The sequence below is a fragment of the Phodopus roborovskii genome, unplaced genomic scaffold (assembly GCF_943737965.1).
Source record: "Phodopus roborovskii unplaced genomic scaffold, PHOROB, whole genome shotgun sequence".
Classification (NCBI taxonomy): Eukaryota; Metazoa; Chordata; class Mammalia; order Rodentia; family Cricetidae; genus Phodopus; species Phodopus roborovskii.
Genome location: NW_026126549.1, coordinates 4,775,739 through 4,897,634, shown reverse-complemented (window position 1 = coordinate 4,897,634; position 121,896 = coordinate 4,775,739). Strand labels below are relative to the sequence as shown.

Below are 121,896 nucleotides of genomic sequence, written 5' to 3'. Positions count from 1 at the left end.
AAAAAAATAAGTGAAAAACATGCTCACTTCAAGAAGGAAGAACCAGGCACAGTCAAATTCAAAGCAACTTGCCCAGTGTACATAACTCATTGCCCACTCTCTGGGATTTACTCACAGCTTCTGGGCTCCTCTGAAGGGCTTAGGTCACTTCCCTGGTTCCACCCTCTGCAGCTCACACAGCTTCTCTTTCCATCTGTGGCAGGCTCCAAGCCACCACCGCTGCCATTCTTGATAGTCATCCCATGGTACTGGTATCTCCAAAATGCTGGGGCCTCTGCGGCAACAGGCCTGCATGCTCGCCAATAGCCTGTCCTGGGCTCTCTTCAACGCACCAATCCTGAGCTTCTCTCTATGACCCCTTTAGTCTGGGATTTCAACTTCTACTGAGAATGCACCTTCTCCATTGACCTGCCCTGGCCTTGCACAATGCCGAGCTTCAGCTGCTTTTCATGACCCCTTAATGCCATCAAAACCAGTACCACCTGGGTGATTTTTAAATACCAGTTAAGCTGCCACCAGTACCACCTGGGTGACTTACACTGCCAGTGCAAGTTACAACCTTGGCCACTAACTCTGAGGAAACACTTCCAGATTACATCTCAGTGAAGCTGGATATATATATATATATGTATATATATATATGTGTGTGTGTGTGTGTGTGTGTGTGTGTGTGTGTGCTCTTTTGTTAATCTCAGTGAATTGTTCAGCCCTAGCTAAGCAGAACCACAGGTTCTCAACTCAAAACGATAGAGTCCACAACTAACTCCCCAACTTCCCTCTGGAACCTCACAAGCCAAGCCTTCACTGTCTGCACTGCCCCCAAAATTCTTATCTTCCAAGTTCACCAAGCTTTAAACAATCAAAAGCTTTTCTAACCCCAAGTTCCAAGTCCTTCCACAATCCTCCCAAAAACAACGTGGTCAGGTCTCTCATAGTAATATCCCACTATTCTGGAACCAATGGCTGTCCTAGTTAGTGTGATGAAACACCATGGCCAAAAGCATCTTTGGAAGGAAAAGTTTAATTTAGCATACACTCATAAGTCATACTTCAACACTGAGGGAAGTCAGAGCAGGAACTCAAGGCAGGAACCTAGAGTCAGGAGCTAAAAGCAGAAGCCATGAAGAAACATGCTTACTGACTTGCTTTCCATGGCATGTTCTGATGGGAGATGTCATTCTGTATATATTTCTCATACTGGGTTAATGAATAAAGCACTGTTGGCCAATAGGAAAGGAAGATAGGAGGGACTAGGAGACAAGGAGGAAATAGGAAGGAGGAAGGAGGAGCCAAAATGGAGAGTCGGGAGAAAGCAGTATGCTAGCCGGCTCCCGGGTAAGAGAAATACATAGATCAGCAGAAATGGGTTAATAATTAAGGCAGAGCTAGCCGATAAGAAACAAGTAACCGGGCCAACAGCATTGTATCAAATACAGAGTCTCTGTATTATTTGGGGCTGGCGCGACGGCAGGACAAGACTCGGCGGCGGGCGGAAAAAACCCTACTCACTGTTCAACCTGCTTTCTTATGCTACCTAGGCCTACCCACACAGGGATGGCACTACCTGACCACCCATACCAATCATCAATTAAGAAAACGCACCACTGGCTTGCCTACAGACCAGTCTAGTGGGGGCATTTTCTCCATTGAGGTTCCCTCTAACAAAATGATGCTAGCCTGTGCCACGTTGTCATAAAATTTCCTCTCACACTCATTTTCAGAGAAACCCACAAGCAGAACTGTTGCCTGTTGCCAGTGAAGCCATCCAACTTCCCTGCTTCCCTCTAATCTAGTTTTACCTTACCAATTATTATATCCATCTTCGGTGGCCTTCAGGGAGCAACATGTGACCCTATATAGTTTCCTTAGCAACCCTTTGAAGATAACCTCAAGATCTCCAAAATGGTCTCTATAGCTAAAAGCAGTGAGGCTGCCCGGGCGGAGAAGCCCACAGCATGTTCTCAGGTGTCTTATTCTCTCCCCAGGTGTCTTTGTTCCCTTAAGTCCTGTGCTTCCAAGCTTTTTCAGAATGTCTTCTAATGCCCTTCAGCTCTACTTCAAACTGGCTTGCCCTGAATTTCTCTTCTGCATGGAAGCTAAGGCTCTAGTTTTAACTGAGCCAAGGGGCCTGATTCGGGGACCTCCTCAGGCTTTCGGGAAAGCCTGCTACTACTGACAGTACAGACTGGAATCCCTTCAAAATTGTGTGTGTGGTGGAATGAATTTGGAAATATGCAGATGGAGAGCTCTAGAGGTGTCATGCCTCCCCTCACCTTTGCCTCAGAGCTTCCGGACAGCCCCAGGCACTCTCTTGTCTCTAGGCACTTAAAACTGGTTTTCCTTTGTATTTTATCTTTGAAAACAATTTTTGAGACAGGTTTTATCTAACTCAGGCTAGCCTTAAACTTCTCTTGGCCTCCTAAATCCTGGGATTCTAGGCTTGCGCCTCCAGCCCCAGCTGCTTTTCGAGACTCTAGGACTCTTAGAGCAGGTTTGAGTTTCAGAGAGGGACCTCAGGGCCACAACATAGATGAGTGGCATTTCAAAAACAAGGGCCATGACTCCACATTAACACCTGTTTCACGTGGCGGGGGCACGCCTTTAATCCCAGCTCTCAGGAGGCAGGTGAGTTCCAGGTCAGCCTGGTCTACAGAGAAAGTCCCAGGACAGCTGGGGCTGTTATACAGAGAAACCCTGACTCAAAAAAAAAAAAAAAAAAAAAAAAAAAAAAAAGGGTAGGGAGACAAAAATTAGAGATATTTCCATTTCTCAAGTACAAGGGCATAAAATAATGCACAAAGTAGAAGAATGTTGGGAGGACTGTTAGACTTTTCTGCCTGTTTCCACACATACCTGTACTGAAAAGGAGAGGTATTTCAAAACTTGCTTTGTTTCAGTTTACTTGGCAGAAAGGGTGTTTAACAAACATTTTGTACCCAGGTGAAAACATTTAGCAGGACTTTCTACAGCTTTCCTTCTCCAGCTTTCCTTCTCCATCAGAATACTTACTTTGATTTTTTTTTTCTGATATACTTCGTTATTGGCAATGTTGAAAAATAATGTTACCTATGCAAATGAATGCCAATCAGTAAAAATAGTTCTGAAAAAAAAATGTATTCAGGAAGTGGCCACAGGTAGAGATAGGAGAAGTGTCACATCTTCCTCCTTGAGGGTGGGATTTAGGGCTGTTTTGAGGCATGGAGTAACCTCATCAATTAATATGCGTGACCAGCACAGCAGATGGTATGTATAGGTCACAAAATGGGATGCACTGTCATCTCAAAGAGGGTAATATAGCTTCCCTTCTCCTGCCACCAACAAATTAAGGTAGGCAAACACTCAACACTTGGAGCTAGCTCTGTCTAGGGATGCTGCAAATGTGTGTCAAGATGCCAGGGGCATGGTTTAGTAACCATGGAAACAGCTCCATTTTGCTGAAGAGATCATCACACAGGCTGGCCACTCTGGTTAGGAAGTATAGGAAAGTAATAGCATTATTAAACCTGGAATTATGCAATTTGATAACTGAATTCTGTAATATACAAACTGTAACCCACTGAGACTATTTGGGAAATGTGGCAACGATTATTATCAATGGACTTTTGTCATTTTTTTCTTCATTTTTTTGTTTGTTTGTTTTTTTGAGACAAGATCTGGTGATCAGGGAGTGGCTCAGTACTTAAAGAACCTGCAGCCCCAGCCTCTGCATCCTCAATCTGATCCCCAGAATGTACATAAAGATGGACATGGAGAACCAATTCCAGAAGGTTGTCCTCTGACCTCCATACATGCTCCACCATATGCTCACCATGCCAAGAGTAATAAAGGAAACACATTTTGAAACTTCACTTAAAACAATGAATAAAATGATTTTTTAAAAAGGGGCAATGAGTTGTCTCAATGGGTAAAGTGCTCGCTGCATAAGCCTGGCAACCTGAGTTCAATCAGTAGAACTGACATTAATCTAAGGAGAAACAAAAACCCAGGCATTATTCACATTAGTTAAATTAGCACATTCTGAATATACCATCAGAGGTAAATTGGTATTTAATTGCTCAGAAAACCCCACAATACAATTTTGGAATATTCTCATAACTGAAAAAGGCCCATTGTGTCTATTTACAGCCCACAGGATCTTTTCCATCATTGGTCCTTTACCATCCGTCCCACCTCTAGATACGCAGGAAAGGAAGCAGAAACCAAAGCTCATACCACACCAGCTTTCTTAGCTGATGTACTGTTGAGCACCAAGCTAGTTTTGTTTTGTTTAAGCTTTATTGGTTTTTATTTTACATGTGTGTTTGCCCGCATGTATGTCTGTGACTTCCAGGGCTTTTGGCGTGCCCTCCTTTCCCTCCTCTATGAAAAACTGCAAGAGTTGCTACTAGGACCCAGAGGCCACTCACAGCCTGGTCATTCTGACTGCCACTAATGAGTACTAGAAGCATATGAGCAGTCATACTCAAGTGGGACAGGTCTCCCTATTCACACCTGGCACTGTCCTTTAGGTCTTTTCTAGGCCACACTTTCTCCATAAGCCTTCATGGTAGGTAAATCAGAGTCAGGATAAATTGTACTGTCTGCTGGCTACTCCTGTCTGAGTGATGCCAGCTCTTCTAATCCCCTCCAGTGTCCACTGCCTGGGAAATTCCAGTTCATTTGAGCTGGTACTTTCCCCAACCTTTTTGTTACTGTGTACTTTGTGCAGGATATGTATGTACAGGCATGTATATCACAGTGCCTGTGGAGGACAGAGGACAACTCTAAGGGGCCCATCTCACATTACTAGAGTTTGCACAGCAACTGCTTTCACCAGCTGCAGCACCTTGCTGGCTCTTCAACTTTCTTTCAAATCTCTTAAAAGTCCTCAACATACAAATTCTGAAGGGCTTAAATTTATCACGTGGCTTCACTTATCACCATCACTTGAAGTCTTATTAATATGAGAACCAACAGTACCTCCAGAAAATTCACAGTAAACTTGGGTCACCCACAGTTGCATTTAAAAATACTTTTCCAACTTTTTTGCTATCCAGATGTGCTTGCCATCAGCTGGAACCGCTATGGTAGTGAGGATTGGGAGAGGAATGCTCCTGTCTGCAAAGCAAAGGGAAGAGGGAGACAGCATTGCTTAAAGGATGGTTTCCCAGCAGAGGCAGCAGCAGCAGCAGCAACAGCAGCAGCAGCAACAGCAACAGCAGCAGCTACACATGGGAACTTGGTAGGAAAGAAGACTCTTGGGCCTGTCTAGACCAACAAACATCAAGCTATCAGATCCTGATGCATGTGAAAATTCCAAAGGACTTGGATAAACTGTAGTGTCTACTGAATTACATACCAGTCTTACTTAGAAGTAACTGATTGAAAATACCTTCTGTAATGTTCTTCCCCTCTCCTGCCTACCCTCCCCTCAGGGGAACATCCCTACTTACTTGTATCCTCATTTATGATTTATGGGAATGCGTTATCACTTCATGAAGCTGGTATTTAGTATCAGACTTGCTAATTAGCTGTATCAACACACTCCTGCAGCCTGTTATTCCATGCAGTCACAGGTATACTGTGTGCAGCCCAAAAGCTCAGCAGCCAACCTTCCATTGTCCGCAAAAAAGCAAGGGGAGGGCCCAGAGGTGTCGTCAGTGTGGATGACAGAGACTTATTTTTTTCTTATGCAAAAGAGCTAAGAGAAAGACCAACCTAAACCAGAAGCTAACATCTGCAGGGAGGAGCTACATGGTAAATGCAATGCTGGCAGCTGTCTTTGCTGACTCCAATCCCACCATCATGAATGTATCGCTTGCTCACCTCCACTTTGCAGGAGGGTACCTGCCATCTGACTCAGAGTCCTGGAGGACCATCATTCCGGCTCTCTTGGTGGCTGTGTGCCTGATAGGCTTCGTGGGGAACCTATGTGTGATCGGCATCCTTCTTCATGGTGTTTGGAAAAGAAAGCCATCCATGATTCATTCTTTGATTCTGAACCTCAGCCTGGCTGACATCGCTCTCCTGCTCTTTTCTGCACCTGTCCGAGCTACAGCATACTCCAAAGGTGTTTGGGATCTCGGCTGGTTTATCTGCAAGTCCTCTGACTGGTTCATCCACATGTGCATGACAGCCAAGAGCTTGACAATTGTTGTAGTTGCCAAAGTGTGCTTCATGTATTCAAGTGACCCAGCCAAGCAAGTGAGTATCCACAACTGCACCATCTGGTCAGTGCTGGTGGCCATCTGGCTTATAGCCAGCCTGCTTCCCCTGCCAGAATGGTTCTTTAGCACCACCAGACATCACGGAGGTGTGGAAATGTGCCTCCTGGATGTACCAGCTGTGGCTGAAGAATTCATGTCAATGTTTGGTAAGCTCTACCCTCTCCTGGTATTTTGCCTTCCTTTACTGCTAGCCAGCTTTTATTTCCGGCGAGCTTATGGCCAATGTAAAAAACGAGACACAGAAACTCAAAACCTGAGAAACCAGATTCGTTCAAAGCAACTCACAGTGATGCTGCTAAGCAGTGCGGTCACCTCTGCCCTTCTGTGGCTCCCCGAGTGGGTAGCCTGGCTGTGGGTATGGCATCTGAAGGCTGGAGGTCCGCTTCCACCACAGGGGTTTATAGCCCTGTCTCAAGTCCTCATGTTCTCCATCTCTACTGCAAATCCTCTCATTTTCCTAGTGATGTCTGAAGAGTTCAAGGCAGGCTTGAAAGGTGTATGGAAATGGATAACCAAAAAGCCCACAGCTGCCTCAGAGGTTCAGGGGGTACCAGCTGGAAACACAGAGGCCCTTCCTGACAAGGTTCCATCTCCAGAATCCCAAACATCCATTCAAGAGATAGACAGACCTGACTTTCCCAGCTCCAGCAAAGAGAAAACCGACAGGACAGTGGTTCCCATCCTCCCTGATGTTGAGCAGTTTTGGCACGAGAGGGATGCTGTCCCTTCAGCACAAGACAATGACCCTATACCCTGGGAACATGAAGACCAAGAGACAGAGGGCTGCAATTAACGGACTTAAGTTTCAAAGAAAAACAAATTGATTACTGTATTTACTTGTACTGTTGCTTAGCCATAGAAATTACAAAGATTTTCTGCATTTCCAAACTAGACAATCTGGTAAGTAGATTGGCATGTAGTCATTATGCTTCAGAATTCTGTCTAAAGAACTCACTAGAAGTGTTATGTAAAGAAGGTACCCAGTAAATTATCAGACTGAGCCCATATAACTCTATTTCTTCCTGAAACTGCTAGCCCCAAGCCTGCAAATTATAATTCACCTAAGCATAGCTCGAAAAAATATACATCTACTTTGGCTTTAAAAAATTATAAATTTTACTTGTTCTCATTTGCTTAATATAATTTATTTGATAAAGGTCCATATAATTTTCCTGAGCAAAATTTACAAAATAATGAATACTTCTATACTGGTAGACTGTAGGCTGAAGCCAATGATAAAGGTTTTAATTATTGATTAAAGGCAGGCACAAAGGAGAACAATGGGGACTTTCTGTGTGTCATCAGACTTGGACACCTCAATTTTAAAAATATTGCAGGGCTTCTAAGATATTAAAGTAATCAAGTGTAACAAAGTGTGGACTAGCACACATGAGAAAGAGGACAGAAAGAGAAAGCCTGGCAAATAGTTAACACAAAATTTAGAAAAGAATAGAATGGTCACAAGGACAATGCAAAACAAAGGGCAATATAAAAAGCATTCTGAGTTCCTAGTCCCAGAATGAGTAAGGCAGATAGTGGCACTACCAATAGAACGATCATGCACATCCCTCTTTAAACATAAAAAGCAGTATACATTAACTGCTTCACTGATGGAATTTTGGGATTTTCCACTGTTGGGTACTTCTGAGAAGAAAAATGTCTCTAAAATAAGCACCTGAGGAGTTTGGAGAATATTCTGTACAGAACTACGAACTGTCATAAAAGGGTTGTGCCTTCTTTTTCACTTGTTTCAGTATAAATTGTATTTGAACCTCTCATATTCAAATAAATACTAGTTTAACCCAAGAATTCAGAATAAATGCTCTGTGGATCTGTTACATGAGGGGTTGCCACTGAATCTGACAAACAGTAAACAAGTTTATAACCACAATATGTAGAGTGTAAGCTCCAAGTGTATGAAGTCTTGTAAACAAATAAAAGCAATGTTTTACTTCTGTCAGATGTTAAGAGACTTAAAGCTGTGTCTTGAATTAGCATGTGAAACCATACTCAGATGAGGTTCCAGGTATCTGGGTCAACTGCAGACAAGTTAACACCTTAAGCTTCAGATATGGAACAATATATAATTATAACGAATCATTCGTTCATTATGAACATGAGAGTCGTGATCTGATCTCTTTAAAACTCTGCAAAGAAAACTGACTCGCTCCCTCTAAGAACAGTCCACAAATCAATTTATGCCCAAAGTAGGAAACAGGAGATATCATCAAGCCGTTTCTTTACTCTTTTCTTTTGTGACAAGATGCAGACACTACCACATGGAACTCAGAATGAAGGCCTCAGGGAAGGCAGACTTCTGTAACAGTTTTCCTTTGGCAAACATTTCAATTTCATTCCTTAAAAAACTTAACAAACATTTAGTAAATTTATAAAAGTAAATTTCAAAAGGGGGGGGGAATACAAACTCTATTTATCTGTGTATCATTTTCACAGCTTTAGACCTTAGTCTGCTCATCAATAATCTTCAACAGATCACATAGATTTATGCCAAATACTAAAAGAATACGGATATGAATGTTATACATAGCACACAGGTCATTCCTTTCTAGGCTTTGTTGCCATCATGGCAGGTGGGAGACAATAGGGGAGATAATTAACTTATCTTCTCACACATCTTATTTATGTGGCACTCTGGTGCTGACAACCTATGAGAACAGTATAGGATTTACAGAGAGCAGGAGAGAAAATGAGAGAGAGAAAAAAGGGAAAGCCAAGAAAATTTAACTGAGCATCAAAGGTAAATTCATGGTACATACATGATAGGTTGAAAGGAAGCCCAAAGGTGCAAACCTTTGTTTGATATGTTAATAAGACAGAAACACGAAAACAAAAATTACAATAATCTTGCTATTAAGCAACAGGTACTATTAAAAGACTGAACACACAGGCACACAAAGGAAAAAGGGAGAATAGGCTTTCTACAAAATTTCTTGTCTTTTATATTGGAAATACAATATTATAGTCAAACCTTTAAAAACTATATACTATCCAAGATTCAGTTGTCACAAATCTCACATGCTGCTTTCTTTAAAAAAAAAAAAAAATTTAGTAGGAGTTTTATAAAATATATTGTGTAACAATAATCATTTACAATCCACATATATAAAAGGGTTGGTTTATTGTAGTTCAAATACATAAACTGAACATTCAAACATCTTAAAATTAAACTTTAGAAACAAACGTTCAACATTCAACAGGAGTAGTTTACAGGGAATACCCAGAAAGGTAATTTTGCTGACTAATTCAGAATTTCGGTAAAGATCATTCAGTGGAGAATGTTTAACCAGGATTCTATTCTGGCCAACATGTTAGTTATGAATAGGTTCATAACCTGGGAAGAAATTACTAAATAAATCTCCTGGGCTAAACAAGACTTGGCCTCTAACTCAGAGGAGAGAATCAAAGCACGGAAGTAAACAAATACAACTAAACTGTTCTTTAGAGACAAAGGTCAAAGTGTGTCCATCATAATAGTCATAGTCTCCGGAAGAATTCAATTCAGTGTTTTCTCTTTTACCCGCTTAAAGAACTAAATCAAAACAAACCCCAACTTCAGTTTTCTTGGAGTCTGTAGTATTTGCAAGCTCCAACCACACACGCTCCTGTCTTGCTGAGTAACACTGCTAGTAAGAACACCACCAAGTCACTGACTTCAGAACAGGATGATTTTTAGCTTCAAGATATTGAATTTACTAGACAGCCTATATTTGAGTATGTATGTCAGTCATGCCACACAAAGAAAAGCATTAAATATTTCAAAGTGTTCTGTTCAGAGACTGCTCACAATTGTTTCTCCTTCTGTTCATCAGGTGGTTTTGCAATAGGTTGACTAATGCACATATATGTAAAAACCTGAAAATTTGGCTCATGCAAGCATTTTCAATTAGAGAGCCCATGGAAGGGTATTTAGAATTATTTTGTTGATCGTCTAGTGGGCTCTGATGCTGTAGGAGGTGGAGGGGGACCCCGGCGATCCAGGTCATCAACATAGGCCACAATCAGTTTCCTCCTCTCCTCTGGTACACAGTCCAGTACTAGATACCGTTTGTCATTCTGCAAAATCTTTTCTACATCTTTCAGGTGCTGATCAGATTCTTGAATTAGCTTTTTGGATCTGAAATAAGAAAAAAAGTATAAGAATTACTGACTGCTGTTCACTGGTCTTTCAGAGTGAGCCGGAAATGTCCATCTAGTTCCTAATTGTGTTTCCACTTTTTTAAAGAAAAATTCACTGCAGCAGTCACCTTTGTAAATCGCTCAGCAAAGACTCCAAGGAGTGAAAGGGCCTCAGAAGCTGAATCACCCTCCCACCCCTACTGGTGGTCCCTCCAGATCAGGGCTGAGGGTGGGTAGGTAAATCTTGCCCGTGCTGTACCTGTTCTGTGGATGAACAGAGGACTTCAGTCTGCGGGGCTGCCAATCCCAGCATCTTTCACAAGCTTTCACTTTCACATCTTTCACTAAATTAACTATAAAAATGTAGAAAGAAGTCTTACTTCACATCTAATTTAAAAGCCCAAGCTGATGCAAAACATTAAGGATCCTGACCAAAAAATCCAAATGACAAAACACCTATGAACCACACCCTCAGCGCTATCTATCCTCCCGTGCACACCCTTCATCAAGGTTGTCTTTAAAGGAAGAAATGCTGGAGCATGAAGCATACTGGTTCTCTGCACACAGACTGTAGGCAATGGCAAACTGTTCTGATGAAAGATTACTAGTGGTCATGGACTCCTGGGCTCTGATTTTTAAAATTTTAAAAAATAAGTATATCCAGCAAAATGCTTTCCCAAGGGGGAGGAAAAAAAATGATTTATCTGCCTTAACAAGATGATTCCAGGCACTGGCAATCTAACCACACTCAACAGTCCTCCAAGGAGGCAAGATAATTCACAGTGAAGGATTAGTCTCTTCATGAATACAATGCTTAAAGACTTGAGGGTCCTCAAAAAAAAAAAAAAAAAAAACAAAAAAAAAACCAAAAAAAAAAAAAAAACAAAAAACAACAATAACAACAACAACAACAAAAAAAACAAGCAGTGAAGGAAAAATAAAAGTATATTTTAAAAATGATGTAGATAACAGAAAATAAGAATTGACATCTGGGCCCTTTCTTTCAAAAAAAAGAAAAAGAAAAAACAAAAAGAAAAAGGTACTGTGGTACAGCCTGTATCTGCCCTTGAGGAGAGCTGGCATCTTCTGACTCCTAAAATTAACAATGTCAACATGTGTGTGAGTGAAAAGGATGCTCATTAGAGTATAGGCTAGAAGACAACAGCTGCCAGTGGGACACCTGACTGCACGCACCTGTATGTTATGAATTTGGTCTCTTTCAAAAGTGTCCTGAAGTCAGCTTTGGCAGTGATGTATTTGTCTCTGATGTACTCTTCAAACTCCCTTTGTTTTTTCTGCAAGGATGGGGGAAAAATAAGATTAAAAAGAAAACTCACAAATTCTAAAACAAACCATTTCCTTATTAAAGCAATAATCTTTGAGACCCATAATACAATTCAGAAAAAAGACAATGCAAGGATGTTTTTCTTTCTATAAAACTTAATGTAATATATAACCTGCACATTTTTTAAGAATTGAAAAAAAGGGAAAAGAAAAACAACAAGAATGTAGAAGCACATTCAGCTAAAATGAAATCTTTATAATGTCATCAGGAGGCAAACACAAGAGAAACAAGGGACTAAGGATCAAGCATTCATTTCCTATAGAGTGTCTATCTTCAAACACAAAGACAGTAAATAATGCCACGTGTCTGCATACACAAAGCAAGAGAACACACCAACATAAGTACATACTGCTCTCTACTGACAAAATTATAATGAAAGTTCTGCATTACCTATATAAGACCTTGCTATCAATTCCTTATAAGTAGTCAGGTAACTCAGGAACTGACAGCGGGTCTCCTAGCTATCAGTCTATCACTCTTTCCCAGTCCTACATATTTTGTAATCCACATCAAAAATTCAACTTATATAGAGTAAAGTTTGAGAAATTTAGTCTCTGGGCTTTTCAGTGTCAGAGCTAGAGATACCAATCAGCGACAAAACAACAAGTAAAGCCAAAGGGACAGAATGGTGTGTTACAATAAGGTGCTTTTTATTATTTCCTCTATCAGATATTAAGGGAGCTTGTTTCCTATGCAGAAGCCAGTGTGCAAGAACTAGGCACTGCTTTTAAAATCTCATGCACTGGAGACTCCGCTGCTGTAGAGTCTCCTCTACAAGAATTTAGGACCTCACAGTGATTGCCAGTTAACTGAAGGGAGGGGCTTTGAAAGTTTAGCACCAATCACCAGCCCCATGTCTATCTAAGAGAAACTGACTATCGTTTCATTCAACTGGTAAGATCCTTAAACACAAACTCAACTCTACTAATCAAAATTCTAAGCTTTAGATTACTGCTTCTTGTTAATATATTAAGCACTGTTTTGTTTTTGTTTTTAAATATGTGCTTAAAAGCCAGATGTGGTAGCATATGCATTTAATCCCAGCAAAGGAAGGCAAAGACAGGTGGATTTCTGAGTTCAAAGCCAGCCTGGTCTACAAAGCAACTTCCAGGACAGCTGGGGAATGTAAAGAGAAACCATGTCTCAAAAAACAAAACAAACAAATAAACACTCAAAACCCTGGTTTATATTTCATAATGATTTCATTTAAAATCACGTTTGGTAAAAGTCAGTTTCATGTTTGGTCAAGCCACTAATGACATGACTATGCTGTACTTATTAAACTTCAAGGTGTATAGTGCACATCTGTAAGCCCAGCACTCTGTAGGCTAAGGCAGGAGCTTTATTAGGACGCCAACTTGAGCTAGAGTTAGTTCCATGCAAACCCACGCACCATAAGGAGATATCCCAAATAAATCCTCTTACCCTGTCACTGGAAGAGAACTTAATACACCGAGGATCTTCCTTAATTATTTTTTTCACTTCTTTCCATGTGGATGTTAAGGTGATCTTTGAAAAAAGTAAAGCAAAAACATAAACACAATTTTCTTTGACTCAGGGAGTCACACTGCAGCACATATTGTACATAATATTACACACTGACCTGCAATCTCTTGTAATGCCCAAGCATAACTGGACTAGTTAGGGACAGGGAGCAGCTTTAATGCAATTTCTTTTTGCTGGCTTGCCACAAGAGTTATTTTCATGGCCATACTTTCAAGGTGACCTAAGACAATCACCTGCAAACCCTCTATTTACATGGGCAAACATAACTTCTGAAGAAGCCATCACAAAAAGAGCAGATAAACATGAACAAAACCTGGATAACAAAGCGTACAAACTGCCAGATGAGGGGCCATAGCACCACTGCAAATGGAAGGAAAGAAGGAAAGCTACTGGAATGCACAGCTGAGGGCATTTCAGTCACCAGAGAAGCAGCTATACCTCTGGAAGCTACAAAAAGAACTGATTCCTGACTAAGAACATTGTCACGTGTTTAAAAGGGGGTTAAAAAAAAAAAAAATCAGAAGAGAATGTCAAATATGGGTCTGATCAAGACACTAAAAATTGTGTCAGTATTTTATATCAAACTATAAATGAAGATTCCAGAAATGAAAGACAGGGATTCTCACCGCAGAAGTTTCATCCAGAAGTTGCCTAAAGTGCTCCCTTTTCTTTTTGGTAAGTGCTTCAATGTGTTCATTAAAAAGCTTCTCTTTCTCCTCTCTTTCCAATAAGGACCCAGATTCCCAGCGGTGATCTTTCCGGAGGGTCCTCCTAGTATCAGACCATGACACATCGGAAGAACGTACCTAAAAACAAAGAACAACATGTGTGTGTGTGTGTGTGCGTGCATGTGTGTATTTGGTGCACATACACACACATACTCCACCAAGTGGACTTGGCATATTTACACAATAAGAAGCTCAACACTGTAGTCAGGAATAATTATCTTCATCTGGGCTTTACAAAGGTAGTCACATTCAAAAACTAAAAAAACATTTCCTGAAAAAGAATTGACCTTTTAACTAGACTACTTCATAAATGAATCCTGTCTTAAAGGACCACATTAAGTACAACATTCAGTAAGTGAATTTGTTCAGGAGATTAGCTTACCATCAAGTTAACCAAAAACTAAGCAATGTACATTTCCAATAATTTAAGCAAGAAGGTTATGGAAGTGACATTTTAGTTAAGAAGTCTCCTAAAACTTACTTTAGAACAGAAATCTTAACTCTTAATGATCAATTTAAAATAAATACTCAGGCTGGGGTGAGGGGTAAAGATGAAAAGCACATCATCTTCCAGTCAGGATCACTAAGAAATTTAAACAGTACTTTATGTCTCTAAACCTTGGGTCAGGTTTAAAAAAAAAAAAGTTAATTGTCTTCTCTTCTATCACTAAATATCCCGTCCAAACAGCAGTATAACAAACCCTGAGTGCAAATCTAGACTTATTAACCCATCTACTAGATGCAATTTCTAACCCCCAGCAAAAGATCAAAATAATATATGGAAATGAGTTGAGCATGACAATGCACATTCATAAACAGTAAAGGTAAAAATTGTGTGATTATCTCAATAGATAAAGAAAAACACAACAAAATTTAATACCCTTTCCTAACAAAAACTCTTGAGTAGGAGCCAGCAAGATGGTTCAGTAAGTAAAGCTGCTTCCTGCCAAGTTCAATGACTAGAGTCTAATCCCAGGAACACACAAGGCAGAAGTAGAGAACACACTCCTGAAAGTTGTCCTCCGAGGTCCACAAGTACTGCATGGCCCAGGGGCACACATGTACTTTTACAAAAATAAATATAAAGGGAATGCAATCCAATGTAATGAAAACTATCCATGATGAATCATAGCTGATCATCTCCAAGAGTGAGAAGTTGAACATTGTTCCTCTAAGAGGTATTAGGAAATCCTCTCAGCCTGCCTATCAAAATAGTACTTTTAGAAGGCAAGAGGAAAAAGACATCTAAACAGGAAGCAAGAGTTTAAAATGACTCTAGTTGCTGATGACCCGATACTATATATAGGAAAACCTGAGGAGTTCACCAAAACATTGTTGGAAATGATACATTTAGTAAAATTAAAAGAATACAAAAAACCACCATACAAATGTTAGTAAGATTTCACAAGAAATACATGTGACAGCATTAACACCTCCCAAAAAATAATGGTATAAATTTAAGCAAGGAATAAATTACTTGTATGCTAAAAACTATTAAGCATTGACAAAAAAGAAAAACTGAATAGAGTACAAACAAGCTGAACTATATTCTGTGCCCACTGATTCGAGAAACAGTTCTTAAATTCCTATGGAGTCACAAGATCCTAAGAGCCAAGACAACCTTGAACACAAAGAACAAAGACAGAAGCACCACACACTCTGATTTCAAAATGTAATTATGATAATACTAACTCTGAAAAAATAAAAACAAAGCAAAACAAAACAAACAAACTAACAGCATCACAGACTCAGTTGGTTCACCAACACTGTCAATGAATGGCACAGTACTATAGACAGTGACAGGAAAGAAGAAAAGCATTCAAATGTCTTTAACATGTAAATTATGTGTCTGGCACTGGAACTACAACTAAGATGATAACTGTCATTTCTTTCAGAGTTTATAGTTTCTATAGGACAGATGTATTCAGTGTTGACAGTGTGTATGATAAACACCAGGTGCTTGCTATAGGTGGGACACAGCCTCTAGGAGAGGTACGTATGTACTCTGTTTTAGCTGGTTAATTTATGGTTTTTCAAGGCAGGGTTTCTTCCTGCCTTGGCCTCCCAAGTGCTGGGGTTAAAGGCATGCACCAACAATGACCAGCCAGTATGCACTCTTCAAGAATGAGAAAGTTTGTCACTTCAGTGGGAAGGTGACACAGACAGAAGGCTGCTTCCTTACGTTAAAGCTGCACACCAAGGACTGAGGAGAGCAAGAGTGACAGAGATGAGGCAGATAAGGACGGTCTACTTTCTCCAAAAGGCTAAACTAGCTACATATAGTATGGTAGTGCTCATCTGTCAAGGCAAGAGGGTCAGTCCCAAGACCAGCCTGGGCAACAGAAGAAAACCCCATCTCAGAGCAAACAAAGGAACTACATTTTAAAACAAAATGAAAAACAAACAAACAAACAAAAAAAAAAAAAAAAGCTGAATTTGACTGGCAGGCAACTGCTTGGAGTGTGGAGAGCCCTCACCTTGTCAAGTAACCAGGAGACACAATGAGGTTTGCTCTTCACAAAACCACTGCAATTAAAGCAAAAGACTAGGGGGGGGGGGATGGCAGGAAAGAAAAAGATTTAAAACAACTGAAAATGTCCAGGATGCAGAGCACAAAGAAAAAATACAGCAAAAGCAAAAAGTGACAACAATAGCAAGAGAGCCCATCTAGCAGAGGAGCTAAGTGTAGCAAAGACGACTGGAAGGGAGGGCACAACACCAGTGCCAGTACTCAGGGTTTCCCTGCACACCTCAACAACACTAGGGCTAAGGCAGGGCTTCCAACAAAGTCCTAGAGCCACCTTTTGGGTCAGTACTCTAATAACTGCATCTCACAGCATCTACAATATACCTGATCACAATGATCCTAAACTACTGGTTCTCAACCTGTGGGTCTCAACCCTTTTGAGGCTTCTCCTATCAGATATCCTGAATATCAGATATTTGCATTACGATTCATAACAATAGCAAAATTACAGCTATCAGGTAGTAATGAAAACACTGTTATGGTCAGGGGTCACCACCACATGAAGACTGTATTAAAGGGTCTATTTACAGAACTAGGAAAATTGAGAACCACTGGCTCTAAACAATCAAGAAAAAAGTCCACTTATGGCAGGTATATAATAGTTTCAGATGGCTTTCACCAAAAATCATCTTAAAAACTAAGTTTTGAAGTTATGAATTTTCATTTTAAAAAACATCAAACTTTGAAATTACTTGTGTCTTCCTATGCCAGTAGTATAATACCAAGATTTCAATTTTTAAATGCTCTGAAAATAACAAATTATTTCATAATCAAGTAACAGACTTCCAACGTCCAGTATGCAGAGGAAGGGAAGTACCATGTCAGACAGAAGAGCCTTGAAATTCTGGATTGCTTCTTCTCGTTTGTGCTGTTCTCTTTCTCGATCAATTTCTTTCGTTTGCTCAGAACGTGCTTTTTGAACTTCTCTTTCCCGTTCTCGGAGGCTTGCCTCAATGCGGGCTTGCCTTTCTAGCTCCTTTTCCTTTTCTGAGTCTAAATTCTGTAAAAGAAAAATTACATTATCCTCCTTACTAAACTCATTAAGATTTCTTCTTAAATTGGGCAGTGACAGTGCCCACCTTTAGCCCCAGTACTCAGGAGACAAGGCAGGAGAATCTGAGTTCAAGGCCAGCCTGGTCTACAAAGGTAATCCCAGGACACCAGGGCTACACAGAGAAAATCTATCTGAGAGAAGAAAGGGGTTTTTAACCATAAAACACCTTGCCAACAAAATTTTCAAATTCCTAGAACAATGTCTAAACATGTTTTCCCAATCAACTATGAGATTCATAATTTCATCTTCCCCACCAATTATGAGAAAAATTCCACACCAACATCCAAACATACACCTATAAACAATGTTAAGCAATGTAATATTAAGAGTATATAATACCAATGAATATGACAGTTTACCTTAGCCATTTTTTCTATGTACTGCTTGAAAAGGTCTTCTCTCATTGAAGAACTGTCCACCGCTTTGTACCGCGGGTCACTTTCTACTTTGTCTTTTACTTTGCTCCACCGAGACTGACTGTCCAAGTGGTGATTGGATAACAGCTCAAAGAAATCTGATTTAATCTACATTTTAAAACAAGTGAGGGAGACACATTGTGAGAAATTCGCCATGTCTAAGTAATTAACAAACCACTTCTTACCTTAATCATGATCATAGTAATTTTTAAGTCACTTACTTGAAGGGCAATGAATCTCAGTAAAAGAGCAATTTCCCCATTATTAAAAAAAGGTAAAAACTCAAGAAGCATACTGACTACTTAAAATCTGCCAAATCCCCATCATGTTTTAAACTACACAGACAACAGCATTTAGGTTGCTTATAGCCTTTGAGTTGACGATTGCCATATTTTCATACGGAACTTCTACTGGAACTAAGCTAGCTGCACATAGTTTTAGCAAGATCCAGGTGACAGTAAAATACTTTAATATGAAGATGGTAAGAATGACTCATTTTAAAAAGTAGATGAATAATTTTCATTCGTTAACATTAAAAGAGAATCCAGAAGTCACTGAACACAAAAGGCAAGTTTTTATGACCTGCTATCAAATGTCTAAAGATGATTTTAAAACTTCCATTTACTTTTAAAAACACAATGTTTATACTTACCTTCATAAGAAAATTACATAATTTCTATGAATTTAAAAAATCATTCCAGTGTTCTGTATTTTTTGACAAGTAAACATGCCTCCATTCATTTTGCAATAGTTAAAAATATACACATTTGTCAAGTACTATAATCAAGTTAAGTATCAAAAGCCCTGAGGAATACTAAACCTTGACCTCAACTCTAAAGGAGGATTGTTTAATGGGGGAAGACACATAAGAATCATGTTTTATGGATCTCCACTAGGTTTTACACGTTCGCCTTTTGAATTACTGTGTACTGCGACATACAACAGAAGATAACACCCAGAGTCAGTACAACACTGGTCAAGCCTCCATTTTACCCACTGGGTAAATAGCCTGCCTGCCTGCCTGCCTTCCTTCCTTCCTTCCTTCCTTCCTTCCTTCCTTCCTTCCTTCCTTCCTTCCTTCCTAAGGAATTAGAAATGGCATTTAGAATCTAACCTGTGGCACAAGAATAAATGAGTGGTACTTTCTACCTGTTCCTATTATTGTTCCCTCTCAGAACCACACTTAGTCCTATCAGAGGATTATGGGAGGTTATGTTCTTTTTGAAAATCATCTGTAAAGTTCTAAGACAAAAAACGACTGTATCAAAAACATTTTTGAAAACCAGAGAAACCAATCAGCCATGGACTGCTGTTATTAAACTTGGACTTTAATTCAGTTTGAATTAGTAAGAAATGCCCATAACCCCGATTTTTCAAGTATTAAATAATAGCATAACTTTTCTGTTCACCTTGTCAACTTTGTATCTAATAAATACCAAATTCCTAGATGTGTTTGGTAATTAGAAAGCAAAATTTACACTAAAATAACACATGTACTTTGTGCCAAAAAACTTGTTCTAAGCCATGAGAATTTATATTAAGTCTTCAAACATTAGATATAAACTTATAAAGTAGTAGTCGTATAAAGTAATGTAAGTCATACATGAAAAAGTACCATAAATAAATTCTTTAAATCTTTTCATTATGGGAATTACCATGACAAGCTTGCTAAAGCTGCTCAGCATGAAAAAGCAGTCATTAAATAAATAAATGGTAAAAAGTGAAATATACTATTAGCTTAACTCACAGCCCTTATGTTTTCTATTCTTACCACAGCAAAAATACTTAACACTACATAACACAAAACTTTATTTAAAAAAAAAAAAAAAGCCAATTTTCTAGTAGAGTTAATTGCATTGCCTGCACCTTCAAAAGTGTAGTTATAAAGGATGAAGTGTTTACAGTAACCAGCAGTAAACAAAAGCTTGGGTAATGGCTTTTGCAAACAAAATGCATACTCGTCAAGTTAAAAGCAAACCAACTCTAAGGGCATATTTTTTTACAAAATGAAAAGCTACACTAAAGCAAACCCTTATTTTTCATACCCTGCTACCTGTTACTGCTGCCAGTCTTGCCAATAGCAAGGCTGAAATTTTTTAAGTCTGATTAACAGAAACAATACAGAAGAAAAGTGATAAAATTTTCATTGACCAAATACTTCACAAAATGTGAACATGAAATCTATTACACTTAACCCTTATAGATTCTCTGATGGTCTAGTGTTTTGTACTCTTTAAATTAGCTCAACCTGTCTTTATAATCTAGAGGATAAAGATCTTACAGAAGTCTTTACTTGGATTTTTTTCTGATATCCTGTCTAGTCAATATTCTGGGGACACCACATTCTGGGGTCTTGGGGGAAGGGGGGATGCTAAAAATAACCAAAGTACCAGAACTTCAGGATGTTAAAATCAACAACAGCCACATGCCTTTAATCCTAGCACTCTGTGAGTTCAAGGCCAGCCTGGTCTACAGAGCGAGTTCCAGGACAGGTTCCAAAACAACAGAGAAATCCTGTCTCAAAAAACAAAACAAAACAAAAAACGCACAACACAACTAGGAAATCCTCTAATACTATGTGCACCAGTAATGGGCAGCTATCCCCTAATACTATGTGCACCAGTAATGGGCAGCTGTTAAAACTAAAACGACTGACAGCCACACAGAATAAAACTGCAAAGTCTATGCATTTATTATAAAATAAAATTCGTAAGTTGTCCCAAGCATGTTTAGAAAATTAAATTAACTAAAAAAGCCAATTTACATTAAGTGCAATCATACATTATCAAATGATCATCTGGTTTTCATTAATCAAATACACTATCCTAAAAGTCAAAAATAGTAGCTAGAGAGATGGTTCAGCAGTTAAGAGCACTGGCTGCTCTTCCCAGCACCCACAAGGTGGCTCACACCTGTCTCTGACTCCAGTTCTCAGGCTTCTGACACCCTCGCACAGACATACATGCAGGCAAAACACCAATAAACATAAAATAAAAAATACATTATATTAAAAAACTGAAAGTCCAGAGTAGCAATTCATTTATGATTCTAATAGATATGACATATTGATGTAATTGTTTACATGATTTTCTGCACATTTAAGAAGCATAATCATTTTTTAAGTCATCTGTAATATAATTATACAAAAATTTACTTCAAAGCCCAACATATCAGATAATCAGAGCTCTCCTATTGCTATCAACAGCTGTTTCATTTAACACTATTTTAATTGAAAGAGGCTTCTTAACAATGACTCAGGAAGACATCCTTAACGTCTCTTAATAGAATTTATAACATTTAGCGTCCCACAATAAGCAGCAATGATGATGCTCCAGAGGCTATTTCCCTATTACAAAGCACAGTGGAACACTCAGGAGAAAGTGACTGTTTTGATGGCTCACACACCACTGGTGCCATCTCCCCACTGTTCTGCCTCCACAGTAGGGAGCTCTCTATTTCTTACATTGCTACCAAATGACATTTCAGATGCATTAATCTTTAATAGCTGACCTTTAATTCTGATAAGCAATAATTTATATTCAAGGTGCATTTACTGAAAGATTAGAGACTTACTAAAATGATATTTTTATAGAATACATAGATTAAAAAGTTCTTTGAAATTCAAATGTTAGTCTATACAGACTTTTGAAATCTTAACACACTTTAGTTACCATGCAGCATGTAATTCTAAAACCCAGGTTAAAGCAATTCTAGTTTACTGGGATTTCTAAAATAAGGATTATGAAAATATGTATGTATAAAATGTATGTATGCTATGTAAATTAAAGGAAAACACAAATCTAAATGCTAATGCCTACAAACAAGGTTAGGAAACAGTGCATTCATTAGTCCTTACCCCATGCAACAGTCCACTAGAACTAAACCATCTTACCTTTTCACCTCTGGTCTTTGAATCCTCTTTTTCTTTCTTTCTTGCAGCTGTCACAAATTCATTAAACAATGCTTCTCTATCTTTCATCTTTTCAATTGCTTTGAATCTTGAATCTTTAGCATGTTTGGCAGCAAATTCACTGAAAGTAGCTCTGTAAGAAAATGGTCAGCATGCTAACTTTAGCTGACTATTTTTCTAAAACAAACATAAAAGGAATATACCATTTTCCTAACAAGAATATGTGCGACAAAGGTGTATGTCCCAAATATAAATAGTGACACAAGGGAAAGATGGAGGTGCTGACTGAAAATGTGGTTAGTGATAGTATGCCACCAGCCAAGATTAGGGGATGTAATAAATTACTTTTTAATAAAGGCACAAAGGGATGAAGAATGTGTGCATCCAGAGGCTTAGTAATTCGTCTACTACCCGAGGGTGTAGCCAAGGCTTGCTTCAAACATAATGGGATAACTTCTGTGACCAACTCTTCCTCAACTAACAAAGTATACAGGGCAATTGATTTAAAGCAGATGACAACAGATAAATAACACAGTTGCTACAAGAGTTTGAACACTAAAAGAGCAGAGGAAGAAGTCCTAGAGACAGGATTCCCCAGAAAACCCACTAAGGGCTAATTCCCAACGGGGCTTCAAATACAACCTACCTATTAAAAAGCACAGCACAAACATTTTCTATACTATGTCATCATAGCTAAGAGTGAAAAGGCAGGTGGGTGTGATGGTGCACACTTTTAATCCCAGCACTTTGGAGGCAGAGGCAGGTAGATTCTGAGCTGGAGGCCAGCCAGGTCTACAAAGCTTCCAGGACAGCCAGGGCTGTTATATAGAGAAATCCTGTCTCAGAAAACCAACCCACACCCACACCCAAAAAAGGAGGGGGGTAGAGTAAAAAAGCAGAGCTGAAGAGATGACTCAGCAGTTCAGAGCACACACCACTCTTGCAGAGGACTTGAGTGTGGTTTCTAACACCTACTTCACATGGCTCACAACCACCTGTTATTCCACTTCCAGGGGATCCAGCACTCTTTATGATCTCTGCTGGTCAGTGCACTCATACACTCACATAGACACATACACATGTAATTAAAATTAAATCTAAAAAAAAGTACAGAGATAATAGAGATTCAAATATGCTGAAAATAGTATCAAGCAAGTTCATAAAAGATTTACAAGGGAGATAGTTCCATCTGCAGAAATCTTCCCTAATAAATCATAAGGTTAAGCATCCAGGGAACAGCCAGTAACTACACTGTCTACTTAGTAAATGGAAGATGAGTCTAGAGTTTCTAAATATCCACAATTCTAAATATTAAAAAATGTCACAATACATACAAAGAATTATGTTTGTAACTTCAGGGAAAACAAACCCTAAATAGACATCCAGATATTGTTCTAAGAAAAAATGTTTTCAAGCTATTATAATTACACTAGAAATTTAAATAAAAATAAATTCAAATACCTGAAAATGATCTTAATGAACAAATAAGAAATTTCAACAGGCTGGCTTCAAACTCACACAGATCGACCTGCTTCTGCCTCCAGAGCTAGGATTAAATGCATGCACACCCAGAAAAATATTTATAAAAAATTAAAACCATTAAGAAGATTAACTGAGTATTTTTAAAATTATAATAGACACACTAACTAGAAAGATCATTTGTGAAAGTTAGTTCAGTAACAAATGCCTAATCAAAAGATGATACAGAGAAATGATTGGGGGTGGGAAGCCAGAAACAGAACTCTAAGACACGAACAGGCAGAACCCAAAAGAGCAACAAGTTCATAGGGGCACAAAATTTAGTAGCCAAGCTTTCCCAAATTTGTTTTAAAACACCAATTTTTAATTCTAAAAGTCTCCACCAATGCCCAGAAGGTCAAACACAAAGACAAAGGCCCTGGGCTAACGATGCTAGGTGTTTTAAAAAAGATAAAGAGGCAGTTCCTACAGGCCAAGCAGTCATGAGATTCATCTGGGGCTGCCCACACTTCTTGGTGCTGAAAGGTGTAACTGTTTCTTTGTTCTGTTCCTTTATTTTAGATTCTGGCCAGAACTGAAGTGTGTTTTCAATGGTACTTGGGCTCTTTACTCTTCCTTTAAAAGTGCCTTCCCATCTAACCTATCTGACCTCTGAACCTGCCTGCTCAAATGACATGGATCTTTTCATTCTCTTCTCCATTCTCTTCCTCCAAGCAGCTGCTGAGATTTACAGTTTGCCTAGCCTGGGATGTTTAGAACAAAGCAACCTCCAATAACACTATCCTCAAACTTCAAAATTAGGTAGTTTTTCCATGAATACAAAGCACTCTTTATAAAGTTTATACAAAGAGATTTGCCCCTACAATAAAATTACACATTTAAAGGAAAAATAAGGCTTATTTATCCTTTTAAAAAGTCATGTCAAAACAAAACTAAAATACACTACCTTCAGTGTTAAAACAGCAAGCTAACACTACTACAGTCACAATTAAGCTACAAGCCATTCCTCCTATCTACACTATTCTGAGCAATAGTGGATTGAGTAAAATTTCTGTCACCACCACCTAATTTGCTTGTGTACCGTCCATATCCACAAAACAGGTATAACTTGATTACCTAAATTACTGTCGCACATACACACATGATTTCAGGAGAAAATGTACACTCCAGTGTGACTGTAGTAAAACACATACCTTGGATTAAACTTTGCTTCTTCCATCATTTTTTTGAAATCTTCCTTGGCTTGCATTATTTTGTTTTTCTTTTCCCTGCGTTCTTCCTCTGCTCTGGTCTTGACATACTGATCAAACACCTATCACAAAAATAAATAAATAAATGAATGAATCTGATAACAATCTTTCTAGTAGAAAATTACAAAGTCTCCATCCAAACTGTAATAGGAATCATATACTAAGTATAGATAATTAACAGACTTATCTCCCTAAAGTCTCCCTTTAAAGCTTCACCAAAAGAGTACACAACTATATGGCTCTCCACTTAGCATTCCAGAACAAAAGAGAAACAAAGTAAGCCCTATATTTTAGAATTTTCTCCCAATGGTATAGAATATATTTCAGAGACATACAAGCTAAACCACAGTCCTCTGGAATAGGCAGCAACAGAGTCCATAATTTAATTCTATATCACTACCTAAATCTATTCTACATTATTTTCCCCTACTTAGTAATGTACAACCAGATGTCTTAACTGAAATTTAAATGTCTGGCTCTATAATGCTTTGCGTGAACGGTCGTACTCATTGCTTTACATATTGTCTATGATGCTTCTACACTAAAATAACAAGTTAGAGTTGCAAATGGATCACAAAACCCCACATATTATCTGACCCTTAAGAAGTATGCTGATCCCTGTTTAAAGGAGTGTCTGTCTTGAGACAACATGATTTCTGAATGCAGCATGCCAGACAAAATGCCAGTGAAGCACAGCTCTCTGTATGGGGGCTGGGTTACTCCTACCTCAATTAACCAAATCTAAATAATCTCTCACAACCATGCCCAGAGGCTTGTCTTCGTGGATGATTCTAGATTCTGTCAAATTGACAATTTAACCATAACCAGTGCATCTTTGTAGAAGTCTCACATCATGGGAGCCCACCCAGAGGTCAAGCTGTTTTGGTGCTTCACTCTTTAACCATAAGGCAAGAGTTCAAAGGCATCTTTTAGGACTCTGTCAAGAAACAAAGTTCAAAAGAAAAGGAAAAAAGCAATCTATGAAACTAACTATAAAAAGAAAACCTTAAAAAAAAAATCTTAGAAATTGATAAGGGAACAAGTAAAATTTGAACTTAAAAAGTTGGCTGACAATGGTGAGGAAAAGTCCATTTAAAAACAAAAATCCAGAGAAAAGACCAGGAATTTCAGGATGAGGGCTGAGGATTTAGTTCAGTGGCAGAGCAGCTGCCTGACACATGGGAGGCCAGGGCTTCAATACCCAGTACCACAAAAGAAAGGGGAAGGAGAAGAGGACAAGGTGCAATGGAGACACTGGGGATGAACCCAGAACCCAGAAAAGTAAATTCCCTGTTCAAAAACAAAACAAACTTGGAGAACCTGTGGATGGAAAGCCCATGTACCACACAGAGAACCTAGTACTATCATTTTGCTAAACATGCACAGTGTCAAATGCCCTTCTGAACATTTATATCTATACTTACAATTTACTCAAGCTTTCGGCCCTCATCACAGAGCCTTCTTTCTGCAGCAGATGGTTATCAATTAATAGACTCACAACTGATCAAAGTGTAGAGAATGAGTAGGTCTAGAGTACTCAGTCCTAAATGAGACGTGTAGAGAATGAGTAGGTCTAGAGTACTCAGTCCTAAATAAGACACCTATCTGTGTATCACAATCCTCCCCAGATGGCACAAGGAACACTATAGAAGAGGGAGTGGACTACTGTTAAAGCAGATGTTGAGGAGGAGCCTTAGAGGCTATGCCTGAAAAAGACCCATATTAAGATCAACCTAGTACAAAGTCCAGCACAGAAGAGAGGAAGGACTAGAGTAGTTCCATAAAGATGAAGACTTTAGCAATTAAAGATTGCTCAGTAGAAAGGCCATAGGGTTGCCTGTGATCCAGTGAATGACCTATAACCACACATATAATAGCTCTGACCTGGACTCAGTGGGCTATGAAAATAGGACATGAAGATAGGAAGGAGTTGTGGCAGGGAAGGGTCTGGGAGAAGCTGGCGACTGACATGATATTACATCACATACATGTATGAAAATCTCAGAAAATAACAATAGCAACAACAAAAGTATTGGAAGAGAATTTCCAAGAACTGAAAGAGAGGAATTTCCATATTGCACAATGTAATCTTCTACTCAAACATCTCTCACTGGAACATCAGATCACAAAGGATTAAGAAAGAATTTACATACTTATAGGGCCTAGGGGAAATCAACAAAATAATGGGTAACACTACCCATTATTTAAAAGTATCTCTGAACATTAAAAGTAAAGCAAAATCCTTAAGAAAAATACTTAGCCAGCCATACAATGCCAAAGAAAGGCCCCAACAAGGCTTCCTCAAATATGTAAAATTCAGTAAGTTATCAACAGCCCCTCCCCATGTCTTTATAAGCTAAAAAAGGGATGAAAACGGGGCGGGGGGGAGTACAACAAAACCAACCTCTGACTGGGGACAATAGAGATAGAGGGACCACAATTCCAGATCCTATCTTAAATGTAAGCACCATGGATGAACTCAATAGCAGAACACTTGCTCAGCACATACAATATTGGACTTTATTCACAGTACTATCCCAACCAAAGCCAAACAAAAACCTCATGAGAGCCAATAGCTGACATCTCCCCAATTCTACCAAAAGAGAAAAAAGACCTTCCAGATGATGGTGAGAGTTGTCATTACTGAAGGTGACAGCCATAAAGCAGGTGAATTCAGAAAGCTGTAGGGGAAATGTCTCACTCCAGCATCAGAACGTCTATAAATGCATACCAGCATGTCTATATAAGATAAACAGAAAATGTTTCCTAAAATGCCTCTCTACATGCCAGTCTACACACAGCAACCAGCAACTAAAGAGAACTGAAACTTGTAGATTACCTTATCCTGCCAGATATAGACAATACTCCTTAAGGAAAGCCTCCCTTCTACTACCTCCCCAATCACACAAATATTAGATGATATATTAAAGGTAATGTCTTTCCTTGAAGCTGGAACATAAACTCAGGATTACCACAACAGCCTCTATGAACTTTTTTTTAGGTACTGGAAAGAATTGTATATCTTCAACTTTAAGACTGTCCAGACAATGTATGTCTCTCTTTGGGTCCTCCTTGTCTCCTACCTTTTCTGGTGATGTGAATTGTAGGCTGCTGATCCTTTGCTCTATGTCTAAAATCCATATATAAGCGAGTACATACCATGTTTGTCTTTTTGTGACTGGGTTACCTCACTCAGGATGGTTTCGAATTTAAATAGAAAAAGAAAAAAAATTGTCCAGACTAATGTTATGAATTACTTACTGAGATGTACATCATAAAAAATAAGGGTTCCTTTATGCATACAAATCTCTCATTCCTATCATGCTGTCCAATATACTTGGTTCCATGTCCTCTATTTTAAGCCATCATTTTCTTTTAATATCCACTCATGAATGCAACAGTTACAATGAGAGTGAATGAGTTTTAAAAATAATTCCTAGCTAAGTTCCTTTATAAACACAAACCAAAACTACATTAGAAAAGGACTATACCACTTGACCTTTAAGGTAGTTTCTGGGATGCTGGTAACATTTCTTGATCTTGGTAACTTTCATACATACATTTTCATCTTGTAAATATTCACTCATCATTTTTGCTTTTCTATGTGTACCTTTTTCTTCATAAAATACATTTATGGGGCTGAAGGGATGGCTCCACCAATAAAGTACAAGCATGAATATCTCAGTTCAGATTCTCAGCACCCACAGCCAGAAACAATGGTGTGCATCTGTATCTCAGCACTGGTGGGAGGGAGGGGGCAGACACAAAAGGATCCATAAAATATGCTGGCCAGCCAGTCTAGAGAAATCAATAAGCTCCAAGTTCAATGTGAGATTGTCAAAACTAAGATGGACAGTGAGGAAGACACCCAACATTGACCTCTAATCACCACTTGCAGACGCATGCACTCACAAGCACAGAACACCTACAAAAATATGTACGAGTTTACTAAAACATGAGACTATATAATTATCATATCAAAAAGGCCTAGATGCACAACATAAATAATCATGCTGGTAATGTAATCATAACAGTCAATCTTCTAAAATTCTGAATTATATACATTAAAATAACTCATCCAAATGTTAGTAATTATCTACACCAGAGCCTAAAATCCTGCACAGAAAGTCTGTTCTGTGAAAGCACTATTTTACAATTTGTCACAACATATAATAAACATTTCTAACCCTTTAGGATACCTTTCATCCAAAACAAGATTAAAGACAAACCATAAGCTAAAACATGTGGTTAAAACTCAAGGATGCAATTTTAGATTAAGACATTAAGTTGAAATTGTTTAAGTCAAAGCAAAAAACTCGGTCAGGAAAGTATGATATGCAAATGTTTAATAAGCACCTATTTGCTTTATCTTTTATTTTTTATTCACATGCAAATAATAAAAGGAAGGACTTAAGACACATATGTGTATACTTGAATGCCAAATATGAATTTTTCTTTCCTCTTACTACACTACAGTTTTAAGATAATTTTCTTAGAAGGCATAGATCTCCACACAGAGGCTCTGTCTGAAACAGTATTCTCACTGTTTTAGTGCAACTCTAAGAAGGAGCTCAAACTCTACCAACTTGCAACACTGCCAAAGTTGAAGAACTTAAGTTCTAAAATGGTTTCACTCACACAGAAATTTTAACACTTAATAGCATAAAAACATGCCACAAAATGTTAAGTCTTCTAGGGTTTTTAGAATAGGCACTGATCTAGACACCATACAGTACAAGGAACAAAACTGCTCCTCTTACAGAGCTAACATCCTACAGGAGAGGGAAACATGATTCATAATTTATTTTTCATTTGTACGTACATATATGTGTCTATCTGTGGAGTATGTGCATGGCCATGTATACCACAGCAAGTATATGAAGGTCAGAAAACAACCTGCAGGAACTGGATCTCTTCTACCATGTGGGTTTGTGAACCAAACTCAGGTCAGATATGTCAGAGGTTCCTTTATATGCTAAGCCACCTTGCCAGCTCAAATCCATTAATTTCAGGTAATTAAAACTATCAGTGCTATTCAAAAACCACAAAAGGTAAAGAGGGAATGTTAATATAGACTGGCAAAGGAACTAACAAACACCAATCATGCTACTTTATTCAAAAGTGGCTATAAGATACACAAAAGAACTCCAGGAAATATATAAAAATGACCACATGTAAAACATTCCATGTCAAAAGTCTGTGAAATATGCACTGGACAATTGTAAAAATAGCAACTTAACTTTCCTCTTAAACCTTAAATTACTCTGGCTGTGTAGAAAAACTTGACTATGAAAGAAATAGAAGACTAATAAAAAAAGAAAGGAAGGGGGTTACTGAAGAGAAAATAAGGAGGGTTACAAGAGTCAATCTTAGTGACTTAAATTAGGGAAAATTATGAGTGAGTGGCTAGGCTACAGACTGTTGTGGATGTAGATTCACTGAATAGAAACAGGGGAAGTAAAAGCTCAAGATCATGGCTATAATCCCAGCACTTGGAAACTACAGCAGGAGCATCTAGTTCATGGCCAGATCACTGTTTAGACTTTGTCTAAAAACAAGTCAAAACAAAACAAAAGGCCAAGGCTAGCTCACAAACTTTGATGAAGCCATTGTATGAAATGAGAATGATGTGATCACATGTGAATAGTCAAAACAGTTTAAAGCAAATTACTTCAAAACGAAATAGCTACAAAGCTTAAAATGCAGACACTACAAATAATTCTTCATTAATGTTCACAAGTAGATAGATCTGCATGCAAAATAACAACTACAGAGAATTATTCCAACTATTAAAATACAAATATTCAAAATGAATAGCACTGTTACCAAAAGAAACTTCCCAACTTAAGTGTACTATGAAGAGGTGACTCAAATACTCACCATTTTACAAGACACCACTGTCTGGATGGTTTAGGTAATTTAATATTTATATAAACTACAAGTGTGCAATGCTTTGTAGCAAGAAGCAATTACCATTAGGTGATACTCCCCAAATCATCATGGGAATGGCAATTAGCAACAAGGTGACTTCATGATACTCTAGTTCAGCAGAAACCTTGAAGAGACCACTATTTCCCCTAAACTTATGAGATAAGCACTTTAACACACTAAGCACTACACTTCCCACTATTTATACACTTACACTGACAAGTTGGCACACTGGCTAAAAAGAAAATGAACAGTGATCATGTCTGCAGGCAATTATAGATGGGTGTTTTGATTGTTTTTTTCTTTTTGTTTTTTTTTTTTGAGGGTTTCTCAGTCTAACAGTGGTTGCTATTCTGTAACTTGCTATGTAGTCCAGGCTGACCTCCAACTCAAAAAGATCTGCCTGCCTCTGCCTCCCAAGTGCCATGTTTCTCTTTTTTTAAACTGTATTTTGCTATTTTCTTCTCTAAATTTGCATCATTTGTACAATCTGATAAATGCATTAGAAAAACCTTTAAAACCACCACAGACACAACTTTATTAAGTGTGTATGAGGCACAAGGATAACATGCTCATATGAAAAAAAAGTAGCAAAAATCTTATATCTGACGCGAAAAAGCCTCCACACTGATCCATAATGACGAAGCACTAAGATGCAAAAGTGTGTTGTGAAGTACTGCTAAGAAAAAAAAAACAAATGGCAGCTTCAACATTATGCTGTTGCCAAATGTGCTGGTATGTGCTGTAACTCCAGCACAAGAGAGAAGAGGCAAAAAAGGAACTGAGAGGCCAGCCAGCTTCTGTCTGAAGACTTAAATATTAAATTTCATTTAAATAAGTTTTCACTATTACATTTCCTTTTACCTGTTTTCTTTCTTTAGGGTTGAGAAGCAAGTACCGAGGGTCAAATACTATCTTGTGCAACTCCTTCTCCCACGTTGAAAAAGCAGACACCTTTAAAATAAAAAAGAAAGCATTGCCTCATAATTAAAGTACTCTAATACCAGAAAGGTCATAATTTTGCTTGAAATCTACAGGGTATCTGTTTATAAAGGAGACATTAAAACCAAAGTGAAGTTTCCATCACTAATAAATGATAAGCAGTAGGAGGCTAGCAACAGCAAATTTCCACATTAATTGGCTCTGACCATTTCTTTGTTATTAAGAAATAACACACTTCATTGCTCATTAAAATAACTACTACTGTGTGACATTTTAAACTTAGTACATCAGAAAAGGCCTTGAAGATTTGCATTTTGATTTCATACACTTAATTGCAATCTTATAAGCAATATTGTGATTTAAAATAGAATAGTTTACTTATTCATACAAACACATTTGAGAATTCAACTAAATTTTCTTTTTCATTTAAGCTTCAATATCATAAAATGTCAGTTCTTTCACCAAAAGCCACTCTGAAGATATTGGAAGAATCATATATACCTTACCTATCCGAAGTAGTCCGCAACTCTGTAATGTTAATACTCATACATGTTACCAAAATTATATGACCCCACAAATGTTAAATTAAATGCTATTCTTACTTAAGGGCAGTAAAATGCCACTTAGTTTAACATAATATAAGGCAAGGCAAAGGCCGCATCAAAATATGTACAGTAATTTAACAGGTTCCCTTAGCCTTCCCACCCCCATTTAATGAGCACTAACCTTAGATTTGACCTTTTAGCAAGACATATTTATATTACTTATATAAAACAGAAATATCTCCCCCAAAGATTGTTTTCTGACCCCTCTTTCTAGCAGCATGTCCTTGAACTGCTTCATTCGAGCCTCCAGAGGGACAATGGCCCTTTCTCGGGCAGCTTTAATTTCAGCTTCCATGGCAGCTTCTTTCTCTGAATCAATGTCTTTATTATCATCTCTCCTATAAAAAAAATAAATCATAAGGTGATATTAATACAAATCTTACTAAGTTCTTAAAATCAGGACTTTAAAGCACTACTAAGCAGCATTTTTGACAAAATAAATCATCTTGAGATCTCAAATTAAATAGCATAACTTTCAGTCTAATAATAATAAAATTACAATGTATTTCTAACGTTACAATGGCTATACTGGTTAAAAAAAAATTAATGTACTGTCTCTCTCACTCCAGCTCCTAAGAAAGGTGAACTAAAAAGAAAATAGCTTTTCAGGCATTGCTTGCAAAACTATGTTAGAATTAAATAGAACAGAATATATTTCTAGTTCTTGATACAATATAGAAAAAGTTAGTACTTCCCAAAATATTATAAATTCATAAAATATTTTAAAATCTATTAAGAGTGATAGTCTATTGATAAAAAGTCTTAATAATTTCAAATATTTAAGAATAAAAATAAAAGTATCTTCTATCTTGGCCAAGTATATGTCTGAGATAAACATCTTACCTACCAGACATTTTTATTACTCACTCTCTGGGTGTCAAACTGAAATTTAAGTTGAAGGGCAGGTCACAGAGAGCAACAAGGGCACAGGAGTAGTTAGGTGGGAGGGAGCAGTAGGAAATAAAATGGTTCACCAACGTTTAACTTACTTCTTGTTTATCCAAAAATGCACTTCAGGGCTAAGGTCAGGCCTATACTTGTGTGTACACAAGGAGATTGTAAGTACGAAATCAGTTCACCTCTCAAAACATATGCACTATGAAAAAGGCCTATATTTGTATAACTAATCCAAAAAATAAAACCAATGTACTCAAATGTATTTGAACAGATCTTCCTTCTTAAATATGATCTGCTAAGCACATTAAAAAAATAAAATTTGTTCATATTCCCTACACAAGTTACTGCAAATTCAAACACATGCTATAGGAGATCCAAACATGCTATAGGTAGCTACAAAGACTAACTAACAATGACAGGTAATTAGCATTTGGAAATTAAGAAAATCCATGACCTACAAGAACTTAGCAAGCTAGTCTGTGACCTAAGACATGCACAAGATAAACAGGTAAAGCAATTTGCCAAGCAATATACCTCCTTACTTTACTGAAGAACTATTTAAATAGTTAAAGGAATTCAAAGATAGCAAAGAAATATAATAAAAACCTTTACAGAGTTACACTAAATGCCACAATATAAACTATCACTATCCAGCTCAATAAAATAAGTAAAAGGAAAACTAAGCCAGGAAAAATAGGCTTTTAGCTTTGTACCTAAATAGAGAAGCTCGGGCAATCCACATAAAGGGCTTCTTTGACATTCTCCTGATAAAAGCAGTTAAAAACCTTACAGAGATGTCTATAAGAACAAACAATTAAAAACAACCTAAAAGTTTAACATCACAGAAATATCTAAAATTATGGTACATAAACAGAATGAATACAATCATTTACAATAATTAAAACAAATGTCTTACTCTACAATTTTTAAAAAGAGCATAAAATTAGATAACCACAACTAGTCAAATTATGGTAATTCTCTTTAATAAGACCTTAATGTAACATTGTTGCCAATAAACAAACACTTATTTAAAAGGAACCACTCTTTTACAGGAGTTATTCTACTCATCTTGTCATAATCGGGCGACAGTCAATCTGTCCTTTATCAATCTGAACTAACCAGTCCCTAATAATGACCTCAAACTTTCTTATTTGCTGCAAAATAGTAATCCCATTACATATACCCTCCACTCCAACTTCACTCCCACCCCTAAAAGTAACATCACATTTTTGCTGCACCAATACTACAAAGCTCTACCAATGTCTCTCACAGTATTTTCTAACTACTGAGTCCATTCCCCACCAGGGAATCATGACCAGTCTCTAGGAACAAGGAGAGGGTGTCCATTTTTATGACATCCCTTAAACGGTGTTGTGTATAGGTTGAAATAAGAGATATTTTACTTCTTAATAACATCTTGACCTACAAAAGCCTATAGAAAATTAATCAATGAATTCCACAATGTCAGCTAGCTTCATAATATCTATTTGTATAAACAAGTATTCTAAGCTAACAACAAACAGACACCAGGTCTACACTACAAAACGAAGGCAATTTTATCTACTGTTTCCTAATCACACAACCACTACACATTACCCCCAATCACAAGCTGATAACCTCATCAAGTCTACACTGTGAATCTACCTGGATATGCGGTAGCTATGTATTACTTACTTCCGTTTTTTTGCTTTAATGGGCTCATCTTCATTCATTTCTTCCATTAATTCTTGTTCTTCTTTAACTATAAGATAAAAGTTAGTTAAAAACCTGAATAAACATAAGCAGGCAACTACTGAATTTTCAGCCACTGATTCTTCTGCAAATGACTATCAGAACATTCACTTTAACACATGAAAAACAGCTGCCATTTACAGTCATTTCACTCACTTGCACTCATCGAGAACTGCCACTTTTGGATGGACAGCATTGTTGGAGCCGGGTGTCCTAGCAAAGACATTTCAAACAGTTATCAACAGTTGCACGCACACATTCACAAGCTTTAAAAATATTCACACGTTTAAAAAAAAAAAAGGAATACAAAAGCACCTTTTTATCAAACAACTAAGCCAAGTAAGACAATTCTACACTTTTATTTATCCTTTCTTTTAATGTTTCCTGCCTGGCCCTTAACTTAAAAATGTTCAAGTAAAACTTCCAGTTTGAACAAATAAATAAAAATACCAATTCATAATTCATAGAACTTCTTGGGGATGTATATTATCCAATAAATCTGACTCAAATATAAAGAAAATATTCCCCCCCCAAAAAACCCAAATTGCATATTTTCTTGGCATCATCCACTACTATGATTTTTAATATCACCACCATGTCTATAAACATTGCTGAAGCTGAAAAGAAAATGGCACCAAGCACCAGCTAGGCAGTTACACTGATCTGTAAAGCACTTCAGAACACAAATGCCAGAGATATATTTCCATGTAAAGTTCTTGACCACTTTAAAGGCCATATCAGGATTTGTTACATTAGAATTATTAAATGATTTACCATGTTTCTACATTATTTAATTAATAAGTTCCATAAAAACAAACTGAATAAAACACTCTGAATAAATATAAGGGCAATTTTCCACTAAGAAATACATAACAAACCAGGCAGTGGTGGTGCAAGTCTTTAATCCCAGCACTCAGGAAGCAGAGGTAGGCGGATCACCATGAGTTCGAAGCCAGCCTGGTCTACAGAACAAGTTCCACAACAGCCAGGGTTACACAGAGAAACATAAATGTTTGAACCCATATTCTGAAATACTATCAGAACAGGAAGTAGATTTTTAAAACTCTAATAAGAGACAAGGATTTCTATATTCAAGAAAGAAGCTTTCATCTAGTTCAATGATTTGTGGGGAGATAACAGGATCTTAGTATGTGTATAGCCTTTGGCTTGTCTGGAAGTAACTCTGTGGACTATTCTGGCTGGATCTCAGAGACCCACCTTCCTCTGCCTCCCACGTATATGCGTATCACCAAACCCCACAGGATTAATTTTTTATATTTTTTATAAAAGTCTGCATATTAGTCTATAAAATTTTAATAAAATATTCTGCATAGTTTGATTACTACAAAATATATCACTAGTAACTTAAAGAGGTGAAAGGCTAAGTTGTGTTTCAGTGGCATTAATACATTCCAAGTCAACAGCAACAGTTCCAACATCTCAAACTAACTGAAAACCTTATCTAAATTCTTTACATTTTTCACATTCCTTATTGTATTAAACCAGAACAGCTGTCTATTATTAAAAATTAAATATTCTAAATGGTCTTTATACTTTCTACCCAAGAGTAGAAAGGGATTAAATTCAGAGGGTGAATTACTAATTTAAAACTTACTTAGCTTCTTCATGTCTTCCAATCCTTTTTTATGAGGGGGCTCTTGAATAATTTTGTCAACGTCTGCCCTTCCAATCAAATCATCAGGTCGATCCCACATAGAAAGACGAGTGGTGGGATTGTAAAAGAAGACCCGCTCATCACCAGTCCAAACAACACACCTAAAGATTAAGATAAAATACCATTTTCCTGTGTTACAAAAATGCAATATGATGGCTATTTCTTTTAATGTTAACTCTATTCTGCAGGCAAAAGGTCACACAAATAGTAAGAAAAGGAAAGAAAAGGAAAGGTCCTAAGTAATAATGGTTTTCATATGGCTTTCAGAACAAAAGAGAGCCGAGTAGCTACAGAAATGCTAATTTGTGGTCAGAGTTTAAAATGCTTAGGAACTGAATTCAGCACACCCAATCTGACAACGCTAAATTTTAAACTATTTGGAAGTTCAAAGGCAACAAAAACATTATAACAACTCTATAGCTTAAAAAGCAAACCATAGTAACCAACATATCAAATGCAAGCATGATCTAATTAGACTACACTAAAACCCCATAAACCATGGCAGTCCACTCATCCTGCTTTTACAATTAGAAAACTCAAGCAATAACAAAGCACAAGTGTATGAAAGGATTTATATAAATTTAATATTAAGTATATAAAAATACAATGAGTCAAAATTTACAGAGGCAACTATAAGGAAGTAAATAGCCATTTCCAGCCCTTTACAACTTCTGGTCTGATGATAGCTCCCATTGCAGCAGACAGCTAAAAGTCCAAAGGAAGCCAGGTGTTCTCTCTGACCATACAATCAAAAATTAACATCAAAAATTTGAGCTTGTGCTAAAAGTGACCTAGATGTTGAAATAATCAAAGATTCCAAAATGACATCAAGTAAAGAAAAAACATATCTGAAATTAATGAAAAGATGGCAATTTTCAGAATAGACATAGGAACAATTTAAAAGATAAACAGGAAATGTATTAACTGAAACTGGGGCTGGAGAGATGGCTCAGCAATTAAGAGGACTGACTGCTCCTCCAGAGGACCTGGTTCAATTACCAGCACCACATGCAGTTCACATTATAAATCCTTTTTCAGTGAATTCAATGCCTCCTCTGGCCTCCCTCAGTACTACACACATGGTGCATAGACTTCCATGAAGGCAAAATATCCACACACATAAAATACTTCCAAAGGCTTATATAATGGACAGACATTTCTCAATTTGCTGTATGAGGTGTAAGCTCAGTAAACCCCATATAAAATAACTTCAAGAAAACCTAGCCTAGACAAAAAAAGGACCAGCTGTAAATAAAAAATAAAGGACAAAAATCATGATAGCAACGAGAGATGGAGGAGAGGAATGACAAAAATTGTATGAGGCAACCTTATTCCTTACCAAGAGCTGCACAAACCAAAATACAGAGGAACATATTTAAGGTTCTGGAAAAAGAATTACCAACCAGAACTTCATATCCTGCAGAACCAAAAGAGGCAAATATTTTTCAGAAGAAAATCTAAGAGGTTCCAACCCAGAAGACCAGCCTGACAAGAGTATTCTCCATTCTGAGAACTCAAAACCTGCAATGAGGAAGACGTCAAAAATGGTCTATATAAAAAAATCATTTTCAGCCGGGCCAGTGGTGGTGCACACCTTTAATCCCAGCACTGGAGAGGCAGAGGTAGACAGATCTCTGTGACTTTGAGGGCCAGCCTGGTCTACAGAGCAAGTTCTAGAACAGGCTCCAAAGCAATACAGAGAAACCCTGTCTTGAAAAAATTTTTCTTCTTAAGTTCTTTGAATTCCACCTGCCTGTTGGCATTTTAATGCACACAGCAGTTATGTGTATGATAACTAAGACATAAGTCAGTGTGTACCCAGCAGCAGGGTTTATACATACAAAGTACATTCACTTTAAACAGAATGTGAAGGTGTTAGGTAGAGGTACTATAATTCCTGAAGTAACAACTGATAACAAGAGATGTCCTCAAAAAGCCAATAAATTAAATAGAATACTAAAGAAATTAAATAGAAATTGAGAGAATAGAAGAACACATTAGAAAAGACAAACAGTAAATAATTATATCCCAAACTTAACACTATTAAAACTTATATTAACTGTTAAGTTTCAACATGCCAATAAAAGCAAGGCCTGACAGAGTAGATAAAAATATGACATCATAAGCTGTTTATATAAAACCATTGTAAATCCCAGCACAGGGTCTGGCAGTTCCTAGCATAGTTCCAGGACGACTGGGGCTACACAGAGAAACCCTGTCTCAAAAAACAAAAAAGAAAAAAAAAAAATCTATCTATACACACACACCATAATAAACAGAAAAATCAAGCTGGGTGTGGTGGTTTAAGCAGCACTTAGGCTTAAGTCTCAAACCCTGGGACAAATGGCCAAGGAGCCTATTTAACATATCAAAACACATCTGCCACCAGGTTCTCTTAGCATCCTGCAGTCCCTACCTGTTAGTTAAGGTATACTGGGATACCCTGCACCTATCTTAAACTTCTCCAGCCCAGAATCTGGGCTGCCCTTCCCTATATAATCGGGCCATTTTGGTTATACCTGGCTTTTCCATCTACCCTTTATCCTCCTGATTTCAAACTAACCATCTCCTCAGATCTACTTCAGCCAGCACAGCAAAGAGGTGCAGGGTATCTTTCTGGACTCAGTAAACTGGAGAAATGCTGGCCTCATGATAAGACAACAATGACTATGAGTGTCAGACATTCCTGCCTGTAAAATATGTCTGATAGATACATAAAAGTTTCAAATAGGCACTCTGACAGCAAACTAGAGCCTGACACACTCTAGGCCTACAGAACCAGAAGAGTGTGCCAGACAGCCAAGTGGGTAAATAACAGCCTATCTAGGTTAAAGGCAACCAGAAACAGAGGTATAGGATCAGGTAGAATTGAAAGATATATCAAACTTAGAAGAAATCTACACGAATAAATTAATAAAAGCCATTTACAGGATCAAAGGGCATGAACATCTCAGACAACTCATAAAGCTTCAGAATAAGACTTTCTAAGCTGATATTCTGGGTAGAATTAAGATGGTCTTTACTGTTCCTTAGCAACAGGGATGCCAGAAAAGTGATATATATGCACCGAGTGGCCCAAAGGGCTGGGACTAGGAGTAGGACAAAAGGATGTTGGTGGCTTGTGGTGACAATCCACTTAAGGCAGTGTTTCTCAACCTCCCTAATGCTTTGGCCTATTGCGGTTAAATAAGGATCAGGATAAACAAATAGGCCGAACAGATGTTATTCAGGGAGAAATAACTTACAACCTAGACAGATGAACACCAGCAAGTTCCACCAGATGCTCTCCTGTCCGAGTCCTGCCAGCAAGAGAGTCCTGCCAGCTAGAGAATGGTCCCTGGCTGGGCTCTTCCTCAGACCTCCTTCCACAGGTCACTTCCGCCCATGGCTCCACCCCCAATGGGTGTGGTCAGTGCCACAGAAGGAGACAAAATTGGCCCTTTAATATAATTACTGATGTTGTAGTGTCCCAAACATATAAAATCATTTTTATTGCTACTTCATAACTGTAATTTTGCTACTGTTATGAATAGTAATGTTTTCTGATGGTCTTAGGCAACTCCCATGAAAGTTATTTGCCCCCCCCCCCAGAGGGGTTTGCAACTCCCATGATGAGAACCTCTAACTTAAGGGATGTATTAGACTGCTGCTGATGTGGAAGGTGAAAATGGGAGCCTGAGCAGACTGATGATGGTGGGGAGACCATAGGCCCAGAAAAGCCCCCTCACCCACCACCTTCCTTGATCTGCCCTGCTGAAGACATCATACTGGGAGGATCTCATCAGCCCATCAGCCCCTCCTCACCCTCAAGCTATACCCCCATTTAAAAAAAAAAAGTCACTACATAACTTGGAAGGTCAATGGGGGGTAGGGGGAGAGAACCCTACAGATATAAATCATAGGAAAAACAGTTAAGGGCTTGAATGGAGACTAGATCCAAACGTCTAGACATACAAATTACAACTGTTCCAGAACAGCAAAAAGAAAGAAGCAATAATTACACAAAGTCAAAAAGAATGTTCAGCTATTCTAAGGAAACGTCCATATGTGAAACATGAAACCCCAAAGAGAGAATGAAGTGTGAGGTTGGTTATCAGTTTTTTCATGAACACAGAGAAATCAAACTTAGTAGCATGTGCATTAAGTAGAGACTATTTCCATAACTCTGATCTTGTATCAGATCAGAAACATTCTGCAAAATTATTTTTAAACTAGTTTGTTTATTAAGTCAATGAAATACACATATAAAAAACCGTACCTAGTGTCTTATTTTTCGAGACAGGGTTTCTCTGTATTGTTTTGGAGCCTGTCCTGGAACTCGCTCTGTAGACCAGGCTGGCCTTGAACCAAGGCCTGGCCCTAGTTGTCTTTAAAATACATTTTTACTACAAGCTTTAGTGATATTCCCTACACATAAAAGTAAGTTTAAACTGCCTTAGCAATTACATTAGAGATAGTGTTGGTACTAATATTGTGACCTGTGTGAGAAAGGCAAATAGTAATCATGCTGCCATTACTGAGAAACAGCCATTTTTCACATCAAAATCAGAGGAACTCAGTAAGATGTGAGACAGATGATACAAAAAAAAAAAAAAAAAAGTGCTGTAAACCTCAATAGCACAAAGTGGCATAAAGTCATATTGTATCTTCAAATGTGTGCCATCCACCTAAATCCTCCACAGTATTTTTAAAATAAGAATTCAACAGCAGCCCCATCCCTAGCTCTAACATTATGACTTCTCATAAAAATGCAACTTCTCATAAAAATGAATGAGGTCTCCTTGGAAATACACTGAATCCAAAACCAGAAATACACAAAGACAAGCCTCAACATCTTGTCACAATAGAAGCAGAAATATGAAAGAATCAAAACAAGATCAGAAGTGAGTCTTACAAGAGCCAGAGATGAGATACCAGTAAGATAATACCTCTACCAGACAGAAACATAAAGACATTTATTTAAATCACTATTCTGGAACTGGTAGGTCCTTTCTAATATAATCTGTCCCTTTAAGATAGCAATGCTGGGGCTAGGTGGGGTAGTGCCAGCACACACCTTTAATTCCAGCATTTGGGAAGCAGAGGCAGATGGATCTCGGTGAGTTCAAGGCCAGCCTGATCTGCAAAGTGAGTTCCAAGACAGCCAGGACTGATACACAAGAGGAACCCTGTCTCAAAAAACAAAACAAAAGAAAAGCAAAAAAACAGACACCAATGCTGATAAGGGTCTCCACAGATATCGCCAATAATAAAGTAAAAGAGTTAATACAAAGACTGTCAACCCTTAATAATTTATAGGATCTAGTCTAGGGATGTGCCACCTTGACTAAGGGCAAGGTGGGCTACAGAACTTCTATAGGAAATGTTCATGGTAAGTGATCATACCTGCCACTCATCTACTACAAGCTATTACAATCTCCAAGGTACAACAACCAAAAATGTTGCAGTTATGCCCACTAGAGAGCAAAATTACTAATGATGGATAACCACTGATCTATATACATCTATATACATCAGTAACTGACCCAATCATCAGTAACAGCTACTAACATAACTCATACATACGAAAGACTAAAAGCATTCTGAGGAAACTCTCTTACTCAAAAGAACATATGCCATCATCCTCAAGAACTGCTTGCTATTTTGTGTGAAATTCAGAATAAAACCTATTCAACATTATCTCACATAGTTTTTAAACACAGATGCAGAAAAAAAAATCGGGAGGGGGACGTGGCACAGCAAAGAGGGACCAGGACAAAATTGGGAAGGACTCTAATAGTACAAAGCTTCAAAAACAAGTCACTGCAGCATGTGTAGTGGTTACACACTAAATAAGTGAGAAGAAATAGGAGAAGGAAGAAACACTAATGTGGCAGATGAGGAAAGAGAAACACCAGGCCCAAGGAGAAAAGAGTAGGGAGATTATAATTGAATAAAGTCATAATTTTATAGAATTCTAGAATAATCACATGGTAGGAACCTATTTATGTACATTTATATGTATACTTAAACTTAAAACATTAAATAATAAAAAGCAAGTTCAAGATTTCACAGTGTATCAAATCACAACTATAAGCAATATCAGGATGGGACCAAGAAGGGAAGAAACACTTGTTTGGTAATTATGGAAAACACTTGCAGCAACTGAATTTTAGGTCTGCACACCCCAACTACAACAAACAAGAAACAAAATATTGAATCGTGCGTGTTAGAAAGACATATCTGACCTATACTTTTAAAAATCTACAAGATTTTTTAATTTACAAGGGTAGGAAGAAAAAGTAAAAGAAGTCATTTAAACAATCAAATATATTAACTATATAAAATTCATGAGCTAAGTACATACCATGGAGTACCAGGAATAGGAGTAGTAGCTACTGGCTTTGCCTTCTGGGCAGCCTTTTCTTCTTCAGTCATCTCCTCTTCTTTGGGCTCCTAAGGGAATAGTACTATATTTAATAATACAGACAAATGAAAAATAAATTATCATTACAAATAACTCAAATGGAAATTGACCCAAGATCTACTTTAAGAACTGTAAGGGGAGATTCTGAGTAGGAATTTCTAAGAAGTTCTACATCCTTGCCCTACATGAAGAGCAGACTCGCACATCAGCAAAAGCAAGCAGTAGCAACTGGACCCTATCATACACTTCCAGTACTTCCAGTAGAAGTGCCATGTTCTTCCAGTAGAAATAACTAGAGTAGAGAAATTTAGGAGACCTCTTCCTTTAACATGGTTTCTTATAAAATATCATTGTCAGAGAATTAAAGAAGCTTCCCAAACCAGAACTCAGTGTTCCCTTAAAGGGACTGCTCCCTTAAAGGCACCGCTCCAAACTAAATGGACAGTGCTCCAAACTAAATGGACAGTGAAGAAGGATATGAATACACTCAACATTCCCCAAATAGTTAAGTTGTACTTCTAACTTTAACATGAACCAGTCTGCAAGTCAAGAGGCTGAAGATTAGGTTCAACCTCTGACTCAAGAGCTTTCTTTTCAATGGACCTCAATTAAATGTAAAAAGGGGCTGGAGAGATAGCTCAGCTGTTAGAGATGAGTAATGCTCTCCAAAAGGACCTGAGTTCAGTTCCCAGATTAAGCAATTCATATCTGCCTGTTATTACAGCTCCAGGGATCTGATACCCTCCTTTTGGCCTCCAAGGGTACCCACATATATATGCAATGAAAACACACACACACTTTTACTTTAAAATAAAATCTTAAAACAAAATTACACTGAAAAAAAAAATTGAAACTTTCAAAGGAAAAAGTATTTGAAACTCCAAAGAACCTCAAATTTTCAGAGACCAATTTTACAACTATTTTAATGTACATCAAATACATGTTCTGTTCTATGTAAACATTACCAAGCAACTCAGGTTGGCCCCCAGCTTAGCATGCCTTGGCCCTTTACCTCTTTTATCTCCTTTATAGGTTCTTCCTTAGGATCTTCCTCCTCTGTCTCCATTGGCAATGGTTCTTCAGATGCCTCCTTTATTGGCTCCTTAATCTTCTCATCTAATTTTTCTGTTAAATAACTAAGACAATGTCATTCAACAGTTTTCTGTAATTTTTAAAAGAACTTACAAAGAGTAAGCAGTTGAGTTGCTCTACTTCTAAATGTTAACCATAAACACAAAATGCCCTTCTTGGTACTGTCTCTAATATAACTAGAAAATTCTTTAACCTGTTGACTTCAAGAGAACACATTCTCAGGTCATGTTTATCACTTACAGCAACTACCCATAAAACACAAAACTAAACTGAAGAGATGCAAGGACTCACAACAAAGAGCGTTATAAACCTGATACACACTAGATGCCAAAGACCTAAATTTTATTGATGAGTGTTTTCAATCTCCGTAAGGACAATATAAATACACAATGCCTCATAACTGAAAAATGTGTGATATATATACCAACAATAAAAATTATTTTTAGCTTACAAAGTATAATTCTAAATAGCATTCTACTTACTTATTACAGTTCATACTATGTCCTGAGTCACAAAACAACTATACCTTTTTCCTTCAGCTCTTGGGGCTTTTCCCATGTTGATTCTAGTGTTCTATTATTGTAATAGTAAGTCTTCCCATCTGCAGTTTTATATTCAGTCCACTCAGAAACTGCTGTTGCTCCAGCTAAGGTAGCAGGTGAAGCTGCAATAGCAACCTGGGGATGTATCATGGGTACTATAGGAGGGGCCATTCCTGGTAATACACCTAAAAAAGAATAGTAAAAAGTTAGATCCAAATATTAATTTATAATATAAAATAAACCATGAGCTAAATCCTTCTAGTAAATATTAATACTTAGAACAAGAATAGTATATAAAAGGTTATTTAAATATTATTGACTACTCCCCCTTGGTCTTTTGACTCTAAAGCCTAAATTCAACTGGACGTGGAAATTGGATCCAAGACTGACCTTAAGAGCAGTCAAAAGTTTAGGTGTCCTCTATGACAGTGTCTAAATAACATGATATACTAATAACAGAAATGTACGTTTTTTTAAGTTCTCAGATTCTAAAGAAATAAGAATTTGCTGAGTGTAATTCCCAACATAAATTTCCTACTTCTAAAATACTTAGAAGGATCAGAATAAGAATTCCTAGTTTTAAAGTAAAATGACTGATGATAACTCATGTAGACTATCAGACTACCCTTTTCCATAAAAAGGCAGAGACATCTATCTATTTTTAAAGGCAAGCCACAATTTTTGTTTTTTAGGAGGCTAAATAAGCTGGTATTATTTAAAAATAAGGAAACAAGAATCCAAATGGAAAACAAAATCCTAGAATCTAAGTTCTAGGTAGTCTTACTTTGCTAACTTTAAAATGCAAATGTAATGCTATATACAAATATCGCACACAGTCACTTGCATGCAAGCATAACCACATCATTTTACACATGGAAATGACATTTTATATTTAACTTAAAAACATATATCAAAAATAAAATTAAATGTTATGAATATGAGAATGAAGTTGTTTACACTTATTACATAAATTAAGATATATAAAGTGATCTGACCTCATTTGCTTTTGTGAACCACAGAAGCTAATACTACAGGCAACTGGGAAATTAAGTGTTGGCCAAATATGACAACTGCATTTAAACTGCTCATTAAAACTAAAAAAAATTTTAAGCTCCACTCACTAGGGCAATAAAATAAATAAAAGGATAAACAACAACATTCACTACCATGCCAACTTACAGACAAAACAAACTAATATGGTTTTAAAATTACCGGTCTTGGTGGTAGCGACTGTCTTTACATACGGGCAGCTGACTATTTGCATCATTGCTACACCTGTAAAATGGATAAGCAAGCATTGGTTGGAAAGCTGCCATTGTATGTCGGCTACCACTGGGATTCAGGGAAATAATTTACCACTACAATTTAGAATCTAATTCCAATGAGAAAGACCAAGAAGGGAATAAAATAGTAGTTCACATTTTGTGGGAAGTGGTGCCAAATCCAATGATTCTATTTCTAAACTATAACATCAATTACCTACCAGCTCTCATATTTGAAGGAGTCTTAAAGTTTAAATTCAACAAACGAAAACCCCTTTGTTACACATATGTAATAAATTCTCATGTGGCACCTTTTCCACCAGACACCAAACCCAGCTGCCGTTGCTCACATGCCAGGAACAGGCAATGCACACAAGGTACTTATGCTATGCTGATGCTCATTTGAAACTACAGGCGGGGGCTAAAGAATACGGCAAAACTAATAGAAAGGAAAAGACAAGAGCAGAGGGGCCAGGAGATAAGAAAATAAGGCATAAGATGGATCCAACATCCTACTGCACAAAATCACAGATGGAGAGAGTAGCATTCAACTGGTGTCAAAATATCTGCTTTGTGCCTATACCTGGAATGGCATGAATATGGAAGAGCATGGAGGCAGGCCAACACTTACTTCATCCCTTTAATGTTCTCAGTAATTGCTGCTAACTGCAGACACCTCTACCACTCAGGCTGGCTAAAGTAGACTTGTATGAAGGAACAAATATTACATACAGTTTTGAGAAGAATGAAGCCTCATCATGATACATTAGAATGATAGCAGAAAAAAAAAAATGAAAAAAGCTGGAAAACTGAGGAAATTCAAAATTTAATGTAAATTTTAAAATGTTTTAAAAGTAAAAGTCTGAAGAATATAGAAGAAAAAAAAATCTACTCTTTTGGTACCTGGGAAAAACTCAACTTAGTTTGGTACTGCAAATCTAAAAAATATAAAATACAGTACTAAAAATAAACTTTCCCACTGAAGGGTAGGAAGTCTCTCCTAATCCAAAAAACAAAATTAAAATTGTGTTTTCAAATAATTTAAACTGTACACGTGCACACACACACTACATTTTGAAGTGTCTTTAATTTCTTTTATCATTTCACAAAGAATATTAACACTAAACTTTCTGCTAACTTTAAATCAAAATAAAATTCCTGAATTATCAAAAGCATGCTAAGTGAAGAAAACTATGTATAGCTTTATTTTCCTAATGCTGAAATAAAGCAAAGGAAAATTCACTTCATTAAAGTTATAGGCTATTCATTTAAATTAATATAAATACTGTCATCTACAGGGTTACCAAACCTATTAAACTACCACTTCTTCCCTTAGAATTTATAAATTTATAAATATTCTAAGTGTGTGTGTGTGCGTGTGTGCACACACACACATATATAAAGTATATATATTCTATTCCAATTCTATTCTAAACTATCCACCAAAAAAAAATTTCACTATGTAACTTATGAATCAAGTATCTTCATATTCAGACATAATTGCCAACTCTAGTGTTTCCACCTGACTATTAGCATGTTTCTTCTCAAGCTAAACAGATAAATCTAAGGCTTTCCCTGAAGATATTACAAGTATATTATAAATACTCACAAAATAACCACATATCTGAAATACTAACCTTTTTTAAAAGGGGGAGCTTTTGTCCAATTTTCCTACAAATTATGCTGTCCTCAAAATATGCACTATTAGGAAATTAGAAAATTCCACTTAGCATGTTGGATAATTCTAATGTCAGTGACAGTAAATTCTTAAAATTGAAGGTAAGATTTCAGGTTTAGAAACAGATACCTCTAATCCTAATCTGTTAACACCCTCAAATTCTACCTTTTATCTTTTTATTTCAACTAATTCTACTACTTTCCTTCATCGTGTTATCTCTTATTTAATCACCCTCATTACAACCAGACCATGCTATTTCAAAGAATTTGAAGCTGCAAAATAAATAATATACAAATAAATCCTTCCAATTCTGCCAGGCAATGGTGGTACACACCTTTAATCCCAGCACTCAGGAAGCAAAGACTCTTTGTAAATTCAAGGACAGCCTGGTCAACAAAAGTTCCAGGGCAGCCAGGGCTACACAGAGAAACCCTGTCTAGAAAAAACAAAATAACTCTCCTACTTCACCTTAACTCAGAGGTCACATAAAGAAGGGGAAAAGAGAGGATCTAATTATACATAATAAAAAATCCAAGGAGGAGAAACTAAGTGTTTTGATCATTTTCACTAAACCAACTTGTAGAACTTAAGAAAAATAAATGATTAAATCAGAAATTCCTACAACAAATACTACTATTACTTCCTGTAAGACCCTCCAAAGAATCTTAGTATCTTGGACAACAAAACTGCTACCCAGCTGGAGTTTCCATGGACTAGAAGTACAGCACAGGAGTACAGTACTTGCCTAGCATCCACAGATCCCTAAATTCAATTCACAGTACACACACACACACACACACACACACACACACACACACACACCCCAAGTTTTGTTCCAGTTAACCTACAAAATGCCATTAGCAGATGCAATTTACTGCAAAATTTTACAAGTATCTTGATTTTGTGGTCACCACTACCTATCCTAAATTTTTAGAAAGTATGAAAATGAAGAATGTGACAAAACTTCTGCTTCCCACAAAAATTTTGCTAGTATGCACCCTCTGCCTTTTCTCTGCTCCAAGTAAGAACATTAGAAGACAATGGTCTTTCAAAATATTTTTATAGTATCATCATGCTACCTCTCAGTCTGTTCTCTACAAATGAATAGCTCAGCACTTTCACACTCAAAACTGAGAACTGGCCTTCCATTGTCCTTAACCATGAAAGAGACCACCATTTCAAGGTTTAAGTCTAGACAAGTGAACTTTAGGCAAGGATAGGCTCTAAAGCAAGACACTATCTCTCAGTATGTTTTTAAAAACAGAGATTTTGACAAGTGTCAAACTATTTGTTACATTCCTACAAAAGTAAGATTCTCCTGGGTGCTACAGCACACTTTTAATCCCAGAACCCAGAAGGCAGAGGCAGCCAGATCTCTGAGTTCTCGTCCAGCGGGATCTACAGAGAAATTTAAGCAACAGCAGAGGAAAGTACCTTCAGCTTGTCTTAAACTTAACTCAAGAAAAAAGCAATCCTTACTACTAAACTTCTGTATTTCTTATTTTTAAATGACTAGAATTCTGTCACCATCACCTATAGTTGATTTACTTATTTAGTATTTCATCAATAATGTATAAAAGATATTCTTAAACTTTTGGTACTTGTAAATGTTTACTGTTCAAATGCAGTTGGAGCACACCCCTATTTTCACAAGAAACCCTATAGAAAATGGCAGTAGCCTCAGGAAAAATGTGAAAGAGACAAAAACCAGGGTTCTCTTCATCCTCACTATTAACTAGCCTTGTAAACTTGCCTACGGTATCAATATTTTCAACTCTAACACATAAAAAATGAAGCATTGATCAAGGATTAATTACAATCATTTGACAACAGCAAATGCGCTCAAATTAGAATGCCCAACACTATTATGTGATCCCTAAGAAGACTTATCCACAAGTCCTCACAGTTTCCTATATAACAACACACACAAATTTGCCACAACAAACTTAAGTAATGCATGTTACATGTTACTTGACAAATGCTCCAAAGAACCCTCCCAATTTACAACAATCTGTTCACACTTAAGTGACTCATATTTTCTTCCCAATACAACATAATTATTTAGAGCTTTGTAACTGATCTGGAGCGTACCAGATCAACACTTAACCCTTTCACTTAGCTAGGTGACAATGAACAAGTAATTGAACCTGTCTGTGTACCTACCTCCTAAGATGGTTGCATACTTCAGCCTGAATGCATACAATATACTGTGTACATTATTCAATCTGTGCTAGCTGTTAAGAGTTTATAATTTATCAACTTCAGACTCAAAAATCACATTTAGAACATATTTAGAAACAAAAGAAATAATTTCATTCACTGAGGCTATTATCCAAAATAAATGTAGTTTTAAAGGTATGTAAACAACAACAGAAAAGGACAGTTACCAAAACTTAGGAAAAAAAAAATATCGCAGTTAGCCATGAATCTTTCAAAAACATTTCAAACAGATGAGATTCAAGGCAAATTTCAAATGCAACAGACACATGAGAACAAACTGACAATGTGAAAACAGCTAGAAAAACAACTGTAATCTGTTGTTTACCTGGAAGTGGGATTGGCATGCCAGGAAGGGGCACACGAAATGGAGGCACCATTACTGGTGGAAAAGCTGGTATTGCTGCTGCTGGCTGAGGTACTGAATGAGGAACAGCAGGAGGTAACGTCTGTGGGTGCGGCTGGGGTACAGTTTGCACAGGTGTGGCTGTAGGAGCAGGAGTTGAAACACTAACTGTAGGCGTGGCAACTGAGACAGCAGAACTTTGGGTCTGGTCTTGTGTTGTGGGTGCTGATAAAAGAAAAAACAACATGTATCACTCCTTCATAAACCTTTTTACTGTATCCACCCATTACTCACTCATTCAGTACTTAAAGGCCCACTATCTCATGCACTGCAAAAAAATGTTTCACAAAATCTATCTTCAAGAAGCTTGAAAATAGTCAACTAAATAAAATTTAAACAAAAAGTCCAAACTGAAACAAAAAATAAAATGGGGTAAATGTACAGGAATATAGTCAAGACCCAGTTCATTTGTAGATATAGGGAGGGTACAGAAAATTATACATTGATAATAAACCTCAAAGAGTCAATATTCCATCAAAGAAAGAGGAGCCCAAAGAGGAAATAAGAAGTACTGGAAGAAGGAGTAAAGGCAAAGGTAGAGAGCAACAGGAAGTGTTTGGAAATCTAGGGTGAGTACTCAACCAACATGAGGCATACCAACAAGCCTCAAATAAGAGTCAGCACTTATGCAGAGAAAATGGAGTAGGAAAACAGACACCACTGCATAATTTCATAAATATAAACAAAGGGTTCACGTGATGAATCACCTGGGTAGTATAGACAGGAGTAAGAGAGGAAGGGGAATCAATGGCATTACTGGAAGTGTCTAAGGAAGGACAGAGGGAAAAGAGTATGTAAACATTTAGTGTCTGGATGAGTGAATGGAATGGAAAATATCTCGGGTTTTTCTTTAATTCAAAATTTAAGAATATTATCTTAAGTACTTTTTGTAATGTACCCATGTGAATGTAAAATTCAGGGTAATTTGGGTTCTGCTGACACATTTTTAATTATCTAAAACACTTCATTCATCTCTAGAACTCACATTTAAATTGGTAATGAACAAAAAAATAAAATCTATACCTTACCTTAAGACTTTAGCTCTCACTCAGTAAAACATATTATTTATTTTTAACTTACCCAGACCAAATAAAATCCACTGTGATGACTTACAATACAGTGTTCTGGCATATATATATATATATATATATATATATATATATATATATATATGGCCTACACCCCAGAAGAGGGCACCAAATCTCATTATAGATGGCTGTGAGCCACCAAATGGTTACTAGGAATTGAACTCAGGAGCTCTGAAAGAGCAGCCAGTGCTCTTAAACCTCTAAGCCATCTCTCTAGCCCTCCAGTGATTTCTTTTTTTAAAGAAAGAGAAACTACCTGTTTTAAACTAAGAATAAACTTGCCAAATTAATAACAGTGTTCTCCCGATCTTTAAGCAACTTCAATTCTAAACAAAAGCACAGAGCTAAATACAACCACCCAATTGTATTGTCCACCTGACAACAAAAATCTATCTATTGGGAATGGAAAGATGGCTCAGAGGTTAAGAGCACTGACTGCTATTCCACAAGTCTTGAGTTCAATTCCCAGCAACCATATGGTGGCTCACAACCATCTGTAATGAGAACTGGTGCAACTTCTGGCCTGCAGACAGAACACTGTATACATAATAAATGAATCTTTTTTTTTTTTTAATCTGCCCATTACCATCTTCTAGCTTCTAAAACTAGAAAACTCACTTAGGCTGGGAAGATGTGAGTAATTTCATACTTGTTAATGAGGAACTCACCTTGGCTAAATAGACAGCAGGGCCAAACAAGTATCTTCAGGGGCCCAGGAATGAATTGTTGGTCTAGCATAGACCTAGCCTTAGGGTACAGTATCATATTAATATAATTTATAACAGTGTGAAAAATACAAAGTACATGCAACATTTGCCCAGTCCCACAGATATACCATTCAGCAACTGTAAACCACTATAATGTCTGAAAATATATTTATTCTTCACGATTTCCTTGAGAAGTTGACTTCAGGATCAGTTTCCATATACTTGCAAAAAATGAACTTTGCTCAACTTCAAGTAAAATAAATGTTTAGTTCTGTATACTCACAGATCTATATTGTAGCTACAGAAATAAATTTTAAAGTATTACTTGTATTCATGTTACTAAAATGATGGCCCAAAGCACCAATGCCAGGAAAATGAGTTTATAAGACCATCAAAGATCAAGTAGAAAAAAATTACAATCAAGGAGATGGCAAAAAGTATTCCCTCAACTCACTCCCACTTTCTACAGCAGGATATTTTGAACTTGCTTAGAAGTAATGAATCTGAGGAAAAGGATAAAAGCAATGACAGAGGCAAAGGAGAACCTGGGAGAGTATTGTCAAAACAATGAGTAAGCTCCTACAAGTTCCATATGCTGAAATAGCTGCTAAAGCTCTACATCTATTTAACTCACTGTGGGATTCTAACAAAGACAAGTGACCATGTACAGAAGATGGAAAAATAGTGATGCTAGAACCATAGTACCAGAATACTCAAGACACATAACATAAAAACTGGTACTCAAAAGCAGTGATGAGAGCATGACTTTGTTATCTTATATATAGAATAAAGGTCCTTTCAAGACAATTACAGCAGGAAGAGGAGGGGCACTCACAAAAATGGAGCACACACAGGGTAAATGAAATACCTACATAACCATATCCCTTAAAACAAAGAAGTACCATCTTTCTAAAGCCATCAGAGACCAAAGCAACAGGCATCTCCACAGGTGCCCATTTCCACCACCATGTGCTCCATAAATCACCAGCAGGTTCTGCCTTGGACACTCAAGTATAAACACCATAAGCTAAAGATCATGATGTAGTTAGTCATCACAACTTTCCTTCCATTTACATCTTGTACTTGTAAAACATCTATGTTTTCCTGTTTCGTGTATTTCTCCCAATTTGTTCTAAATACTAAAGAGTATCTAAAAACAGGCTGGGTTTATAGCTAAGAGGTAGAGTGTTTGCCTGGTCATAAGGCCCTGAGTTCAATCACCAGGGCTGAGGGGAGGAAGACACATATGCCTATACATACACCTTACTTCTCCAACCAATTAAGGTAAATTCAAATCTGAATCCATTATGATTATGCATTTCAGTATTTTTTATCCTACTGATTCCTAAGTTTCTGAAGCTACCAAGCATAAAGTGTGGTTTGTTTAAAAAAAAAAAAAAAACCTCTCTTCAGCCCTTAAATCTGATATGTATACATTCTCATTTTTTCTTTTTTTTTTTTTTTTTTAAAGTTCTAAGTCTTGGGATGTAACTATATATTTGAAAATTCTTTCCTTTCTTACAGTTTCTAAATCAATCCCCACTACATTTATGGATAAATTATTTCACGACCCACCATCTCTAAAAGAGGTTACAAACTCCTCTAACAAAGTCTTCTGACTTCAGCATCACCCAGACCTGCCATCTAAGGAACATTCCAGAACATCTGTGTGATTTCCAGAATTATCCATCCCCTGGGCTTGCTCTTACTCAGTCTGTTGGCCAATATAAATTGTCCTGCCTCAAAACTTTCGTACCAACCCCATCAAATACATCAGTCCTCATTTGTTGACCTGTGTTCAAGCCTCAATTAGAAAAACTCTGTAAAATAAAATCCAACACACTTCATTTTTTGTAATTCCCACAGTGGTGGTCAATTAAAATACCTACACTTCTACAGCTTAACTTCATGAACTACACTTGGGCAAATAATCTCTTTCTATTCATACAAATGCCTAGTTTTCTCTAACATAAAAATTTTAACAACAAAACATATTTTAAGTAATGTCAAGGGTAATGCCAGAAATTACTTTTTAAGAATACAGTATTCATTTGGTTTTCATACCCAAAATACAAACGCACACTAGGCCAGTACTCACTTGATACTGTCTGTGCAACCGAAGTAGCAGTTGTCGTGGTAGCTGTGGTAGAGGATGGGGTAGATGATGGTGTTGAAGTAGACACTGCAGGTGCTGGGCTACTGGTTGTAGGGGTGGGAGCGCCTACTGCTTGTGCTTGCACTTGTGCCTGAGCCTGGGCCTGGGCTTGCGCTTGTGCCTGAGCCTGGGCTTGAGCCTGTGCCTGTGCCTGTGCCTGTGCCTGTGCCTGAGCCTGGGCCTGGGCCTGAGCCTGGGCTTGAGCCTGTGCCTGTGCCTGTGCCTGAGCCTGAGCCTGGGCCTGGGCCTGAGCTTGAGCTTGGGCTTGGGCTTGGGCTTGTGCCTGGGCCTGGGCTTGAGCCTGGGCCTGGGCCTGGGCCTGAACCTGCGCTTGGGCTGCAAGCATAGGTGTGAGTTCTGATTGCTGAATAACCTTTACTCCATCTGGCTTGGTCCACGCAGATTCACGTGTCCGGGCATTATAATAATAAACCTGCAAAGGAAGGGAAAAAAGTGATAACCACAAATTCTGATGTTAAAAATGTTACTATATTTTATCTTAAAAGATATTTTAAAGTAGCCTTAGAGAAAGTTACAAAATACTCATATATTGTAAGTCTGTGCTTCTATAATATAAAACAGAAAAGGAAAACTAACAAAAGGCCTGAAACTAAAATTATAAGAAAGCCTTGATCACAAAATTGGCCTCTGGCTAGTGTGTAAGAACTGGCCTTGAAGTTACTGCCACCCCCTTCTTAATAAGGATTTTGTGTGCACTGGGCCTAAACTGTGTATGCAAATGCTCCTGCTGAAAGTCTGATTCCCCTCCGGGAGTCTGGAATTCTAGTATGTGTTAGGCTAATGGTACTATATGACCAATATCTAATTAAAACTGCACAGAAAACCTCTAGGTTCAGGTGAGCTTGCTGCTAGGAAAACTTCCAATGTGTGGTCACCATTCTACTCTGAAGAAAATTAAGCATGTACAGTTTCATTCCTTAAGAGGACTTTGGGAAGCTTAGGTCTCTTCTCCTTCCTATTTTACCTTTTGCACCTTCTCCTGTTAGTTTTGTATCCTTTCACTAAAGTCACTGTTAATGATTCCCAAGCCTAGAGATGGTCTTGAGAATCTGTGACAAGCCTCCATGCAATCTTGTAACTACAGCAAAATCTAATGCAACCAGCTCTTCTGGAATCATACCCTAGCCCCTGCATGAGACTCATTTTTAACCCATAGAGGTACTACAATCACAACCTATCAAATTTTCACTATTTTGCACCATGGAAATAACAAGTTATGTTTCATAACTTACCTTCCCATCTGGGGTTTTATTTTCTACCCATATCTCCTCAGTGGGAGGCAGTGCTGGAGCACCAGGAGCAGTTCCAGGAGGCATTCCTGGTGGGAACATCATACCCGGAGGAGGAGGCATAGCTCCCATGGGTGGAGGCATGAAAGGTGGTCTCTGCGAATGTATAAGAACAATTATGGTCATTTATAAACTACCATATTTCTTTCAGGTCATTATTAAATTATACCTCTACACGAAAGCAAAGAACTATAAAAGCAAACAATTGTCTGTAGTAACATTCGGTTACTGCATGAGCAAAATGATTAATATGTAATAAAAATGATTAATAACAGCTAAATCTAGGCTATGTCATCACAGGTAAAGTGTACGTTCTTTATATTTCATTGCATTCTTCATACAATGGATTACTTTAAAAGAAAAAGTCGATTTAAAAAAATATATTTTGTTTGTTTGTTTTGGTATTAGGGAATCAAACCCAGGGCCTACTGCATGCTAGACAAGTGTTCTATTCCTGAGCTACATCCCACGACCCTATGCTTAAATAGGAAGCTTATCAATGACCTAAACTCATCCACAGTAGCTACTAACAATAAACGTAATTTTACAAAATCATACAGCAATAACCCCTCATTCTTGTTTACTTTAAGCAGCTAAAAAGGTATTTTTCCCATTCTATTTTTCATGCAATAGTAATAAAATTCATTTTAAATGTCAGGGAGTTTCACTAATACAAAAAACAATTATCCACTCTATCTTCAGGCTTCATTTATTCTGGTATGGTCTGGTGTTGGCACTGGAAATTAATTGATTAGCCCTTGCATGAGCTTCTCATCCTACCTTTCAGTGGAAGACAGGTTACAGAAAATAATTCGCCAAGTTATTAAGGATAAATACAAACTAGTCATTAAGGCAGGGTATGTTAGTATCTTCTGCCACCACCTAAATCCCTGTACTAATTCCCATATTAATAACTTAAGAATTAACAGCAACATATGCACGTTTCCTTGGCTGTCATTTCCAATAAGTTCAAAGTATTTAAAACTTGAATTTTTGCTGGATAAGGTATCTCACAATTACAATCGCAACATTTAAGAGCTAAAGCAGGAGAATCACAGCAAATTCAAGGCCAGTCTGAGCTACAGAGAACTTGCCTCAAAAAAGAAAAAAGAAAAAGAAAAACCAGGAACTGATCTAGTAGTTAATGTTTGTTTCTCTTCCAGGGAACTCAAGTATTTTCTAGTATACAAGTCCACTGGGTCACAACTGCTTGTTAGCTGCAGCATGAGAATGGACCTGATGTCCTCTTCTGGCCCCTGTGCACAACACGCAGATGCAGGCACACACGTGTGTATACACACACTCTCTCTCTTTCATACATACACACTCACTTTTAAAAATAAAACATTTAAAAAAATGATAATCTTTAGGGATTGAAGATATGACTTGGTTTCTGGCACCCACATGGTGGCTTCCAACAGTCTTTAACTGGTTATCAGTGATCTCTTCTGGCCTCAGGGGTATCTGGCACATGTGCAATACACATACATACAAGCAGGCAAAACTCATATACATAAAATAAAGAAAAACCAACAAAAATTAATCAAGTTTATATGGCAAAACCTATATATAAAATTGATACTGATGACAATCAAGAAATGGTAACCTCTATATTCTTTACCTGGAGATGTGGTGGGCCCATGGGTGGAGGTATTCCTCCTGGGGGAGGCATTGGTGGCATATTAGGATCAAAAGGAGGCCGTCCAAAGGGGGGCCTGGGTGGTGGAGGAGGGCCTCTCATCATGCCAAAAGGAGGAGGAGGTCTCATGAGAGGTGGCGGGCCTCGCATCACTGCATTTGGTGGGGGAGCTGGGCCTCGGAACCTCAAGGCCTGCTGCTGAGCCATCCTGTGTAGAATACAGTGAATATGTTCTCAAAATCATAAAAGTAGTTACTCAACACTGAGCTACAGCAAACAAGAGTTGGAAAGCCATCATTTTGCAATCACATGGTAAAAATGAAATGAGGATGAAGATGATAGAGGGTATTTAGATGATTTCAAAATATCTTCTCACAATAGTACACAAGGTAGAATAAAACACAAATCAGAAAATTAAGCAATACCAGATTGACATAATTAATAGTCTAAGGATATGATTAAGAGGGACACCCCACATAGTCCAACCAAGAGCATACAACCTCAACTAATAATGAATAGATAATGTTCCAAGTCACCCTCTGACCTTCACATCTACGTGGTGGTGTATACACATATATTCATGTACGTACATACGTACGTACACACTTTTAAAAAAGAATGCTCCAGAGGTGTGTCACTCAGAAATATCAGTATCATATAGACAAGAAAGCTGAAAAAAAACACAAGTCAACACCATCTCTGGACTAGGTTTCACATACCAGGATCAGTGAAGGATCAACTTCACAAGTTGATACCTAGGCTACAGAAAACAGACATGAATGTATTTAGGGGGAAATGGTCCAACTGTCTTAACCAAAGCAGTTCAGAGTTAAAAAGAGCATGCGCACATGAATGTATTCTGCAGTTGCAGAAAACAGACACAGGGAAACACTGCCTCAAAATAAATATATAAAATTACTTACCTTTGCCCAAGTGATTAAAAAAAAACCTAAAAGTGCTGACTATGTGCCAGGGAGTGCACTGTGCTCTTTTCAAATACTGTTATTTAGTAACAATTCTTTGAGAGTATGAGGTGAACTGTTAATCCCATTTTATAGGTAAGGAACTAGGGCACACAAAAATGAATACTGTGTTCATGTCAATGGCCTCACAGCCAGTTCAGTGGTAAAGCAAGAACTAAAATGTCAGTGTCCTAAAAGCCCTTTCAGGATCCACAGCACACTGTCAGGTCTAGACATAGTAAGGCCCATTAAATACTCATTTTGGAAAGATGGCTCAGCAGTTAAGAGCACTGGTTGCTCTGAGAGGACTTAGATTCAATTCCTAGTACCCTCATGGCAAGCTCACCAAGGCAGGTCTAGCATAAAGATGCATGCCTTTAATCCTAGCACTTGGAAGGCAGAGGCAGGAGTATCTTTGTGAGTTCAAGGCCAGAGAGATCTACAGAGCCAGTTCCAGGACAGCCAGGGCTACATAGAAAAACCCTGTCTTAAAACAAAAAGAAAAACAAAAACAAAACAACATAGTGAGTCCTTGTCTGGGGGTGGGGGGGTGGTAGGAGAAAAAGACAGAGGCTGGAGGATCATAAGTTTGAGACCAATCTAGGCAACCCAAGACTCTTATCATCTCTAAATCAATAAATGTAAAAACCAAAACAAAACCTATTATTAAACTTCAACTTGCCAAAGTCAATTAGAGCACCTACCCAGATCCTGTAGGTAGTTAAACTAAGTCTATCACACAAAATCTAAATTTCCATGTTAAAAAAAAAAAAAAAAACTAGATTAACAATAAGTCTTTTTCCCCCCCATCCACCCCCCACTTTTGAAGAGGGGTTGTTTTTCTATTTGGTGGCACACACCTTTTTAATCCCAGCACTCAGGAGGCTGAGGCAGGCAGATCTCTGTGAGTTCCAAGCCAGCCTGGTCAATATAAGTTCCAGGACAGCCAGAGCTGTTGTTACACAGAGAAACTCTTGTCTCAAAAAATAAATAAATAAAATAAAATAAATGCACCTCAATGACAAAATATCCTTTTCCCATGTTTTTCTTTAAAAAAAAAAAAAAAATCTATAGTACTTCTTTCTTTGGAATTCATACCTCCTACTTCTAACTTAATCCAACATTTAGCCCCTAGAACCATGAAGCCTATCTTTCTTCATTAGGCCAGTTACTAACTTCCCAAGTCTGATTTTCCAACCATGAAAATGATTGTAGACTTCAAATAAAAGCCACTTCACAGTTCTGTTCAATGAGATGACCCCTGTCAAACAACTTAAGGTAATAGTCAATATACACTAAATTGTATTATCACTTTCAATTACTCCCAATACCTCATCGACCTTAACCTATATAAGGCACTTAGTTATTTCTTTTTAAAGTCTGCCACTGATTTCCTGCTTCAATAGCCTACAGCTACTATTTTCTGATGCCAGTTATATGTAGAACATGTCCTGAGATCTTTATATACACTACTTCAACACTTCCTCACCAAAACCCATTGAGGACTAAATAAACAGATATAGCACCTGGAACAGCATCTAACAGAAATGCTTGCTACTAATTACTGTTACTACATTAACAATAGTGTCCCATGCTATTAATATTATTAATATTAATGTTATTACTGTCATTAATGTCAGTTGTTATTGCCCAGCTATTATCAGGCTGCTATTATCTGGCTGTCATAAACATTTCCAGCCTCCAGTATTTCTGATCTTCAACTACATCAACTTCATTATGTTGAAGCCTGTGTTTACATAGAGTTCCCATTGCTTGGCATGTTCTTCCCACATCTTTAGATGACTGTCTATCGTTCATTATCCAGACTCCAGTTCCAATATCATCTCAACCTCTTCCCCACCTCTAGGGTCTCATAGTCCCTCTCTCTGGAGTTTTACCCAATCTGAGTTTTCAAGTACAACAAATGCCATGAAGCACTCTATCACCTACTTTTACCCATCAGTATACAGCTTTTAGTATATTGATACTATGCCTTACTGTTTAATAATGAGCATGAACACTGAACACTTCCTATTTACCAGGACAGTTACATGGGCATTTTCTGTACTCTCTTAATTATTAAAGCAACCCAAGAGGAGTGTAATGCCATTTCTACAACAGAAAAATAGCTTGTTAAGACAGCTAGTTTATGAGTCTCACTCCTGTTTCCACCAGCAAAGAAATCCAGGTCTGAAATATCTTGTCCTAAGTATTTATTAGTAGTCAACCAAACCCTCAGCCAACAAAAAGGCCCTAGGGTAAGAGATCTATACACAAATCAATCTGAAAGTTACTTTTAGGGCCCTCAACCAGAGGCTCTCTGAATTTCACAATGACTGCAGGTGAAATGAGATCCCACCACTTCCAACATTTTGAGGGAAGTCTATAAGCATAAAGAGAAATTGTCTTTAATTCTTTTCAAGAACATCCTGGAAATACAAGTATATTTTTCCAAAAGTAACCTATCCTGACGAGCAAACGCCTCAGAGAAAATACAGTACTGTACTTACATACAAAAGGCAAATTATGGGAACAATGAATCAGCTGGGACCCAGGTTTGAGTCCCAGCCCAGCTAACTAGCTCCATAAACCTTCACATCTGTAGGCTGGACTCCTCATTTGATGGGGTTAGTTTCTTTTCAAATTTAGATCAACCTCAATTAAAATGGAAGGTCTTTAACAAAGGACTTTTTCCTTTATTGCCAGCAGCTAGGCCAGTAACTGTCAGATTGCATAAGTGTATGAGGTAGAATAAGGTGACTGCACCTCAATATTGGTTTATTACCACATATATACTAAGCATCGTATTTTTCACTCTATGATAGACCCATTATGAAACATTTAAGGGATGCAAATACAAAACAAAGCCCAGTTTCTGCCAAAGCAGCCAGTTTAGCATAAATCGAGAGCAATGCTAAACTAAATTCTCTACAATATGTTCTGCAAAGCAAGGAGACAAAATCACAAGTAATCAAGGTTGGCCTGAAATTTATCACCCTCCTACCTCAGCTTCCTGAGTGTAGATTAACAAGTGTTTGCCACCATACATAGCTCCACAAGCAACTTCTAAGCCAAGAGGCTAAGGTACCAAATACCTGCAGCAGGCCATCTAATTAAAGCCTTATTAGACTAGGTTTTGCAGTAATAGCTAGGGTCTAGACTATGAGTTATAAGTCTACAGGGCTACTTGCTGTGAAGCTGAAGATACTCTCCAAAACTCTCCCCTAAGACCCAAAACTAGCTAAAGTGACCGCTTGAGACCAGAATCAAAAAATAAACTTTCTATCACTAACACTGGAGGACCCTGAAAATGCACCCTTCGTTACACACGTATGGGGGCGAAAAGGCTCAAGACTGACCTCAGAAAAATAAGACAAAACCTAGTTCCTGCCAAACGGGGAATTTCTGTGTGTGACATTCTGAACCTGAAAGCCATTATTTTCTTCTAAGCAAGACTTATCTCCATTTCCTTGGGAAAATTCATCCCTTGCTCTACAAAACACGAGTCTCAAAATCAACCCTGCTGTATTCCTTTTAAACGTTGAAAAAAAAAAAAATGGCACAATTCAGAATGGGAACTGAGTATCTGAAATGGTATTTTTTCCCCTTACAGGAAGGGAAAAAAAAAAAGTATGTACATGCACAAAACATAAGTCACCTTTTTTTTCTCTCTTCAAAAACCACCTACAAAGAGATGGCATTTCTCGGCCACTCTGATCAAGCTTTAATCACAAACTGCAAAGGCGCTGAGTGAGGAGGTCCCAGAAAGGTCACTACTACCTGTGTAGGGAGGGCTAAGGCGTGGGTCGAACAGAGACAGGTCGCAGGCTGGGGACCGGGGCAGATCAAGCCACTTCCTAGAGTGACAATTCCAACCTTTACCCGTTCTACCGCCCCAGCCCCTCTGAGAAGTCCCCTCGACCACTGAGTGGACGAGTGAGTGGCCTGGCACCGCCTTCGGCCCGCGAACGGAGCCTGCAAGGCGGTCCAAACCCGGGTAGAGGGCCCGGGGAGCAGAGCCTTCGAGGGAGGGGGAGCTTTCGCGGCCCAGCAAACGGTCAGGGTGCGAACCCTCACAAAAGAAACGGAATGGCGAACGAGGGCCGGGGGAAAGCAAGAGAGGCTCAGGAAGATGGAGAGGGAGGCCGGGAGACACGAGGCCGCGGAGGGCGTGGGGAGGCCACGGCGAGTCGGGCAGGGCCAGTCGGGCAGGGCCGGCCGGGCGGGCGGGCGGGCTGGCGGGCGAGCAGGCGGCGGAGGGGAGCGGCCAGCCGGGCCCGCCAGGTAGTCCGGGAGCGCGGCCTAAGGCTGAGGCTCGCCGACCGGGCCTGCGGGCCCCGCGGAGGACACGGGTGCGCCCCGCCGCGCGCAGGAGGCCGCAGCCCAGCCCCGGCCCGGCCCGGTTCTCATTCAAGCCGCTTTCCCTTCCCCCTTTCGCCAGCCCCACGCGGTCCGCCTCGGGCCGCCGCGACTCCCGTCCCGCACCGTCCCCTCGGGCATCCGCAGCCAGCCTCTGCCCCTGGGACGCCAGCGCGCCGACATGTGAGGGAAGGCGACGCCCTTTACCTCAGCTCCCCCGGGTTGAATCGCTCGCCTTCCCCTCCGTCCCCGCCACGCTCCGCCATTACAGACAGTCGCGTTCATCCACCCGCCGACCCGGCGTCCCCAATTGGTCTGAAGAATCGTCAATCCCACACACAGAAGGCGGGACTAGACTAGTTCTATAAGATGATTGGTGAATCTTGCCATCAATCTTTGCGTTAGGGACTGCATTTGCTTTGCTATTGGACAAAGGGCCCGCCGACTTTGAAAGCGGTATTGAGACTGTCAGTTGATTGGCCGCTCGTAGGCTTCATGGGAAATGAGACATTGGCAAGGAGGAACAGGTAGCGCCCTCTTGTGGCAAGAAAAACTAGGTCCTCCCAAATTCCGCCCAGCCTCACGTAGCCACGTAAGTGCGCGGTTTACAGGAGCCAGATGTGGAGCCATATTGGCCATTAATAGCTCAGGCCGAGATCTTGTGCCGTTATATGAGCCAATCGAAATCGGCCTGATCGCACCTAACCCAATTATCAAGTTGCAAAGGAAAACAGTGTTTCTCATCTTTGCAGTTAAGTCACTATGCTGTATATGCTTTTTTTCTGGAATATTACAAGCATACCTTCCAGCTCGCCTAATCAACAGCAGGCTGAATGTTATATAATTTACTGCATTGAAATAAGTAAACTGAAAAGGGAACCCTCTGTAATTAACAGCTTTAGCTGTAATTTAACAGCTTTAGCAATATTCTTCTTTAATCTCAAAGCTGTCTAAATTAGCACACCCTGATACCAGAAGTAATTATAAATATGCTATACTTTTTACTTAAAAAAAAAAAAAAAAAAGAACCCAGGGATTTCAATGGCATAGTGAAAATGACCACTGTCATTACTGAGCTCAAATTAATAACAATAAATTTACACAGACCTAATATATGTGCTATGCACTATTCTAAATACTGATCATGTATTGTTTCTTTTAGACTTTGAAACCCACTAACAGGTAAATACAAATAGCCACAATTTATAGGTAAGATAGAGACACAAAGGTTAAATTACTTAACATATGCAGCTAGTAAATGGTAGGTCTTGGCCTTAAACCCAAGGCAGTATGGCATCAAAGTCCCACAGTGGTCCAAAGTGATTCTACCAACACAAAAACTTGTGCTCGAATGGCCATTGTCCCATTATTCATAATGCTAAAAGAGGAGATAGCATCCCTCAGCTGGTAAATGGCTTTAAAATAGTATATAGCCATATGATGGAATATTTTTCAACCTTGAAATAGCTATAAAAATATCCATTGAAAGCAGTATACAGGTTAAAAAAAAAAAAAAAAAAGACACAAAAGGCCACTGCTGTGTTTGCTCTATTTATATGAAATGTCCACAGAAAGAGAAAGAAGATTCACAGTTATGGAGAGGAAGTGAATCTGAGGAACAGAAGATGGCCACTAACAAGGTTTCTTTTTAGCTGTAGCCTCCCCTCCTCCAATCTATGCCCCCCTTCCCTCCCTCTTACTGGGTTTCAGCTCCCAGCTTTGGCAGACACCCTTTACCCAACCACAGACCACACCTGCCAGAAGACCAGGCACACAGCCTGTGGACCTTCTCAGCGCTTTCTGTTTCCCCAGACCAATTCCATGGGGTCCTCCTAGTGCTTCAACAAAACACCAGTTGCACCCTATGCCTCCTGTGGATTCCACAGACCACCCCCCACACTCCCAACCTCTAACACCAGCAAGGACTCCTCATGAACACACTACCTGAGGCCAGCAAAGCAGGCAACCCAAACCCAACACACTCTCTGAATATTCAGAGAGGAAACAGAAATTACATTAGCCAGGGTTCTCTAGAGTCACCAGAACTTTTGGAATGAAATTCTCCCCACCCCCCCCTCTCTCTCTCTCTCTGTCTGTCTCTCTTTCTGTCTGTCTAGCTGGAAGGTGTAAAAAGAGGGAATTTATTGGAATTATTTACAGGCTGCAGTCCAGCTGATCCAACAGTGGCTATCTGTGAATGGAAAGTCCTAAAATCCAGAAGTTTCTCAGTCCCAAAAGGCTGGGTGTCTCAGCTGGTCTTCTGTAGACTCTAGCACCAGTAAAGGAATGGATGTACTAGCAAAGTGAGAGCAAGTAGGCCAAAAACAAAGACTACCTTTTTACCATTGTCCTTATAAAATCGCCTAGCAGAAGGTGTGGCCCAGATTAAAGGTGTGTCTTCCTGCCTGGAGATCTGGATTAAAGGTGTGTGTCTTCCCATCTCAAAATCTGATTTAAAGTTGTATGTCTTCCTGCCTCAAGATCCGGATCAATGATATGTCTTCCTACTCAAAGGTCCAAACCAGTAGTGGATTCACCCACTTAAAAAAAAAAAAAATCTCTCACAAGTGTGCCTCCATTTCCGGATTGTAGTCCACCATAGCCATAGATATAGTCAAGCTGACAACCAAGAATAGCCATCACAAAAATCAAGGAACAAAATATCCACCCAACAAAGACAAATGAAGAAATCAGCACCTAGACCTATAATCACCCCAAATCCACATTCCTAGATGCCAGTGTGAGGACATGATCAAAAACAGCCAAGGCAAAATGTCTCCACTAGAGATATGCTTTCCTACCACAGAAGGCCCTGAATCAGTATTCTAACACAACCGAAACACACATACACAAAGACCTTAAAACCATCTGTATGAAGATAATAGAGGTCATTAAAGATGAAACGAATAAATCCCTCAAAGAAAGCAAAGAAAAAACAAACATCAGTTGAAGGAAATGAATAAACCATTTAAGAACTGAAAATGGAAATAGGAACAAAGAAAACACAAACTGAAAAAATTCTAGAAATTAAAAAATGTAGGAATTCAAACAATAATTACAGAGGCAAGCTTCACCACAGAATACAAGAGATGAAAGAGAGACTCTCAAGGATGGAAGTCACAGTAGAAGAAATGAATACATCGTCAAAAGAAAATGTTAAATCTAAAAAAATTTCTAACACAATGACATCTGGGACACTACAAAAAGTCTAAACCTAAGAATAATAGGGATAGAGGAAGTAGAAGAATCCCAGCTCAAAGACCCAAAAAATATTTTCAACAAAATCACAGAAGAAAATTTTCCTAATCCAAAGAAGATGCCAACAGGTGGTGGTGGTGCACACCTTTAATCCCATCACTCAGGAGGCAGACGGATCTCTGTGAGTTTGAGGCCATCCTGGTCTACAAATCAAGTTCCAGAACAACCAAGGCTGTTACATAGTGAAGCTCTATCTCTATAAATAAATAAGTAAATAAATAAATAGAGAGTTCATAGCACCTACCAAAATTAAATCAAGATCAGATAATTTAAATAGATCTATAACCCCTAGTGAAATAGAAGCAGTCATTAAAAGTCTCTCAACAAAAAAAAAAAAAAAAAAAAAAAAAAAAAGAAGAAAAGAAAAGGTCCAGGGCCAGACAGTTTTAACACAGAATTCAAAGAAGAGGTAATGCCAATACTTTTCATATTATTCCACAAAATAGAAATGGAAGTAACATTGTCGAATTCATTCATTTTATGAGGACACAGTTACCTTGATTCCCAAACCACATAAATGCTCAATGAAGAAAGAGAATTACAGACCAATTTCTCTTATGAACATAGATGCAAAAGTATTCGATAAAATACTTGCAAACTGAATCCAACAACACATCAAAAAATTATTCACCATAATCAATCCACCATATTAATAAACTGAAAGAAAACACACACACACACACACACACACACACACACACACACACACGATCATCGATCATCTCATTAGATGCCAAAAATCTTGTGACAAAATTCAAAAAGTCTTGGGGAAATTAAGGATATAAGAGATACACCTTTACATAATAAAGACAGTTTACAGAAAGCCAACAACAAATAATTGGAGTGAAACTCAAAGCAATTTCACTCAAATAAGAACAAGACAAGACTGTCCACTCTCCATATCTATTTAATATTCTACTTGAAGTTTTAGCTAGAGCAATAAGACAACTGAAAGAAATCAAGGGAATACTAACTGGAAAGGAATAAGTCAAGTATCATTATTTGTAAATAATATAATATATAAATGATTCTAAAAATTGCACCGGGAACTCCTACAGCTGATATACACTTTCAGCAAAGTGACTGGATATAAGATTAACTAAAAAACAAAATCAGTAGCCCTCTTATATACAAATGACAAATGGACTAAGAAAGAAATCAGGCAAACTCCCTTCACAATAGCCTCAAATCCAGGCACACTCTGTAACACCAATTCCAGAGAATCCTGATACCCTCACACAGGCACACCTGCAGGCAAAACACCAATGCACATAAAATACATTTAAAAAATAATTTTTAAAAAAAGCAAATGAAGATATGCCTTCCCCTTTGTCAATTTTCAAAATGAAATGATGGTTTGATGACCATGTCAACTATACTCAAATTAGATATGTAATTTCCTTTTCCTTTAAGTATTGTATAAACAGAGCTGTTTTTCAGTAATTAATGTGTTTTATTCAACTGTAATCATTTTGATGCTCAAATCTCTGTACATTACCCAATTACTCTTTATAACAATCATATGCAATATTACTACCATGCCCTTTTACTTCCTTCCCTTTGATGAAACTAAGATGGGGCTAAATTAATCAACTGAGAACAAAGTACCAAAGAAGGTCGGTGACTTAGGTCCCTCTGAAATAACTCCAGTCACCAGTTGCATACAGACTTGGAGGGTAGAGGGACATGTTCATATTTTCTAAATCCCTGTTTCCCCTGAATGTAGCTCAGTGCAAGGCAACAAATAGTTCAATGATCAACTAATAGTTTGCTGTGACATAAAAATCCTCAGTAGTTCCCAGCCTTCCTACTCATGCAGCCCTTTAATACAGTTCCTCAGGTTGTGGTGACCCCATCCATGAAACTGCTTCATTGCTCCTTCATAACTCTAATTTTGCTACTGTTAGGAATCATAATGTGGATATCAGATATACATTTCCAAAGTGCCGAGACCCACAGGTTGAGAACCACTAACTTAGATGCAAAAACGTACATGGACTAGCTTCAAAATGTTCAAGGAGGGAGCAGAAAGGATGAGGAAGGAAGATGTGAGGAAGGAGACATAGGTGGTAAAAATGCAGCTGTCTGTAGTGGATGTTAATCTTTTTTACATGTAGTTGTCTGAAATAGGTGGTATGCCATGCCAGAGGACAGTTTGTCAGGAGTTGGCTCCCTCCTTTACACCATGTGGTTCTGGGAACAGAACTCATGTCATATGGCTTTGTGCAAGCATCCTGACCTGCTGAGCAATCTCACCAGCCCATCATGGATGAGTCTCTTTTTTATTATTTCTTTTTATTCCATATTGGTGTTTTGCTTGCATATATGTCTGTATGAGGGAGTCAGATCCCCTAGAACTGGAGTTACAGACAGTTGTGAGCTGCCATGTCGGTGCTGGGAATTGAACCTGGGTCCCCTGAAAGAGCAGCCAGTTCTCAACCACTGAGCCATCTTCTCCCTAGCCCATAGATGATTTGAGGGGTGGGGTGGGACTGAGACACAGTTTCTCTGTGGTTTTGGAGACTGTCCTAGAACTCACTCTATAGACCAGACTGGCCTCAAACTCAGAGATCTGCCTGCCTCTGCCTCCCGAGTTCTGGGATCAAAGGCATGTGCCACCACTGGCCCTATGGATGAGTCTTAAAGCCAGGCAATGAAAGTTTATGGTACTACACTTGCTGCCATTTGATACTTGAAGTTTTCCATCAATAAACAAAATATTCTAGAGCCATTAAAACACAAAGAGCTGAATGAAAGTATTTAAACAAATACACAGCAAAAATATATCTGCAAACATTGTGCATCTACTAATGAAGAAAGATATTTCACCATGGGAACCATCCCAACACAAACTAAGTTAGATAATAACTGTGTCCTTAAGATGACAAACAGTACACATTAAAGAGAAGACAGCATCTTTAACATTGTCTTAGTTAGGGTGTCTATAACTGTGATGAAACACACAAGGGTTTACTTGGCTTACACTTCCATATCACAGTTCATCTTTGAAGGAAGCCAGGGCAGGAACTAAAACTGGACAGGAACCTGCAGGCAGGGGCTGATGCAGAGGCCATGGAGGAGTGTTGCTCACTGGCTTGGTCAACCTGACTTGCTCAGCCTACTTTTTTATAGAGCCCAGGAATGGCACCACCTACAATGGGCTGGGCCCTCCTCCATCAATCACTTGCTTGCATACAGGCCTAGCTTATCGAGGTATTTTCTTTCTTTTTTGTATAATTTTTAATTTAATTTAATTTTATATACATTGGTGTGAGGGTTTCGGATTCTGTGGAACTGGAGTTATAGACAGCTGTGAGCTGCCATGTAGGTGCTGGGAATTGGACCTTGCTTCTCTGGAAGAGCAGTCAGTTCTCTTAACCACTGAACCATCTCTCTAGCCCCAAGGCATTTTTCTTTCTTTTTTTAATCTATGGTATCTTTTTTTTTTTCTAAGATTTATTTACTATGTATATAGTTCATCCTGCAGGCAGGCCAGAAAAGGGTACCAGATCTCATTATAGATGGTTGAGAACTACTATGTGGTTGATGAGAATTGAATTTAGGACCTCTGGAAGCGCAGCCTGTGCTCATAACCTCTGAGCCATCTCTCCAGCCCCTGCCGAGGCATTTTCTTAATTGAGATTCCCTCTTCTCAGATGACTTTAGGTTGGTCAGGTTAACATAAAACTATCCAGCACAAAATGGCATTAGAAAATTGGATATCTACACATAGAAGAGTTAAACTTGATTTTTTTTTTCTCTCATCCTGAACATAAATCAATTCTAAATGGATCTAAGAACTCAGTGATTGACCTGAAATTCTGAAACAACTTCTAGAAGAAAAAGTAAGGAATACATTTTAGGATATAGATTCAGGTGAAGACTTTCTGAACAGAATTCCTGGTGCCCAGGACACATGACCAATAAGTGGGACTTTGTGAAACTGACTTCTAACTGCTGAGGACTCGTTACAGATGGAAGAGGTGGCCTGCAGAATGGGGGGTGGAGAGCATTGCTAGATACACATCTGACAGGGGATCAGTTTCTAAAATATACAAGGAACTCAAAAAGCTGAACACCTTAAATACAAACAGCCTAGTTAAAAACTTGGCTGTGGAACTTAACAGAATTAGCAGAAGAAATACAGGTAGCTAAGATATATCTTTAAAACTGCTCACCCGTCTTTAGCCATATGGGAAAAGAAAATTAAGACTACTTTGGGATTTAATTTTACCCATTTAAACTAGCTAAAATTAAGAAAGAAAAATGACAACAAATACACTGTAGGTGAGAATAAAAATTGGTTCAGCCACAACTGAAATCTTTGGGAGTGCCCCAGAAAACTAGAAACATATCTGCAGTAAGATCCAACTACACCCGAAGAGTTCCGTTGTCTACTACAGAGACATATACTCATTCATACTCAGAGCTGCTCCATTTATTGTAGCTGGGCAAGGTGGTTTAAGTAAGAATGACCCCCCCCCATAGGTTTATATATTCAAATACTCAGGGAGCAGCACTACTTGAAAGGGTTAGGAGGTGTGGCCTTGTTTGAGGAAACGTGTCACTGAAGAAGGCTTTGAGATTTCAAAAACCCAAGCCAGGCCCAGTGTGGCTCTCTGTTTCTGCTGCCTGCATATCCGAATGAACAACACTCAGTTACCATGTCTGCCTGCATGATGCCATGCTCCCTGCCAGGAAGATGATGGACTGAACCTCTGAAACTGTAAGCAAGCCCCAATTAAATGCTTTCCTTTTGTAGAGCATGGACTAAGATACTGGGACAGGAAAACAGCCTGCATGCTCACCAACTGAACATGAAAAATGAAAATGTGGAACCTATATACAATGGAATTTCATTCAGATGTAAAGAAGAATTAAATTTACAGTTAAAGCATTATACTGAGTGAGGTAACCACTGCCCCAAAAGATTAACATTTAAGATATTTATACCTTTATGTTGACCTTGGAGTACCCATAGAATCCAGAATCTAGAAAGGAAGGGTTGGTGGGAACCGGAAGTGAGATCTTACAGGACAAAGGTGGCATGAAGTGGGGGATGGGGATGATGCAGAGAGGCATTTACATGGGGAGAAGGGGGGAGGCATGCGAGACAGAATGAGTAAACATACACAAAAATCTGTTTTTCAATTAGTTACCCAACATAGGGGATTATGCTCCCCATAGAACCAGTGGGTTGCCATATTGAAAGTCCAGTACCAGATTTGGGATACTTCTTGTGTTGTTGATTAGAGGTATTCCAGACTGTCCCACCCCCCCCCAAAAAAAAACAGACTATAGTTATTGTTATAGGGTGTCCATCAGAACTTAACAGTAAAACATTATTGCTAAAAACCATGCATGTTGGTCATGAGACACAGAGAAACAAAGTTGGTGCTGTCCAGGACACTGTTAACTGGTTTAAGCAACAGACAATGGCTAGTGAATTCATGAAGTGGCAGGCCCTCAATATGATTTCGGAGACCACCTGAGATCTGTGAGCCACATATTATATTGCTGAAGAATGACTTTAGTAATAGACTATATTGCTGGGGATTGACTATCTGTTTGCTTTCATAATTATTCTTAGTAAGATACCATATGATTATTTAGGTTTCCACTTACTAAATCAAATGTCAAGCACATTCTGTAAACAGAGTTTGTGGTTTTCCTAGGATAATTAACCACACATTTACAATCTCTTGGCTTATTAACAATAGATGGCTATACTCAAGTCCATCGTGCATTCATTTTGCTGCTTTACTCTCTGAAATGTTGAATTTGTTTAGACTAATTAATAACACACTGGGAGCCTGGTAGCTTATTAACATAAACAGTTTATCAACTCCACCATATAAAGTCATACTTCCACTGTCCTTCCAATGTCGTAAGGAAAGGTGATCCCCCCTTTTTTCTCTCCTGTAAAACCAATAGCACCGCTTTCATCCTTTATTCTAGTCTGACATCACACTGTTAAAATCTTCTTGTTTCTCAAAATTAATAGCCATGAAGTCTTGTAAATATCACATAAAGATAATATTCAAGATTGTATTATAATACTATTTCATTTACTATTTTTCCTCTATAATTTCCTTAAAGAACCACCTTGAGAAGTTATAAAAGTACTTGGTTGAAGAGCTGAAAGAGATCTGCAAGATGGCCTTGTCCACTGTAGCTCAGCAAATGAGCAAAGAAAGACTGTGCATTTAACTGGGGCCAGGGGGAGACAAAGGACAGCCCCAGGTGTGGTTCTTTAGGAGCTATCCACCTCATTGTTGACACAGGATCTCCCCCTGGCTTGGAACTTGCCAAGAAGGTTAGTTAGGCTGGCTGGCCATCATGCCCAGGGGTATCTACCTGTCTTCACTTCCCCAGTGCTGAGATTTCAAGCCCAAGTCACTACCCCCCCCCCAGCTTTTGTTACATGAGTTCTGAGAAACTGAACACAGGTCCTTGTGATATTTTGTTTGTGATCTAACAAATAAAGCTGAGCCACCAGTTACCCATAGAGGACAGGCAATAATGGCACACACCTTTAATCCCAGCACTCAGGAGACAGAGACATACAGTGAGAGGATTTCTAGGGACAGGATCACCCATTCTGTCTGAGGATTTGGTAGAGGTAAGAACTAGTGGCTGACTGTTCTGCTTCTCTGATCTTTCAGCATGTATCCCTATACCTGACTTGGGGTTTTTATCATTAAGACCAATTAGATTTGAGCTATACGTCCTCATTCTTGAAAGGCAAGCTCATTACCAATGGAGTTGCCCCTCAGACTAAATACTAAAGTATTCAGAATATACTATTGGCAAGCATCTTATATGAATTTCCTCATTTAACTCTTCATGACAATAATGCATGATAACTAATTGTAACCATTTCACAGATGAGGGAAATGAGTCTTGGGAAGTTTAATCATAACTCGGGTTCATATAATCAGGCAATCCCATACTAACAATGTTTTTCTCTGGATCCCAATATGATACTTCTTACAGTTTAGGCAGAAACGAAGACACAGGAACTGTTTGGAGAGAGCTCTTATTATGGAATGTGAGGGGACAAACTGGGATAACCAAACGATACATTGGAGACTTCATTTTGGAAGAAATCTTAGGAACAATAGCGATGCCATTAAAACGGAGCATAGATGTACAGGGGTGGGAGGGGCAGTAGGAGAAGGGCCTAGAGAGGTGGATAGAGTTGTACTATATTCTGAGTGGCCGAACATTCGTATTTAAGGGTTTCGGGGTCAGGTGACAGATCAGGTGTGCTTCTTGGAAAGGCCAGTATTGAGCACCGTGAGAATGAGACTTACAGCAAGCTCACAGTTACAGAGCTAGTACAAAGCTCTTGAGATTGACCTAGATGAATCCCCAGGCTGACAACAAGGAGGGGAACAACTCAGAAGTTATTCCAAAGTTAGAGTCAATAAAACAGAGTGATAGGTTAGATGGCTCAGCAGTTAGAACATGGGCTGTTCTTCAAGAGGACTCTGGTTTGATTCCTAACACCTGAATTCAGGTTTGCAACCATTTGTAACTCCAATCCCAGGGAATCCAACACCCTCTTCCAGCTGGTCTGGGACCACAAATATGGTACACAGACACACATGCAGACAAAAACACTCATACACATAAAAAGGAAGGGAATTAAAAAAAAACATTTCAATATGCAGAGTTAACTTATTCACTATACAGATTAAGAACAATTGTGCTCTGTGTAGACTTCTGTAGGGCCCTGCATGGACCCCCGAGGCACCTTGAGCAAGCCTGAAGATGTTGACTGGAACTTCTTGCCCCAGAGTTGTTATTGGTACTCTTCCTGTTTTCTTGCCCCTCTCTCCCCAAGTTGTCATTGGTACTCTTCCTGTTTTGCTAATGCACATCTGGCAGGGAGGAGCTAAGCCTGTAAGCCTGTTATTTTCCACTGTGCTGTGAGTCAGTATATAAGCCCATCCCATCCCCTCAATAAATGGCATTTAGCATTCCGACATTGCTGTTGAACGAATGACCCGCTGTCATGTCTCTTATTTCAATCTCTAGGCCTTCGCTCAATTCGTGGAACACTTCCTCTTTAGACTGTTTTACACTGATTCATAGCCCAACCCCCACTAATGAACTATCCTTTCATCAGGTCCTCTCTGCTTTTTAGAACAAAATAGAAAGTAAAGAATGTGGAAATAAATTTACCCACAGCCCACTCTTATCAGTGAATGGAAAACTCCATGCCCTTTGAATAAAACATTTCCAGAACTTCCATGAAAGACCACACGTTGTTTTGTATAGAAAACTTGTCAAGCAAAGTTATCATAGCAAAACAGAAATAAGTAGACTGCTTACCTGCTATGTTGAAGACCCTGGGTTCAATCCCTCGTACTGCCTATAAAACAAAACAGCATGATTTTAACATGAAAGTTAAAAGACCCAGAGACTGATACTGGGGTTCAAGCTTCAAGCTTAGTATCAGAAAAGCAAAGCAATTGGCCACTAGCTTCTTACCTCTACCTCAGGCTGAATGGTTTGGTCCTGCCTCCACAAGCTCTCACCAAGCTTCAGACTGTAACTTTTCCTCAGTGTGGGCAGAGAATTAAAAGCCTCTCTAGAATTTGCTCCTGTCTTATGTACTTCTCTAATGTTGGGATTAAAGGTGTGAGCTACAATTCTCTTTAGACTAATTAATTCACTCTTGTGTAGATCTGGGTGGCCTTGAACTCAGTAGTAAGTCTTAATAAATATCAACAATTGGCATTTCTATAAATGACATTTTTTTTTTTAAGACAGAGTTTCCCTGTGTAGCTTTGAAGTCTGTCCTGGAACTCATTCTGTAGACCAGGCTGGCCTCAAACTCACAGAGATCTGCCTGCTTCTGCCTCCTGAGTCCTGGGATTAAACACATGCTCCAACACCGAATGGCTATAAACGCCATTTGATGTTTTGCTTTTTTTTTTTTTTTTTTTTTTCCTGTTGTTTTGAGACAGGGTCTGACTGTGTGATCCTTCTTGTCCCAACCCCGTGGAAGCTGGGGTTAGGATTACATGCATGGTTCATCATAACAGGAAAGGTAGCAGGAACAGGATGCCGGCCACATTGCACCTACAATCAAGTATCAAGAGGCCAGGTAGGGAAGATGGCTCTGCAGGTAAATGTATTTGGTGAGCTGAACTCATTCCCTGGAACCCACATAAAAACCTGGATATGCCAGGTGTGGTGGCACACGCCTTTAATCCCAGCACTTTGGGGGCAGAGGCAGGCGGATCTTTGTGAGTTCTAGCCAGCCTGGTCTACAGAGCAAGTTTCAGGACAGCCAGTGCTGCACAGAGAAACCCTGTCTTGCAAAACAAAACAAAAACAAACAAGCAAACAAAAACTGGCTGTGATAGCATCTGTAATCCTCATCTCCTACAGTGAGATGGGAAGTAGAAGTCAGAGAATTGGCTGGAAGCTCACTAGGCCAGCTAGCCTAGACTATGCAGCACCCCACCGGAAACAAGAGACACCCTGCCTCAACAAAAGAGATGGGGAGAATTAACTCCTAAAAGTTGTTCTCTGAGCTCCACATGTACACCCTGGCACATAAGCATCCATGAATTAAATAAGTTTCAGAATGAGAAAGAGAAGCAGAGAACCATCAATGAATACCAGAGTTCAGGTTACTGCATTATCCATTGTCCCAGGATCCCTTGCCCAGGGAACATTCCCATCCACAGCCAAGATGGCTCCTCCCACATCAATTAATGCAATCAGGGTAAACCTCCACAGGCACACCTAAAGGCCCATTTCCCTGTGATTCTAGAATCGGTCAAGTTGACAATGAGCACCAGCTGTCACATGGGACAGCATCTTCTTTCTCTCTCCATGCCCAGTTTGAATCTGTTTTTCTAGCCCTCTCTTATGGCATGGCACAAAATGCCCTCAATTGTCTCACAGCTTAGCTAAGAGATAGTTATGAACTATTAGCCTGCACTCCAATTTGTAATAGTATTGCCAGCAACGATAACCAACACAAATTAAAACTTAAAATGACTATGATTGCAGTTAAACGTAGTATTGACTAAAGGGGGAAAAAAGCAAAGCAAAACAAAACAAACAAAAAAACCCACTGACTTCAGATCAATTAAGTTTTCCCTGGAAAGCGGCATCTGATGTAGATGACAGTCCTCAAAGGGACTTCATGCCAGAGACAACTCAAATTGGTAGATTCTGATCTAGACAGAACTCTTGGATGATTACACTTTTACCCTAAAGTTTAAAGGAGAGGATTTAGGACTGTAGTTCCATGGCAGAGCACCTGTTTAGAGAGGGGGCACGGCTCTGGGACTGATCTCAAGCAGGAAGCAGAATTGAATGAAGAACTGTTTGTGTCAAAGATAACTTTAGTAGCTGAGGGGGCAGGGAAGCCATGTTAGTCACTTGAAATGGTTTTTCCAAACAGGGTTCTCTGTGTAGCCCTGGCTGTCCTAGAACTCACTGTGTAGACCAAGCTGGCTTGGAGCACAAAGATCCACCTGCCTCTGCCTCCCAAGTGCTGGGATTAAAGGCGTGCACCACTACCAACCAGAAATTCTAGGTAGTTTTAAGTTGACAATCAGAACTTAAGCCATTACAGGAACACTGGCATGTCATCTGGGTTCTTGGAAGGCTGAGGCAAGAGGCTCATGAGTTAGGGGGCAGCCTGAGTTTCATAACAAGACTATCTGAAAACCAAACAAGACAAAAGACCCTGAAACAATAACAAATCAAAACAAACAAAAAGAAATAAATTCAATCCATAGTTTTTATTTACTTTTTCTGAGACGGGGTTTCTTTGTTTAACAGACCTGGCTGTCCTGGAACTTGCTCTATAGACCAAATGCTGGCATTAAAGGCGTGTGCCACCACTACCTGGGCCAATCCATAATTTTTAATAGCAAATGTTTAAATCTTAGGATATAGAATTGATCTATAAATGTACTTGTCTATATTAAGTTTTATTATTTATTTGAATTTCTTGACATTTACTAGGGTTATCAGTGTTTACATCTAAAATGTTCTAAAAAAGTATAAAGAAATGTTTATACAACTTTGATTCATTATTAATAGGGTGTAGAGGATTGGGGGGTATAGAACAGATGTTGGGGAAACAAAGGGCAGTGTCCTCCTTGAGCACCCAGCAGAACATCTCCATGCTTTCAGAAATCCTGTTATTTATCATAGCTGATGCATCTAACTGAACATTGTACAAACTTCAGAAGAGTTCCAGCACTCACCAGCTGGGACACCCAGAAGAAGGCACCATTTCCCCAAGCTTCAGCTTCCTCTTGGGGATTGTAGTAGCTCTTGCTAACCTCCCGAGGTTATGGTAAAGACCACAGAGACAATGCCCCCCTGATGGGCATTCCTGGTATGTGGTCAGCCTCAGTGTGGATACCAGCTATGGCAACTCTTCGCTGTATACAAGTTCGTTCAGTTGCATAGACTTTGTGTCTGGTTTATTGTGGTGTGTGATGTTTTTGTTTATTTACAAGTTTTTTTTTTAAATAATAAAGTTGATTTTAAAATAGTTACATTCTTTGCAATTGTTCTACTTTTCCTGTGTGTGTGTGTGCGTGTGTACTTCTAGAAGTTACTCATGTAGCTGACTGCTAGTTCCTTTGCAATAGGATCGTATATCACATTTCCACCCCCCAACCCTGCCCTGTTCTAGTTCCAAGGCCCCAACACAATGCCATGCTTACCATCGGATCCTACCGATTTTTAGTCGGCGGTTGCATGCAAAGAGAAAGTGGAATAAGAAGGGAGAGAAGAGAGAGGCTGGAAGCCAGGGCCCTTAGACATGTGGGGTGCATCAAACGCCAACTGGACAGATGGTTAGCAGGGGAGCCGGCCAAGGCAGGGAGAACACCTGGGCTCCCTACTAATTAGCTGCCAGGTGGGTCAAGGATGAGAAAAGATAGGACGCTGGATGTTGCTTATTCCCCAGCATCTGAGGCTGCCTGAGGCAGAGTTTGTTACAACCTTTTCTCCTCCTCGTGGCTGAGTCAGTACAAGTTCAAAACATGTCCCACTTCACCTTGAAGGAGCCCTGAGCAGAAGGGAAGTGTTGCTGTCAGGTTTGATAACTGGGCCCTTTCACAGAAGACTCCAAAGCCACTTTGACCTCAGCTAGCTCTCTGCTTCCTCCAGTCATAACTCCCCGCTGCTAAAATACAGCTTGGAAAGACAGCTCGGTGCCCTCGCAGTCGCTGTGGCTTCCTCGAGCCACGACACGCTTTCTCTTTATGAGCCTGCGGGGCTGTAATTCTCCTTGCTTGACGTTTATGGAACCTTTATGTTAGCAAGAGGCTTCGTGGCCATTTTTATGAGAACTGCCTTGCTGAGTCCTGCCGGGGTGAATTTCCCAGGCTGATCAGGACAGAGCAAGGTGGCTACGCCAGTGGTGGTGACCCACTGGCCCCAGAGGAACCAGGAGTAAGGTCTGCAGATTTCACTACTTCTCAAACATGCCAGAGCGGGCTCACTACCCTCTGCAGCCTCAGCAACTGTGTCTAGTTCTGTCCTCCATATACAACCCACCAGTGGGTCCTGAAGCCAAGGCTCCAGAGGTATCTCTGAACCTTCTATTTCTGTCATCCTGCAGCCTACCTTACTCCCAGCACTCATCTCCTGCCACTGCCAGTCATCCATCATCCACCCAGGAGACAGTTGTCACCTGAATGTTTACTTACTGGATGTAGCGTTCTGACATTTGGGGAGAAATTGTCATGGATATTCTTGGTAAACTGTGTGTGTGTGTGTGTGTGTGTGTGTGTGTGTGTGTGTGTGTATGTGTTCACTCCAGGAGACGACCTCAGTTGCCATTCTTTGGGGCACCGTCCTGTCCACCTTGGTTTTTGAGATAGAATGTCTCATTGACCTATAGCTTGCTAAGTAAGCTAGACTGCCTGATCAAGAGACCCACCTGTCTTCATCTTCTAGCACTGGGATTACAAGGGTGTAACTCTAGGCTTTTTACAAACAGGTGCTGGGGAGCCAACCCAGACCCTTGTGCTCTCAGGGTTAGCACATTGCTGAGCCAGCTACCTCCCTAGAGCATATGTAGTGGTCTGTTAGAAGCGAAATCAGACTGGCCAGATGGCTCACCTGGCAAAGTGCTCACTCTGCAGGCACAAGGATTTGAATTTGGATCCATGGCATGCGTGCAAAGCAACGTGTGTGTGGTGCAATCCCAGCACTGGGGAGATGAGTAGGCTGCTGACGCTTGCTGGCCAACCAGTCTAGCCAGTCTGTGAGCTCTCCAGGTTCAGTGAGAGACCCTGTCTCAAAATATAAAAAGAGCCACTGAGGATGAAAATCAATGTCAGCCTCTTGCCTCCATATAAATACCTATACCTTGTGTGTATGTACACATACACAGCACACACAGTTTTTTTATAATTGATATATAAATACAGCAACTGTTTTAAAGCTGCTTCTGAATAAAAGAAATTGATCCAGAATAAAATCCATGCTCTATTGTAGGTGGTGGGTCTTCCATGACGGTAGGACCCCTGCTCACATCTCCCTAGTCTTTCTTTCTCATTACCCTTGACTCTTGTCCTGACTCCAGGGACCACTGTGTTCTTTTCTGCCTCTGGAGTGAGTCTCCATGCACTTCTCTAATTCCCGGAAGACTCTTAGGCCCAGCTCAGCACACACAGCTTTCTGCACTCCTTCCATCACCACAGATCCATCATGAGTAGCCTTATTTCCACTTAAGAGCACTTGAAACACCCCTAAAACATTTCCAGCCTGTCTCCTGAGGTAGAATACAAGCTCTGCTGGAAGAGAGACTTCATGCTCATTTTCAGCCATGTGTACAGTACAAGGCAGAAAAGCCAGCCTTATCAAATCACCTGCAATCTTCATTTTAATCAGTAGAGGGCAGCAAAGACCCCAAATTGTCTAAATTCTGGCATTGCTCTCAAAACTTTTCTAAACTTAAATTTTGCTCTTGGTCAAAGAGCAAGCTTGAGTTTATCAGGAATTTAAGAAACACATTCACCCACACAGACTCTTTTCTTTCCCTCATTCATGAGGGTTCTTCACTCTAAAGCACTTATAAGGCGTTTCTGTTGTTTGATTTGAAAAGATTTCAAGCTGCCAATGTACCCTTAAGAAATAAAGGCAGATGTTATATAGCCTAAGCCAAAAAGAAGCCCAAAAGCCTGAAGCCTTTGTGCCTGTACCTGCCTGCCTAACAGGCCTGAGTGGGAGGAGATGCCTACTGCACAGTCCACAGCTGTTAGGGATCTACAGCTCTCCCTTATGGTGTGTGGGAAGAGCAGGTACCAGCTAGGCTGCTTCAGTAACCAGTAAGAGCAAGCTTCTATCTGCATCTGTCTCCACTTGTTCTGCCTTCTCTCTCTCTCTCTCTCTCTCTCTCTCTCTCTCTCTCTCTCTCTCTCTCTCTCTCTAACATCTTGAACTCCCGACCCCTCAGGGTGAGGACTTCAGGGTCTAAGTCCCCTGTCTTTGTGGACTGCCAGGGCTTTTTTATTGAGTTCACACTAAACCCGGGTGATCAGGCATGGGATGTCTGTGTTCCCTAGCGCAGGGCCTTTGTATGGCCTCTGCTATCACATCCTTTGTGCCGGACATGTGTGGTACCCTGTGGGTAGACATTTGGCTGAGACAACCGTTTAAGTGGAATCAAAAGGGGGTGTAAGGACACAGACCTGCTAGCTAGTTCAGGCCTACAATTCCAGCTCCATGAGATCTGATGCAGGAGGATCAAAAATCCAATGCCTGCTTGAGTGTCAGAGCCAGTTCAAGGCCAAACTGGACAACTTAGTGAGTGCCTGTTTCAAGATGGAAAGTACAGAGAGGGATGGGGGTGTAGCGAAGGACAGGGCACTTGCCTACCATGCACAAAGCAGTAGGTCCAATCCTCAGTACTGCAGGTAAAGAGTGGGCTGTGAGGATGATCAGCCTCAGCACTGCTGACATTTGAGGCTAGGTAATTCTATCTCACACAACAATAGCAGAGAATTCTAGATTGTTTGTGACATCCCTGGTCTCCACCAACAGTGTCTTAGTTAGGGTTTCTATTGCTGTGATGAAACACCATGACCACAAGCAAGTTGGAGAGGAAAGGGTGTATTTGGCTTGCATTTCCACATCACAGGTCATCATCCAAGAAAGTCAGGACAGGAACTCAAACAGGACAGGAACCTGAATGCAGGAACTGATACAGAGGCCATGGCAGGAGGAGTTTTCTCAATTAAGACTCCCTCCTCTCTGATGACTCCATTATGTCAAGTTGACATAAAACTAGCCCGAACAGACAGGCTGTTAATAACCACAATGTCTCCAGATGTGTTGGGCAGGCTGTAATAACCACAGTGTCTCCAGATGTTGCCAGCTATCCCCTGGAAGAAATTTCTCTCCAACCCTCTGAACTGCTCCTTTAAGGAGATTGTGTTTAGGGATACTGTTGCAGCCTGGCACCAAAGACCCTTGGGTCTCATTTTGCTCTCCTTGCCCCACGTGTATCTGTTGTCACTTGAAGCCTCTGGACTTGGTGGACTGGACACCTGACCTCGCCTCACCTCTCAGTTTCTCTCTCCTGGGAATCTGAAACTCAGATCAAGGAACACAGCAACCACCACCTGGGTTCCTAGTGAAGGTCAAAACTTTAATGCAAATTTAGGAGGTGTGTGTGTGTGTGTGTGTGTGTGTGTGTGTGTGTGTGTGTGTGTGTGTAGGATATGATGACATAGGGACATGGAAACAGAGCTGCCCTCGTGCAGTGATGAGAATAAGAAACAGGCAAAAGGCACAAAGTAGGTACCTGGTGTGAGTTCCATCTGCCCCCAATGTCTTCTGAAGCATAACTACACTTCAGCCTCTGGTGGCTTAAGACATCCCCGTACATTTATTAACGTTTTAATATTTCCTGTTACTGACCAATGTGGGATTCTACTTGGTACATTCTCTGTAGCCTGGAACTGAAATTGTAAATTGAAAATATCAGGGTGCTGGTAGGCTGATAGAGCTCATCCTTGGCTTTAACCTGGCCTGGCCTTGTCATAGCCTCTTATCAACTCAGAGCCAGTTTACCTGCTGACAGCAACGGCTGGCCATCAGCTAATATACAAAACATGGCTGGCTGCTTACCCAACAACTATCCCATGTTAGTTTTACTCTGGTGACTCACCCAGATGGCGAGTAAAGATTGAACTGTACGGACGATGAGGTGTGAGAGAAATCTTAGGGGACAGGCTTATGGAGACGAATGCCATCCTTGATACAAGAGAACAAACCTGAGAGGGTTCTAGCCCTTCCTATCTGCTTTGGGTGAGGACGCTATACATAAAGTTGTGTAGGCATCTTGTAACAGAGGTAAAGCTGAGAGCAGTACAGAAACCGTGACAGATGAGGGCTTTGTATCCTGGAGCTGGCAAAGCAAGAATCCTGGAGCCCTCTTTACCTTTGGACTTCTCATTACATTAGGTGTCCTTATGGTTTAAGCTGCTTTGACTCAGGTGTCTTGTTACTTGAAGCCCAAATGATCCTGACCAGTGCAGGTCAGTTCATCTTTTCAGGCCAGGTCATTTAGGTCCTAGGATAGACTCTAGCTGGCGGGTCTGAAAACAGAGGAAATAAGAGACTCAATGACGTTTCGGTCTAAAGTTCCTCTGCGCTTATCTCCTAAGAAACAAGGACATCCTTTTACAGAACTGAATTATTCTTGTTGTTACTATTATTACTATCATTATTGCTATTGTAGATTTAACATTTATTATGCTGCCATCTACTACAAAATTCTTAAACTCCAATTTGGGGTCTGGGGAGACAGCTCAGTAATGTGATGTCTTGCAAGTGCAAGGACATATACTTGAGCCCCAGAACCCACACTAAGAGCTAGGCACAGTCTTGTAATCTCACACAGTGGAGGAAGAGATGGATCCCTAGAACTTACCTCCAAGCCAGGCTAAAATTTTTTAAGGTTTATTTTATTTATTATGTATACCTGCTTGCCTGCATGGCAGAAGAGGGCATCAGATTCCACTCTAGATGGTTGAGAGCCACCATATGGTTTCTGGGAATTGAACTCAGGACCTAGTCCATAGTCTTATCCTCTAAGCCATCTCTCCAGTCCCCCAGCCAGCCTAACTTAACGAACAAGTGCCAGGTCAATGAAAGACACTGTCCCAAAAATAAGGTGGATTGTCCCCTGAAGAATAAAACCTGAGGTTGTTCTTTGGCCTCATACAAATGCAGTCACATATGTGAGAGTATATGTGCCCATGTGCTCATCTACAAAGGGGTTTAGGGGGGGTAATTTACTGGAGTTCAATAGAAAAACAACTTGACAGGCATCAGATAAGTCTTGGCAGCTTCCTGAAGGCAGGAGCTGATGAAGAAACAGTCATGCCTTTTGAACTAGGGTCAGCAATGGAGGTCTACAAGATGCTGTGGAGAGAAGGAGGGAGGGAGGGAGGGAGGGCCTTTAGGGAAAGCCCTGGGAGAAGCCCAGAGTGTCAGGGCAAGAATACTCAGCTAGCATTTGGGTAGCTATTCAAAGGAAAGCTAGAAAGGAAGAGAGGGAATGTATGCTTTGAGTTAGAACTCAGAAGAGCCCACAATGGCTGCAGATCTCAGTGGTGCAGGTCTACGAGCAGCTGCCTTGAATCCTTTTCAGTCTTTGTTTCTTCCGATAGCTGGGATGCCTTCCGGTTTGCCTTCTGTTGCTTTTAACTGTAACTTACATGAAGACATTCTTTGCTGTGTCTCTTCCCTCTTATGCTCCTTCTCTTTGGGCCTTCACTCTAAAATCATTAATATCAACTTTAATTGTGAGTCTTTCCTTCTGACGTTTCTAGTTCTGACTTCAATAACCCTCTCTTTCCTAATGTTGTTCTGCTATAGTTTTAGATCATCTTCAAGACATAAGCTACATATTTTTACTGTCTTTGTAAATATTTCCTTTTGGTATATTTTCATTGTTGGAATACTATTTTGCCCCCAGTGCTTGCTTTTCTTCTTATATCAAGTTATTTGAGGGCTCTCTTGTCATTTTTATATAAAAGTTTCCTTTATGTTGGAAGTTGGGTCAGAATAACTTTTCTTGCATCCCAACTCTATCACTTCCTCTTTTGGGGCCTTGTAGGAATTTTATGGTAGGTGGCTCCTCTCCTTTAACCTGAGTCTTCTACTTCCTATCATACTGCCCAATGGGTTCCCCTTGTAGAATTTGCTCTCTACACACAGTCTGCCTTTGGTGTGAGCCTTGTGACTATAAAGGAGACTTTTAATTTTGAGAGATCACAGAGCTAAGACTGCTGCCTCTTCCTCCAACCTTCCCTTCAGTACACCCATGCATCCACTGCATCCACATGCCCACTGCGTCCACATGCCCACTGCATCCACATGGCCACTGCATCCACACCCCCACTGCATCCACACCCCACTGCATCCACATGCCCACTGCATCCACACCCCCACTGCATCCACACCCCCACTGCATCCACACCCCACTGCATCCACATCCCTACTGCATCCACATGCCCACTGCATCCACACCCCACTGCATCCACATCCCCACTGCATCCACACCCCACTGCATCCACATGCCCACTGCATCCACACCCCACTGCATCCACACCCCCACTGCATCCACATATACACTGCATCCACACCCCTACTGCATCCACACCCCTACTGCATCCACACCCCACTGCATCCACATGCCCACTGCATCCACATCTCCACTGCATCCACACCCCCACTGCATCCTCTGTGGTGCTCAACTATGTTCCCAAGCTGCCCTCCAGTGCTTTTCAGTGATGACCCATTCCCATCTCTAAATTCTGTCTTAGCTGGGCCACAGGCCTCATTGTTCTCTTCTATGTACACTGATACGGTGTATCTCTTTCATTATCTTTGTTGGCTTTCTCAAGTGTCTGTTCAGATTTGGGGGTTCAGGAGCTGTCTTAATCATTGAGTTACATTTGAGTTTTTGACACTGGGTCATGGATGTTACTATTTAATCTGCTCTTTAAAATATATTTATTTTATTTTTTATTTTTATTTATTTATTTATTTATTTTTGGTTTTTTGAGACAGGGTTTCTCTGTGTAGCTTTGGAGCCTGTCCTGGAACTAGCTCTGTAGATCGGGGGACTCGAACTCACAGAGATCTGCCTGCCTCTGACTCCTGAGTGCTAGGATTAAAGATGTGTGCCACCAATGCTCCACTATTTACTTTGTTTTATGTGTATGAGTGTTTTGCCTGCCTGTATGAATGTGTATCACATGCATGCCTGGTATCCACAGAAGTCAGAGGAAGATGTTAGATTCCCTGGAACTGGAGTTATAGATGGCTGTAAGCCACCAACCATGTCAATGCTGGGAATGGAACCTGGGTCCTCTGGAAGAGCAACAAGTGGTCTTAACCACTGAGCCATCTCCACCGTAGCCCCTAATCTGTCCTTTTTTATAGGACAACAGAATTTGGAAAAAGTACAAGATTTGTTGCTACTATTACCATATCCCTATATTTTCACCATTGATTAATTCATTGTTTAAACACAAATTCTGAGCCCTGAATTGGAGCATTTATGCTTCCTCAGGTTCTCTTAGCACCATTAAATTTTAGAGTCTAACTGATTGTTCAGTCCCAACTACCACCATAATTAAGTCATGTAGACCTATATGATACTGCCATCTAAAATGATCATCCATTTCTGGGATCCTCCTTCCAACTGCCTTTGTGTCTCCCTAAGAGATAGCCTGTGTTTCACATGCTGTTACACAGAATGATAATCTGTAACATTGTATAATAAATACTGGTGGGAAAGACTATATGTAGCAAGTCTTTTTCTGTCCCACCAGCCAGCTCCCAAATAATGATATGGAGACTTCTAATTAATTATGAAAGCTTAGCCTATAAGTTGGTCTTGTTCCTAACTAACTCTTCTGACTAAATGAACCCATATATATTCATCTGCATTCTATCACACAGTGTTACCTCTCTTCCATCTTGTATCACCTGTTTCTGCTGTTTCTCCTGTGTTAATGAGCATGTTTTCCTGCCGGCCTGGTCCCACAGCCATGCCAGTCCCAAATAATACACAGAGACACTGTATTAGATACAAAGTTGTTGGCCTGTTATTAACAGTTATTATTGGCTGGCTCTGTCTTAAATATTAACCCATTTCTATTAATCAATGTTTCCACATGGTTTTGCTTACAGGAGGTGGGGCCCAGAGTTCCACCCTGTTGGTCCTATATCTTGAAACTCCTCCCTACTACTTCCTCTCTCCTCCTTGTCTCCTAGTTCCACATATCTTGCTTTCCTATTGGCCAACAGTGCTTTATTCATTAACCAATAAGAGAAACATATTTATAGAATGACATCTCCCATCATCTCCTCTTTTCTGTCTAAAATAAAAAGAAGGGTTTTAACTTTAACATAGTAAAATATATAACAAAAGAGTTATCCAATAAGAACCATAGTTAACAATATTTAGTCCATTAACATTTAGTAAGATTTAAAGAAAATATTTCATCATCTATCCTATCTTTGTGAGTCTAAAGTCTTATATGTAACTTATCTTCAATCCTAACTAAGGAAAACTGTAACCTTAACTATCTGTCTTCAACTCCATCAAAGACCACAGAAGGATAATATATAAAGTCTAGAAATGACAGAGACCAAGGTTCTTCTGTAATCTTCCATCTTCAGTTTATAGGCTATAGTGTGTCTGGCAGACTCCTCAGCAAAGCAGGAAACTTTAAACTGTCCACCTGTATTGGCAGTTTGTTAGTCACTTTTCTCTGTGTCCTGCAGACTGTCTGGCAGACATTCTATGACACAGGAACTCTGTAGCAATGTCCATCTTGAATCAGCAATCACTTTTCTGTGGGTCCTGCATGTTCAGTTTCTATAGCATAAAGTCAAACAGTCCAGACAAGAGCAGTTTCTTGCCCAAATGGCTAGTCTTGCCATATTGGAAGTAAACACGTTTCTTCCATGTCCATCTTCCTTTCTGATGCAGGTGGTGTTGCCAGGAACAGTTATGTCTCACTGTCAAGAAAAACCCTAAACCATTTTAAATTCCATATTCTGTAGGTCTTTGAAAGGTTTGAAGAATGCCTATCCATCTCAAATACATCTCTGTGTATCTTGAAAAACCTAACTAACTTAATTCTAAGTTATCGACTATCATAGGTAATTATCTATAATCTGTACTGAGTTATGCATTTTAAATGACTTATATAAACACAATACCTAAACAAGAGGAGAAATATACATATCACAAATTGACCTTAAATTTGTATCAAAAAATGAAAATCCATTCCAAAGCAAAGTATTCAATTCTAGACCATAATCCCCTTTTACCTTTAAAAGAGATTGATTGTGATCATTAGCCATTTATAACCAACCCCATTTAAATGAAAACAAATACTTATAAACAATATTTGGGAATTTGGGTGTCGTTCTTTCCAAACTGCTTCCTGCTCCTAGGGGCTGCTGTCATGGGGATCCTAAGAAGACCCAGAAATTCTGGCTGTAGTCTGCAAGGCTGCCTTGTCCCAACTGTTTTGAATGTCGGATCACCTGGGACAATGTTTCAGGGCGTCTGGCTTGATTAAACCATGTTAATCTGGAAGGAATCCACTTTTCATTTTCTGTGGAAACAAAAATAGAAATCCTTTTCCCCAGTAACCTGTCCTTAGACTTAAATTTTGGAGTCAAAGCATTTTTAAAACATATAAATTGGATTAATCCAGCAGCATTTGTTTTAACAGTTGTTGCTATTTCCTTAGCAGTCAAACAATTTAAAGACAATACAATAGCATACAGTATCCAGAATCTTTTTGTGGTTTTCATCTTTACATGGCTTTTTTATTACTTTATTTCTTTTACTTATATTTTTACATTTTGTGAGACAGGGTTTCTCTGTGTAATTCACTCCATACACCAGGTTTACTTTGAAATCAGAGATCTGCTTGCCTCTGCTTCCTGAGTGCTGGAATTAAAGGCGTGTGCCACCACACCCAGCTACTCTTTTTTTTATTATTCTTTTTTAAACCATTGTATCCTGTTTCTTTTACTCTCCCAAGCCTACATATATTTTAAAATACAATGTAAACCTTTAGAGGTTTTTCTTAATCTGAATTTGTCTTTACTGTAAATCTTTATCTTTTTGTGGCCATGAGTCTTTTATCTGGTAAACAACAACACTGCTAAAATGAAAGCCATAGCTGTTTTAGCCGTGGTCTATCAAAGATGGCAGGTGGGGATGTGGGGGTGTACGTTTACCACCAGAACTGAGAGCTATGCTCACTGCCTTGGTCTACGCTACCATCCAACAGCATGCTGTCTTCTTGGAGATGTGGTCACTGCCATTGCCAGCTCTTATACACACCATTCAGTTGTTAGCAGAGCTCTTTAAAAGTCTTGCAGTTTTTTTGCAGTTATTCTGAGTCAGGAAACTTCCCTTAAAGGAGCCGGGCAAGTCTCTGTCTCTAGCAAAACAGAGCCCAACTGAGAAAAATGATGCTACTAAGAAGCCTTGCTTGTCTTTGTTCTTTTGTTTCTAAAACCCTTTCTTAAGCTTTTGTTAAGTTTTAAGTGGAAGTTTTTATTAGCCATGTTGAAGGTGCCATTTTGTTACAAGCAGGTTTTTCCTGACAGTCTGGTCCCACAGCTGTGCCAGCCCCAAATAACACACAGAGGCACTGTATTAGATATAAAGTTGTTGGCCTGTTTTAGCATTTCTTATTGGCTAGCTCTGTCTTAAATATTAATCCATTTCTATTAATCAATGTTTCCACATGGTCTTGGCTTACCGGAGGTAGGGCCCAAGAGTTCCACCCTGTTGGAATTCTTCCCTACTACTTCCTCTCTCCTCCTTGTCTCTTTGTCCCACCTATCTTGCTTTCCTATTGGCCAACAGTGCTTTATTCATTAACTAATAGAGAAACATATTTACAAAATGACATCTCCCATCACTCCTGACTTCTCTTGCACACCTAGACTCCTTCTCCTCTATCTTCCTGGGAGTGCTGCCTATACCTCCTACATAGCTATTGGCTGTTCAGCTTTTTCTTACACCAATTACAGAAATGAGTTTTCACACAGTTTACAAATATCCCACAACAACCATAGGTTATATTATAACCATGACACAAGCTACAGTCTATGACTTCATTTATAATTAACCTTTTTAGGTATAGCATTAAAGAGTTTGGGCAAATATATACAGCTGCATGATCACCAGCATAACCAATATTTCCATCATTGAAAAAATATTCCTGCGGCTTTTTGTAGTCAATGTTCCTCCCCACTTCCAACAACCTAAAATCTGTTTTGTAACCATGTCATTTCCTTTTTCCTCACTGTCATGCAAATGTAATATTCTAGCACAGTAACCTTTTGTGTCAGGCACCTTTCATCCTACATAAGTGACTCAGCCATGTTGTAACACATGTAGTTTGTTACAGTAACCTTTTGTGTCAGGCACCTTTCATCCTGCATAAGTGACTCAGCCATGTTGTAACACATGTAGTTTGTTACTGTTTTGTTCTGTTGTCACCGCACAGTCTCACTGCAAGATTGTAGCACAACTTATGCATGTGGTCACCTATGAGTGGTCATATAGATTGCTTCCAGCTTCCAGGGATTGTGAATCAATCTGTTATGAATGGATTTTTCCAAAGGCACACATTTTCATTTTTCTTAAGTAAACATCTAGGATGATTTGTTGGGTCATGTATTAAATGTTTACTTAACTCCATAAGCAAGTACCAAACTATTTCCAAAGAGTTCATGGCATTTCATACTCCAACAAACTATGCAAATGATTATTTTTATTAATCTTCACGATTTGACAGTATAACATGAATCCATTTTTAGTATTTAAATAAGTTAAGAAATATGGAAAGTTTTAAAACTCCTGTTACCTTTTTGGTTTTTCTTTTCTTTCTTTCTTTTTTGGGGGGGAGGGGACAGGGGATAAGATAAGCTTTCTCTGTGTAACAATCCTGGCTGTCCTGGAACTCACTTTGTAGACCAGGCTGGCTTTGAACTCACTGATATTTACATATGTATATATTTGAGTTTCTATTAAACATTACATATCAATCTAAATTTAGAAATATGTTGCCAGTTAAAATGAACACATTCATATATTCACCTGCCTCGGATATCAAAGAGCCCCCACCCAAGGGAAAGTTTTCATCTATAACTTGATTGTTCAGAAAATTCTTCAGAAGATGAAAACCATGAGTCAAAACTAAGTAATTTTACAGCAGCTATATTTAGTTAATTTCTAACATTTACAAATTAGTTGTAATTAACCAAAACAGCTGTGAGTTTAAACACAGAGACCAAGTCAGTTGCACAGAAGGTTTTTATATTAATTTTATGACAATCTTAAAGAAAAATGTCAACTAAAAAGAAATGACTGCAATCTTATAGATATAAAGTTAACAAAATTTTGGTAACAACTTGAAAAGTGTTACAAAATGTATTGGCTGGGAAAGAAGCTCATCAGAGCTTTTATATATTGACCTCTTTTGTCTATTTAAAATCCCAGTGTGGTGATACATGCCTTTAATTCCAACACTCAGGAGGCAGAGGCAGGTAGAGCTCTGAATTACCTGCTAGTCTGATCTACAAAGCAAGTTCCAGGACAGCCAGAGTTACACAGAGGAAACCCTGTCTTGAAAATAACTAAATCATCATCATCATCATCAAAGTAAAAATACATAAAATGATGTGTGCATGTTAGTATTTTTTTCTAGAGAAACAAGCATCAAAACGCTTATATCATAATACATTTTGATACTCGTGGGTTGAGCCTCTTTTTCCTCCCTACATGGGGGTTACCCTGTTGAGGGTGTTGGACTTTGCACTGAACTTGGAACAGCCTTCAGACCTGGACAAGAGGTTCCACCCCAAATGTTCTGCTCACAGTGAAAGGCAAGTTTACTAAAGAGCATGTGGTGCTCACTGCATGGCTCAGCCATGGCCCTCAACATGTGCCTCTTCTTCAAATGCTGCTCTTGCTTCTTCCGTTTCCTTTCTTGCCTTCTGTCCTGGAAGCAGAAGGTGACTTTCTCCAAATGTCATGAAGACTGTGGCTTGTGCTGCTGCCAACACCACGGAAGGACAGACCTAAGTAGGAGATTTTGAGCTGTGGCAGCATTTAGGCAAGAGAAAAGGCAAATTAATTAACCTGTCAAATCCTTCCTCTCAGATGTCACGAATGCTATAGATTCCTGCATAATAAAGTAGCATTTCCCAGGGGGTGATGGACTCACTTTCTTGCTTCTTCAAGTTCCAATTTGTGGACCTATAAGTACTCATGGATTAGTGCAGTGTCTACAACAGCTGTCCACGGTGGCCAAAGGATATTTGTAATATTAAACAGCGGTTGCTCTTAGTTTTTATAAACAGTAGAGACATAGCATGCTGGAAGCATAAAGCAAAGCTGTTTTCATTTGCTTTCCATTGCTGTGATAAACACCATGACCAAAACAACTTGAAGGAGGACAGAGTTTATTTCACTTTACAATTTGTAGTTCGTCAAGAAGGGCAACCAGGGAAGGAACTCAACGCAGGAACCCGAAGGCAGAAACTGAAGCAGAGGTCATGGAGGAATGATGCTCACTGGCTTGCTCAGCCTGATTTCTTATACCATCCAGGACCACCTTTCTGAGGATGGCACGGCCCACAGTGGGCTGGGCCCTCCCATATAAACCATTAACCAATAAAATGCCCCACAGGGTTGCCTTCTGGCCAATCTTGTAGAGGAGTGTGGTGGTTTGAATGAGAATGGCCGCCATAAAGCCATATACTTAAATGCTTGTTCTACAGTCGGTAGATCTGGGAAGGATCAGGAGGAAAGTGAGTTACTCGTGGGGATGGGCTCGGAGGTTTCAAAAGTCACACCACTTCTAATTAGTGTTCTCCCTGTGATTCTCCCTGTGTCTCTGTCCCTCTCTTTCCCCCTTGTGGTGGTGTCTCAGGAATTAAGCCCTCAGCTACTTCTTCAGTTTCATGCCTGCCTGCCTGCTGCCATTCTTCCAACCATAACGGTCATGGATTCACCCTGAAACTGTAAGGCCCAAATAAACCCTGTCTTCTGTAACAGTGATTCTCAACCTTCCTCATGCTGTGGCCCTTGGATACAGTCCCTCATGTGCTGACCCCCCCACCGCAAAATTATTTTGTTGCTACATCATATCTATAATTTTGCCACTGTTATGAATCATAACGTGAATATCTAATATGTAGGCTATCTGACATGTGACCCCAAAGTGGTTATGACCCACAGGCTGAGAACCATTCTTCTGTAAGTTGCTTTGGTTGCGTCATGATATCTTAACACAGCAATAGAAAGGTAACTAATATAGAGATGAGACGTTGCCATTTTCTCAGCCGAGGTTCCCTCTTTCCAAATGACCCTATCGTGTAGCAAGTTGACAAAAAAAAAAAAAAAAAAAAAAAAAAAACTACCCAGCACAATGACATGACCTTTCTTTCTTTCTTTCTTTCTTTCTTTCTTTCTTTCTTTCTTTCTTTGCAACTGATGTTTTGAACATAACAATTGCAAATAATTTATATTCATAAAAACATTTAGTAAGAGTTTATTTAGAAGTAAACTATTTTTATTAAAATTTTTAATTTGTGTAAATATTCATTAATTACTATTTGTGTTTTGCTATTATGTACTAATTGATAATTTTAGATGTTTTAGAAGAAAAATAACCTTGAGGCTCTAACATATGAAAATATTTTTAATTTTCTGGTATCTCAAGATCTACTTCAAACACATTTTTGGTGTGGTACACTCAGACTTGAAGCCCTTTGAGTGCGATATTTTAATTGTGCGTGTGGAGGTGTGTATGTGTACATGCATATATATGTGAGTGTATGTGTGTGTGGTTGTATACATCATACATGCTCAGAAGTCAGAAGAGGGTATTAGGTACCTACCTCCATCACTCCTTATTTCCTTGAGACGAGGTCTCTCACTGAGCCTGGAAGTTATAGCCCAAGCCCCAGGGATCTTCTGTCTCTGCCTTCCACAGTTCTGGGTTGTGGTGCCATGTACAGTCACACTGCCTCTTTAAATGTGTGCTGGGATTAAGCTCAGGTCCTCTCTTTCACAGCCAGCACCATTACTCACCCAGCTTCCTCCTCGCCCCTCTTTTATTTCTTTGTGCCTTTGAGAATGGAAACAAAATGAGACCAGGACAGAATTACAAAACCAGAAAGTGGAGCTCAGAAGAATAGGGGCTGAAGAAAACCTAACATGTTCAGAAAGTTACCATCTCCTTCTGCTTTTAAACCGGAGACCGTGAAAGAAAGCAAACTTCTGCGGAGCATCCCTGCATAAACCTTACAAGGAAGCCTTGACAGCTCTTCGTTTAATGAAGATTTAGCCACTAAGGCCAATAAGCAAAGCAATTGAAATAAGAGCAAATCCACAGGCAGATGAATCATCTCTCATCTTGTATGCTTTACGTATGAGTGTTTTTCTTCCTGATCCAAACAAGATAATGTAAAGGTATTTTTCGTATTTAACTCATAACTCTGAAGGAGTGGATTCGAGATGGATGCACTTTCTGAAGATAAAGGGCAGGGAAATCGGTGAATTTGGAGAGGAAGAGAAAAACTCTTGTCATTTTAAGGGGAGTCGGGAGAAACATGCTCAAGCCTTTGAGCTCAGGAGCACGTATCCAGGAGGACAAGCTGATTCAAATAATTGATTATTGACTTTTCACTGTTTAAACTGGCAGGAAACTTAGCATTCCATATCAACATAAAATGTTGGAGAAATTGTAGGAACTTTCTAATAGTCTAAAGTGGAAAGACAAAGAGCGTTGTTGCTATTGCTATGCAACCGTCCATCTAGCTTCATAATCATTTCCCCCCACTGATGGTGTTCATAGCCAGAAATATATAGGTTTTTCATTAAAAGAACAGAAAAGGTTAGTTTCACTTAAAAAGAGAGGCAAGGGATAAGTACTGGGACTGAAAAGAAGTCTGAAATAATAGCAAACTATCAGAGGCAATCAACAAGGAAACAAATGCAGACATGGGCATTGCTGTCTCGAAACAATAGCCTTACAAAAATAGCATTAGGTCACATTTAGCCCAGCTTTGTGTGATACCAACAGTACAATATTCACAGAAGACAATGAAAATGATCTAGTTTCTTAGAAAAAAAAAAAAAGGGGGGGGGATGCAAACTTCATCCCAAAATGTTGAAGCATTCAAGAGTCATAAAAACTAAGGTAGAAAATAATATTCTAAAGGTTTGTTTTATTTTTTTAATTGTATGTGTGTGGGTGCCCTGTAGCTGGAGTTACAGCTGATTGTGAGCTGCCAGTGTGGTTGTGGGTGCTGAGAACTGAACCCAGGTCCTTCTGATAAAGATAACAATTTTCTTATTTAAGAAACAGTTTTAAAAATTATTTATTTACTGGATACATAAAACACTAATTGTAAATTAATGAAGTACTGAGAAGTATTTTATCCATGTATATCTTGTGTCAACACATTTATCATTTATCATTTTTTATGACAGGAATGTTCAGAATCCATTCTTCTAGCTTTTTGTGTTTTTTGTCTTGTTTTGTTTTATTTTTCGAGACAGGGTTTCCCTGTGAGGCTCTGGCTATCCTGGAACTCACAGTATAGTCCAGGGCTGGCTTTGAACTCACCATTCTTCTATCTTTTTAAGGCTATAGCACTTAGTTACCTAGAGTCACCCTCCTGTACAGCTTCATATTACAGCTGCTGCTTTGTAAAAAGGTTTATTTGTTTTTATATGGTCAATGTTTTTCATGCATGTATGTCTATGCACCATGTGCACCTTTTGTGTCTACAGAGACCAGAAGAGGGCATCAGATCCCCTGGACCTGGAGTTATAGATGAGAGTGCTGAAAAATGAACTGGGGTCCCCTAGAAGAACCCAGAAAAGCCAGTGCTTTTAACTGCTAAGACCTCCTTCCAGCCCCTCCCCCAGCTTCTTATTCATGGCCAATTTCAACATAGTAACCATGGGATCATAGTCACCTACCTATTGTCCTTCATCTCTGATAACTGACATTGGTCTGTCTATGAGACCAATGGTTTTTGGTTTTTTTGTTTTTGTTTTTTGTTTTTGTTTGTTTTTATTTTGTTTTGGTTCTGGTTTTTCTGTGTAGCCCTTGTTGACCTGGAACTCACTATGTAGGCCAGGCCAGCCTCGAACTCAGAGATCAGCTTGCCTCTGCCTCTGAAGGGCTGGGATAACAGCATGTGTCACTACTGCCTAGCCAATTTTGTCTTAAGACAAACAACTTATCTTTATGTGCCTGTTTTATTTCAATTAATTTCATTCCTGAGTTTCTTCCATGTTGTTACAAATGACAGGATTTCATTCTTTTTTAGGGCACAATAGTATTGGGTGTGTGTGTGTGCGCGCGCGCGTGCATGTGTGCATTTTCTTTATCCATCCTTTGTAGATACTTAGTTTATTCTGTTTTTGGCACTGTGAATAGTGCTACAATAGATAAGGAAGTGAAGACATTTCTTTGCTGATATCATTTCCTTTGGATACATACCTAGCACTGGGAGTGATATGATAGCTCTAGTATTGATTTTCTGAGGAAACCCCATGCTGTTTTCTATAATGGCTGTACTACTTTGCTCTTCCACCAAACAATTGTTATAGTCCAAATACTAGGCTACATCAAAGAGGTATTTGGATCAACAGGAAACATATTAATAGGTTTTTTTATTTTGAATTTTTTAAATAAAAATCCAGCCTTGAAGACTTTAAAGAACTTAACTTTTATTGGAAACATATATTATCTTAGGGAAGATTAAAATTGCAATGTGAGAGATTTGTATGATGGAATTATGATAATATTTTTAAGATAGTACTCTGCCTGACCTCAGTATTTGTCTTGAGGTTTCAATTGCTGTGAAGAGACACCATGACCATGTCAACTCTTATAAAGGAAAACATCTAATTGGAGTTAGCTTAAAATTCAGAGATTTAGTCCATTATTAACACAGAGAAGCATGGCAGCATGCAGGCAGACATGGTGTTGGAGAAGGAGCTGGGAGTTCTGCATCTTCGTCTGAAGGCAACAGGAAGTGAACTGTGTACCACACTGAGCATAGCTTGAGTAAAGGAGACCTTAAAACACACCCCAAAGTGACACACTTCCTCCAACAAGGTCACACCTTCTCATAGTGCCACTTCCTTTGGGGGGCATTTTCTTTCAAATCACTACACTATTAAATGATTTGTGAAACCTGTGGTTTGATTTCTGAACATAAACTCCACTGAAGTAACTTCACCAACAATCACAGTTGCGTTTGACTTGAAATCAGGCTTTCAACACATTGAATTTAATTTTAAAATAAGGGGTACACTGACCTAGGAAAGGTTGTCTAATTTGACACTCCCTAAAACATTATTTGTGTAAAATTCTTGAAAAGAACATAAATGGTGATTTAGTTAAAAGTGACATGAAAAATAATTGTAGACAGGTGATGATAATCCCAGCACTCTGGAGATAGAGACAGGTAGTTCTTTGTGAGTTCAAGGCCACCAGGTCTACAGAGCAAGTTTCAGTACAGCTTCCAAAGCTACAGAGAAATCCTGCCTTGACCCCCATAAAAGGAGTCAGAGGGCTAATGCCAGAAACTCTGATCAGTTTAAGTCTTGGGTCTCCTAAAAAAATCACACATAAAAAGAGTAAAGATGGCAAGACACTTGGACTCATTTCTTCCCCGCTCCACTGAGGATCTGCCTTGTTCGTGTGAGATTTTACTCAACTTTCTCATTTATTTGATTCTTCAGGGTTTCATAGGAGATGCATGGGGAATGGGAGGCATGGCATGGTGGAGATGGGTCATGGTGGGGTTCCAGGAAGGAGTGACATCTAGGCAAAGGCTTGCAGACTGAGTGAGAGTTTGCTCAGGTTTACCTGGAAAAAAAAATCCCCTCATTCAGGATTTAAAACCAGCATTTCATTCACCCACTCTACTTGTCCATCAGCTAAGTATTTAGGAGCAAATGTATTGGCTTTTACAGGATCAACCATCTCCACAGAGACAGAGAGGGAACAATGATCCATCCAGTTATCTAAAACCTGTATCAGATGTGGGAAGCAGTTTGCAGGTTTACCATGCAAACCCTAAACTCACTTTATAACAAATATCCACAGCTGAGTAACCAAGGGGAAGGTGGGGGATGGGGGTGTCATGCTGCGTTTGCTCCCAGGCTGTGAACACAAAGAAAAGAATGTGCTGCTCTTCTGTACAGTAGTGGTTGTAGTCATCACAGTATAGACAGCAGGGCCAATAATCCAGTCCACAAAATTGCCAGTGGAAAAAAAAGAAAAAAACAAAAAACCCCAAGCCTTTGAAGTAGTTAATGAATCTACTCTTTTTAACTTACTCCGGTCTCATTGCTGAGAGCTGTGCAGTTGCTCCTGGGCAGAAGTTTCACTAATGCAGGGATGTTGACTGGCCACAGCATCAAATATTCATCAAGTCACAGATGGGAATCTACAAAGAGTTTGCAGAGAGCTTTCGTGTCTCCCTTTGGTTCTAGGGGAAGCACGTCAGCACTGCAAAATGCAAGGCCACAAACACACTTTTAAGGTGATGAAGAGGGTTGCTGACCCATTTAAACAGGTTAAATGGGGCCAATTTAAAGGCATCGCTTTTTCTTTAAAGGGGAAGAGTACACTTTCGGCATAGACGTCTTAGAAAACACCCTGTAAGAAAAGAAGGACACAGAATTCACCATCCTCACACCAGTTGTGTTGTGTACTATATCATCTTTTAAATTTATACTTGTGTCTTTCTTTGGCTTTTCTGTGTTTTTCTCACTTAGCAACATATTCTCTTTTCCATTTTTATTTCATTTATGGTGTGTGTGGGCAAGCGCATCAGCATGCAGATGCATGTATGTGCCACAACCTGCCTGTAGAGGTCAAAGGACAACTTTCAGAAGTCAGTTCTCTCTGACTACTGTGAGCAATGGGGATCGAACTCAAGTCATCAGTGTGAGAACACAGTGAAAAGAATGCACGTGGTGAGCAATGCCTAGGGGCTTTGTGTGAGAGAGAGTCTCCAGAAAAAAAAAAAAAAAGGCAGATGGGCCTTTTTTCTCAGGTGTATGGTGTCTCTTGGATTGTTCTTGGACATGGCTTTGTGCCTCCTGTGCTAAACATTTACATTCAACTTGTAACACATGTTTGTTCTTGTTGGATGTGAGAACATAGCTATAGAATCCAATCTGGTGAAAGGGTATACCGAGTGCTGTCCTCAGTGTACCCCAAATCTGGATATGGCTTCTGCCTTGCTTTCATGCTTGCCCAGATATAATCTATTGTACATACCAGGCAATTGCATTTAAATTGGTCTGCCCTGAGAAAGTTCTGGGAAATGGATGCTCTGTTAATATTTAGTATGTGCTTACTGACATTTATTTACATGTTTTTCTGAGCTAAATTAACCTTTTTTGTATCATTGCTTTCTTTGTTTCATTCATGTATAAAAGTACACTGAAACTGAAATAAAGTTATCTATAGCATCAGGCCATAGCCTGCACATTCTTTAAGGTTTCCAAATCCCATGTCTTGAAGATAGATATGCATAGGTCTGTGAACAGTCAGGCTTACATGGAGATGGACCATGGTGTGCTTCCAGGAAAAGTGACATCTAAATGTCACTTAAAGATTGGGTATGAGTTTGCTCAGGTTCATCTGGAAAAACCCCTGTTGAAGCTGGGTTTTTGTTTGTTTGGGGTTTTTTTGCTGTTGTTTGCTTTGTTTCTTGAAACGGGGTTTCTCTGTGCAACAATCCTGCCTGTCCTGGAACTTGTTTTTGTAGACCAGGTTGGCCTCCAACTCACTGAGATCTGCCTGCCTCTGCTTCCCAAGACTGGGATTAAAGGTGAAGCTGGTTTTAATAATGAATAAATGGTTACCACATGACCAGTCTGCTGACCTTAACATAGTTTATTTGATTCTTTTTGCAACACCTTAATGGGAGATTTATAATAATTTTGACATTTAACCAAAAACTCAATGAACACCCCATTGACTCCTTTTTATATAACTTCTGATTCAAATTACATAATTTCCCCTCCCTTTTAACAATATATTTTTACATATTTGGTAATACTGAGTATTTTTCTACAACACATTTTATATGTATTTAGACTCTTCTGTGCAACCCTGGCTGTACTGGAACTCATTCTTTAGACCAGGCTGGGCTCAGACTCAAAGATCCTTTTGCCTCTGCCTCCCAAGTGCTGGGATTAAAGGCGTGGGACACCACGCCCTGGCTAGACTTGCTCTCCTGCATAAAAAGGCTACATACAGTTTGCGTAGCTAATCCCTTGGTGTTGGATGTTTCAGCTATGTCTTGCTTTGCTGCATACTGAGTGGATGGCATTTCGGATTGGGATCCTTATAACCATCATTTACACCAATGCTCATTTCTATGTATAGAATATGGAATGGTGGATCTGTCATTTTGATGAGCTGTCATCAGCTCCCTTATCTCCAAAAAGATAGGCTGCAAAGTCACTGAGAGCCACATCATTGCTGTAGGAGTTTGAGGGTTGCTTAGTAGGTGTGTTTGTTCCCAAAATGACCTCTCTGTAACTTGAACGGTTTTCCTCTTTAATTTAACAGCTATCTTGTTTCACTAATCTCCCATCTCTTTAGTTACACTGGAGAGGAAGAAGGATCCCTTTAATGGTAAACAGCACTGCCTGAGCTCATGAGGATTTATAGCTTGCTACTTTGCATTGTTAGCGACCACAATTCTAATGTGGGCTCTATCAATATCTCTTTCCTCTAGCTATAGAATGTGAGCTGTTTCCTGCAATTGAAGTCTCTTGGAACAGAGCTTCAGTGATATATGGAATAAAGCACAAAAGAGGGCATTGGGAAGACAAGGTCACTGGCTTTTAGGTTTGCCAAATAGATGATAGTCATCTATTGCCATCAATGAGTCACTGAAGAGTGAACATTGTAACATACATGAACTCCACAAAATAACCCAAAAAATGAGACTATAATTATGTTATAAGGTTCAGCCTTACCTGAGGAAGAATGGTGGTAGGCCTGCATACTCTACATTCTTCCTCCTCACACAGGATTGGGAAACACGGAGTAGTTTTGCAGGAATCCCTGGACCCCTACTTGAAGACCAGGGTCTTGGAGCATAGTGACTGTCTGTCACACAGACAGGACCTGAGCCAATTTTCTTCCACCCTAGACAAAAAAAGAAGTGAGGTTATCCCTGCCATGTTCCCTTCCAGGCTTCTATTCCTGATGGTAAATTAGCTATTCCCAGACTGGAGTGGGAATGGGTACTTTTTCACAGTTTGCGCATACCCACAAGTCACCTACAGTATCAATGAGTTAGGATTTGGTGTGTGTGTGTGTGTGTGTGTGTGTGTGTGTGTGTGTGTGTGTAGGGGTGCCATTGGTTGGTTTTGTTTCATTGCAAGATTAGGGGTCAAGTTGATAGAGAGCCTTTGCATATAGAAGGACGTGTTCTACCCCTGAACTATGTTCCTAGGCTCAGTGTTTGTTTGAAATCAACACTTTTTAAACTTCAACAAATAAATTTAATTAAACAATGTTGGAACATAAATGAACTATCAATATGCTGGTCATAAACTAATGATTTATGCTTACTATGTGTCAACATTAGCAGTGAAAACTGTTAAAAACTAACGCTGGTGGATGAGGAGTGTAGGCTAGCAGTAGTGCTCTTGCCTACTATGGGAAAGGCCCTGAGTCCAATCCACAGAGTTGAGAAATAAAAGATTAAGTTTAAGTGGAACTTTGCCCTTGACAGAACCAGTGTTTCAGGGGGCTTTAAACAATGGGACAGGTTCTTACATGAGAGGCCACGGGTCTCAACATGAGAGGCCACGTGTTTGACGCTGTGTATCATTGGCTGGTAGGAGAGGGGGTCCCACAGTTCAGAAACTAGAAAGAAGGGGCAGCAATCACCACTCACTGACTGTATGTAACTCCTCATGCAAATCAAATCACTTTTCTTCAAAAAGAAAACAAAAGGAAACTAAACTCAGTTTCCCAAGCTGCAAAGTAGATTTTAAAAATTTTAACAGAGATGTTGTATGTGGATTTGGGAAATGAGAACATGAACATTCTAGCATTCTTTTTTTAAATATCTACAATGGAAAGTGGGAAGGCACTAGTTCTAGAACTATGTGATAATTTTACCAGCTAGAGGCAAAGAGCTTGTTTGAAATGGTGCAATCAGAGGAGGCTGAGATGGACTTGCTGAATTTTCAAGTACAGACTTTTACACACACACACCTGAGTCTTCTTCTTCCCTTTTCCTGACATTTATAGTCGTACCTGGACATATATGAAACTGCAATATGAACTAATGCAGCTCCACATCGTGTGTATCAGGTGCCTTGCTGGACCTGACTGATACCACATCCAGTAAGTTCCCCAGGGAGCTTCAGTGTGTGTGGGAAGACAGGCGCACAGGCAAGCAGGAGAGAGGGAAGGTTCAAGCTGAGGTGATGGAGCAGCAAAGGGTACACAGGACTCCTGGAGGGTCTCTTTATTTTTCCAATACTGTATTAATCACCTAGACACAGCAGGGTTCCAGGGGAATGTCTCCAGCAGTCAGAAGCATCAGCTATCCTGGGGGCTGGTACTCAAGGAGTGTTTTTTAAATTATTAAGCCAGGCTTCTGTGGTGCCTTCGGCTCCTTTCCTGGGTAAATACTATCACTCCCATTGTTGAAATTAAGATTCTTCTACTAAGAGATTCTGAAAGTCTACTCAATTAGTGGTAGGATACAAACTCAAACGTAACATGTGCAGCTATGCACTACATTGGTAAGTCAGTCCCGTGTATTTGTTGAGTGCTGTCTGTCACGATACTAGGTTCTACTGTACAATTGTAGAAGAAAAATATAACATCTCAAGCATTCCTTACTTTAAAAGGATTTATTATAGAACCCATTCAGGTTATCCTATCTGTGGGAAATAGTAATCAACTTGGAAAATACTTTGAAAACCACAACTAGGGCTGGGAAGATAGCTCCTGAAGCTTGCTGAGCAAGCCTGTGGACCTTAATCTAGATGCTAGCATCCCTATAAAAACCTGAGAATTTACAATCTCAGGGTTGGGGAGGCAGAGATGGGGGCACCCCTTGCTTGGGCTTGCCTTAGACTTTTGCTTCCATAATACCAGCAACCATAACACACATGTATGTGCACCTGCACACACATGGGCAAATACACAGAGAGAGAGAGAGAGAGGGAGGGAGGGAGAGAGAACTAAAGACTACACCAAAGTGTACGTGCGCGCGCACACACACTTGCTCAGAAACCCACACTCTAATCTGAGATATCTCCCCAGGGCAAGTCTTTGAGAGATGGCGCTGGCAGATGCAGGATGAAGTCTAAAAGAATCTCCTGGACCCCAAGATCAGGGCTGCCTGTGGTTGAAAGAGACCCAGCAAGATCTCTGACTGACACCGGTCAGTGGATTCTGTCTTTGCTTCCAGCAGAGCTCGAAGAGGCTTCTGAGACTCTCATCATTGCTGATGGAGGTGCCCGAGGCAGCCCACACCCCGGGCATACTGGTCACCTTGGCAGATTTCCCTTTAAAATAAGTTTCGTGTTAGCTTTTCAGTCTCACTGTGGCAGGCAAACTAAACAAACAATCTGTTAGATTCCCAGCCCCTCTGGACACTGTGACTTTTATTTAAGGAATTGTTTCTGGTTTTCACATTTTCAGGCACCCTCTGATTATTTCCTCTCTGGAGGAGAAAGGGTGCATGGATGTGGGCATGTGTCTGTATGCAGGTTATGAATATTCATAGGCTCTCTCAGATACATCACATCACATCTGCGTGCCGGCGCAAGCGTTTCACTCTAAAATCAAAGCTGAATGAGATGCTTTTAAATCATCGTTCAGTCTTTATTATAAATGAATATATTTATGTTAAACTTGTGTTCCAATTAGATACAATTCACAAATACATAATTAAATAACTTGCTTACTTCCCTTCGTGATAGTTCTTACAGATCTTTATATGATCATTTAATTTTGAGTCTTTTGAAACAGATATGGATAGACATGTCAGGCTTCACAGCAAGTTTCTGCCTGCTCCATTTCAAAGTGGCCATTTTAGGTTTCTTAACAACTAAAAGTGACTTTGTTTTTCAATCTTGGTTCTTTTTTTAATCTTTCATCAGGAAAATTGGTATTTCATTGTCTGTGTAATTTTATTTATTCAACAATCTTGGAATTCAATTTTTGCTCAGCCATCATTTGTCATGTGTACCCTGCCCCGTAACAGACGCCGGGACAGAGCAGAGCAGGCTGACGTCACTCTCCTCTCACTCTACAAATGAGGAAGCAAACTCAGGACCCTGAAGAAAAGGGAAGGGAACCCCCTTCTCAGTTAACATGCCTTTGACCTTGAGTACGCTTCCTCCAACCCACAAACACACACCAAGCCTCTTGGAGAGTGCGGACACTGCTCTCAACACTGGAGAGATGGCCTGCTCAGCCTCCCTACCAATCAGTCCTAAATGACAAACTTGGCCCTTCCTTCAGTAACCTGCATGCAAGGGTGTGAGCGCACTTGCTGGCCCATGTGTCTAGATCTTGCTAGTTTGAAACTAGTATGAGCAGTTAGTTCTTGGCTTTAGGCTGGGCTTTATTTCATTGACTGGTATGGTAACTGGATTCTTTTCAGCCCTTCATAAATACTTGTCAGTTGTTTGGTTTGGGGTTTTTTTGTTTTGTTTGTTTTTTTGTTTTCCATTTAGGCCTCCATAAGAGGAAAAGTGAAGCTACTTCAGGTGAATAGGTGAATAATACCTCATTTACACCTCCCTTTTAAAAGTGTCCCAGGGGTAAAAGTGCTTGCCAAACAAGCCTGCCAGCCTAAATTTTAGCTCCAAAACCCACAGTCAATAGAAAGAACAGTCAGGATTGTTTTCAGACCTCCACATGCATGCTATGACATATATGCATACATACACACATATTTACCTACATTAATTAATGAAAAAAAGTGTTTTCCAGTTGAAGCATGGCTTGGTGTAGCAGACTATAATCCCAACTACCTTGGAGACTGAGTTAGAAGGATCAAAAGTTCAAAGCCTGGCTGTGCTACAATGATGTCCAGGCCAGCCTGCATAACTCAGTGAGACCCTGTCTAAAAGTAAAACATGAAAAAATGGACTGGAGTTAAAGTGGAAGAGTACTTGCCTAGCATGCACAAGGTCCTGAGTTTGAATTCTAGTATCAGGTTAAAAAAATAAATAAATAAAATTCTGGTTTGTCCTGAATTTGGTCTCCTCCTTTCATGCAAGTGCCAGATGGAATTCTGAAGATGGTTCACGAGTGCCTGCCATTTCACACTGCACATACATTTCTACCCTTTTTCAAACCTTAGGCCAAGGACTAGTGAGAGACCCATTATCACAGGCCTTCCTTCTGGATGTTGCCAGTCGGGAAGTTAGACTGTGGCAGCCCAAATGGATTCCCAGTTCCTACTCTTTCCTGTCTTGGGGGTCAGGTACAGTACAATGGTATACACCTGCACTCTTTTCTTCCCCCTGAGACAGGGTTTCTCTGTATTGCTTTGGAGCCTGTCCCGGAACTAGCTCTGTAGACCAGGCTTGCCTGGAACTCACAGAGATCCACTTGCCTCTACTTCCCGAGTGCTGGGATAAAGGTATGCACCACCAACGCCCGCCTACACCTGTACTCTTAGTACTCAAAAGGCAGAAAGATTGTGAGTTCCAGGCCAGCCTGGGCTACAAAAATAAATAAATAGATAAATGAACAAAAGCTGCACAGAGACTCTGGGGAATGGCTCAGTTAGTAGAGTGCTTGCTACACAACCGTAAGGACACAAGTTCAGATCCCCAGCATCCATGTAAAAAACCAAGCATGGTAATGTCTATAATCCCAGCACTAGAGAAGCAGATACAGGTGAATTCCTAAAGCTCTCTGTCCACACAGCCTAGACAAATGGATGAGCTCCAGGTTCGGGGAAAAACTCTCAAAAACTAAAATAACAGTTGAGGAAGCATTTGGTATGACCTCTGGCCTCCACACGCATGCACACACAAGTGCACATACACAGGAACATGAATGCACATGCATACCACAACACACACACACACACACACACACACACACACACACACACACACACCAATCTGTCCACCAGCAGGGGAGATTTGAAAAGGGGAGCTGCTTTCTTCTCTGGGCTGTGTCCAAACTCACAAATCCTGCCTCTAATCAGCAAAATCAGATTATAGTTGAGAGCACCAGCTCAGCCCACCACTTTCTGCCTTTGCCAGAGCAGCTTCTTTAGCTTCCAGCATTCATCAGGAAACAAGCTTTTCCAAGACAAGCTAGATTAGGTCCTCCCCACACTGTAGGACCTGTCTCTGTTCCATTGGATCCTTTCATCTTCATTCACATTCCTTTCTTTCAGGGTCTCTTCAATAATTGATGACTCTCTGCATGGCACAGTTATTGCATCTGTACCATCAACCAGGATGGAAGGCATGAGACACAGGAGGCTAGCACTGTGGACGTTCCTGGTCAACTTCAATCCCTGTTCCTTCTCTATCTACCCCCCCTCCCCCAACTCCAAAAACCACAGGTTTTCATCCACAGGCTTGGTTTCCTAGTCTCAGAGGTTGAGATAGGAATTCTTGGGCAAATGATTAACTGAGGGAAAGCCCTCTGAGGAAACCTATATTGAGGGTTAGAGATAGAGACAGAGAAAGAAATAGAATAGGGAAGAGGATGACCTAGACAAAGGCCAAAGACAGGATTTAGGAAAAGTCTCACCTAGGCCTAGGCTTACAGGGAGATCTGTAGGCTTACTGCATCTCAAAGATTGTCCAGCCTGGGTAATGGAGCTGGGACTATATGCTCTGATTATCAACCTGATGCCACACATTGCTCATGGGATGACTTCCCAGGCATCATTCTCCGAGAAGTTTTCTGCAGCCAAAGACAAATCCTTTAAGAGTGATATATGAGAGTTGGTTAACAGCCGGCATCTACAGCAGCTGGGAGGGTGGGAACTAAAGCCATGCTTTGTGATGGAGTGATTATGTAGCTCTGTCCAGGCGAGAGAGACCCCATAGTAGCCTCCTCACCCCCTCTCCTCTCCTTTTCCTCTAACAGATATTCATTATTAAACTGGTCATCGTAGAGTTTAGAGTCTAAGTGATGAGTAGTGCGCAGGTTAGGATCATTGCCTTGAAGGAAATCGAGTGTTGTAGTGGGGGATGGCTGACAAGAGAAGAGACATCTATTTTAGGTTAGGTCTTCAAGGAAAGCTTCCCTGAACAGATGACTTTTAGGATACTGCCCTCAGTGAAGAGATGAGAGAATGCAGTTGTTAGAATGCAGAAATGAGCCATACGGTGGTACACACACCTGTAATCCCAGCAGGAGGAAGGCAGAGGCAGATGAATCTCTGTGAGTTCAAGGCCAGCCTAGTTAACAGAGCAAGTTCCAGGACAGCCAGGTTTTTACACAGAGAAACCCTGTCTTTAACAAAAACAAAGCAAAGAAAGGGAATGCAGAAATGGAATATTGAGTTCCTCATGAGGACAGGCGCTGGGCCTATCAGCTGTGCCTCAAAGCCAGTAGCTTTCTCAGAATTTATTTGTATTCTTTTTATTATGCACATGTGGGGTGGTGTGTACATGTGAGTGCAGGTGCTCAGAGAAGTCACAGGCATTGGGTCCCCAAGAGCTAAAGTTAAGGTGATTTTGAGTTATGCTATGTGAGTGCTTGGAACCAAACTTGGGTCCTCTGGAAGGGCAGTAAGTGCTCTCAACCCTGGAGCCCTCTCTCTAGCCTGCTAATAGCTTTCCAGGTCTGTACAGGTTCCGATAACTGTGTACAGCCCTCTGGAGAAAGCTGCCTTCCCGTGGCTTTTGACCATTACCCTTGATAAGTTGAAAATTGTCTTGCAGCCAGGCAGTGGTGGCACATGCCTTTAATCCCAGCACTTGGGAGGCAGAGACAGGGGGAATCTCTGTGAGTTTGAGACCAGCATGGTCAAATACAGTGTGAGTTCCAGGACAGATCCCAAAGCTACCAAGAGACCCTATATTGGTAAACAAAACAAGCAAGCAAACAACAGCAACCAAAAGTCCTCTTTTGTCTTTTCCTTGACTAATGCTTTTTTTTTTTTAAATCAGAGTTTTATATCCTGTGCCCTCAACTGACATGAAAGAAGCCTAATTAGTTGGAAGAGCTGGACTAGTTTTACAGATTGTCTCCTGATGCTACAGCTTAAAACAAACTAAGCAGCCCTCCTTCGTGGGCTTTGACCTCCACCAGGGCAGTAAAACTAGTTTGGAAGACTCTTTTCCTTCTTTGTAGAGTCAAAGCTTTACCATGCCAGTTTAACAGGAATGGCTGTGTCAATAAAGGAATTCTCCTTTATAGAAATAAATTTAACAACCAAGAGTGGCTCCTATCTACTATAATACAAATACAGTTGGGTCAGCATGCTGGGAAACAGGTATATCCATGCTGTTTTGCATAATTCCTGACCCATAAAAACAATTATTGACCATTTTGTTGAATAAGTATATCTTGTCTTAGTAAATGTACAGTTTAATTTCTACCTCCTCTACCCATTGTTTTAGAGACAGGGTCTCATGTAGCCCAGACTGGCCTTAGAGTTACTGATATGCACTAGCTGTTGCAGTTTATGTGGTTGTGAAGATGGAACACAGGGTTTCAGGCCTGCCAAGTAAATGCTTTCCCAACTGAGCTACATTCCCAGCCCACCTCTCTCCATTTCGTTTTCTCATGGGAAGCATTTTTCTGCTACTGGAGGGATATAGTCTATATGACTTCTCTGTTTAATGTTAGGTAATTTTTGTTCATTTTAACTCATACAACACCATCCCAGTTTGGGAACAAAGATCCCCAATCACCGTATAATAAGAAATATGTCTGTTATTACTTGAAATATTGGGAGGTATCCACCAGCAAATACTACTCAGACACATATTCAAGCCAATAGAAAGCCTTTTTTAGCATGCTGATGACCACATTGGGTGTCCCAGTGCCCCTGTACAGTACCAAACCTTTTTCAGGTGAGCTTTTAAGTACAAAAGTGTAACGTACGTTTTTTCCTCCAGCCGCTGCCTGGTCTTGTCCTGCTGCCGCGCCAGCCCCAATTAACACACAGAGACTCTGTATTTGATATTATGCTGTTGGCCAGGTGCTAGTTTCTTATTGGCTAGCTCTGTCTTAAGTATTAACCCATTTGTGTTAATCTATGTATTTCCACGTGGTCTTCTTATCCAGAGCCAGCTGCCGAGTACTGCTTTCTCCAGACTCTCCATCTTGACTCCTCCTTACTACTTCCTCTTTCCTCCTTGTCTCCTAGTCTCTCCTATCTTCCTTTCCTATTGGCCAATAGTGCTTTATTATTAACCAGTATGAGAAACATATATACATAATGGCATCTCCCATCACAAAAGACACATACTGAGTTGACACACCTCAAGAACAGAGCCACAAGCAGAACTAGAGAAGTCAAATGGTTAATACTTTCTGTGGGATATCGTTTAAGATGTGTTACAAAAACAGCTGTGGAATATTTGCTTAACGATGCAAAAAATGTGCTGTATTCTTTTATGTTGCATTGGTTTAACTCTGTGAAGTGATCTGTGTTAAAAAAAAAAAAAAAACACCTGGTTGGTCTAATAAAGAGCTGAATGGTCAATAGCTAGGCAGGAGAAAGGAGAAAGGATAGGCAGGGCTGGCAGGCAGAGAGAATAAATAGAAAGAGAAATGTAGAGAAGAGAAGGAAAGAAGGAGAGGAAGACACTAGGGCCAGCCACAGTGTAAGAAAGAAATAAAGTTATGTAGAATAAGGAAAGGTCTTGGGGTCAGAGGGAGGGGATATAACAAAATGTTCATCCTCTCTTCTCTCCTTTAGACCCAGAGCTAAAAGCATAGGATGTCTACAATGCCTTAAGTACTGCTCATTCTTCAGCCAGATCCAAACTCTTCGGAGGCAAGGCAAGGCTCAGAGGCAGCAGTGATGTTCTTAGTCCCCTGATGGTGATCAGCACTCTGGCTGGGGCATAAACATAAAGATGCTTCTTTTTCTTTGGCTCTCATGAGTTTCTTGGAGATAAGCACAGCACAGGGTGCTGGCTTCAGTATCTCTGTCACAGGTCAGGTGTATTCCAATCCTAGCTTACTGTTCTTGGCTCTGCCCACAGTCTCTCAAGCATCTTAGACTTTACTTCCTGTTTCCTGCCAGGGAGGTCCTCCTGCTTTAGGATGGTCCCATAGGACAACAGCTAAGTCAGCCCACACTGGCTTGCTCTTGCATGTAGATTCCGTGTGGACTACATGTGTACCATGTGTAGCCATGAGACACTCGACTGTAATGTTTGCTCTGATAAACTCCAGGATAGCAATCATTCCCCAAGTCCCAGCTCCTGTCCAGGGAACAGAGGCCTCTCCAGCTAGGTTCCCTTTTTGCTGTCTAGAAATAGCTCACACTGTTCATGGTGTGCCACTTACATGGACTCATTTAAAGTTATCTGAGGGATCTCCTTGGAGTCATTTTCCTGAGGCATAAGATGAACTGCAGCCCCCATGCTTCCCTTTGGTGTGAAGAAATCCTCTTCAAAAATCCCCTCATTTTGAACCCATGTCTCTTGTGACATACTCCAGAGGTAAGTGAGGGGTTTCTCAGCCATCCACTCTAAAAGTGTTTGCACTTCACTCTAGTGCCTCCCCTTAGAGCTTGTGTCTGCCAAAAACCCCCCTTTTAATGTCCTGTTATACTCAGAACTCAATGAATGAGCTAATGACTCATTCTCCCTGGTGGCCAGTGGGAAGGCGCCCTTAAACAGCCATTACCAGCTCTTGGTTCTTGTCCTGACCTCAGCCCAATTTCTCCAGATGGCCTTGAGGCAGCCCTTTCATTGCTCTGGGTCTCAGCATCTCCTCCCAGTGAACTGAAAATCAGATCTCGGTTCTGGGCCCTCTCTCTGGGGAAGTATTGTGAGGAATAATAAGGCAATGCCTATAAAGTGCTTTAAGTACTTCGGGGAAAGGTGTTGGCTAAATACCAAATGATAATAATAACACCGTCATCATCATCCACGTTATTATTCATGGCTGAGAGGGGAGAGCAATTGCTGATGGTGTCTTAGCTCCATGGGAAGGAGGACAGCAGGCCCCAGAATGTTCTATCAATAAGTCAAAACCAATAAATACTGAGCACTGGAAGGGGAAGTTACCTAGCCATAAAGGCTGGATGTACGTGCCCATTTGTATTTGAAATGACAGCAACCAGCTCTGTTTCTCATTTTTTATCTTTATAGCTAGTCTCAGAGCCGCTAGGATAGAGGGGAAAGTGTATCTCCCTTTTTATAGGGGGTGGGGTAGTAAAGGGATTGTTTTTACATCTTGGATTTTACTGCCTGGGGCCCTCTTCTTAGTGTATCTCTTTCCTACACTCCCTACTTCCCTCCCTCCATTCCCCATTTTACTCGTTTCCACATCAGAGTTCTGATCAGCAGACAAGCTGTCAGTCTGGTGGGAAATGAGAAGCTGAGGGTTTGGGAGTTGAGCCCCAGAGAGAACCAGGGAGCTTATGAAACTCTCTTCCTCCTCTGAAGATCCAACCCAAACTCCCATTCACTTACCATAAAAAGAGATTCCCATTGTGTTGGAGACCTTGCTAGGATCTGGACATAAATGGATAAACAGTAGACAGCCCGTTTAAGATCCTGCAAAATCTTTGTTGGAAGACAAGTGGCACAGCACAACTCAGTGAACAGAGAGTCCTTTACTCTGCAAAACTTACCCCCACACCCCACACAAGCAGCGTTGATGGGGAATTCACCCCTAGCTGTGTCTCCCCGTGGCAGTGCTGTGGACTTGTCTGAAGACAAGGTTGTTGTTCAAACCCTCTACTTCAATTTCTCTAGGCCTATTTCATTACATGTAGACTGAGAATAAAAACAACAACTCCCCAGACTTTGCAGAGATGCTGTGGGGAATAAAGATGGTGAGCATGGTGGTTATTCTTCTGGAAGTTATGAGCTCCTGAGATCATGCCCACTTTGAGTCAAATGTTTTGCTGGGTGAACAAGACCCTGAACTTCAACTGGAAATCTGAGACCTTTGCTGAGCTCCCTGGGCAGGTCAGGGTTTGCTGGTCTCTGCTGTAGAAGTCAATAGATATTGAGGGATTAGGAGGTCATCTTTGTGACCATTTTAATTAACTGATTTTAAATTATTATTTGCTTTGGTTTTTTGAGACAAAGTTTCTCTTTGCAGCCCTGGCTATCCTGAAACTCATTCTGTAGACCAGACTGACTTGGAACTCAGAGATCTGCCTACCTCTGCCTCCCTAGTGCTGGGACAAAGACAAACACTCTAGTACCTCCTGGCTACCTTTTCTATTTTCAAGTTTTGTATATATACTTTTTTCCAGCTATAAAATCAGACAATGAAGAAAGATAAAATCTGGGGATTCCAAATTATTTGATGTGCATTTGAACACGCATTCCCTGTTCCCCGTGTTGTCTTTAAATTCACTATTTTAGAGCCTATCTTTTGGAGTTAAGAACATACAGGGACCAGCTTTCCACCTGCCCCTGATTTTTGTTAAAACACTCTCTGGGTGGGTCTGGAGGTCTCCTTTTGAGATGTCACATGCCCTGTTAGCTTTCACAACATCCTTTAGGGTCTCTTTGATGGGTCATGGTCATTCCCAGTGGCCACTAAAGGACAAGAAACTTCCCCAGCTCAAAGAAACCCAGACTGCACATTTACAAACCCCACTTGCTGAGTTCCGAGACACTGACATCTTGTCATTTCTCCCCTCTTTTTAAAATTTCAAGCTGAAGTTTGATGTTGAATTTAAAATGTTGCCAGGGGCTGCCTGCAGGGCCCTCAGGCTAAAACAGTGGCAGCATCTGCCAGGGGAGACCCACAGGTCCTTCTTCGGACCATGGCAACGTACATCTGGCATCTCAGCCTAGGAAAGAAGGGAGAGGTGTGCACATGAGGGAAATTGAAGGACCAGTACTTTTTAAAAAGGAGACAAAGAAGGCCCCCTCAGCAAGTGTTGTCCATTTTATTTGGGTTTTGTTACTAAAGTGCCCATAGGACACTTTGTGTTCAGATTTTTTTCTGAGAGGGTAGAAGGGGTGCAGCAAGTTGTGGGCGAAATGCCAGAACTCATTAAATGTCTAGGGATCCAGGATGAGTGATGGAAAGTGGGCAAGTGTAGAGCTGATCAACAAATTTCTTTCATGCAGTTTCAAAGTTTTACCCTGAGAATCAGAAGAGAAGAGGTGTGTGGACGATGTGGATGTGTCTGGAAACAGGCAGGGCCTGAACAGCCAAAGCCTCACATTTACTGTGTCTGTATTTGTGTGTGTGTGTGTGTGTGTTTCTATGGATGTACATGTGTGAGGGTGTGTGTGTGTGTGTGTGTGTATGTAGGTAGATAGAGCATTTGTGTGAGTACACATATGTGGAGGCCAGAGGCCCCTCTTAATGAACATCATTCCTCAGATGCCATATGCCTTGTTTTTTGAGACAGGGTTTCTCACTGGGACCTGGGGCTTGTCAATTCACAGAGCTCGGTGGTCAGTGACCCTTAGGGATCTGATTGTCTGCTTGTCCCCAGAACCATCATGTCCAGCTTTTTTTTTTTTTAAATGTGGGCTCTAGGGATCAAACACAAAATACCATGCATGTATGGTAAGCACTTTACTGACTGAGCTATCTTCCTAGCCCCTCACTATTCTTTCCTTTCCACACAAGACTAGAGGGACGCATACAATGGGAGACAGCATTGCGTATAGAAAGAGACACCAGGCAGCTGGTAGACAGGACAGTGAGGCTGACTTGCTGTTCATTTCTTCTGCTTTCTGTGCTGTGTGCCTGCCTTACCTTTTGACAGAAAACAAACAGTGACTTTATTACTTAGCACAATTGTATCTCGGGCCCTGGTTCATCTTCCTTGGAGGATGGCCTTTCCTTACGCTCAAATCATACAAAGCCTCCCAAATCCTAACAGAAGAACAATGAGAGCCATGGTCTTTCCTACGGCACATTGTTTAATTATTGAGTGAGACAGAGTGCTGGAGGCTGATCCCAAGACCTCACAGGTGCTAAGGACATGTTCCACTACTAAGCCACAGTCCCTGTCTTAATTACTATTCTATATGTTTGTAAGGTGTTGTCTGATTGAACTAATAGAAGTTTGATGGCCTCCGACTAGCTTTTGCACAGACCTTGTGACATTACTACATCAGTTATCTGGTAGTCATTATATATAAATGATACTAGGTATACTATACTTATGGGTGTATCGTTGAGCACACTCACCATTCCATCTGTTCTGCCTTACACATTTTCTCACACACAATTTCTTACACAAATTACTTAACCAATAGTGTAAGAAAAACTATTCTTATTTAAATGTTCTTTTTATTACTACTGTCCTTAAAGAGACTGAACACTCAACTTGACTCATAGGTACACTGAGGGGGAAAGGTGGAATGGAAGTAGTTTGGAAGAATAGTTGTGGGGCTGGGGAGATGATTCAGTGGTTAAGAGCACCTGCTGTTCTTCCAAAGGTCCCAGGTTCAATTCCCAGCACCTACATGACAGCGCACAACTGTCTGCAACCCCTGTTCCAGGGTACTTGACACCCTCACACATGCAGACAAAACACCAATGTACATAAAATACAAATAAATAAATTTTAAAGAAAGGAATAGCTGTGCCACAACTGGTGCAGCTGGGTCCTGGAAACCTGACTAGGAACAAGGAGAGATTAAGAAAGACAGACACAGTAACATAAAGCAGGGATCAGAGGCGCTGTGCACTTGATGGAGACAACACCGGCAGCTGGATTGTTTCATACAACTTGATGGAGACAACACCAGCAGCTGGATTGTTTCATACAACTTGATGGAGACAACACCAGCAGCTGGATTGTTTCATACAACTTGATGGAGACAACACCAGCAGCTGGATTGTTTCATACAACTTGTTTGTTGCAAGCAGCATGGATGACAAGGCAGGTTTGCTAATCTCAGTAGGAGGTCTGTACAGGGAGCAGTCTGGGGGTAATATTATCTTGAAGTCACCCCTGTCAAGGAAGCTGGGGTTGGTACTTTTTCTGTGTTCTGTTTCTAGGTAATTGCCATTGTTTGTGTGTCCAGGGGAAGGCCTTGGCTTCTCCTAAGCCTAACTTGAGGAAGGCATTGCTGTTTCCAGAAGTCTGAAACACTGAAGTCCTTGACATATCTGTGTTCACACCATGAAAGTTCATTTATACAGGGGTGCACACGCTCCTAAAGTAGTTATTGTCAGGTCCCGAAAATGGTGTGAGCAAACACACATAATTCTTAGAAAAGAGGCTTTCCTAGGCAGCCTTTCAGTGAGGCTTTATTCTGTTGTTTGACTTCATTTTACTGCCCTTAATTTCACGCCTTTCTTGCCATGTGCTGTCATCCACAGAGAAATCATGTGCATCCCCTGAATGCCTGTCTGTGATTTAGTCCTTTTCTAGGTTGAAATGTGCTCCTAGTGGTGACTGGTAAATTATGAATGCTGGGGGAATACATGGGACATAAATGTACCTATGAATTGCTCATTCTCTTTTTTTTCTTCCAAGAAATAATTATTAAATGCCTACTTGTGTCAAGCACTCTTCTAGAACAGTTATTTTCAACTGAGAACTACTTGCATTCACAGGGGACATTGAGTAAAGTCTAAAAAACATTTTTTATTTTGATGTCACAACTACAGGGTGTCACTGAAAACTACTCTTTTGGTTATGGATGACACCAAACATCCTACAATGCACAGATCAGGTCCCACCACAAAGAAGTATGCAGCCCGAAGGTCAGTGGTGCCAAAGATGAGAAAGCCTATTCAAGATATTTGGAGAAACTGCATTGCAAATACCCAAACACCCCAGCTGTTGTAGAATAGGAGTGTTAGAAGAATTCAAAGGTAGACTGTGAAAGCAATGCATGGATTAGACAGTAGTAGATACTCTTCTTTTAAATGGCACAACTGAGTCATGTGAGAAAAACGAAAACAAAACATACAAACAAAAATCCAAAAGAACTGGTCATGGAGAGTATTCGAGAGGGTGGCCAGAGGTGAGTGGGAAAGATTTGAGCAAATATCTGAGGTGAGAAAAGTAGGCCAGCGGGTATCTGAGGGAAGAACAGTTTAAACAGGGAGAACAGCTACAGCCAAGACTGAGGGAAAATGGGCTTGGGAACAGAGCATGAGAGCCAAGGAGGCCAGAGTGTGTGATGAATGAGCTAGGAGAGAGAAGGATGAAATGGAGAGCAAGCAGCAATCTAGATAGTGTAGGATCTGATAGACTACAGGAAAGACATCAGTATTTAAAGCTAGGAATGCCACTACATGCCTGTAATCTGCATACCTGGCAAGCAGAAGGAGTCTAAGTTTCAGGACAATCTGAGACGCATAGGAGAGACACCATCTCTGAAGGGGGAAATAAACCTTTAGTATCTACCTGGAAGTATTATTTTGAGCATAAATGTGGCACAACCTGACTTACACTGTGTTTAGCTGGTTTGCTGAGAGCACGCCAAAGAGGGGCAAGGCAAAATCAGGAGACCCTATTAGGGGTGGTGAGAAGTGAGCAGACATTTGTGAAGGGAAAAGCTAACTGAAATATGATGTCAACGTTTCGGATCGGAGCAGCTATAATGATAGATATTATAAGGCATCAGGGTGGGGGAGGATGGCTAGTCCACAGTGGCTTTAGGGAGAAAGAGCAGGACTTAAGCCTCTGACTTAAGTTGTGTCTGTTAGAATTCTGCACGGAGTTGTGGTGTCAACAGTCAGATATACACATCCTGAGTTCAGGAGAGAGAAGTCTGTGGTGAAGACGTGGGGGCCAACAGCACTGACGAGAAGCATAGAGAGGACCAACAGGCTACAGATAACAGGAGGGAGGAGCAAAGGGCAAGCCTGGGATGATGCACTCAACACGCCTTGGAGAGACTGTGAAGGGAGAGTAGGTATCATAGGAAAGAAACAAGAAAATGTACCACCCCTTTAATCCCAGTACCTGGGAGGCAGATATCTGTGAGTTCAAGACCAGACTGCTCTACATACTGAGTTACAGGCCACCCAGTGGGGGAAAAACCCTCATGGAGTTAAAGAGATGGCTCAGCTCTTGAAGAGGATTTGGGTTCTGTTCCCAGCACCCACATGTGACAGACACACAATCAACTCCAGTTCCTAGGAGTCTCATGTTCTCTTCTGACCTCCTTGAGCATTAAGTACACATGTAATATACATAAATATATGCAGGTAAAACACACACACACATATATATATATACATACATACATATATATATATATATATATTAAATTCCTCAAAAAATTTTAAAGAAACATTATGATGGCCTGGCAGCATAAGGGATCACAGACATTTCAGCCATCCTTTTAAAACAAGACCTGCCAGCGTGGATGTGAGAGTTTGTCCCGCACTATCAGCTGCATGGTTCCAGCTCAGGGTGTGTGAGGTTAGACTGAGCCACAGCCCTTTTGTTCTTGGGGTGTGACAAAATGAAGGAAGAACCAAGTGTGGTTATAACTAGTACCCAAACTTGTCACTCATCTTTTCATAATGTGCATCTTTACCATCCAAATGTACAAGCGGTTGATCCACACCTTTGATAGGCATGCTGCTGAGTCAGCCACATTGCAGACTTGGCAAAGTCTGAATGGATTCATTGGACCAGCATAAGTCCCCATCTCTTCTTGTGTCTACCTTCTTCACAGGTAAGATTCTCTCATTTTATGTCTCCAAGACATGTCTCATCTCTCTAGAGAAAGGCTTCCTAATATTTACTAACCAAAGCACAAAAAAAAATTGCTTCACAAATAGTTCAATCAAATTTCCTATTTGAGTATTTCCTCTTCCTATTCTTGATAAGAATAGAGAGCAATTTGTCAAGTTTTTAACATTCCTTTATGTTACTGACTAATATGAATCCAATAACTACGCGAACACCTCAGTACCAAATATACAACAATGGGCAAGCATGTTCTTTTTTCTTCCTTCTTTTTCAGGCATGCAGCTACATATGTGTGATTTCAATGTGTTAAAATAAAGGCAATGCTTGAATCTTGTGTGAACACTTCTGTTCACTAACATGGCTGAGGAAAATGAAAGCTCATGAACAAGTTCAGAAAGAGGAGAGATAAAAGATGAGGAGGCATTTGGCAAAAAAGGGGGATGGACAAAAATGTTACTGGCAGCGTGAAACCCTGCTAGAGAGAGAGAGTAGTGGTGAGAGGTCATAATGTTTGGAGCACGGGAAGCAGAGAACTACACGGGACTGCCGAAGCCAATAAAGGTATGCAATAGGAAGGTTCAGTCAGTCTAAGAATGTGGGTTTCACTCCAAGGGTACCTCATCAGTTCATGCCTTTCAAGGTTCACTCTGGCTACCTGGTGCAGCTAAAGAGTTGGAAGAAGGCAGCACATGGGGGTGGGGTGTCAAAAAATGAGCAAAAGGTTGGTACAGTCACTGGGCCATTTCAATAGTGTCCTGAACTAATCCATTGGCAGCAGAGATAAGTGGGTACCCTCTGAGATGGATGGGGTAGTTGAGTTGACAGGTCTTTGTGGTTTACTGGCTTGAAAGTGTCAAGGAAAGGTAGGTATCAAGAGAGATGTAATCAGAAGCATCTTTGGGGTGGGGTATTGGATCTGAAGTGCTGTGACATATCCAGAGGAACATTCCAGAAAGCAATTCTACATAGAATCTGGTACTCAGAGTTGGGGAAGGTACATTTAACAAGATCTGTAAATAGATGGTAAACAAAGTTATGCAGATGGAATAAACAAGCCACCAGGTGCATGGAGAATGAAGAAAGGCAGGGGTCAGTCAGAGCTTTGAAGAATACCAGTCTATAAAGGAAAGTCGGAGGGAGGGACTTCCAGTAGCTAAGACCAAGCAGGAGGAGTTGGAGGAGAAAGCGGGCGATTCAAAGTGATTGACACTCAATGAGCCAGTGCTCAGCAGTGTTCAATATTGCCAAAGGCCAAATAGCAGGAGGTCTATAGGGATGCACTAGATCTGAGCATGGCCACTGTGAGGCTCCAGTCCAGACCACGGGGAATTAAGGAGTTAACAGGGGCTGAACATGTGTAGAAAATGAATGTAAACAGGGTTAGGAAGTCCATTATACCTACATGTGTGGGTGGGGATAAAGGGAAAACCAGGGTCTATCTTCATATAAACAAGCTCCTAGGTGACACACTGGTCCATTTTCACATGGATTTCCGAGATAATGACTTCAATTCTCTATTTTGTTTAAGAGCACAGACTCAGCCAATGACAGGAATTCTAGTTCACCTCAAATTTCCTTTCTTGAAACAACTTGTATCTCTTTAATGAGGCTTGGCAAATCTATCACCCTCTAATTATTTTTGTGGCTGTCCTCAGAAATGGTTCCCAAAATTCTTTGCATTTCCCTTTAATCACCGAAGAATCATAAAATAGAAACCTAGCAACAGGAAATACAGTAAGGACTCATCAACTAAGTGACAGAAACTGACTAGATAAACAAAGAAACGACTCTTCTTCGCCCCCTATCTCCCCGCCACAAAAAAGATGCATGCATCCAAAGGCTGTGGAAAAACACACAAACAGAAACACACAAGGGCAGAAAAAGCAGCAAGTACAACAGTTTGGGCACCTTCATGGCAGGAAATGGTGACACACTCTCTTGAAGGTATGGCTACTGGGGTATAGCCTTCTGGTGGCCAGGAGAAGGAAGGTGTCTTAATTGGCAATACTATGACAGATGAAGCAGATTTCCACCAAGACATATATTGAATGTCTGAGAGGGAAACAGAGGCTGGGCATTCATCATAGCCTGTAGGAGACAGGCAATAAAGTTAAGAGGAACTATCTAGCTGCATGCAAGTCCCCATGCGGAGCCTTGAACCAGAGAAATTCAGACAATTCCCCCCAGTGGCTCTTTTCTACCTGCACCTTCCTTCTCCACCCCTTTCCTGAGCTTAGGCACAAGGCAAAGCCTTATGATTAGGGAAGAGAACACTGTTGTCATTTCTCTGGCCAACCTTCCTCCTTGCTCTGAACTAAAGTTCAAATCCCAGGATTCATTCTGGGACATTGATGGATGGAGCATCCGCAATGGGTACCTCTCTTACCTGCCTCGTTTGACAATTAGAGACAGCTGGAATGGAAAATTCAGACCCCTGAGTATGTTCTGAATCTAATGGTTCCATTTGGCTGAATCCCCAGATGGAGAACTGGAAAGCAATCAAATACACACTCTTCTTTGCACTGGCACATGCAGGCAGCTGAGAACCTTAATGCCTTTATAGTTAAATAACTTCACAAACTTCCCTGATAGCCCAGACTAGACTTGCCCTTGATGCATCTCAGCCAACATTAAACTGTATGCAAAAGGAACTGTTAAGACCGTTCCCTTTTTAACTCAATTATGGAGAAACCACTGGAAAATTTACAGGTAAATAAGAGTCTTTTTAAACAGGCATATCTTACTTTACAAAACAGGTGTGTTTATGGAAAGACATGATTTAGGAATTTTTGTTGTTGTTAAATTAATCTGTGTTCACTTCCCAGGGTCTCATAAGAATGTCATCACTTCTGCCTAAGCTTTTTGTCTTTACAAGTATAGAAATGTGTCAGCAAAGTTCTCTGACTTCTCAGGTAACCAGCCTGAATTCAAATCCAGCTCCTCATTTTTTCTAGCTTTATTCCCTTGCACAGATTGCCTAGTATTTCAGAAACCCATTTTCCATCTTTGTAGAAGGTGGCTTATATCTTAGCAAACATCTGACTTAACAGAAGCTAAACACTCAATAAATTTTAGTAGCTGTTATTACTTCTAGATCTTTAAATCTCTGTACCCTCCATCTACGTTAGGGAATTAGTAACCTGAAAACATTAAAAATTATTATTACAGGAGGTTGGAGAGATGACTCAATGATTAACAGTACTTAACACTCTAGCAGAGGGCCTGGGTTCAGTTCCCAGCACCCACACAGTGGCTCACAACCATCTACAAATCCAGTTCCAGGGGATATGACACCTTCTTCTGCCCTCCTTGGGCACCAAATACACATGAGGTACATACAGACTGACAGACAAAATACTCACACACGTGAAACTAAAATCAAGTGTACGATTCAGTGGTTTTTAATAAGTAGTCACCCTGTCTCAAGGGATGAGAATTGGTTTCATGAACTCTCACAGATGCTAAGATTCACAGCTACTCATCTCTTGTGTAAAATGGCACAGTGCTTGCATATAACCTACGCCCAGTATCTTGAACACTGATACTCTTAAATTGTATTTGCTGGTTTTCTCACTACTGTGATCAAAATACTCTAAAACTCCCCATTTCAGAGGGCACAGTCTCATCAAAGGCAGCAGGGATATGTGACAAACCCTACTCACATAATACAGAATAGGCCATAAGTAGAAGTACCCCTGGTGACCGACTTCTGCCAGCCAGGCCCTACCTCCTAAAAGCTCCATGACCCTCAATGTCATACCCAAGCGCAGGCATTCAAAACATGAGTCAATTCAAACCATTATATGAACTTCTCATGAAGTGGCATACCAATAAATCCATGGTAGGTTATAAATATTAATATCCTAAAATGCTTCACTATCCTAACCTGCCAAACACCGTAGCTTAGCAACCTGGCAAACTGTGAAGTTGTTGTGTTCACTATTCCCAGGATGACACGAACAAGCATCCATTTATCCAGAAAAAGAAAAAAAGGCAACTGGAGACAGACTAAACTACAGATACCACTGAAGTCCAATGTGGTGAACCAATGAGGGCTTGTTTTGCGGGGGAAGTGGGGGGACGTCCATAGGACTACGGGTGTGGGGAGAAATGACTTACAGAGAGCTGCATCACCAAGAACCACCCCAGCCTGAAGCACATACTGCACAATTGTAGGGGGCTCGCTCGGTCTGAAACTCTTTTAGGCAGCTAAGCTGGTCTTTGCCTCTTCTAGGCAGTTGAACCAATAATCTCTGTTTCTTCCAGGCTGCTCCTCTGGTCTGAGTGTTTTCTGGGCCATCCTGCCTGTCTAAGGAACGTCATCAGCAGTCATATGAAGTAGCTTGGTGAGGGAAAGCCCTAGTGTACCCTGGTCCATTTCAGGGACTTGCTGAAGTCATTGAGTTGATTACTTCCAGAGTTTAGCAAGCTTCCCTGAAGGCAAAAATGTTTCACCTCCCCTTAGAACGCCCTGTTATTTCACCTCCTATTTCTTATATTCTATGTCTCAAGATGTTTCAAATTAAAATCTTAAGCCAGGAAGAAGTTGCTATTTCCAGACCTATGGCTGACAGACTGTCCAAGTCACCCCAGCCATCACAAGACAGAATCACACCAAATCTGACTCTCCTGGAAAAAGAATGAAATTCCATGTGTGATTTCTACTGAATGTATATCATGTTCACAATTTCATAAAGCGGAAGACATCTTGAATCAAACCACTTCAAATCGGGGGCCAATACAGTGCCTCATGCAATAGATACACAATGTTAACAGTGATTGATACCAATTTGCTTAGAGAATATTCCGTCAGAAAACTGTTTACATGTGCACTAGATAGCTGCAAGTTATTCTACAAATATTGGTTATGCAGTTAGTTAAACCTGTGGGTTTGGAGTTCTTGGGTAGAAAAGGCTGACAATAGTCATAATGTTGTTCAGAAATCACCACTATCTCCTTCCAGAACAGTTTCATCATTCCCAAACCAAACGCCACACTCACTAGTGTCCACTCACCAATCCTTACTCTCCACAGCTCTGCAACCACTAATCTACTATCTGTCTATATGGATGTGTCTACTACAAATATATTTCACAGATAAGTAAAAGCTGTGATGTGTGGTCTTTGTGTCTGTCTTATTGCCTTTAGTATGTTGGTGTTTCCCATGTTCATCTACATTATAGAATATAGCAGTACTTCATTCATTTTTATGGATGAATGATTTTCTGATTTATGGATCCAAAACAATGTGTGTGTTCATCTGGCTGATTGGATTATGTTTTGACAGATTCCACTTATTAACTATTATGGGTAATACTGTTATAAACATTTGTGTTTATAGTTTCATGTAAATAGGTTGGATCCCTTTGAAAAGTAAAAGCTTTTAAAAATATGTTTTTCATGAAACAGTTTAAAATTCATTGATATATTTCAAGCAGAGCAAAAAATACATAGATATAAGGTAATTAAGGACCTACCACACAAAAATAAAAACTATCAAAATTTAAATATTTGCTCTATCCAAACCAAAATATTGGAGTGAGATAGCCTATGTCCCATT

At 39.9% G+C, this 121,896-nt stretch overlaps 2 protein-coding genes across 8 annotated transcripts; one reads left to right on the top strand and one right to left on the bottom strand.

The window, feature by feature from the left end:
* The first annotated feature begins 5,733 nt into the window (after window positions 1–5,733).
* On the top strand, window positions 5,734–7,069 carry Gpr151 (G protein-coupled receptor 151). The gene has a single exon (XM_051200951.1). It carries the CDS (start codon window positions 5,734–5,736, stop codon window positions 6,997–6,999), a length of 1,266 nt encoding a protein of 421 aa, XP_051056908.1. The 3' UTR covers window positions 7,000–7,069.
* A 2,257-nt stretch (window positions 7,070–9,326) lies between these two features.
* On the bottom strand, window positions 9,327–62,469 carry Tcerg1 (transcription elongation regulator 1). 7 transcript variants are annotated; one of them, XR_007835551.1, is made up of 25 exons: window positions 62,367–62,455; window positions 56,821–57,046; window positions 55,143–55,295; window positions 54,191–54,322; window positions 53,833–54,094; window positions 49,862–50,104; window positions 45,589–45,651; window positions 44,361–44,561; window positions 43,755–43,867; window positions 42,683–42,771; window positions 36,277–36,437; window positions 34,818–34,874; window positions 34,605–34,671; window positions 33,644–33,694; window positions 32,236–32,371; window positions 31,351–31,440; window positions 24,502–24,620; window positions 21,812–21,962; window positions 17,863–18,027; window positions 17,267–17,449; window positions 13,821–14,000; window positions 13,114–13,197; window positions 11,538–11,638; window positions 10,603–10,696; window positions 10,193–10,341 (listed from the first exon to the last, which is right to left on the bottom strand). XR_007835551.1 is itself a non-coding variant. In XM_051200842.1 (24 exons), the coding sequence occupies exons 1-24, from the start codon at window positions 62,423–62,425 to the stop codon at window positions 10,140–10,142; spliced, it is 3,288 nt and encodes a 1,095-aa protein (XP_051056799.1). In that variant the 5' UTR covers window positions 62,426–62,455; the 3' UTR covers window positions 9,327–10,139. The 7 variants fall into 7 exon arrangements, 6 of the variants coding, with proteins under 6 accessions (XP_051056799.1, XP_051056801.1, XP_051056796.1 ...); XM_051200842.1 differs by lacking the exon at window positions 10,603–10,696 and having other exon boundaries at window positions 9,327–10,341; XM_051200844.1 differs by lacking the exons at window positions 10,603–10,696; window positions 62,367–62,455 and adding an exon at window positions 61,459–61,579 and having other exon boundaries at window positions 9,327–10,341.
* Between the last annotated feature and the right edge of the window lie 59,427 nt (window positions 62,470–121,896).

Coding starts and splice junctions, on each gene's coding strand:
- Gpr151 (XM_051200951.1), top strand. CDS start 5,734: ATGGTAAATGCAATGCTGGCAGCTGTCTTTGCTGACTCCAATCCCACC.
- Tcerg1 (XM_051200839.1), bottom strand. CDS start 62,425: ATGGCGGAGCGTGGCGGGGACGGAGGGGAAGGCGAGCGATTCAACCCG. Junction 54,323..55,142: donor ATAAAACCCCAGATGGGAAG/GTAAGTTATGAA, acceptor CTTCCTTTGCAG/GTTTATTATTATAATGCCCG. Junction 13,198..13,820: donor TTCTGGATGAAACTTCTGCG/GTGAGAATCCCT, acceptor CTTTTTTCAAAG/ATCACCTTAACATCCACATG.